Raw genomic sequence first — 121896 nt, 5'->3', positions numbered from 1 at the left:
TAAAAAATAAATATTAAAAAAAAAAGAAAGAAAATACATGTATGGAATTAAAAAACCACCAGGAATATACACAGCCACAAATACGCAACTAGCCAAATATGTTTCTTTAATACTTTTAAAATTTGGTACCAGGTATTAAAATGTTAAAATATTTATAGAGAAGAAACAGAATTGACAAAATTCTTTTTTACTGACCTGTGTATTCTGGACTTGGGGAAAAAGACCATCATTCTCTGATTTTAGCTGTGGGAATGTATTGGTCTAGCTTGTGGAATACTAGCAGAGACAGTTTTGAAAACCATACTCTTAGCCTAACAGAAAACAGTCAAACCTTTACTCAAATCAAGGGCTCATTAAAAAAAAAAAAAAAAAAAGGTACGACCTTAAATAACTTTGTAGAAAGAGAAAATTTTGATTATAATTCATTAAATTCACTTTTTTATGTTGTTTGTCTTCAAAAAATAATTTGCACAGCTTAGAAAAATTCAGTAATTTTCCCAGACTGGCTCCTTGAGTCAGATGGGCATTTTCTCCACACCCAGGCTGGTGAAGTCCTGTGAAGTTGGTCAGTCCCCACCCTTTTCAGAGAATGCAATGCTTTCTCACAAGGGGATACCAGCTCTCTGGGTGGGCCCAGAATAGGCTGAGGTTTCAGCTACTTTGAAGCCCAAGAGATCAAGATCACAGATCTAAAAAATCACAAGAGCTGCAATCAGAGATTACAGCAATGAGATATTTTAGCTAAACCTAGTAACTGGGGTGGGTAGATAGCATTTATTTTCAAGCTATCCTACTGATATGACTGATGTGATTTTTGATTTCTAGACAGTTGGAAAGACTGGCAGTGTATTCTTTTTAATATGGGAGACACATTCTTACAGAGTGGTGTTATTCTCACTAACATTTCATAGGCACATGTCCAGGGATTAATTAAATCCATAGCCTTATTTATTTTAGGTGCTGGGATTGAGACTATGGCCTTTACTATGTGCTCTACCGCTGAGCTATATATACCCCCAATGTCCCTTTTACCTTTTTTTTTTTTTGGTGTGGTGCAAGGGACCCAACCCAGGCTCTTGTGCACGCTAGTCATTTAAGTGTTCTACCACTGAGCTGTAACTTCAGTCCCCTTGTTATCTTTATGGTTACATGCCTCATTCATTTTGACACTCAATAAATATGTATTCCGTATTTATTGTCTACTATGTACTCTAGGTACACTTTAGACTACACCATATGATTGTTAATATTCATTTTGGTGAGTACTGGGGATTGAGTCCAGGGACACTCTACCACTGTGCTACTTCTCTAGCCCTTTTTATTTTTTGTTTGGAGACAGGGTCTAAGTCACCAAGGCTGGCCTTGAATTTGTAATCCTATCTCAGCCATGAAGTCCTTGGGATTATAGGTATGCACCACTGGGCCTGGCCCCACATTTTGGTGAGTCTTAATCCTTTGTGATTTTTTATTTTTGCAATACTGGAGGTTGAACCCAGATGTGCTACCACTGAGCTACATCCCCATCTTCCCCCCCCACACACACACACACCCTTTTTTTTTTTTTGAGACAGGATCTCTCTAAACTGCTGAGGCTGGCTTCCAATTTGAGATCCTTTTGCGTCATTCTCCCAAATAGCCTAATTTTTTTTTAATTAAAAATACAATTATTAAAATCTTTAGACTTTTTTTCCTTTGGTATGTCTCTCAAAATAGTTTGGCAGTGATGTTTGAGCAAGTTGATGAAATAAATAGTTACTATTTTAAAGCTTAGGCTTTCATTTTAAAATTATAGGTGGAATGCATGGCTAGGCCACTGTAATAGACCACAGTAAAGATGACAATACTATAAACCAGGACAATGGCAGTGGGTGTATGGGAAAAAAGATGATTAGAAAAATGTAGAAGAGAGAAAATAGGTTTTGGTATCTGATGAAATATAGGAGTGAGGGTACAATTAAGGGTGACTTACCAAGTTTCTAGCTTAAGTGACCAAAGAACATGGTACGGGAACAGGTTTGGGGGTAAGATAAGTTCCATTTCATTTTCTTTGTTTGTTTTTGTTTTTTTTGTATTACTGGGGACTGAACCTATGACCTTATACATGCTAGGCAGATGCTTTACCTCTGAATTAGGACCACAGTCCCATTTCATGCTGATTTTGAGGTGCTTGTGGGTAATATACAGGTGGTGATATCCCAGTAGAGGTAGCTGTAAAAGCACCAGTTTTTTTGGGTATGAATCTTTTAGCTAGAAACTCTGGAGGTTAACTAACTGAATTGTTTCATTTTACAGATGAGGTAGGCCCAGATAGATATACCTATTTTTGAAAGCTTCTTAGAGAATTGGGATTAGATTTAGGAAGACTCATTCAAGGCTACTTCAGTCCACCATGCTATATTCCATTTGTATATCTAGGAGGTATTACAATTATTCCAGAATATATACAGTGAGAAGTTTTCTCAGAATTCCCCAATAATATATAGAACCTCTGATAAAAGGCACAAATCCTGCTCACATTCTTTTGTCACTGCAAAATTGACTTGTCAAAGCGATCCTGCCATTGCCAGCTGGAGAAAGAGGATGCGGTCAGATTAGAAGTGACTTCTGATCACAGTGAGCAACCCTAAAAAATCACACTGGTACTGTAACCAAACACGTATCTCTGGTGCTCAATTCCCCCCCCCCCCCCCCAGGACTGGAGTTCAAACTCAGGGCCTCACACATGCTGCTAAGCAAGTGCTCTACCACCTAGCTTTATTTCCAGTCCTCTGGTGCTCAATTTTAAAGAACCAGTCATTTGAATATCATTATGAAAGTAAACAAAACCAGTATGTTCATCATAAATAATCACATGAGGAATATAGATTATAACAACCACATTTAGCAGAGGTAAAAAGTCAATAGGCAAAGTGCCAAATACTCATTATCTTATTTTAATAAGACAACAGTTGAGAACTACTCATACCTTAACCAAAGAATTCTCAAGAAACAAAGCTTCTTCTTCTTTTTTTTTTGTGGTGCTGAGGATCGAACCCAGTGCCTCATGCATGCCAGGCAAGTGCACTACTATTTGAGCCATAACCTCAGCCCCATGAAGCTTCTTTTTAAGTGAGTTACTGGTGTTAAAAACAAAAGCATTCAAGTAGAGTATAAAAAGAACTAAATTCTGAGGGAGTTATAAGATAGAGGGAATAGGTTTCAGTATTTTCTGCAAGGTAATACAGGTGAATGGGGAAAAATGGAATAAACACTTATTGATGAATATCTGCTGTGTCAAATATTCATAATACATTATATCATTGCATCTTCATATCAACTTTGTGAAGTACTTATTATAAGCACCTGACAAATGAGGAAACTGAGGCATAAGATTAGGTAGTTGTAGCAATGTGTGACCAATTGCAAGGACCTGGCCTTATACCTGTGTTTATCTCTGTTAAGCCTTGAACAAAACCTTCATCTCTTCAAAGACTGTAACTATCACCTATAAATGATGGTATTGCTAGTTTTTGCTTCAGAGAGTCATTGTGAGGATTGTAAATGTCATGAAAAAAGCACCGAGAATTAATACTGGACACAGTGCTTAGTAAGTTAGTTTTGTTTTGGGTAGTAAGGGATTAAACCGAGGGCTTCCACACACCAGACAAATGCTCTACCACTGAGCTATATCTCCAGCTCTTTTCCTTTTATTTTGAGACAGGATCTATCCTAAATTGCCCAAGATGGCCTTGAACTTGTGATTCTCTTGCCTTAATTTCCTGAGTAACTGGGATTATAAGCCTGCACCACCTTGCCCAGCTAATAATTTGGTTCTCTATCATGTAAGATCATGTGGCAAGTAAGTGGCAAATTATCCTTTCCTTCTGCTCTATAGCTGGTTACTTTAGGCTCCTGAGAACCTAGAGGTACATAATGGAGCTCATGGAGAAGGAGAGAGAACGCTGATGGTGTACTGAGAATCTAGAATCGGGCAATAAAGAAAGAAGCTGGTGTAACTATTACTTTGAGGACAGCATTCAGAATAAAAGGCAAACTATGAAGTTAATCTTGACTTAAGAGGAAGGCTATAAATTATTCATTGACCAGAATATTTGTCAATACGGAAGGAACAATTCACCAGTAAAACTACTTATTTTACCCAATATATAGCAGAGATTTTCCACATTTGATATTGAGTTTCTGAAGATATTTTGGTTCACTTACTTTTTCACATCCTGAAGTGATATGTCTCCTATACTATTTCTAAATCATTAGAAGTGATAGTGATATCACTATCAATCTTGGCATTCAAAGTTGTATGTATGTATTTACTTTGTACTAGAGATAGAACCCAGAGGCACTTTAACACTAAGCTGTATCCCCATTTTTTTTTTTAAATTTTGAAACAATTTCTCATTCATTGCTGAAGATCTTTTAAAGTTGTTGAGGCTGGTCTTGAACTTGCAATAGTCCTGCTTCCACTTCCCAAGTTTTGGGAATTATAGTCATGTGCCATCTATCCATCTAAAGTTGTTTTTATATAAGAAAAAGCAAGGTAGGTACTTTTTCTATTAGCAAGGTAAGTAAATAGCTTACTATATTTGAAAAACTGCATAAACGTCTTTCTATTTGTTCTCCTTATATTATCTTGCTAGTAAAATAAAAAATTACCTTGGTTTTTCTAAAAACAACCTTAAAGACCAATCAAATCTACTCTCCAAATGAAATAGCTGCATAGAGCTCCCTCTAGTGTCATGACATTAATGAAATATTAAGAGCCATTTTGTTATAAGATTTACAGGTTTATCCCTTTAGTACATGAATACATTAAGCCCTCACTTAGTTTTAGATAATATATTTATTTTCTTACAAGACATCCTGTGTAAACAGCTTCTCTAAAAGTGCTTCTATCCATTTCCATTCGCAATCATTACATGCACAAAACCATTGAAAAGCTAATAAAGGGGCTCAGTGGTAGAATGCTTGCCCAGCATGTGCCAGGCTGCAGGTTTGATCTCCAATACCACAAAAAAATTAAAAAAATAAGTGAGGTGCATTAGTGCATGCTTATAATCCCATCTACTCAGGAGGGTGATGTAGGAGGATTGCAAGTTTGAGGCTAGCCTTGACAACTTAGTGGTACTCTGTCTCAGAAAGGGCTGAGGATATAGCTCGGTGGTAGAACACCCTTGGGTTCAATCCTCAGTACTACAAAAATAAAATGTAAGTAAACAAATACCTAATGAAGTAAACAGCTTCAACTGCAATTAACTTCTGACAACCAAATTAACTTATTTTCTTTAAGAATTTTGAGAAAATGGCAAAGTGAGGTAAACAAAATGATGTGATTCCAACAAAAATAGTCTGAAAATGTTAGGCAGGAAGCTTCCCAAGATTATTCAGAGAGATCTATTTTAGCATATACAGAAGCATAATTCCTTGTTTTTTGGTAGTGTTAGAGATGGAAGCCAGGGCCTTGTGCATGCTAGGCAAGTGCTCTACCTTCAACTCTCCTTGAAATTTTAAATTACCTGACTGTAAATATGCTAAGTCAATAGGTATTCTAAGAATGAATTTCCAGTTCAAGATAAGATTAAAATATTCTGGGCTAACCAAATTTAATCTGCATCTTTACTGAAGGACTTCTCAGAATGTTCAATATGCTAATGTGCACTATGATTGCCTAATACAGGACAGTGTTCAGCTTTTCCCCAAATTACCTGACTATGGAATCCTTTTTTCCCCCCAGTATATCTAATGACTAATAGTCAATAGAACAGTTAAGTTCCTCTGCTTTCATTACAAATCTCCTCTCCTCAATTCAATCCATCAAACTGACCCCTTTCCTATATTCCCTGTGTCTTTCCCATCTGGAAGCTACTGGCTTTTAGACCTCAGTGCTCTGGAATGGCAAATACCCTCTAATTTTCTGGCTTAATGATTGAAAAAAGAAAGTAGCTTTAAAGTTTATGATATCATACAAGGTATTCATCTCCTTATATGACAAGCAAATCATTCCATTTTTACTGAATAAGAAGATGCCACTTTTTTTTTTTTCCCTTTTGCAGTGCTGAGGATCAAATCCCAAGTCTTGTGCATGTTAGGCAAGTGTTCTACCATTGAGCTACACCTTCAGTCCCTGCTTTCCCTCTTTCACAGACCTTATCTATGCACTCACAGGTAACAGACTCAAGCCCTTGATGGAATAAAAAGGATAATAGTTTAAATTCAGATTTACCTAAAAGACCAGAATACCTCAATCATCCACAATGAAGGCCGAAACCTAATGCAAAGTGACAGAAAGGTGAAGGGTAAGGAACAGAGGTAATTTGGGAATAGAATAGCTTTTGATTTTTTTTGGTACTGCAGATTGAACCCAGGGGAACTTTATCACAGTCCTTTTATGTCCTAATTTTTATTTTGAGACATGGTCTCACTAAGTCACTGAAGCTGCTCTTCACCTTATGATCCTCCTGCCTCAGCCTCCTGAATAGCCAGGATTACAGGCATGTGCCCTAGCACCTGGTCCTAGAATAGCTTTTTGAATCCTGTAGAGTTAATCTTCCTAGTAAAACTTCAGTCAATGACTAGAACCAATTTAATTCCTAATATAGAATACCCAAAGTTAAATGTAACTGATTAAACAATCCATTTTTGATTATCTACTTTTCATTATAATTTAGAATAATTAAGAACAGTATGTCTGTTTCATTCAGGATCTATAATAACTCCTTTAAACTGAAGATGGATCTTTTTTCTCAAGTTATTTTGATACTTTCTCCCTGGAGCTAAGTTTGAGAAAAGACCTTTAGAACATGATAAGGCATTTTAGAGATGTCAATGTTGGAATACTAAATAAATAAAAAAGAATCAAGTAAGCCAAAGGCTTGTTTCATTTTATATCACTGTGTTTGTAAAGTTGCATTTACTAACAGTTCAAAGAGTAATTTTAATTTATAATGAAAATTTATAACCCAACTAAAAAAAATTCATTGCTACATAACTGAAATTATGTAATTATTTATTTATAAAATAACAAAAAATTTATGAATAAATCTGTTTATTGTACTATGAAAATGGTCTTGGTACATGTGAGAAACACATACTTTGAGGACAGCATTCAACTGTTAAGACAAAAGACAAACCATAATTTTAAACTCAATCTTGATTTAAGGGAAGGCTATAAATTATTGGCTGGAATGCATTCAGCATGAACTCAGATTCTACATAACATAAAGCATGAAAGAGTACAAAAGATATTCAAGTCCAATAAGCCCATAACTAAATTTTAAACTGTAAAGCTTCCAGGACTTTTTGATTATTCTTATATACTAGTTTTCTTCTGAGACAAGTTGATTTTATCTCCAAGAGATAAGGCCATCCCCTGAAAAGAAGAATAAAGATGTTTATTATTATTGAAACTGTACAACCAGCAGGTTATTCCAGGGGAATTAAGCCTCCATTCGATGATACCACATCAAAAATAAAACCAAAGATATAAAAACAGACTCACCAAAATTTTACTGTGTTGAGTATATTACAGTGCTAGATCGACAAGTCACTACATTTATACCTTGACTTTCAAAACAAACAAAAACCTCTCTAGAATCCATTTCACAAATACCCCACAGAAATCAGTTGTTTTAAGCAAATATCCAAAAGTGATAGACCTAAAAGGTGGGCCTTTTAAATGAAGCAAAAGTTACATTTCTATTCATCAAATACTATCCTTATATATGTGTGAATAGGCATAAAACATGAGTATAACAGAAGATATTACCTAGAGAAATAATAAAACAAATTCTTCCTCCTGTTTAGTTCAGAGATGCTCTCATAAAAAGGAATTGTTACCTGACTCTTTGCACGAATTCTTATGTGGCCAGTAACAGCAGCATCTGGTCCCTGGTGAATTGGCTTCTCAATGCTGACATTTGCAAGTGCATCTTCTCCAAATATGGAACGAGCATAAAGATTGGCTGCCATGAAGCCACAGTAACCAGAAAGGGCCTGGGGGAGATTTGTAATAAATTCAGTAGTTTACTAGAGAACTACATACTGGCAAAACCAGACAACATAAGTGAATTATTTAAAGTAGTACTTATGTGGTAGTGGTTACAGGACCATGCGTTTGCCAAAATTCATACAACTATACATATGAAAAGTGTGAATTTTACTGTCTGTGCATTATTTTTCAACAAACCTGACTTAAAGAAATAGTACTCATTCCAATATGTATTTATGTATCTCTGCCTTATTCATTTGCTTCCTTCACAGGATCTTAAGCTCCATGAAGGAAGAGAATATTATCATTGGACTCAGTATATGTTGAATAAACTGTTACATGAATTAAAACCTACCTGCTTGGGAGCAGACATTCTTTATTTCTGTTTCTGTCTGTCTCTCTGTCTTTGCAGTATTAGGAATGGAACCCAGGGCTTTCTGCATGCTATGTAAGCATTCTAAACTGAGTTTAGAGTTTGACAGCAGACATTCTTTTATTGATAAAATAAATATTGTAACATTAATACAAATTTTATACAGAAAAAAAATTCCTTAGAGTGCTGGCTCCATTTCTGCCTTTCTTTTCTAGTCTTTTTTCGTATACTCACAAATAGAACGGAGAGTCATAGTATAATAAGAATTTTGAACTTGGGGGGGGGGGGAATAAAAGAACCCTGAATTTAAGCAGATATATTCTGACCTATAGTCAGAGTCCACTGGAGAAGTCATGAATACTTTCTAATCCAGTATTACAAATAAATTATTTTGGAATAAGCCTCTATCTGGAAAGGGAAGAAAACTGAAAAAAATAATTTGACTATTCTGACTATTCAGTTGGGTAACTGCACCAGGAACAAGTAGGATGATATATTTAAAAAGAAACAGGTAAGTGGATTCAAACATTATATAGGTAACTTGCTTCAGATACTCCAGAACAACACTATTTTTACCAAACTGAATTATAACAAAAACACATTAAAGGAAATATAAGGTAACCAGGAATTCATTGTTACTACTCTCTTGTCAAATTTTGAAATTTCCTAATCAAATTTTACCTTCTCTGGAGTGAGGCACTTCATGTTGGTTGACTTTAATATGTGCTGTAGGTAGTCATTTAAATCAATCATATTGGTGTTAACTGTCACCTACAGAGGAGAAAAAAGTTAAGGAGATCAAAATCCTATAATAAGAAAGTTGTGAATCACTGGTATTTTTAGAACCTCCTTCAACTCTTTAGGAGAAGAGGGTGCAACAAAAAAGTAAATGACATCTACAAAATCTAACAACTTGCAGGTTGGTATTAGTACTTTTAGATATAGATAACTTCACAGAAGATCAATGAGGTATATAGACTAGTTCTAATAAAAAAAAAAAAAAATTGAGGCTGAGCTGGTTATGGTGGCACTCCTGCAATCCCAGTGACTTGAGAGGCTGAGGCAGGAGGCATGCAAGTTTGAATCCAGCCTCAGCAGTTGGTGAGACCCTTAGTAAATGCACAAGACCCTGCCTCAAAAGAAAAAAGAAAGAACTGGTGATGCAGCTCAGTGGTAAAACATCCTGGTTTAATAACCACTTGATCAAAAACAAAAACCTACCAAAAAAACTTTAAAAAAAGTATCAAGGCTCAAAGAAGCAAAGTTCCTTACAGGCAACAGACTTTTTGCAAGCCCCTTTGGATAATAGATTCAATTTATCATTCATACATGGAAGGGATGGAATATTTAATGTTTTAATCAATGAGATTTATTATTAATTATAGAATTATTAATCAATTTATAACAGCAAATACTAAACAAATACATGATTTCTAATTAAGGCTAATTTATAAGAACAGCTAATAAAGAACTATTTGTTTTTCATGTTTGACTTTTTTTTAAGTGGAATTAATTTAATCAGAGAATCTTTTAGCACTACTCAAAAGAAAGATTAAGAGGCAAAAGATCTCCCAAAGACTAACTTTGTTTTCCCATTCAAATTCGGCCCACATCTGACGGAATTCGGCATCAGTGCAAGTTGCAGGCTGGATATAGTCCATGATGTCAATGTGGATATCGCTGAGGACCACACAATTTCTGTCACTTGCTGCTCCAGAGACATCATAAACTGTAATATACATATATAAAAAGAACCATAATCATATATATATATATATATATATATAAAATACCATATATTGGGCTCTATTCTAAGTGCTTTACAAACACTATCTGTTTTACAATCAATCCTAATAGTATTGTTTTCAATCATACAGATGAGAAAATAAAAACACAGAAGAAAAATATGTTGCTCAAGGTCATCCAACTGATCAGTGGTGAGGCCAGGATTCAGGCATGCTTTCTTTGGGTTGCTGCTAAACAAATAATTCAATTCACTGTGCAGATGTAAAAGGCACTACAGTGGATACATGAGTAGGACAGAGTACCTACAGTAGGTCCCAATTAAAATTTTTGAATGAAAACTGTTGAACCATAGCATTTAAAACAAGATTATTTGCTTCTATTGACTGCCTCTTCCATAGTAGAAAGTTATAATCTAATTGGAATCTACCTTTTCTCTTTTGAACTCTTCTGTCGACATTCCCCCACTCTTTCTATATTCAGAGAAAAGTAAAGGTACCAAGAAAAACCTCCTAAAACTAAATCTCCCTCTCTTGGAATCCACTTCCACCTCCTTCCTTTTCATATCAGAAGTGCTGCCTCTTTTCAAGATTAGTCTACCTATCATTTGTGATCCTTGTTTTGGTTCAGGACTTTACTCATTTAATTGTTATCTCTTTCAGACTTGGTCTTTACTTCCCGTTCTCTATCAACATTTCCCCCTACATTATATACATATATTCATATATCCGAGGATCTCTTTTCATTATCAAAAAAAAAAAAAAAAACCTACTCCATCCTTGCATTCTTTTCTGGCTACTGTTCTCTTTTAATCCTATCAAAGCCAAGGGCCTATACTCTGAGGCACTGGGTTGAAACCTCAGCACCACATAAAAATGAAATAAAGATACTGTGTCCACCTACAACTAAAAAATAAATACTTAAAAAAAAAAAAATCACAGATGGATAAATCCAAAGGACCCCTCTTTTCTGACTTCACTGTTACTTAATCTCTTATGGTTTCAGATATTTCTGAAAGATTTTTCTTTACTTTTCTAACCACACTTGAGAATCCTTTATAGGCTCCTCCTCCTCTGACCAAACTTTTAATATTACTGTTTTCCTGCATGGCTTTGCAGAAACCTCAGTGAGAAATGATAGAAGGCTTAAGCCAAGAGAGTTAAATGGCTGAAAGGGAAAGAAGGACCGAAAATAATAGGTGTTAAGGAGATGGTTACTAAACTCTAGGTGTATCAAGTTACTTGCATCTGTTCTAGCTGCCTCCTTATCTATCTGTAGAACACTGATCTTTTAAAATTGTTTTAAAAAAATATGCTTCCTAAATGAATGCTCCTGTACAAACTAACCTCTAGGTTTGAAATACCTGTGTGCTTGGTTATAAGTGCTTATATGAAGTTTCAGACTCAATTCAAATGTTATCCTTTGAAAAAACACCCTCTTTCTTTATAAAGCTTTCTCCATTGTTAGCATTTTTTTCCTATATGAACCTAAAGCATTTAGTATATCAACTAAGGCTTATACTATTATCCCAGTTATACATTTTTATATCTATCTTGTTCATTTGTCTGGTGGTTTCTTGAGGAAAGTGACACTATCCGGTTCATTTCTGCACATCTCGAATACAATACATACGAGAGAAAAGTACCTCATAAGTGATACATAAATAGAGTCAAGTCCTAACTTCAAGCCATGTACACAGCTATTCCCTACAGAAATTCTTTAATAAAAATATTCAAACATCACATGCCATAAAACAGTTTCTTACCTATATTGCCAAAAATTATTCCATTTTCTGTTGATGCTACCTTGACATTAGCTTTAATATTTGCAAAATCATGAGGAGCAAGAGTCAAAGGAGATGGCTTTTCCACAAGTTTCAGATCCCCTGGGGGAGAAAGAGTTTGAACATTTTTTTTTAAATTACATATATATGTGTGTGTGTGTGTGTGTGTGTATGTATATATATATATACTAACCACAAAACATTAAAATATATAAAACTTATGTTTCTAACATGAGAAGAATTATGATTGAAATATTAGGACAAAATAAAGAAATCATTTAATATTCTTATTATTCATACCAATCTGCACATTTTGTTTTAAAAGGTAACAGGCATCTCAGGATTAAGTCCATTTAATCATATGTGTATGTGGAGAGGTACTTTAAACATACCATTTGATTTCAGTGAAAGAATACAAACTTCTCAAAAAGCTTGGGTCCTAAGTATATACTCCTTTACAATGAAAGACAAAACAATCTGTAAAAAGACTTAAATTCTTAGAGACAGAGTTCCTTGTATATAGGTATCAAGCTTGCTGAGGAAGACAGGGCAAAATTATGGTTCCCTCAATACCGTGAAACCCTGTTACAGAAGCCAAATGGAATTTGCCGGGGACAGTGCCCTGTTCCTGCATACAATTCACATTTTCAAAACCAGATGATAAGTGGTCAGAGAAAGTTTGACTCATGTGTCTTTATTAAGAAGAAAATAAGCCATCACATGTTGCTAACTGCAATAATGATGCATTATTTTAGCTGCTCGTGTACTAACAGGATTTATAAAATACCTAATTCTGAACTAAGACAATTAAAATTAAGTGAGCTACTTGGAGTGTGTGTGGGTGTGTGTGTGTGTGTGGAGAGATACAGGTATTCATTCACTGAAATCAAATATATTTAAAGTACTTCTCCACATACACTTAAACAGCTCTTATTATATCTAGAAAAACTGACATTTGCTAGATAAAACTCAGAATTGAACCTATTTAATGAGTTAATAGCATAATCATGGTTAAGTATGACAAAGGTTCAGAAAATTGAAGTTGAAGACAAAATTTTAAATTAAAGTTAAAAAAAAAAAACACAAAGGGCTTTTGTGAAGGATCTTTACAATGAAAACTACAGAACCATTAAGAAAGAAATTGAGGAAGACCTTAGAAGATGGAAAGACCTCTGTGTTCTTGGATAGGCAGAATCAATACTGTCAGAATGGCCATACTACCAGAAGTGCTATACAGATTCCCATCAAATGCAATTTCCATCAAAATTCCAATGACATTCTTCATAGAAATACAAAAAACTGTCACAAAATTCATTTGGAGAAACAAGAGGTCCAGAAAAGGTAAAGCAATCCTTAGAAAAATGAAGCAGGAGGCATCATAATACCAGAACTTCAACTCAAAGTGGATCAAAGACCTAGGAATTAGACCAGAAACCCTGTACATACTAGAAGAAAATATAGGCTGAACACCTTAACACATTGACTCAGGAACTGACTTCCTTAACAAAACTCCTAAAGCATAAGAAGTAAAATAAAAAATCAATAAATGGGAAGGTATCAAACTAAAAGGCTTCTTCACAGCAGAGTAAACAGGTGTGAAAAGAGAACCTACAGAATGGGAGAAAATCTTTGCCACCTGTACCTCAAATAAGACGTTAATTTCCAGGATATACAAAGAACTCAAAAAGCTCAACACCAAAAAAATAAATAACCCAATCAATAAATGAGCAAAGGGGCTGGGGATGTGGCTCAAGCGGTAGCGCGCTCGCCTGGCATGCGTGCGGCCCGGGTTCGATTCTCAGCACCACATACAAACAAAGATGTTGTGTCCGCCGAGAAATAAAAAAAAAAATAATAAAATATTAAAAAAAAAAAAAAATAAATAAATAAATGAGCAAAGGAACTGAAGAGACCCTTCTTAAAATAAGAAATACAAATGGTCGATAAATATATGAAAAAAATGTTCAACATCTCTAGCAATTAGAGAAATGAAAATTAAAACTACACTAAGATTTCATCCCACCATACTCAGAATGGCAATTATCAAGATTACAAGTAACAACAAATGTTGGTGAGATGTGAGGGGAAAGGGAACACTCATATATTGTTGGTGGACTGCAAATTGGTGCAACCCCTCTGGAAAACAGTATGGAGATTCCTCAAAAAAATAAATGTGGGGGCTGGGGACATAGCTCAGTTGGTAGAGTGCTTACCTTTCATGCACAAGGCCCTGGGTTCAATCCCCAGCACCACAAAAAAAAAAAAAAAATAAAAAAAAAAATAATAAATGTGGGTCAAGTGACTATTTGACCCACTAGTTATCCTACTCCATGGCATATATCCAAAGGATTTAAAATCAACATACTACAGTGATGCAACCACATCAATGTTTATAGCAGCACAATTTATAAAAGCTAAGCTATAGAACCATCCTGATGTCCATCAACAGATGAATGGATAAAGAATTTGTAGTATGTACACTATAACTATAGTAATGGAATATTACTCAGCCATAAAGAAGAATGACTTTATGACATTTGCCAGTAAATGGATAGGTCTGAAGACTATAATGCTAAATGAAATAAGCCAATTCCCAAACACCAAAGGTTGAATGTTTTTGCTGATATGTGGAAGCTAAACCATAATAAAGGCAGGGAGGGGAAGACTAGAAGTTCAGTAGATTAAGCAAAGGGCAATGAAGGGAAGGGAAAGAGATAAGAAAAGGAAAGACAGTAGAATAAATCTAATGTAATTTTCCTATGTACACATATGAAAATACCTATGTGAATCCTACCTTTGTGTCCACCCATAAGAATGGGTTCCTAATTAGAATAAGATATATTCCATGCTTGTATAACTTTATCAAAATGTAATCTACTGTCATGTATAACTAAGAAGCACTAATTAAAAAAAAAAAAAAAGAATTCTTATACTGAAACCTGTGCACTTATGATAAATTTCCTTACCTAGAGTAGCTAACTCTAATGTGCAGTTCTGCAAAGTATCACTGGTTTGGTTCACGACAAGTACATCCAGGACGATATCATACTGATTGACATGAACATAAGCTTCTGCATATACAGGATCTGAGAAACCTGTCAACTGGGTGACCTGTCAAAACAAAAATAAATGTAATCATAATCAAGGAAATGACACAATTTAACCAAACATACCTTAATCAAATGATTAAGTTTGGTTAATTAACAGATGTGCTTAGATTAGAAAAGATATTTTGAGAGAGATGTAATAAAATGGTTCTGTAATGCAGAAATGGAAACTGAAACAGGGAAAATTAGAAATAATAGGTCCTAAAGCTTAAAAAGTTATCCAAACAATACAGAACTTAAAATTCTAATTTAAAAGATGATATCCAGCATGTATTGGTTTTTTGTTTTGTTTTAGTGTTGGAGACTGAACCAACCCAGAGCCTTGTACATGTTAAGCATGAACCCTAGCACTGATCTACAACTCCAGACCATCTATTTTTTAAGCTGACTTCATATAATGTATTTTATAAATGCTGATTAGTAGTTAGTAGTTCTGCGGCAGAAAGATGTTCAATGTTTGGCAAATACATTAAACATTGTCCTAACTCAACAACTGTATACATTTGTATATATTTTCATTTAAATTTCTTAATTAAGTATCTAAACTCAAAATTTGCCCTCTGAAACTCAGGAGCCAAATAAAATTAAGATAATGTGGTAGTCTCTTCTACTCAACTCAAGCTCAAGAAGTAAACAGATCATAACAGCAAGAGATGCTTGTAATGTCATCAAAATAAAATTTAAAATGCCTCTCCTAAATTTAAAAAACTCCCAAGATATAGCACTTAAAAATGTAATATTTGGGCTGGGGCTGTGGCTCAACAGTAGAGCACTCACTTGGCATGTGCGTGCCCTGGGTTCAATCCTCAGCACCACATAAAAATAAAGGTATTGTGTCCAACTACAACTAAAAAAATAAATATAAAAAAAAAGTCATATAGTCATCAAAAGCATAGGCAACAAAAGAGAAAACAGATTAATTAGAATTTGAAGGATTTGAAGAGACAATCCTCTAAAGAAGTTATACAAATAGCCAATAAACACATGAATAGTTTTTTTTTTTTAAACTCCTGGTGGGGGCTGGGGTTGTGGCTCAGCGGTAAAGTGCTCACCTAACATGTGTGAGGTCCTGGGTTCAATCCTCAGCACCACATATAAATAAATAAAATAAAGTATTAAAAAAAAAAAAAAACTGCAGGTGGGGTTGTGGCTCAGAGGTAGAGCACTTGCCTCACATGCGTGAGACACTGGATTTGATCCTCAGCACCACATAAAAATAAAATAAAGATATTGTATCCACCTACAGCTGAAAAATAAATATTAAAAAAAAAAAAAAAAACACAAAAAACAGCAGGACAGGGCTGGCGATGTAGCTCAGTGTTAGAGTACTTGCCTAGGACTTGAGGCTTTGGGTTCAACCCCGCCCCCAGCACTGTAAAAACAAAACAAAACAGTTGGCCTCAAACTTATGATCCTCCTGTTTCAGCTTCCTAAGCCATTAGAATCACAGGCATGTGTTTTTTTCTTTTCTTTCTTTTTTTTTGGGGTACTGGAGATTTAAGGCAGGGATGCTTACCCTGAGCTACACCCCCAACCCTTTTTGTTTTTTATTTTGAGACAGGGTCTCATTAAGTTGCTTAGAGCCTTGCTAAGTTGCCGAGGCTGGCCTCAAACTTGTGATCCTCCTGCCTCAGCCTTTCAAGCCACTGGGATTACAGGTGTGTGCATATGCACCCCAACTCTTGATTACTACTTTCTTAAGTAGTTAATTTAAACAATTTACAGCATATTTGATATTTTGTTACCTTGTTAAGTTTAGATGCTAGGGGATCTGCTGCTTCTTTCCTCTGTGTGTTACCCATTGCTGCCAACAAACTCAGCTGAAACTGATCTTCCTTGCAGTTCATTTCATTCTTAGCAGTTAGTTGCATGAAGGAAATGGGGTCATCAGGCTGTACTGTCACATTTCTCTTTTCAGATTCTTTCTGTGTTGAGAAAAAACAGACACATGACTTTATATGGAAAAAGTTTTTACAGGCCTTTAATAGGAACAGCCTCATCACATGGGGACTGAAAAATCAACAATAAAAACCCAGAAAGTACTTTCATAACCTTATATTTATTTACCTTTTGAGATAGTTTCTCTTCTTCAAGTTTAGCAGATAGCATCTGAGAAAGGGACTGTCTGCATTCCTTATTAAAAATGTCGTTCATTAAAGGTGAACATTCAGATAAGACCTTGAGGCACAGGGAAATTCTGTCTACATCATCATCAGTAATTGGCTTCTTAGGAAGAGAGGATTTTCCCAAATGAAGGATAGTTGCCATGAGCAACATAGCCTCAGCAACAAAAGACTAGAAAAACAGAGAAATTGGTCATTGTGTCATGATTCCCCAAATTGCAGTACTGTTACTTCATAATTCAAGAAATAACTCATAACTCAAGAATAAATCTAATTTTTAATTTCACTTGAATAAGACTTCAAATCCTTTACATTATCTCTACAGTATCCTTTTTGTATACTTCTCCTTTTAAATTCTAACCTTTTGAGATTTCCATTAATAGCCTCAAATATGGCCTTATCATATACTGAAAAACAGTAATGCCTTTTTAATGGTTTCTGCTTTCATCCTAACTATAGAAAAATTAAAAGAATGATACACTCACTAATTGTTGACATTTTGCCATATATGCTTTCTTATTTGCTCAGATACATACATTTATTTTTTTATTCATATATGAAAGTAAGATTCTTTATCTCATAACTTCATTAGCATCTATCATCTAAGAATTAGGACAGTTTCCAATCAAACCACAATATTATTTTCTTACCAGAGAAATTTAACAATCCCAAATTATATCTACTATATTTTGAAATCAAATCTTCCTATATTATTTCAAAATGTTTTTACTTTTTAAATCCAAGATCAGCTTCATGCATTTTATTTGGCTATTATTCTGTTTAGTCCCTTTTAATCTAGACCAGTTTCCTGTTTGTTTTTAATTACAGTGACTTTCTTAAAGAAGCCAGACCAACTTATTTTTTTTTAATAGAATGTTTCATCATTATGGCTAAAATACCTGATACATTATATTTTATATTCCTAAATACAATGTATCAGGAAGCATGTACTGGTTGTTCCACTACTAGTGATGTTAAGTGTGATCACCTATTGCTATCTTATATGGCACAAGCATTTTACTCTGCATGTAAATACCTTCAGTGATTTCCCCTGACCTTCATACTGAAGTCCACATTACTTGGCCTGCCATTCAAAGCCTTCCACAAGTGAATTCCAGATTATTTTTTTCAGTTTCATGTAGCATCATCCTGACATAGATGCTCTATGCCCTTGCCAAACTGCCTGGATACAATATCTTTATTTTATTTATTTTTATGTGGTGCTGAGGATTGAACCCAGAGCCTCACATGTGTGAGGCAAGCACTCTTCCACTGAGCTACATCCCCAGCCCCTTTCATAGTTTTGATTATATCATTCTTTGATTATTTTAGCAATAAAGTAAAAAAAAAGAAATGAACAAAAATAAAATAAAAACATCCATAAATTTACTAATGAATTTTTTTTTTTTTCCCCTTTTTGGTACCAGGAATTGAACCTAGGGATGCTTAACCACTGAGTCCTTTATATTTTTTACTTTGAGACAGAGTCTCATTAAGTTGTTTAGGGACTCACTAAGTTGCTGAGGCTGGCCTCAAATTTGCAATTCTCCTGCCTCAGCCTCCTGAATCATTAGGATTAAAGACATGCACCAATATGCCTGTTCCATGGAAATATTTTAAAAATGAAAGCAAAGAGTTTAAGAAAAATAAAAGTTGAGAGGATTCTCACCAGCACATTTGTATTATAAGAATGATCAAGTTGTTTAGGCAGAAAGAAGACTGATGAAAATTTGAATTTTTTGACACAAAGGAAAGAAAAGCACTATAAATGGTAAATATAAGACTTTTCCTCACTTAAAAAAAAAAAAAATCTTTTGGCAGGGCAGTGCATGTCTATAATCCCAGTTACCATCAGCTACTCAGGGGGCAGGAGGATCTTCAAAGCCGGTTTTGGCAACTTAACAAGACCCTATTTCAAAAATTAAAAGGGCTGAGGAGTTGGAGTTGTAGGCTCTGGGTTTGATTCCCAGCAGTGCAAAGAAGATGGGAAAAAATAATAGATTTTTTTTTTTTTTTTTTTGGATGAAGATTCTGGAGAGAGAGGGGCATTTCCTTTACTGGTCCTTGATTAATCCCAGCAAACAGAAGTAACTTCATAAACCCTTTTGTGTCCTCCACTAGTCTACACACGTTATCATTACTGTATTGCTCTATCTATTTTTCACTCAGATTGTACTATTATATCCATTTTTCCTATTAAACCATGAGCTCTTTCATTATAGGATTATCTTATGGGGTTCTCACTGTTCAATACATATAATTGGTGCTCAATAATAAATTGGTGAGTAAATGTAGAATAAATTAACTTACATTTTGTTTTTTCTTCTCTGGAACCAAAGCTACATAGCGCAATGCAATCTTGGTCAGAGTGGTGGCAAGGGAGGCAGCAACAAAGAAATCTCCATCCAGAAGGAATCCTCTCAGGGGAGGTCTGCAGTCCAGTGAAGGAAAATGAAAACCACTAACTTCTTAAGCAGCTGCAGCTTTTGTACAAATGATTTACATAAATCACCCTCACTCCCAACCTTCAGTTAAATCCTTCTTTGGCTCTCAAAAAGAAAAAGAATACATGATGTTAATACTTATCTTCAAATCACTCAAGAGCCAAATGAATGAAAGTAAAAAAATGTTTAGTTAAGGAGGCTGAGGCAAGAGGATCGCCAAGTCCAAAGCCAACCTCAGCAACTTAGCAAGACCTTAAGCAATTTAATGAGTCCCTGACTTAAAATAAAAAATAAAAAGAACTAAGGATGTCATTCAGCGAATAAGCATACTTCGATTCAATTCCTGGTACAAAAAAAGAAAAGAAAAGGGTGTATGTCCTGGAGCTAATGACTTTCAAATCCCAGTTTATCTATTTATTTATTGGGTAGGTTACAAACTTCTCTAAGTCAAATTTCTCTTCTATAAAATGGAGATGATATAAACACAATCTATCTCAAAAGGTTTTTGTCAAGACCATATGAGACAAACTACTTAGCACAATGCTTTGCACACGGTAAGTATTCAATAAATTTTAGGCATAATTTTCATCATCTTCATCACAAAAAAAAGAGAGTAAAATAAAGGCGAAAACATTAAAAATGTTATTCCATCATTTGGGGGGAAAAAAACCAAGAAGAAATGGAAATCTCCAAAATATCTCTTCAGATACTAATGGGCAACCAAACTCAAATATCATATTTACCTCCACTTCATATTTTCCATGTGAGTAAAATGATTTTAAACAGTCATTTCAGTGAAAACAGAAGAGCAGAGGATTAAAACCATCAACACAATTCATGGGGGAAAAAGTAAACACCTTCCTCCTTTCAAGTACTTTAAAGGGCAAAGACTTTCATTTTGGTTACAAAAACAAATGAATAAAAGAAATCATGTGACTGTTTTATACATGAGAATTATAATAAAAATAGTTCAGCTGGCAGGGCACAGGGACCATAAATTACCTGTCTTCCTCTTTCTTGGTGGGTCTAGAACTGCTGAGGGCACTCTGAGTTGCATAAGTACCCATTTCAGTAACCAATTTTTGAACTGGCCCCACAGTTATTTCTTCTTCAGGCTTTAATTCACCAGCTTCTTTCTTTATTTCTGACTCCACAATTGGGATCTAAAAAATCAATTAGAAAAATCAATTTAATAGTAATATGAATAACAAGCAAAATCATGTTTCTTTGTTTATTTACTATCTGCAGTACTATAGATTTTTTTTCCCTTAACTTTATTACCCCTGAATTTCATCCTCAATCCTTTTTAAAATTTTGAGATAGGATCTTGCTCTCAAAGTTTAGGCTGGTCTCAAACTTGCAATCCTCCTGCCTCAGCCTCCCAAGTTGCTGGGATAACAGGTAGGTGCTATAACAAGCTACAAAATCACATTTTTCCTTCCTTCTTAGGAAATGCAATGGGAAGAACAGAGGCTCTTGGCTTTAAATTTCTCTCTCTGCCACTATACTAGTATATGGTTCTGGAAAGTTAATTAAACTACGTTGAGCCCCAGTTTCTTAATTTGTTAAGTGGAAATCACTTCCATACCAAGTTACTTTCGAGAAAAATGCATTGGCTTTATTCTTCATCTGTTCTCTTAAAATATTAACCTAAACCAGCACTCATCTTTCTATAAAAAGAAATAAATTTGACTCATTTGTACCAATCACTTCATCAACCATCCTTTTTAATTAACCAAGGGCTACTTTGTATTTATTCCTTAATACTAGTCTAATTTAAGAGTTCTCATTGGGCACCGTGGTGGCACTTCTGTAGTCCCAGCAACTTGAAAGGCTGAGACAGGAGGATTGAAAGTTCAAAGCCACTCTCAGAAACTTAGTGAGGCCCTAGGTAACTTATCGATACCCTGTCTCAAAATAAAAAAGTAAAAAGTGCTGGGGAATTTAGCTCAGTGGTTAAGTGCACCCAGGTTCAATCCTGGTGGTGGGGGGGGATGAGTGCTCAAGAGTCTTTAATCATTACCAATTTCAACACTTTCGATTTTATAGAGGAAAAAACTAAAATCCAGTTCAGAAACTTAAATTCAAGGTTCTAGAGCTAATTACTGGCAGAACCAAAAGAAGGCACCCCTAATTTTAAGGAATAAATACAAAGTAGCCTTTAAGGCTCAATTATCTGGCTAATAAAATATATTTTTCAGTCCGGTCACTACTAAATAAAAACACGAATGTAAATCATCACATAAAAGATTTTTTCTTTTTTGGTGATGCTGGGGATTGAACCCAGGGCCTCTCACATGCTAGGCAAGCACTCTACCACTGAACTATGTCCCTAGACCACTAGATTTTTCAGAAGCATTAATCACCATATAAAGCAAGATTTACACTGACTGTGGCGGTGCATGTTTGTAATCTCTGCAATTTGGAAGTCTGAGGCAGGAGGATCACAAGTTCAAGGTCAGTCTCAGTAACTCCTGGAGACCCTCAGCAACTTAACAAAAACCTATCTCAAAAGAAAAATGACTAGTGATGTAACTCAGCGGTAAAGTACCTCTGAAATCAAGTTCCAGTACCAAAGATAAGCAAGCAGGATTTACTAAAGTAAAACATACCTCTCCAAGGGACCTACGGACTTCCGTCATCACACTTTGAATATCTTCCTTGGTACTACAGTATTCTCCCAGGATCCATAATGCACCTCGATAAATCCTAGGATAAGAATACAAAATCTGAAACACAGACCTCAAAAAGAAATCCTGAAGCAGAAATCTTTCTTTGTGAATTTAAGCTCAAGTGAAAAAAATAAGATTCTGCAGTTCCAATGAAGTATGGAAGAATGTTTCAGATAGAATGTAACAATAAGTTTTTATTCTTTCCAGAAATCACAAGAAAAATTACTCTTCTCATTTCTCATTATTGGGAAGCTTCTAAAGTTGACAAACCCAGTATTAAAAATAAAATGCCAAAACACTTCCCAGGAAAGTGTCCCTTATGGCAGTTAAGGTAAATTTGGCTTTATCACTTTCTACTATAAGATATGTATTATTTTAATGAAAAACTAATTTACTTATCTGTAGTCACTGAAGAGACAAACAGAACAATATATACAGAGGTGCAAGAACATTCATGCTAGGGTGTGTAGCTCAGTAGTGAAACATTTGTTTGGCATGTGAGAGATCATGGGTTTAATCCCAAGCACAGGAAAAACAAAACAAAATACAGCAAAACAAAACCTAAACACAGCAATGATGACTATAATCCTATCCACCAGGAAGGTTGAGGCAGGAGGATCTCTAGTTGAAAGCCAGCCTGGGCAACGTAGTGAGACCTGTTTTAGAGTGAAGTAAAAAGAGCTGGGAATGGCAGATCAGTGGTACAGTGCTTGCTTAGCATGCAGGAGGCGTTACGTTCAATCCTCAGTGGGGGAAAAAAATAGCAAAAATTCTCTGATTTAAAATGTTAAAGTGGGGAAGGGAGGGGATATGGGGTTATAAATGATGGTGGAATATGATGATCATTATTATACAAAGCACATGTATAAAGACATGAATTGGCGTGAATATACTTTGTATACAACCAGAGATATGAAAAATTGTGCTCTATATGTGTAATAAGAATTGTAATGCATTTTGCTATCGTATATAAAAAAGAAAAAAGAAAAAAAATGTTAAAGTGGCTAAAGTCTTCACTCTTCTTTTCCCTAAGATTTTAAATTTACTCAGAAAAAAAAATCAATTTAGAAACTGAAGTTTTAAGAGTTTATGGCTTTCAATGATATGATTTTTTTTCCCCCTCAGGAAGGAAACAAATCTTACTCACTTCCATGTAATACTTCATATTATAAAGACAATTTTGTATGGGTCCCTTCCTTCTTATCTAAGCAGATATAACTCAAGTCTGTCATAGGATACTCATCAGATTCTTGTGTGTGTGTGTGTGTGTGTGTGTGTGTGTGTTGGGGTGGGTATTGAACATAGGGCCTTGCACATGCTGGGCAAGCATTCTATCATTGATCTATAGTTCCATATTCCTAGCCCTTTTTATTTTTTATTTTTGAGATGAGTTTTACTGTTACCAAAACTACCCTCAAACTTGCCATCCTACTGCTTCATCCTCCTGGGTAGCTAGAATTATATGTGTGCTGACACCTGGCCAGCCATCAGATTCTTAAAATGAAGCCGAATTTGCATTCAACAATTCTTTCTTGGTACTGGGGATACAGTCTGGTGGTAAGGTATTTGCCTAACACCATCAAGGTCCCAGGTTTGAGTAACTACCACAAACAAACAATAAAAAATAAATAATCCTTTCTCATTAGTAAGGGCCATGTGAAGAGAAACACACATCAGATTTGGGTTGCATTTCCTATCTTTCTCTTCAACAAATGTTAAAAGGGGATATAAATAACAACAATATTTCAAAAATACACCATTTAAAAATATATAAAAATATGCTTCTTAGTCACTTTAGAATTCATACTGTTTTAGAAGAAATCAGAAAGAAAAATCTAGCTAAATCAACTATAAAATAAATTTAGCTCCTCTCCATTCTATATAATGTTTTATCCAGAAGTAGGAACTGAATCCAGGAGCACTACCATTGAGCTATATCCCCAATTCTTTTTATTTTTTACTTTGAGATAGCTTCTCAAAGTTGCTCAGGCTGACCTCAAATTATGAGCCTTCTAATTCAGCTTTCAAAGTAGCTGAGATTACAGGTGTGCCCCACTAAGCCCATCTCTCTCCATTATACTTTCTATCAATTAGCTCTTTGAAGACAGAAATTGATAAAATGCTCACTTGACATTATACCAAAATATATTTTAAACCTACTTGACAGATTTAATAGCATGAAAGACTTCAAGCATCTTCTCAACAATCAGCATTCTCAAACTATCAAAGCGCTGAATGGCTTCACGAACAAACTCCAAGACATCAGCAGCTGCTGCTTCATTACTGTCACTGAGAAATTCCATTAACTAAATGGGGAAAAAAAGAGGCAGGGGAATAAGATTAGCAATTATATGATTTTCAGGAAGAAAATGATCTAATACAAGAAGTAAATTAAGATCCAGGAACAGTGATGCACACCTATAATCCCAGATTTAGGAGGCTGAGACAGGAGGATTCCAAGTTTGAGGCTAGTGAGACTAGCAACTTAGTGAGACTCCATTTCAAAATAAAAAATAAAAAAGGACTGGGATATAGCTCAATGGTAAAGCACCCCTGGTTTCAATCCCTAGTACCCTCCCCTCAAAAAAAAAAAAAAAAAATTAAGAAATTTCAAAAGAATGTAACTTTTAAAATACAAAACAAAATGTAAGTAGAGAGACAAGTACTATTATGAAAAAAAATCACAATGGTTTCTCTATATGCACTTAAATTTATTATAAAAATCACTATAAAAAGAGAATTTAGAAATCAAGTCAAGGTAGGCTTGGTATCACACATTTATAATCCAAGCTACTCAGCTGAGGCAGGAAACTTACAAGTTCAAAGCTAGCCTCAGCAACTGAATCAGACTATCTCAAAATAAAATGAAAAGTTGAGGATGGTAAAGCACTTGCCTAGCATGTGAGATCCTGGGTTCAAACCTCAGTACCACCAAAAAACAAACAAGTAAACAAAACAACAACAAAAGAACCCACTACAAATCCCATTAGATAATCCTAAATTATAAGAAAAATCATTTTAGAGAAAATGTAAAACTCAGAGGCAAATCTTCAACTATACTAACCTACCTCAAAATATTCTAGTTCTGTAAATTTTTCCTATAACTGATTTTTTCAACTTTCAGAGATAAAACTTGTGGTGGTGAATGCAAAAGGGGGCTAAGGAAGAAGGACTGCAAGTTTGAGGCTGATCTTGGCAACTTAGCAAGACCCATAAAAAGGACTGGGGTTTTACTTTGAAATTTTGTGGTTCTGGAAAGTTGACATTTAAGATTAACTGATGAATAATTAAAAATTTTAAAAAAATTCCTTCTAGAGAATTTAAAAATTAAGGTCATCAGAATTACATACCACAGGAATAACATTTGCAGCCATATCTGGAAATCGGACAGAGCAGGAATGCAATGTTCGTACAAGGAGCTGTCTGTATTTGTCAGTGTCTTCATGCTCAGAAACATTATTTGTTTTAATCACTTCCTTCTTCAAGACAATAACCAACTACGGACAAAGTAGAAATAAGTAAGAATTACATCGTGTTTGGCCTGACCACTTACAAAGTGGCATCTTTTTTTTTTTTTTTTACCTCTTCAACATTCCTAGAAGAAACAAGATCCAACGCTAACTGCAGAGTTTTCTTGCGTACTTCCAAGTCTGGTGTGCTCAATACTCTTAGGATGTCCATTACCAGATCCTAAAAGAGCAAACAATCAAGAATTAACACCAATTTTTCTGGTCCACAAGAAGAAAAGCTTAACTGCAGAATGGTTCTATCATCAACTTAATTCTTTGATTAATAATAAATTTACTAGTGGTAAAAGAACTAGACATTTTGAGTCTTCTGATGTAATGTAATAGAACTAATATCACAGATGTTGCTTTCAAACTGACAAAGTTTACTCTATCAAACTTTACATCTAATTTACAGTTTTTAGGAAACAGGGAGTCAGAGGAACAAGTTAAACGACACCACAAGAATAACCAGCCAGATTCAGGAAGGGCATTTTACAGGAAGGAGAATTGGTCTTGTCACTTCAACAAATTAGTATCAAGCAAAAAGATACTGTTCAAAATTAAGAGACTGAAAGGACATAATAACCAGAATAATATATCATTATGAACTGGACAAATTAAATAAAAAGGGCACTTTGGGGACAACTATAAAAATCTGAATCAATACTTAGTATTAAATAGTATTAAGAAACTATTAACTGTGTTAAGTGTGATATTACTAACTTGGCTCTGTAGGAAAATGTAATATTTAAAAGATGCATACTTCAAAAAAACTATGATAAATATTTTAAATAGCACAAATCTAATTTACAAATGATTTTACTTCTTTAAAGCTGTATGTTTAAAAATTTTTTCAAGATGTTAAAAAAGTTTCAAAAATTCCTTTTTTTTTTTTAAACTTAAAATGTAATACTGGTTTTCTTATATTATAAGAAAGATAAGTGCAATGGTAAAGCACTTGCCTAGCATGTGAGATCCTGGGTGGAGTATATAAGGCAGAGTGAGAAAGCTGCCCCTACTCCCAGCCACACAACCATCAAGATTCCTCACACATGCACTTAGAGGAGGCCAGCTGGCTTTGCCACAACGTGCAGGGGATGGACTGCTTTGGTCACTTCTAGTTTTTGAGCTGGTTGGAGAGCCAGTCCAAATCTTTGTAAAGCCTATCTATGCTGATAGCACAAGTAACCTGAATGTGTTTCTCTGGTGAAGGGAATGTAAGCCAAGCTTGTCTATTATATCTGCTATATTCACAGCACTGGGAAGATTCTGTTTATTTACAAACACTAACAAACTATCTCTGAATTCATCTTCACTAACATTCTAGTTAGTTTTTCCTTGGTCTCACTGACTCTTTCTCTGTCATTACCAAAATCACAAAAATCAGACCTTGAATGTTCTTGAAATAATGTTGCCACAAAGGTCTGATTTTGTCCTGACCACCAACATCCCAGACTGTGAAGCTGTTATTTCCATATTCTACTACCTTCACATTGAAACCTATTGTAGGAAGGGTGGTCACAATCTCTTCTAGTTTCAATTTATAAAAGATGATGGTCTTTCCAGCTGCATCCAAACCCACCATAAGAATCTGCATCTCTTTTTTCCCAAATACTTTTGTTGTTTTGGTACTGGGGATTGAACTCAGGGACACTCGACCACTGAGCCACATCCCCAGCCCTGTTTTGTGTTTTATTTAGAGTCAGGGTCTCACTAAGTTGCTTAGTGCCTCACTGTTGCTGAGGTTGGCTTTGAACTCACAATCCTCCTGTCTTAGCCTCTCGAGCTCCTGGGATTACAGGCGTGAGCCACAGTGCCTGGCTCCCAAATAGATTTTTAAACAGCTCTTCGAAAAATGCTGCTTATGGTGCTGGGGCTGGGGCTGAGCGGTAGTGCACTTGCCTGGCACGTGTGAGGCACTGAGTTTGGTTCTCAGCACCGCATATAAATAAATAAAAAATAAAGATCTATCAACAACTTAAAAAAATGCTGTCCATTATAATTTAATTCTATAATCTGTTGCCACTATAAGCATCACTACAAGACCACTAGGGATCTGACTACCTTTAGGATTTTCTCCTGAATTCTTATATTTCCTCTCCTAGGATTTCAGTGTACATCTCCTAAGAGTACAGGATAATTTCTTTAGTTTTTGGTGGTGCTAGGGATTGAACCCAAGGCTTCACATATTACAGGCAACCATCTACCACTGAGTTAAATACTCACTCCTGGATAATTTCTTATATAAACATAAATACCACATTCAGAGAATTTAACGCTTATTCAGACTCTTAACTAAAATACAGTCTATATTCACATTTCTCAAACTCTTCCAATAATATCCTTTATGGCAATTTTTCATTCTTCTTGTTCTGATCAAACATCAGCAATGCATTTAGTGAGCCTTTATTTTAGAAATTTTGATGGCAAAGACAATAACCTAGAAGGTTATATGGCGATTTGAGAATTTCACTTTATTTGAACAAACTTAAATTGCCCAGTCTTCAAAGTTTTAAGTAAACTAAGACACTAAGGGTAGGGAATGATTAAAATTTGAAAAATAGCATATTTAGAATTTCTCTCTTTGAGACAGTGTTTACCTGAAGGACTCGTTCATGAGCAGGATGCTCTTTTAATTCTACTAATCGATCCAGAACTATGAGCTTTACATTGTTGTCACTCTCTTTAATAATTAAATCAATGTAACACTGAGCAGCAGCCTATACAAAAAAAAAAAAGAAATACATTTTAAGAAATCATAGAATCTGAAAAACCCCTAAGAAGCCAAAATACACGCATTAACCCCTGCACAAGTTTATTATGCATTTTGTTCGAAGGCATGTGGACTGAAAGGGGCTGCTACAGGCAGAAATACTTAAATTTAAATTTAAGTACTTAAATTTAAGTAGTGACTAAACCCAGTAATGCACTATAACACTGAATTACATCCCCAGTCCTTTTTATTTTTAATTCTGAGACAGGGTCTGTTCAGTTGCCTAGGCTTGGCCTCAAACTTGTGATCCTCCTGCATCAGCCTCTTGAGTGGTTAGGCACATAAGTGTGCACCATCAGGGCAGGCTCAGAAATACTTTTTTAGTACTTTTAACATCCCAAAAATTAAGGGTGGAAACTAAGAAAAAAAGCAGAGAATCCCAAGAAGTATAGCTGTTAAGCAAATTTCACTTTATAATACAATAAAAAAAAAACAAACAAACAGGAATTTAAATATCAGTGTGAGTCATTAAAATAATTTAGTATATAAGATTAATAATCCTTTATATGTATATGACAGCAGGAAAAAAGAAGATTGAATTCTGTAAAAAGGCAAATAATTTTATAAATTTGTATTTGTTTTCTTTGCCATGTAAACACACAGTGAATTGCAATGTTACTAAGTCATGAGTAATAAGACAGCATATCTATCATCTAATCTGGCCCCAAAGAAATAAGCAGTACCTTGATTGCAGTTGGTGCACTTGACAGTGTTACTAATGTCCCAGCAGCTTCATATTTTACAGCAGGGCTAGATGACTGTAATAAGTTATAAATGCAACGAATGAAACGAGCCCTTTCTGATGGATTAGCATGACAGACCTGGAAAAGAAAACATACTTGTGATGTACCTATTTTAGCCTCCCAAGTCACTGAGATTACAGCATATGCCACCATGCCCAGCGAAAATATAAAATATTCTTACGAGGACATAAAGAAATGTTGGCTAACATGGAGTGAGATAATATGACACAACATGGGTAATTTCAGAAAGAATTTTATTTTATTTTTTTATTGGTTGTTCAAAACATTACAAAGCTCTTGACATATCATATTTCATACATTAGATTCAAGTGGGTTATGAACTCCCATTTTTACCCCAAATACAGATTGCAGAATCACATCGGTTACACAGCCACATTTTTACATAATGCCATATTAGTAACTGTTATATTCTGCTACCTTTCCTATCCTCTACTAGAAAGAATTTTATTTTGAATATCTATTACAACTACTCATTCTTTTATTCATTCTTCCATAATTTATATTTTCTGTTCTCATTTCAACAATACTCATGGCAACTTTACCAGGAGTACATTCTATCTGAAGAAAACTTTCTTTGCTCATTCATATGAAGCAACTCTTCTTCCATTAATGTTTTAGCATGAGACTTTAGTAATTCAACAACGTTTTCAGGCCCTACTTCTAATTCTAGTTTTCTTATTTCCTTCACATCTGCCATTACTTCCTCCACTAAGTCTTAATCCCTTAAAGTCATCCTTAAAGGTTGGATCAACTTCTTCCAAAATCCTATTAATGTTGTTTATTTTGACCTCCAACCATGCATCATGAGTTTCTTTTTTTTTTTTTTTTTTTGAGGCGGGGCACCAAGGATTGAACTCAGGGGCACTCAACCACTGAGCCACATCCCCAGCTCTAGATCCATCAGAAGAATCACTATCTATGGTAACTACAGTTATAGTATGATGAAATGTTTTCTTAAAGACTAAATCTTGAAATAATAAAAGTTAAATATGCCTTGATCCAAAGGCTGCAAAATGGATGTTGTGTTGGAAGGCATGAAAACATTAATCTCACTGTACATTCCCATTCAAGGTATTGAGGACTGATGCACTGTCAATAAAAAGCGATATTTTGATAGTAATCTTTTTTTCTGAGGACTAGTCTTAAAATATTCAGTGAAACATATTGTAAACAGATGTATTTGCTATTTCATTTTTAGAGCACAGGTAGAGCAGTATAATTTAGTATAATTCTCAAGGGCCCTAGGATTTTCAGAATAGTACATGGGCACTGGCTTCAACTTAAAAAAAGTCACCAGCTGTATTAGCCTCTAACAAGAGAGTCAGTCTGACCTCTCAAGCCAGGCATTGACTCCACCTCTTTAATATGAAAGTCCTAAATGATATCTTCTTCCAAAAATCAGGCTATTTCATCTACACAGAAAATTAGTTGTTTAGTTAAGCTACCTTCATCAATTATCTTAATTAGCTTTTCTGCTAAATTTCTGTGTAACTTGCTGCAATTCTTTATCAGTACTTGCTGCTTCACCTTGTACTTCTATATTATGGAAACAGTCTCTTTCCTTAAACCTTAAAAAGCAACTTTTGCTAGTTTCAAGTTTCTTCTGAAGCTTCCTTACCTCTCTCAACCTTTACAGAATTGCAGTTACGAGGACCTTGCTCTGGATTAGGCCAGGCTTTACTCTTTTTATAACAATCCTTGTGGGAGAATTAATTCAATGTGCTGTTAGAATTACCTTAGTTCTTTCTGAATGTCCCCAGTAACCTCCTACTAAGCTCTCTCTCTTAAAGTTACCACCACCTTTATAGAATGAGTCTTCTCTAATATGTGAACTTTTGGGGACACACTCAAACTACATCCAAACCATAGTACTAAGCTTAATCATTTCTTGCTTTTGATTTACAGTGAGAGATGTCTCTCCTTCCTGCACATGAAAACTTAGAGGCCACTATAGGATTATTAACTGGCCTAATTTCAATATCATTATCTCAGTTAGGGAGATCCAAGAAGAGGGAAAGAGGTGGCAGAAGGGCTGGTTGGTGAAGCACTCAAAACACACCTAACATTTATCAGTTAAGTCTTCAGTCTTATATGGGTGTGGTTCAGTGCACCCCAAAATAATTATAATAGTAATATCAAATATCTCAGATCACTACAATAGATATAATGAAAAAGTATGAAATATTACAAGAATTACCAAAATGTGACAGATATAGAATACATATTGTTGGAAAAATAATGTTGATAGTCTTGTTCAACACAGGGTTGCCATAAAACCTTAAATGACAAAAAAACACAATATCTGCAAAATACAATAAAAGAGGTATGCCTGCATTTAAAGTTTCTCTACTCTCTTTCATAAACAAGGAGCATAAAAAGCCCTTATGGCTTTTTTTTTAGAGGAGGGGGAGTCTTTTTAGATATCCAAAGTAATCTGGTATTTATTCAAGAAAAATCTTGAATTTTATTTCAAAGCTATTCAGTGGTTGGATCATACACAATAATTTCTTCTCAACTTTACTGACTCAACCCATAAATTTTTATAGAATCCCTTATAGAAGTATAGAAAGGATGGATGCACATACTTGAAAAATACAATAAGCCAACAGAAAAAGAAAAAAAATATATATATGGGTATACTGTACATAGTTATTATTACAACATAATCTCCTAGCAATTAATAGTGTCCAGAAAGAAGCTATTTAGTCTTGACTTAAACTGTTGAGTTTATTTACCCATCACAAACTATAATTCTTACCTTATAAATTAGCTCAACAATAACCAATTGTAGAATGTCTCCAAATGTTTGAACTTGATCAATACAAGTACTTAGGTAATCCAAAGCTCGATCCTAAAGAAATAAAGAATGTATTTATTATACTCTACCTCATTTGATAAAATTATTTGATGGAACTTTTTAAAATACACATATTATGCTTAAATATAAAACAGATGAAGAAATCAGAGCATAGAGAAATTAATTTGAAAAATAAAATGAAAAACCAAGTAAGAAGTTAACACTTAGGACTGGGGTTGTGGCTCAGTGGTAGGGTGCCTGGCTAGCATGTGTGAGGAACTGGGTTTGATCTTTACCACCACATAAAAATAAATAAAACAAAGGTATTGTGTCCATCATCAACAACAACAACAACAACAAAGAAGTTAACATAAAATACAAGACAGAAAGTCAAATACATTTTTGTAGGCCACAAATCTAGGGTCTGAATTTTTTAGCAGCTAAACGAAGAAAAATGCTGCTCATTATCTGATTCAGTGTATTTATGCAATCAAAACAAACTAGCTACTTACGAACATAGTTATTCTTATTACTGAGACCTAAAATAAAAATTTCATGTGGATCCTCATATATATATAATGTGATTTGGGGAAACTAGGTCCTTGACAATATCTCTCCAGTAAAAATACCAATGAATTTAATTGATTACATCCCTTATAATGTACGTACATAAACATTATAATATAAAAAGTACAGATTAGTTAAACCAATTCTATAAGAAAACAAAATATTATGGTTCATATAAGTGGCTTTCTCAAAATTTTGTTTAGGAAGATAAAATGATAGTATCTAATATCACCACATACCTATTAGGATGGCTTCTACCAAACAAATGAAAATAACTAGGGTCGGCAAAGACATGGAGAAACTGGAACCATTTTGTACTGCTAGTGGGGATGTAAAATGGTACAACGGACATGAAAAACATTATGGTTGTTCCTCAAATAATTAAAAGAATTGTTATATAATCTAGCAATTTCACTTCTGAATATAAACTCATAATAAAAACATCAAATGTTCATTGATGGATGAGTAAATAAAATGTGTATATATTTAGAGTGGAATATTATTTAGCCTTAAAAGGAAGGATATTCTGACACATGCTACAACATGGATGAACTTCAAAGCATTATGTTAAGTGAAATAAGTCAGTCACAAAAAGGCACATGCTAAATGATTCCATTTATATGAAGTACTTAGAATAGTAAAAATTATAGAGACAAAAAGGATGGTGATTATTAGGGGCAGGGAGAAATGGGAATAGAAGTTATCATTTAATGGGTCAGTTTCACAACATGAAAAAAGTTGAGGAGATGGAATGGTGATGATGGTTGTGCAGCATCATGAATATATTTAATATCATTAAACTGAACACTTAAAAATGGTCAAGATGGTAAATTTTATAATGTATTTCATCACAATAAAAATAACTGGGAAAAAATAAAGGAAGACCTAGGGGGAAAATGACAGTATACAGATTTCAGAGGAAATGGACAGACTATATTTTTCAGTCTTCATGTGTATTATTTCCCACATTTTGATAACCAGTACTGGATATCAAAATGTCCAAATTATATGCCACCAAGGTATGCAGAATCACTGCTAACCAAATGCAGATCCATATACTTTAACCACTAGCAGAGCTGGATATGGAATTGGTATACTCTTATCAAATAGTAGACCACCCTACTTCCACCGACATGGCCAAGGGTGGACCTATACTAGCTATGACTATTTCTCTTTAAACATTTTTAGATTATAATAACATAAAGAAAAATAGGCAGCCAAGTTCTAGAATAGTGTGCCATAAAATATAGCCTTAACAACTTCAATCTGGAAAAATCTATTAAGTGGGGATTGATGGCATAACTCAAACATAGAATACATGTTAAACTGTGCAAGGTTGTGAGTTCAATGACCATAACCTAAAACTGTAAAGTGGATATATTATTACTTTCTAAAAAAAAAGAATATAAATCAGGGACAGTGGTGCATGCTTGTAATCCTAGTTACTTGGAAAGCTGAGGAAGGAGGATTCCAAGTTTGAGTCCTGCCTGTGCAACTTAACAAGACCATTAGTAACTTAGTGAGACCCTGTCTCAAAAAAATTAAAAGAGCTGAGGATACAGCTCAGTTGGTAGATCATCCCTAGGTTCAATCCCTAGTATTGCAAAAAAAGAAAAAATAATAATATATACAGTACATAAGTAGTATTTTAGAGAAGGGTTAAGAAAAAAAAATTATATAAATTAAATCAAAAATCTAAAAAAATCAAAATACTCAAATCTCAAGTAATAGAAACAAAATTACTAAATGAAAACATGATCAGACTTATATAACTTTTATTCTCATTTAAATACAGTCATAAAATAATTTTTTAAAAAAATACTCACCTGATCTGCATGAATCAGCATCATAAATGCATTCCTTTTGCAACTTGCATCCTTCTCATTTACCAGAAAATCATGTATCAGCTCAGGAGCATCAGGAATAAGATGTTCAAAATTTCTTTAAGAAAAACAGTAACATATTTAATAAAAACATACTCTACTAACTTAACAGCTTTCTGGATCATACCAAAATTAAAATTAAACTTTATAGCACTACTGTTTCTTCAACTTTCTCAAAGTTTAAATCAATTAGAATTGGGGGAAGAAATCAAAAGGTCATACCTTCATCTATGAAGTTATCAAATTTTGTTTTCTAGTTCAATGTAGAAAGAATGGATTTATTCAATATATATTTTATTAATTGATGTCTCTAATAATTAACTTTCATATACTTCAGGAATATATATTAAGATAAAGTTAAAATCTTTCCTTAATAAAAGAACAATCCTTCATTAAGAATGACTAGAGGGCTGGGGTTGTGGCTCAGTAGTAGAGCACTTGCCTGGCACATGCAAGGCCCTGGGTTTGATCCTCAGTACCACATAAAAATAAATAAATAAAATAAAGGTATTGTGTCCAACTACAACTAAAAAATAAATATTAAAAAAAATTACTAGTGAAAAAAATATTATCTGGAATTTTATTGGCTATATACTGTATTTACTTATTTACTAATTTGCCTCCTATTTTAGAAGTATTATAGTCACACAGAATGATAAACACTAGATTAACAAAAATGCCACCTAGTTTCAACAATTAATTTTCAGCCAGTTTTATTTTACCTATCCCCCTGTCTACCTCTCCCTTCTGTTATTCTGAAGCAAATCCCAACTTATTTATTTTTTTCTGTAAATACATTGGTATGTTTCTCTAAAATTTAAAGATGATTATTATTCTACTGTCATAAAAATCATGAATTCCTTAATACCATTATATAGCCAGTCATTGTTCAAATTTCCAATATTGCCTTATAAATGTCATCATTTTTTTGTGCCCTATAATTTAAATCCTGAACTTTGTATGGTTTGTATGTTCACATTCTAAGAATTAAATTATATTATTAATCAGAATACCACTTTCTTTAACAGATAAAATCTACTACAATATTATGGTAACTGTGAAATTATGTCTCAATCAAGTAAGATATCAAAAGTACAAAGATGTTTATAAAATTATATTCTAATTCTAAATAAAGTGACACCAGTTGATTATAAAAACCAAGTATTGCAGCTTTATCCAACTACCTCTTTCAATTGTTTCTTAAAAAAAAAAAAAAAAGTCCAATATCTTTAGCTTTCTAACAATAGGAATCAGTTAAGAACTGCAGCCCTTCTCATTAAAAAAGTTCACTCATCAAAGCCTCTAAGGATAAAAGATAAGACCCACAGTCACAAAAAGAGAATTCTAAAACAAGGTTAAAAACTCAAGCTGGGCTCAGAAGCAAGCTGGAGGCCAGCTTTGGAAACTTAGTGAGACCCTGTCTCAAAATGAAGTTAAAAAAAGGGGGATAGTGGTGGCTGAAGAGGTAGCTGAGTGGTAGAGTACTTGCCTAGCATACATGAAGTTCTAGGTTTGACCCTCAGTCACAGGTAGGTGATGGTGGTGAACAAGTTACAGCTCAAAATCTTTAGGGGATAATCAAATACATATTTCCGTCAAAAGTGAACCGAAGTAATACAATTGAGAATGAGAGGCACTGCCTTAAATTGGAAAGTGTGTAAATTTTTTTGTTTTGTTTTGTTTTTTTGGTGGTGCTAGGGATTGAACCCAGGGCCTTGTGCATTCGAGACAAGCACTCTACCAACTGAGCTATATCCCTTAACCCTAAAGTATATACATTTGTTTTACTTTATTTTTTTAATTTTTTGGTTGTGCTGGGGAATGAACTTGGGGCCTCCTTCATATTAGGCAAGTGCTCCACCACTGGGCTACACTATAATCTTTTTAAAGGGGGGGCCAGTGTCATTCAATTTCAGCAGATTATTGTCAGGGAGAAACTAGGGCCAAGTGTGGCCACCTTCTTTTTGACTTTCCAATGCTGAACTTAATAAAAAAAATATATTTTGCTGGTCAATGCAAAAGTTACATATAACCTATAAGCAAACACTTAAAAACCTCCAGTATGAAAAACTAAAAGGCTGTCCAGAACTAAGCCAAAGTAGTATCTTTATTTACCTATAGATAGTATAGATGGCCAAAACAGCATTCCTTCTAACATAGCTATGTCGATGTTCCAAACAAGCACGGATAGCTGGCATTAAAGGTTCTAGCAATTCTGCTTCCTTCAGTTTGCAAAGAAAACGTAGAGTAGATCCTCGAATAAACTCATTAGGATGCTGAAGATCCTGGTATAAAAATTTTAGAAAATGAAATGCTGAGTTTCAGCTTTTTTACAAACATTAATTTTAAATGTAAAATTTTTCAACAGAAAAAGTCGAAGTTAGTTTAAGAGTCCTAGCTTATCAGACAATTTCTATCAGATTTCTTTTGATAAGAGCAATTTTTACATATATATACACTTTAAATTAACAATACACACATAAAATGCATAGAAAACATCTAAAAAAGTAACAATAGAACTTTTGGTAACACTTCATAATTTCAATTCCAAACATTACAACTGACATCAAAGATTTAATTTTAAAAATCAATGAGGCCCATTCCACTAATTTTACAATTATTTAAAATCAAAGCAATATTCAGAAATACTTATGGTTTGGTTTACCTTTCTGTATGCATCACATACGAGAATCATTTCATGCAAAAGTCTCCCATCTGGAGTTGTTTTAGGAACAATTTCCCAAAATACCAGAAGTAATTTTTTGATGGTGTGATCCTGAAGAGGCAGCACAAAACGAATGATGGTCATCAGAAGTCCAGGAAGCTTTTCACCATTAAGAATCATGATGATTACTTTCTTTAGAGCTTCAGTCTTTGACTTCACATCTCCTTTTTCTGAGTCATTTAAAAAAAAAAAAAAAAAGCACAATTATTTCAAAAGAAAATTCCTTGAGTAATTTTTTTTTGGTACCAGCGATTGAACCCAGTTTATTTGAGGATCCCCAGCCCTTATTTTTAATTTTGAGACAAGGTCTCACAAAGTTGCTTAGGGCCTAAGTTGCTGAGGCTGGTTTTGAATTTGTAATCCTCCTGCCTCAGCCTCCAGAGTCACTGGGATATCAGGCATGCACCACTGTGCCAGGTTTTCTAATTTTAAAAACAAATTAACAAAATAAATATACTTTATTAGCTGCAATAGTAATAAAGGCACAAATCCAACTGACAAGGTTTCTTTACTTAGCTGTATCACAAACAAGCTGTGTACTTTTTCTTTTTTTGGGTGGGGGGAGTATCAGGGATTGAACTCAGGGGTACAGTACCACTGAGCCACATTCCAACCCTGTTTTGTATTTTATTTTAAGACAGGGTCTCACTGAGTGCTTAGCACCTCGCATTTGCTGAGGCTGGGTTTGAACTTCTGATCTTCCTGCCTCAGCCTTCTAAGCCGCTGGGATTAAAGGGGTATGACACTGCACCCGGCCAAACTGGGTACTTTTGCACAATTAATTTATCTTTGAATTGTGGATTCTTTACATATATCATGAAGATATTATATGATGATAATATCTAATCCAGTGATTAGATTTCTAGTCCCTAATCAACTGAGTTAATGTAAGAGTTCATGAATCTTCTTGGCTACTTGGTGTATTTCAAACATCCATGTAACTATTTTTCAATATATAAACAGATATTGTTAGGATATATGCTTCAGAATTCAAAGCAGCTCATTTTGTGTGCATTTTCTCAAAGTTACAGACACTACTATGGGAAGTGGAGTGAATATGGTGATCTGTTTAAAAATATTAGGAGGAGAGTTCTTGAATATTCAAAATTAAGTCTGAGAACTAACAGAGTAAATAATTCCACTCCTATCATATTTCTACAGATGACACAATTTTAGACTCTTAAGATAGCATCTGAAAAACTAGAAGAGAATTAGAATGTCCCATTTAGTAGCCACTGTTTAGAAATAAGGATGACATTTTGGATAAAATACATTTACTGTACTTAGGCTAAAAACTGTGGAATATAAAATATTCTATACAAAACAATCTATAATTTCACATCATTACCATTGCATGCTAAAAATTTTATAGTACTAAAAATCTTTTCGATTCAAAATTCAAAGGCAGAAATATAAGACATACACATTGCTACTAGTATACTGTACTTTTTTGGGGGTGGGGACTGAATCCAGGGCCTTATACATGGTAGGCAAGCACTCTACCACTGAGCTACATTCCCAGTCCTATACTTGTCTAGATCATAAAAAAATAAATAAATATATGGGAGAGGAGAAGATGAAGATTGTCCAGTGAAACATCAATACGCCTAAAGCTATCATGAGGAAAATAATTAGAAGAAACTAGTAGAGCTGGGTGCAGTGGCACATGCCTGTAAGCCCAGGAGCTTGGGAAGCTAAGGCAGGAGGAGCAAGAGTTTAAAAGTAGCCTCAGCAACTCAGTGAGGTCCTACTCTCTGGGAAAAAAAAATAAAAAATAGGGCTGGGGATGTGGTTCAGTGGTTAAATGCCCCTGGGTTCAATCCCCAGTACCAAAGAATAAAAAGAAAAAAAAAAAAAAGAAGAAAAGAAGAAATTGGTGGAAATTAGTGGGAAGCAGATTTGGGCCTAAATATGAGATAGAAATCTATTCCCTTTCTTTCTTTATTTTGTTGTACTAGGGACTGAACCCAGGGGTGCTCTATTTGTGAGTTCCATCTCCCCAGTTTTGCTAACTTGCTGAGGGTGGCCTTGAATTTGCAGTTCTTCTGCCTTAGCCTCCAGAGTTGCTTGTATTATAGGCATGTACCACCATGCCTGGTGAGAAATTTCTAACAACTAGAGCTAAGTGGCTATTAAATAAAGAGTTCCTATTGCCAAAGGGGCAGAAACTATACATGACCACTTGATGGGTTACAGGAAGGAAGTAAACTCCAGAAGAAATTAACTAGGTGAACCAAAGACTTTCTAAGCTCTTAAAGGCTATTTAAAATTATTGCCAGTTCATATGATATTTTCACAAATTAAGAATAGAGAATACTGTCAGGTATTTGGATTAATTAGGCAAAGTTCAAGTGGCTAAAGCTGTGTTCACTGGGTGTAAGCAGTTTTTTTCCTCTTTGTTCCAAACATCCTGATTTAAAATTTTTTTTTTCCATATCCTGTTTCATAACATTAAGGATACAAAATCCAAAAGCCATAAAACTATATTGCTATATCTTTTTAAAAATATCTTTTTAGTTGTAGATAGACACATCTATTTTATTCATTTATTTTTATGTGGTGCCAAGGATCAAACCTAGTGCCTTACATGTGCTAAGCAAGCCCTCTACTACTGAGCTACAACCCCAGCCCCTTGTTATAATCTTCATGGCTTATTATGCTCCAGTGTTTTTATTCTTCACAAATTAGAAAATTTCTAAATATAATTTAGTAGGCTAAATTCAACTTGTAACAATACTTCAAAAAAATTTTAAAATAAGTTTAACAGTAAACTTGTAAAAAAAATCTGTGCCATTTACATTTTAAGAAACTCCACTCCAATTTTCATTTATTTCAATAATCCAAGTTAAGATGAAACAAGGAGGGCTGGGATTGTGACTCAGCGGTAGACCACTCGCCTAGCACGTGCAAGGCCCTGGGTTCGATCCTCAGTACCATATAAAAATAAACATATTGTGTTCAACTACAACTAAAAAATAAATATTAAAAAAAGATAAAACAAGGATATGGGCTGGGGATGTGGCTCAAGCGGTAGCGCACTCGCCTGGCATGTGTGCGGCCTGGGTTTGATCCTCTGCACCACATACAAACAAAGATGTTGTGTCCGCCGAAAACTAAAAAATAAATTTTAAAATTCTCTCTCTCTCTCCTCTCTCTCTTTAAAAAAAAAACAAAAACAAGGATATGTTTCATTCCATATCTTCATAATTTTTAGAACTTTTCCTCTCTATAAACAGTATAAAACATATGCAAAATTTCACCTATCAATTCAATTCACAATAATAGACTAAACGCTTCCTAATCTGGGGAATATATAGTCCTCAGAGTTCAGATTCAGTAATTAAAAGTTAAAAAAAAAAAAAAAGTAAATTGTGGAAGTAACACAGTATTTAGCCAAACAAAAAAGTTGTTACTCAAAATTAGAAACTAGTTATTTTTTCTCTTAACTTTTCTTAAAGGCAAAAATATACAAAGAATTGGACACTATTTATTCATTGTTAGAGGGCAGTTAAGGCAACTGTAATTAAGACAAGTGTAATGTTCCAATTATGACAGAGTTAGTTAGTTCTGTACCTTCCAACTATAGTTATAAGCATTTTAGGGATCTAATAATAAAAATCATTTATTATGAAAAAAATAGTAATAAGAGTATACTTATTAATTTGTATTCCATTCAATTATCTTATGTGAATATGGGGGAAAAGGGGTGAAGGGTGAAATATACATGGCTTTTGTTCTAATAATTTCAATTAAATGCCATAAAAGAGGGTTTCTTTTCCCTTCTCTAAAAATAAATCTTTTCAGGCAGAGGTATATAGCTCAGTATCTGTATGGCATGCAAGAGGGTTGGATCACAGTACTAACAAAAAATAAAAAGTAAAACTAGATTTCAACAGGCATCTAATATTAAGTAATGTAAGATTAGGAGGTATTCCATTTATGCTAATTAAGAGGTGGGAACAGGCAAGCAAAACACCGTCTCATTATAAATGGCTTCTAAAAGATATTTACAATGTAAGAATAATTTTCACTCAACTGTATTTAAAACTATCAGTTCAACTTATATTTTTTCTTAGTTCAATTAAATAAGAAGCATTACTTTGGAAGTGTATCACTTAAAAAAAAAAGGGTGTGTGTGTGGCTACTCAGTGGTAGAGTGCTTGTCTAACATGTGTAAGGCCCTGAATTTTATCCCCAGCACTGTGGGGAAATTTTTTTTTCCTTGACAGAATCACTTACATAAGTATGCACTTTTAAAGTAGTTACAGTATACAATTTTTAAATTCAGAAATACAGTTCTTATTTTCTTCTTGCAAAAATGTTTTCAAGGGCTGGGTTTGTGGCTCAGTGGTAGAGTGTTCGCCTAGCATGCATGAGGCACTGGGTTCGATCCTCAGCAACATATAAATGTAAAATAAAGATACTGTGTCCACCTAAAACTTAAGAATAAATATTTTTTAAAAAATGCTTTCAAAATGAAAAGCTTAAACTTTCAGGGAAAATACATGTTTATGCCACTGTTGACTTCACTGGTTGGGAGAGAAACCCAAAGAACAAAGTTCTTTTGATTTTATAAGCTAAGTAAGTATATGAAGTTAACTGAACAAAGTGACATTCCACCACATATTCTCAATCTGCTACCTAAGGAGAATTGTCAGCTATCTTTAAGTATAATACATTAAAATGCACAAGCAATTACTTGATTTTGAAGAATATCTAACAATTGAACTATTATATATGTATATGTGTATATGTGTGTGTGTGTGTGTATGTGTGTGTGTATATATATATATATATATATATATATATATATATATATATATATTTTAAAGATGACTACATTTCTTTAGCTTTCATAAGCTAAACTGAGATGTTATTCTATTTCCATAAACCAATACTGGAAGTCTAAAGGTAGCAAGTTTTCAATTTCATAAGAACTATTGAAGACATTATAGAAAAGGTATTTAGATAAAAATTAAGCATTTCTAATTATAAAGGAAAATGAAATGTAAATGAGCTTTTCTTTTTCATTTCATTCTCAAAATATTATCAGTGTTTACAAAGTTGAGAGTAGAAAGTTGGTTCCCAGAGGCTGGGAAAAGTGGATCAGTGGGTAATACCTTACAGTGGTAAGAAGTTCAGACATGTTATATTGCACAGCAGGGTGACAACTGTAGTCCATAAAATACTATATATTTTATTGATTGACTGCAGTGCTGGGGAGTGGCCCCCCTGCCTCCCTGTGCCACATCCACAACCCCCAGTCCTGGATTTTTTAAAAAGCTAGATGAAAGAATTTGAAATGTTTTCTTTCACCCTAAAGAAATGCTTAATATCTGAGATACACTTAACCTTATTTAAACATTACACAATGTTAACAGGTACTCCGTTAATGTGCAAATTTGTTTTTATCCGCTAAAATTCAAGTTTAACTTAAACTTTATGAAGTTTACCTAGGTCATTTTTTAAGCTAATTTCAGATGGTGGTTCTGAATCCATTGGCACGTTAATTAAAGTATAGCACACGTTCTCAGCAGCCGTCATGGTTTCTGGTTATAATCAACCCCCAATACAAGATTTAAGGAATGCAGATGCCAGAAAATCTAGAAAAACAAATATAGCGATATCATTAAAAAATTTAATCCCACAAATGAGTAACCGTTCTTTAATATAAAGTTCATTCAGTTCGGCCTATAAGTTTTAAAGTCTTATAAAGGGAGGGTCAATCTATATATATTGCGTTCCCATAAAAGTAAATTCTAATAAAAAACACACTTGTCAACCCCAGTTTAAGGTCTAAAATCTCACTCCCCCATACCTCTTCCCGGGCCCAGGGTTGGGAATGTTTTGTAAAACAGTGACAGTCCCCCACCTTTAACAGAACAGTGATTTCTCACAAAACTGCTCGAGTAAGAGGTCCCATGCACAAATACTCTGTCAAAACCTTGGAGCCCTTGGCCGCGGTCGGCAGTAGGTACCTCAAAGTCGGTACCCAGCGCCGCACCCCCACCTCGCCCCACCCACTGGCCCCTTCCCTTCCCTTCCCTTCCTCCAGCCAAGCAGGCCCGGACTTCACAGCGCGAGGCCGGGGGTCCAGCGAGAGAGAAGACCCCTGGCCTGCACGCAGGCCTGGACGGGGCGTCCGGCCCTGAGCTTTCAGGCCCACCCCCACCGTTCCCCTTTGCCAGGCCCCGACGCCAGCGGCCTAGTTGCTCCCGCTCCGCGTCTCCCCGCTAGAGAACCAGTTCTTCCGACTCTGCGCAGCCCATCACGCCTCCGAGGCTCGGGGCTTTTGGCCCACTACCTGGCTCCGAGGGGCAGCGGGACCGTATACCCCGGCTCCAAACAGAGGCAGCAGTAAAAGCTCCAGAGTCCTTGGCTGACGTGGAAAGGGGTGGGGAGACGTCCGTAGCCACAGCCACCTAGCTCTACGGCGACTCGGAGAGGACATGTCTTCTCGGTCCTGCCGTTGCGCGTTGCAAGCACGTCCGGTTTTTTCCTTCTCTCCCATCCATGGTTGGTATAGGCCGCAAAGAAGAGTGGAAATACGTATTTGTGAAAATTTTCCTGTAAGCCAACCGCTGACCTAAGTTCTGTAGTCATTTAATGGTTACGTGGAAATTATTCTTTTTCCAGGGACGCAAACCGTCAAAGGGAGGAAGGGCTTGAACAGAAGGCAAACAATTCTGCCCAGTTGTATCCGGTGCAGGAACCCAGGACTGGAACCTGGAGTCCCTTTTCTTGCTTTCCCACTGATAAATTGAGGAAGTAACTACTTACCATTGGGAAAGTAATTTCAGTTCTTTAAATAAAGCCACTGGATTACATCAAGACCCATTTCTGTTAACATCTCCAGTAGTCTGAATCTCCCTCTTTGCAATTTAACTGGAGCTGCTTGAATATCTAAAGTTGCATTGGTGTAATTTCGGCTATTTAGTAATGATTTCCTTTGTTATCCTTTATGAGTACCCAGTAAATTAAACTTTTAAAACATGAATAAAGGGAGACAGTCCCTCTTAAGGATTTTATCTATCTCCAAAAACTTGTTATAGCTACAGTTAGCACCTTAGGTTTTGCCCATTTGAGGTCCCAGAACTCACTTGCTGCTCCCCACCAGGAAAACAAACAAACAAAAAGGTCTGACAGAATCTGTGGCTATTAATAGGGCCACTTCACTTAGGGAGCTATAACACAAATAGAACTTCATCTACATAGAATCCAGTTATTTTGAGATTTTATTTTGAAACCATCGAACAAAATTCGAACTCCCAAAATTTATTTTAAAAGTCACATGCTTAGAACTTGAAGAAGGCCCTCCTCGGGTGCACTCACATATTTATATATGTATATAATTTTTTTAGCGGTGGACAAATCATTGTTTTTATTTATTTTTATGTGGTGCTGAGAATTGAAACCAGTGCTAGGCAAGTGCTTTACCACTGCGCCATAACCCCAGCCCCCTCTGCACTCATTTTTAAAAAGCTTTTATCAAGATAATTGAAGTGACATGAACATAGAGGTCCCATACACTGTTCATCTAGTTTCTCCCAATGGTAATAACTTGTGTATTTAAAGTACACTATAAAATCCATGAAACTAAAATACAATTCACCCATCCTTACTCAGATTTCACCAATGTCTAGCTCTAGACAGCTGATTTGTATAATCAACAGCACAGTCAAGATACAGAACTGGGGGTAGGGTTGTAGTTCAATGGAAGAGAGCTTGCCTAGCATGTGTGAGGTACTGGGTTTGATTCTCAGCACCACACAAGAATAAATGAAATAAAGGTATTGTGTCCATTTACATCTTTAAAAAGATACAGAATTGTTCCATTGCAAGGATCCCTAATGCCATCCTTTTCAAGTCATAGCACCTTCATCATTAGCCCTGGAAACCACTAATTTGTTTTATTGTCAATGATGTTGTGTAAATGGAATTAAACAATGTAGTCTTTCAAGATTGGCTTACTCAGCATAATTCCCCCAAGGCAATCCAAGATATGCCTTCAACAGTTTGTTTCTTTTGTATGTACTTTTCATGGAATCTTTACAAATGCAGTTATCTTATTTCCAAGCCTTATCAAAAAGTGAAATGTGTTAGCAAGAAATGAGGCCAAACAGGTATAAAGATTATACTTTAGGACCACATGGTATGGTCCTAAGTCTAATGGTTATATCCACTTGAGTTATCCCAGATGTTGTGTTAAAACTTCAGGGTTTATTATGACCCTGAGTTAAGGAAACTATTAAAACATGAAAAGAAGGCATTTTAGTTTGCCTCTGAGTGTCACTAGTAGTATCTAGTTATATATTTTTAAATGAAGAACTTCTGAAGAGCTGTAAAGACAATTTATGGCCTCACCAATTCTTCCCTACTGGTATAAAATGCAACTTTGGATCTTTTACTGTATCATGTAATTATATAATTCTGAATGCTTTAAAATTATAACTAATTTGAGTGTGAAGACCTTGCTATGTATTAAGAATCAAATACTTAAAAGTCTAGGAAATAAAGACCTAATGATGAGATTTGCCCTGAATCATGTAATTGTCAAATACTAAAAAGTAGGATTAGAACCCGAATCCTGTAATCTATGATTTGTGGCCTTTAACCATGCCAGTTCTTAAGAGCTATACATATAGATGCTTAATAAATTCTAGGTAAACTGTTATCTTTATATCAAAGTGACAGGACTTATAAGACATTAGGAATCTTATGGCTTGTCATTATATAACACATACTAAATGGAATAACTGAATACAATAGACCAGACAAAGCAAAAGGATATAATGATTAACTTTGTGATATAGTGGGGTAAGTTTTATTGGGGTGTGGAGAATTTTAAGTTCTAAAGTCAGCGTACTAGGCTAAAAAAATCACTTATTGAAAAAACTGATATTGTCCCCAAAGTAAAATAAAGACCACTGTTTTTTATTTTTTTTGCTGAGTTCCAGTCAACTATTAGTTGTTTGCATTTAAGGGGTAGGTCCAAAAAAAAAAAAGCATACACAGTATCTTTATATTTAAACAGAATCACTCAGCAGACAACTCACCCAATGAAAGGCACAGGGGGTAGAAGAAAGACTTTTCTAAGCAAGCTTATCAAACTGCCCACTTATGTTCCCTCCCCAGACTACACATGCATTGAGTGTGGAGGTAGGTGGTTAGCATCCCTCTGTTCACTATATTTATATATGAAAGTTACATGTACTTGATGCAACTCCATTGTAGTTCAGATAGCCACATGGTACTTGTGGCCTGTTACCAAACTTAAATAAGGCAGACAGAACTTTCAGGCTACTTCCAGAGCAGGAGTCCCTCACTCCTTACAGGTTCCAATGCTTAGAGATCTTTCCTTCAACAGAGTTGCCAGTTTCTTTTACCATTACTTTACCAAAAGAAGTCACAAAGAGATTTAAACTGATACTTTTTAAGTTTTGGGAAACCTAAAAAAAAAAAACAAACTAACATTTTCCATTTAGAAGGTATTATAAATTCTCTCATTTATTCTTTTTTTTTTTTTTTTTAAAGAGAGAGAGAGATTTTTTTTTAATATTTATTTTTTAGTTTTCGGTGGACACAATATCTTTGTTTGTATGTGGTGCTGAGGATCGAACACGGGCCACACGCATGCCAGGCGAGCGCACTACCGCTTGAGCCACATCACCAGCCCCCTCTCATTTATTCTTTTTTTCAAAATATTTATTTTAGTTTTAGGTGGACACAATATCTTCATTTTATTTTTATGTGGTGGTGAGGATCGAACCCAGTGCCTCACTCATGCTAGGCGAGCGCTCTACCACTGAGCCCCAGCCCCAGCCCTCATTTATTCTTAAAATAATTCTCCAATGGGTTTCCTTAGAATAGGGCTAAGTAACTTGCCCAAAGCCAATAGCAGCTAATTAGTAGAATTAGATTAAAAATTTTTGTTAGTATCCACAAATAAAACTTCTCTAAAAATATGTACTATCTCAGAAAATACACCTAGGCTTTTGAGCAGTGAAATTTTGGATTTTTTAAAATGATTTCCTAATTTAATTTTGTATGATCTAAGCTAAAAATTTCTGCAACATCTGAGTATATAACCCAGGGAATAGAAGGCAATATACAAATTATGCTGGAGTTGATTTGTGTAGGATTAGAGGTTTGAGATTATTTGCAAAAATTCCCAAGAAAGTCCAGAGCTCTAACTATTGCCATCTGCTGATTGGATAGAAAAACTGTTCAGACATTAATAATCTTGCTGCTTTTTTTTGTAAAATGTGCTAGAGATTAACCCAGGGCCTAGAGTGGGGCTAGCCTGAATTCTACCATAGAGTTATATAGTCCCAGTCCAATCTCACTACTTTTGTTGGTAAGTGGTGTTTCTTAGGTAGGCTTTTTCTTTTTTGCAGTATTGGGGATTGAACCCAGGAGTGCTCATACAAATGAGCACCAACCCCTTTTATCTATTTATTTATTTTGAGAATAGGCTATCACTAAATTGCTGAGCCTGGCCTTGAGTTTTCAATCCTGCATCTGCTTCCTGAGTAGCTAGGATTACAGGTGTGTGCAACTGCACCCAGCAGTTTCTTTGATTTTAATCAGAATAATCTAGATCCTCATATTTGCATTCGGAGCCAAATCTCCATGGATTTTCATGAAGCCAGCCCATAACTAGAAACAATGTTACAAGCCTGTGGTAGATGAGGCATTTTTATATATCATTAAAAACAAGGCAATATAATCTTGCAAATGTGGCAAATAAGTAATTGCAATCCCAAACTACTATTCGTAGTTGAAGTTACTTAAAAAACAAAAACCCAATATACCAGGAGGTGAAACAATTTTATTTCACAGTTGTATTTAAAACCCCAAAGACACTATTTTCTTTATATAAAAACACTGGTATACCTATACTTTCTAGAAAATGATTATATAGACCCTCTCAAAGAAAAATGTACCCCATTATATGGTTCGGGGAAGTTATTTGGAAAAAACACATTTGGACTGATTCCTAAAATCAGTATTTGGACTTATACCATTTCACCATTGCGTCTTTTGGTTCAAAGTATAGATTACTGTCATCAGTATGTGTTTCTGCATTCTCAAATATTCAATAATACACATATAGTGAAGTTTATCACTTAATGTTCCATTGGTTCATCAGCCTTTTCTGCAGGTTCATCAGCAGGTTGTGCAGGCTTAATAGGGAAGAAAGAGAAGATGAAAAATGAACATTTGATCAATATGTACTCCTAATTACAAATGTTACATTATAAAAACTTAATGAAAAAAGGGTTAAGGGATATTTTGAATACTAAATTTCTAAGAGCTTTTAAAGAATATATTAGATTTCAGTTCTGAATGCCTAAAAATCATTGAACAATTCCACTATTTTATCATACTGTCTTGCTCATGAGTTAAAAGCCTTTCATATATTATTACTATTAAGCTTAAGATACAATCAGCCCTTTTTTGAGATCCTTTTCCCCTAAACTAACAAAACAAAAATTAAAACCAACCAGCTGCATGGCACTCCACTACATTCTTCTTAATTTATGGCAACTTACATAATGCAATTCTTGCTCCCCCAAATTTCCCAACAGTTCTTTTCAAGTTTGAAGAAATTTATGTACCAGACACTACATCTTCAGGTACACAGTTATTAAATAAGCATCTATTAATGCAAATGTGTATTCTAAACATCCAGCAACAAGATTCATATTAAAGTTTTTTCCCCCTACAAACACTTCTTGATGTGTTTGTCACTTATTTATTTATTTATTTATTTATATTTATATTTAATTTTTTGCAGTACTGGGGATGGAATCCAGAGGCACAATACTACTGAGCTACATCCCAGGAGCTTTTTGTTGTTGTTGTTTAAGAGACAAAAGTTGCCTAGGCTAGCAACTTGCAATCCTCTTGCCTCAGCCTCCCAAGTCACTGGGATCACGGGTGTGTGCCACTGCATTTGGTTTTTGTCACTATTTATGAAAAGTCAAACTAGTGTTCAAAGCTGGTCTCCAATGAACACTTCTCCTAGTATCTACTCCCAATGAATCCAGGCTGGCCCCATGACTTGCTTTAAACAACAGAATCTGCATAAATGATGCCATGCTAGTCCTGGGTCTCAGCATTAAGAATGATGGCAGTTTGCATTTTTTTGACCTTTAGCAAGCTCTGGGTTGCCACCCTGCTAGAAAGGTCCTGCTCAAGGAGAGGCCTTGAGACTACAGGGATAGAAGCAGTCATTCTGGCAGAGGACCCAGCATTCTAGTTCCTCTTAACACACCTAGAAAGTGACTAAAGAAGGCAAAAGTAAGGTTATCTTGGATGTTTGGGCTCCACCCCAACATTGACTGTAGCACATATGAGATTCCAAGATACACAAGCAAAAGAACCATCAATGATGAGGCCCAGTCAACCACAGAATTGTGAGAAGTAATGTTTGCTGTTTTAAATTTATAAGTTTAGTGGTAACTTATTACATAACAATAGATAACTAAATCTTTTCTCTTTTTGTGTTTACAGAGAGTTCTGCCCCCTGAATATTTTATTTTACTTTCCTTAGTTCTTAATTTTTCTGTTGCTATATGAATTGGGAGCCTATCTCTATAATTAAAGAGAAAAACGATGGATTTACACAGTTGATAAGAACAGCAGTTTATGACAAAATGAAAGCCTCTTTTGTTACAACTAATTAGATACCTGTGCCTTCCTCTGAGGTCGTTCTTCAAGACCTTCCAGGAATGGAGATACATCATCGTCATCATAGATTGTAAACTCCAAGTCTTTACCAACAATTCCAATGGAAACATTCTAAGGGCGGACGGGGTGAGAACAAAAAAATAAGTAAATAGAGTACATTTAGGCCAGAAAAATGCTTATCATAAAATGTTAGGTGAAAAAAAATCAGAATAAAAATATAGTACTTGAATTTAAGACTTTAAAAACTACTTATATGTAGGGTGAAGAAAACTAGTAGGCACTTGCTAGATTTAATATTCACTGTTATTTGATTAATCTTAAAGGTCTATCATCTGGAAACACTTGATTTAAAAAGATTATGCAGGCAATAAAGTTTCCACATAGATATTAAATGATAATTATACAATGATAATTATTTATACTTTTGAGATGGGGTTTTGCTGAATTGCCTAGGCTGGCCTGAAATGCACAATTCTCCTGCCTAAGCCTCCAAGTAGCTGGGATTACAGGCGTGTGCCAGCGTGCCCAGATGATCACCCTACTTTAAGTTATATCTACCACACTATCTTCCTGCACCCAGTTAGACATTCTTTCTCTTTTTAAACATTTTTTTTAACCTACAGCATTTATTATCTTTTAATATCCTGTATGATTTGTGTATGTATATATGATTTATCTCCTCACTAGAATGTTCAATAAAGGTCCAGCTATTTGTTGTCTTTACTATATTTAAAATGCTTAGAAGGTATCTGCATATGGTAAGTGCACAAATTTGTTAACTACATGAATAATACAAAGATATAACTATTTACTAAATAAAGGGCAGTCTACATTGGACTTCCTGATTTTATTGCTTTATATCAAAAAGAAATATTAAAAAATAGCATTTCAAAATCTGATCACTTTCTGAACAGCTTAAAGGGAAAGTGTGAACCAAGGCAACCGTCTCCTAAATTAAATAAGTATACACACTTTAATTACCTATTTTTACCATATTAAACTGTAATATTATTATCTACAATTGGAAAACATAATATTTACCTTTGTAGTTAGGTCCTGCTCTGCAGGAAGTGTCTCTCTTAAGGCACGAAGACCATGTTTAACCAGTTCATTTAAGTTGCCTGTATGTAATAAATTAATAGTTATTTCTTCGTTTCATTACCATACTAGGCTTCTTTTATCGAGCTTACAGTCTGAAATCATGGTGTTAGTTATGCAATATTGTTATTACAACAATAACAGCCAAGTGTCTAATGCTCGTCATATAATCTATGAATAGCAATACTATTGCTATTATTTTATTTAATGAGATGACCTGTTATTTTGATAAGCTAAATCAAAATTATGATTTGAAAAATGTCATTCACAATTTTGTAGAGTGTATTCTGTGGAATGCTAGATGCTACATTTGCTCTATATAAAAGTAGTCTTCAACTCATTTTATGTGGCCAGTATTACTCTGATAACAAAACCACAAAACAATATTTCTTATGAATACAGGTACAAAAATTAACAAAATAATTCCAATGGAATCCAGCAACATTGAAAAGATTGTGGCAGAGGACCCAGCATTCTAGCTCCTCTTAACACACCTAGAAAGTGACTAAAGAAGACAAAAGGTTATCTTGGATGTTTGGGCTCCACCTCAACATTTGTCATGACAAAAAAGGATTTTTCCCCCTCAGGAATGCAAAGTTGGTTTAACATTTGAAAAGTCAATTAATTTAACACTACACCAAAGACTGAAGAGAAAAAAGCAGCACGATCATCTCAACAGATACATGAAAAGCATATGATAAAACCCCAAATGCTTGCACAATAATAATAATTGAAGGGAATATTTACAAAAACTTATAGCTAATATATTGAGTATATTTTAAAAGAACTTTTCCCTTGACAGATGTGGTGGCGCACTCCTATAATCCCAGCAGCTGAGGCAGGAGGATTGTAAGTTCAAAGCCAGACTCAGCAATTTAGTGAGACCCACATCAATTTAGCAGGACCTTGTCTCAAAATAAAAAAGAAAAGGACTGGGGATGTGGCTTAGTGGATAAGCACCCCTGGGTTCAATCCCCAGAACCAAAAATAAATAAATAAATCTTTCCCCTTAAAATCAGGAACAAATCAAAGATGTCTGCTCTTACCATGTCTATTCATCATTGTACTGGAGGGTCTAGCAAGAACATCAGGTAAGAAAAAGAAATAAAAAGCATCCATATTGGCTGTGGCTGTGGCTCAGTGGTGGAGGGCTTACCTAGCATGTGTGAGGCACTGGGTTTGATTCTCAGCACCATATAAAAATAAATAAAGGTCCACCAACAATCCATATTGGAAAGGAAAAAGTAAAACTCTCCAATCCCAGGTGACATGACATGGATCTCAAAAATCTAAAAATTCTGTTCATAATAACACCAAAAAGAATAAAATACTTATGAATAAATGTAAAATATAAGACTTGAATACTTAAAACTATAAAACATCATAGAAATTAAAGAAGACCTAAGTAAATGGAAAGACACCCATGCTCAGATCTCAGCAGATTTGCATAGATGCTACTTATGATCAAAGTACAACCTGATAAACACATTGTAAATTGAAATGTAAGAAAAAATCCATTTAATACACCTAACCTACCAAATTTCATAGCTTAGCAACATAGTACTCTATAGATATCAGTTGTTTACCCTTGGAATTGTGTGGCTGACTGAGTCCTATGGCTCACTGATGTTTTATCATGAGTATCTTACTGCACATTGCTAGCCCAGAAAAAGATCAAAATTCAAAATCTAAAGTTCAGTTTGTACTGAACATATTTAAGTGGTGGACCATCTGGATTATAACAATAGCAGTATGTCCCCAAATGATCTATAGATTCAATGCAATCCTTATTAACTTTTTATCCAGATTGGAATGTGTTATGCTGAGCATATTTATGTGACCAGATCTCAATCAAACTTTGGACACCCAAGTTTCTAATGAGCTTCTCTGGTCAATAATATCACACACATGCTCTTTAAGTATGGTCTGTAACTCTTCTGAGAAGGGAGAGAACATAAGGAAACTTCCTCACAGATTCCTCTTGACTCTTTCTTTAACGATTCAGCTGTATATCCTTATGATATTGCTGTAAGCCTTAGCTGTGAGTACAACTACACACTAAGTCCTTTGAGCCCTAGAAAATCTCCAAATGTTAAGGGCTATCTTAGGAACTCACAACTCAATTATCATAATTTGAAATGTTAAACTTTAATCAGTGCTTCTCAAGCTTATATGGCCCTAGAACTCCTTTATCCTAAAGTTAAAGCTATTATCATCTCACAATAGCTTGCTTTCAGAGTGTTAATTATTTTCCTCTATATTTCGCTGAGCCCCAAATATTTCCTTCATAGACTACTGCCACAAGAAAACTTATAAGACAACCAAGAGAAATGTTAAAAACCCTGACAAACACTCCTTCCAATATTAATAAAAGCACTTGAAAATCTTCTCTATCATCTTACATCTTTTACCTTCCTTTGCCATTGCTACACTGTCTTTTATTTCTTGTTTATGAACTACTTAATGCAGAAATGTCTACATGGCTTAAAACAGGAACAGAATCACAGAAAACTGAAAGTTGTAAACAGAGAACTTACAAATAGCAACTTGTACAGGGTTTCCCAACTTTGGCTGGGACATATTTCAGATCCAGTGAATCAAGAATTTTTAAGGGTAGGGACACATTTATATCCTGAAAGAGTTTTCTAGTGATTGAAATGACTGTGGTAAACAGGAGTAAAATGTAGATGTATATAGAAATAATAAATACTTCGTAGGCTTAATTTAAAAAAAAAAAAAACTCTTTCTATAAGACTGATAGTTTTCCTTATTTAGGATACTACTTTTGTTCACTATACAAAGACTGGAGGAGGCAAACCCAAACCAAACTAAAGAAAGCTGTCACTTACACTCCATAAACTCAGACATATGTCTCTCTAAGTAAGTACGAGCTGATTGAGAACGGGCTCCAATGGACATAGCTCTGCAGTCAAAATAATTAGCAGATGGACAGGTCTGGAAAATGTGAGGGCCCATATCCTACAATACAAAAACAAAACCCATAATTATTGACTTTGGTTAAGCTAAAAATTACAAAAGTATCTAGTTTTAAAAAATCATTTAAAAAAACAATACCCTATCAACTTACATCATATCCAGCAATAAGCAACCCAACACCGTAGGGTCTCCGGCCATACCGCTGTGTTGGTATCTGGGTCTCTTAAACTAGTTAAAGAGCTTATTCTACCAAGGAATAAAGTATTATCTTTATTTTTGGTACCAGGGATTGAACCCAGGGGCATTTAACCACTGAGCCACATCCCCAGTCCCTTTTAATATATTAGAGGGCCTCACTAAGTTGCTGAGGCTGGCTTTGAACTTGCAATTCTCCTGTCTCAGCCTCTTGAGCTGCTAGGATTATAGGGATGCATCACTGCACCTGGCTTAAAGTACTATCTTTATTGTCAAACAAAATATTATTAACAAAGACCTCTAACTTCTTCCTTAATCACTGCATAATCTGTAGGAAGAACATAAAACAGAACAGTACTACTTTGACTCAATATTACCTGTTTGACTTTCCATCAAACCCAAGAATACATACTAGCAAAATAATCTCTTTCCATATAGAATTTCATTTGTTTTGGATATAAGGGGTGCAGGACTTGTGGGGATATCTAGAATTAATAAGAAACTTTAAATTTCTCAAAAATGATGCTGGGATAGTTTTCATAAAGCTGGGTTTATGTATGTCTTGAAAATATAAATTGCTTATAATGGCTAATGCAAGAGCAACCCAATACCTTAAAAGTTTTATAGTCATATTCCGAATACCATAGGGATTAAGTACCCAAGCCCTTTAAAGTTCACATTTATAAATGTTAACATAAAAAGGATACTGCTTCCAATTAGAGATACAAGCCGAGACACAGGAAGTGGTCTGTCAAATACAAATCTAGAATCCAGACACTCCTGGCGCATAAAATTACTAAAAAAGAAACAAGAAAAGTTAGTAATTTCAAATTATAGAGAGCTAATCCAAATAAAGCAGTTTCATTTCACTTCCAAACATTTTCATGGATCATATTCATATAAGGAAACCAGTAAGGTAAGAAGACACATTTTGGTGCTAAACTGTAAGGCCATATGAGGTCTTAAAACTGACTAACTACCCATTCCTCTGAACTGAGCTCCATTGCCATGGATGAGATTGAAAGCCTTTGAAATATGCTGGAAAGCAGCAGATGCAGGAGCTGGAAGCACACTTTCTGAAGGACCCCTTTCTATCCCACGGTATTCTGGTGGCTCTGGCCTCTAGCCTCAGCCTAGAGGAGCAAATGGTGCAGAATTGGTTTACTGTGCAACAGAAGACATACCCGAACTCTGAACGAGGCTATCACCCATTTGCATGACGCCTTGGCCAGCCCTCGTGCTCATCCTGGGCACACTCAACTTGGGCGGGCCCATCCTGGTCTAGCTTCTGTTGTACATGCCCATCCTGCAAAGATGTCCACTACCCCAGCCCAAGAAGACCCAGAAGCTCCTCTATTCAGGCCTAGACCTGTGGGAACCTCCGGGGCGGTGCCCAGGAGAGTGCCTGGCCCCTCAGGGGAGGGAATGAGGAACTAGAAGCCTCCTTGAAGAGACTCTCCACTGCAGAGCCTGAAGAAGGTGATCTTGAAGACGCAGACAAATCAGGTCCAGGAGATTTCTAAGTGGATGGGGGTTCGGTTCGGCACCTGCCCCATTCCATAAGTCCCATAGGTCCTCACTCTGGCTACTATTCCATCTAACTGTTGTCCTCACCTGTCATTTGAGTCAGCTGGGAGTGTCCGGGTCTCTAGTCTAGGAGTGGAATGGGTGTTCCTGGGAGCACTTTCTTCCCTTGATGCTGTCCCCACCCCTTGACAATTTTATCACTATCTTTTCTAATTTATGGGGATCTTCATCTGTAGACCAGTGCAGCGGCTGCCTGTATCTCCAGGAATAAAGGACCTCTGCTTTCCCACAAGGATTTTCCTATAGTCCTCTGCTGACAGCCACACCCACATCAGATCCCCATCCCCCACCTGCATCTTTTAGTTTCCATATCCAATACAATTTCATCATTTTGAAATAGTTTGGAGCTTTGTTGTTAATTTAGGTATTTTTTCCTCTTATTTCCTTTTAGTCTTTGCTTTGTTACTTGTTTGAGGTTATTTTTTTGTTTGATTTTTCCTCGATTTTCATTAAATTTTCTTCTTTTGCTTCAGTGAAAAAAAAAAAAAGAAAAAACTAATTATTCTTTAGCTCTTGAAAATTTTATGTCTCAGAGCCCTTACAGAATACAGAAGGCTGACTGAAGAGAAAATAGCCATCTCTTCTCTTATCCTTATGAGCAACAGTCTGTCCTTATTTTGAGACAGGGTCTTTTGATGTTGCCCAGGATAGTCTTGAACTCACAATCCTCCTGCCTCAGCCTCCAGAATAGTTGGGATTACATGCATGTAACACTGTATCCAGCCAGCAACAGTTTGTCTTTAATTCTAAGTCTTGAACCAGAAAAAAAAGTACCTACTCTTTTTTGTTTTTTCCTTGAAAACAGATAAAAATCTCCCTAATAGAGCAATGGCAAGAAATAGAATCCAGGGGATGTTTTCACATGTTCTGCAAATGTTACTTCTCATCATAAACTGCATTAGATATTAGACACTAGGCTGCTGAGTCTCAACTTGTGAAGATTTGAGCAAGGTTAACATTGGGGAAAAAGGAACTCATGCCTATTAGAGAATTAAATAGAAAGAAATAGACATACTCATTCTTTCCACGTTGCTTAGTCCAGTATGTGTTTGTCACATCTGATGTTCAAATTTATTTATTTATTTATTGCAGTGCTAAAGCTCAAACCCAGGGCCTTGTGCATGTCAGAGCAAGTACACTACCACTGATCTACTTAATTAGTCCCTGATAATCAAACGTATATTAGAGGAACCAAGCCATTTGTTTAGTACTTTTTAAAAGTAAATTTCTCAAGGTGTCTAAAACCATACTCTCCAATATGGCAGGCACTAATGATATGTGGTATTAAGCCACTTTATTGAGATGTATATACATATAGCTTTATTGAGATGTACATATACAATGCACATCAAACGATGTGCAATATCTCATTAATAAAGTTTTTATATTAAATGTATGTTGGCACAGCAATATTTTAGATATTAATGGGTTAAATGTTTGACAACATTGCACATTCTACATTTTTAGGAGCAAACAGAAACCCGTATTACTGTCAGTATACTGTTAACATAGCAAGGGACTGGCTGGATAACTCAAAACTCTTAAACAAAAGGCATTACCATTTATCTTTACTATTTATATTCTTTCTTCACTAATAAAACCATAAATTTAAAAGTTAAGCTTTGGGGGCTGGGGCTCTGGTTCAGTGGTAGAGCACTTGCCTAGCATGCGTGAGAAGGCACTGGTAAAGGTACTGTATCCACCTACAGCTTATATATAAATAAGTAAAAGTTTAGCTTTGGCTAACTACATCCTACCCTCAACATATAAACACTCACATGCTTTCTAAAAGGCACTGTTTTAAGTGCCTACTTCAAAACACCCTTGGAGGAAAAAAATACTGAAAAATCTGAGTGTTAAGTAATTAGCCCAATCTCAGAAATTAAGTAATTAAATAAGAATTGTTATCTGTCTGATCTCAAAGCCCCACTTCTTCATTTACTCATTGCTTCTCACCCACAATCTCTATCTCCTCCCATTACTCACAGAAATTTACCTGTTACTCTCTACTTCCTTCCAAGATTAGCTAAATTTAAAGTTCTTTGAAGACATGATCCATGTCTGAATCACCTTTCTATACCCTATACTATCCACTACTGAGCTTTGAAAAAAAAAAAAATCTAATAAATACTGAAGTATTAAAGAAAGTAAGGGTGGTTCACCTCTTTCTAAAAATTAGATAAAAATGTCAAGATCTTCTTAGACATACATGGCTTCAAACAATACATTAGGTTAACAAGTATCACATTATTCAGCGGCTTCTCAAGTGTTAGTATATCTTACCTGAATTTTTCTGGAAAAGTAATAAATTATGGATCAAGAGATACTTTTGTTTTTCATGATTCTACTTACCATAACAGTCTAGCATCAGCAGTAAGCCCAGCAATTGAGATACCAATATGGTTGTCAACATGAAGAATTTTTTTCTGATGAGCTGCAAGCTCTGACTGTGCCCTCTAAATAGAGACATTATAAGACGTAAAAATAAGTTTACAACTTTACTATTTATACAGTGAAATTTACATTTGGTAGTTCTGTTTTCTAAATGAGGAAGATACATGTCTGGCTTTATTTACCTTCAGTGCAACCAACACTGCATGGGTTTTTGATTTCAGACCAACTGTGGCTGAACCCTGTTTAACAGCTTCCATTGCATACTCAATTTGATGAATCCTCCCCTAAAGGGAAAAAAAAAAAAAAAAACCATATCATGGAGTCACCTCAGAAGATCCTTTACAAATTGAAAATCAAGAGTTCTCAAACCTCAAGCAAGTATAGTTACATTTCAAATGATTAAAAAAAAATTTTTTTTTTTTTTTGTAGTTGTAGATGGATAGCATGCCTTTATTCATTTTTATGTGGTGGTAGATTGAACCCAGTTCCTCACACATGCTAGGCAAGTGCTCTGCCACTGAACTACAGCCCTAGCTCCTCCAATGATGTTCTGAAAACTAGGAAAGTTATTTTAATTATAAATTCAAGTTCCAGGAATGTCCAAAATGATATTCCATTTTTTCAGTCTACAATCTTAGTAGTTTCTAAACCTCCTGCAGCCATGAAAAGCCTCTTCATAGAAATGGCATAAAACATGATTTTACCTGAGGACTCCAAACAGTGACATCATTGTCATACTGGTTTCGAAACTGAAAGTAAAAGAAAAAAGACCTATTAGGAACTTTATAAACCCCTACTCTTAATTAAGAGTAAGAAATGTGCTTGCCTGTGTTTCCATTCAGCATTAAAACAATTCTGTTAACACAACATGGCTGGAATTTTGTTATTATACTGTTAAAGCCAATACTACATTCACCCTTAATTGGTGAGGGAGGGAAGAACAGATTAGTTAGACAGGTCCTATCATCCCAATTTCCTACTCTGCCATTCTCCATAGCATTCCCTCTGGGTGGGTAATTACTAAAGTTCATATGCATCAATTTTTCCTCCTGTCTTTGCTTATGCTGTTATCTTGCATAGGGCACTAATGGTCAAAAAGCATTTCTTTTAAATTAGCTAAAATGTCTATCTCTTGAAGTCTTCCCCATGTTTTCTCCCCAAACTCCCCCAACACGTAGTCCCACAGTTCTTTACACACCTCTTACTATGATTACACACTTATCTGACTTATCTTTGAAATCTCACTATGTACACCTAAATATTCATATTGAATGAACACAAAAATGTTCTCAGGAAGCTAGCGGTGGATACAAATAGCTACAGTGATAGAACCATTACTACCTATAATGACATTATAAAAGCAAGTCTATCAGTACTTGGGAGAATAACTGTGGGGATACGAAGGTCGAGTGCAGGAACGACAGATTCAGTAGAAGCTCAGAGACCTGTACTGTAACCCTGATTCCATCACTTCTCTATCAGTCTAGCTTTCCTCATCTGTAACCAGGTGACTGGACCAAGTGATTGAAACGGGCCTTTTCTAATCAAGCTCTAGATGACAGGTAAAGCAAGACACGCCAGGAAAGTGAACGTGGTCCAGAACCACAAATGCTAGAGTCAAGTCCGTGCTGGGAGGCCTCCAAGTGAAGTCCCTCTCTTCTCCTCCCATACAGAGCACCTGGGGCCACTCACGACCTCTCGGAATCTATTTTACTGAAGGAATTTCAGGCGAACTCGGCTAACTGATGGAGGAAGAAGTGCAAGAGACTCCCTGGAAAGTGAAACAAGCCTCGGCGAAAAGGCCTCACGGACTATCGACCGCCACTCCTTCAGACAGGCCGGAGATGCTGAATCACGGCCGGAGCCCTCCCCGTGGTTAAGGCTCCTATGTCCCGTGGCCTCAGACCGCCCAAGAGCGGCAGATTCCCTTCCCCGAGTCACCGGACCTTTGCCCTAAACCTTCCAAAGTCAGAGATTCAACGCACCATAGTTCCGGCGCGGACCTCGCTCGTGAGCTCCCTCAAAGCTTGCGAATCAAGCAGCGCTGCCGAAATCACCGCTTGGCGATCGACAGAGAAGGCTGCGGCGTTTGGACGGCGGCGCGCAGGGTAGGGCAGTCTATTCCAGAGATATCGATAGGCTTTCAACACTTCCCCGCCCTTAAAATTCCCGGCGCCTTCGGCGGGAGTGGGTGGGGCCTTGAAGATCGAGGAACTGAGATTGGCGGGAAACCCTGGTCAGGGAGTTCCAGCTGCCGGTTCGCCCTGTCGCGTCGCCCTTGTTGGATCCTCAGCGACATTCACTGTCTATTGTAGATTCCCATCAGTTTCTTATCCTACCGGCTGAATGAACCTGAAATTACTGCAGACAACAGCTGCAATTCTGGGTGATACGAACGGACCGCTCAACATCTCACTTTTCACAGAGATTTGGAAAAAGAACTAGGCTCAGAAAGGCCACAAAATAATGGTCTGTTTGTGTATGTCAACCATACCTTTCCTCGAGTATCTTGTTTATGTACATGCTTTTTCCCTCCCTTACTTTGGAATACACCTCTTTATACTCCCCGGAGATCTGATCTTTCAAGGCTTTGTTGGCGTTGATCACTGATTATTAGTTTCTTCCGCCAGAGTTCAAGCTTCAAGGGCACAGTCTGTCCACAAAACCACGCACTATATCTGGTAGATTAGGCCACTGAAGAAAAAAAACCTGACATTTTCTTATGAATTATCTGTTTTCTCTTTTGGGAGCATCTGGTAAATCCTTAAGTGAACTACCTTAAGACAGCTCTGCAAACAGCTGCTGATCTAACATCTACTGACTGCTAATTTTCTGTTAAGAAGAAGAGTACCTAGACTCAGGTAAGGTAAGGGTTCTTAAGGATCTGAGCTTTGTAGGTGAAATAGATCACTTGGGTGATTTGCTCAAATCCACAGTAAATTAGTATCTTTTAAAACTTTCATGTTTATATTTGGGACATATTTTTCCGTGTTAAACAGTTTCCAGGGGAAATACTACTCCATAGTTGTCTGCAGTATGAATATATGACATCTATCCAGATCTCTATTGTTTAATATTAGGTTCCCCCCAAAAAAATTCATTTCTGAACTACTTTATATTTTTGTGTAATTCACACGCATTTTTTAAAGAATAAATTCCTAAAAATGGAGTTGCTGTGTCAAAGGACATGAATATTTCAAAAGCTTTTGATAAAAAGTGCTTAATTGCCTTTCAGAAAAAAATTTTTTTAACTAGTTTAGACTTCCAATAGTATATAAAACTGCCCTTATCTTTAAATTCACCAACACTGGTTATTACCGTTTAAAAAAATAGGGATAATTTAGTGGATTAAATTAACAGATTAAACAGACTTTCTCTTTTGTTTGTCCCACATCTAGCACATATTTTGTGCTTAATGAATATTGCTGAATGAATGAAAACGACTGTTGAATGAATGGTTAAATGCTTATTTTAAAATTGTCATGTAATGTGAATATCTTCACAAACCTTTCCCATATGTTTCATTAGTTATGTGTATCACACATATGTAATAATAAATTTTTTATAAGATCATACTCAATCTTAACTAATACATTTAAAAAGTTATAGCCATCTTATATTTAGAAATAATGATGTATATTATTTTCAATACTTTCATAGTGGCCAATTGTGTGAAAATACAACACTTTACTTATTGATAAAAAAATTAAATATCTCCAAATTTTTGCTGTTAAAAAAAATAATGGGAGCTGGGGTTGTGGCTCAGCGGTAGAGTACTCGCCTAGCATGTGTGAGGCCCTGGGTTCGATCCTCAGTACCACATACAAGTAAATAAATAAAGGTATTTAAAAAAAAAATAATAATGTAGGACTGGGGTTCTGGCTTAGTGGTATAGCGCTTGCCTGGCACGTGTGAGGCACTAGGTTGATCCTCAACACTATATTAAAAAATAAATAAATAAACAAAATAAAGTTATTAAAAAATGTAATGATTATTCTTGTATATGTACACTTTTTATATATTTTCCTGATTACCACCTTCTGATGAATTCATAGAAGTACAATGAGTCAAAAGGATCATATTTGTAATTATGACAAATATAGCTAAGATGCAAAAAAAGTTTTACATCAATTTATATTCAACTGTACCTGACAATTCACTTTCATTATACCTTCACCAATATTGAATATTAAGTACTTCTTAACCTTTGTTAAGTTGGTAGAAAAAGAAAAAACCCACTAATTTTATTTTTTGATTACTAGTAAAAAAAAGTTTTTCATGTTTTTATTGGGTTTTTGTTACTTTAGTGGATTGTCATTTTCTTTTCTTAATTTTTTATTGTTTTACTCATTCTATCATTTTATAAGAGTTCCCTGCCAAAAGGGATGTAAATCTCTTATTGTTGTTACGTACAAGGAACTCTTTGAATATAAAGAAAAGCCACCCAGCAAAGCTAGCTGGAGTAAAAGCTGGAAGTGGCTGTAAATACATAATGGGGAATCATATAAATATCCAAATATAGGAATTTTTTACTTTAAAAAAATTTACTGAAATATTCTTAGTATCTGGAACAAAGCCTGGCATATACTAGGACCTCACTATATTATAAGTACCAAATGAATGAGTTCCTCAGTTTTGAGCCAGATTAGTAAATGAGTCCAACTGTGACCCTCAAACCCCAGCTCCAGGGACCATGAAAGTTCCATTAAAGCCTGAAGGCATCTTTCTGGGGTTGGAGTGGCTCTCAGTTGTAGAGCACCTGCATAGCAGGTGCAAGGCCCTGGATTCAATCTGCAACACCAGGAGGTGAAAAAAGCTTCTTTCCCTAAGCATAAGGTTTGGCAAAAGCAATGACCACTCAGCACACTAAAAACTCAAAATTTTATAAATTCCAACTTTTTTTCTGACTTAAAAGTGGACAGTTAAAGTTGCAAAAGAAACCCCCTTTCCCCTTTATTAACAATTTATATTAGTTGGTTTTCCATTTTATTGTGGAATGTGGGAATAGCTGGCAAAAAGGGACACAGAGTCCCATTTTAACATCCTAGTACTCTACATATATATAATACTTAATTGTGCTTATTTATTTGCATGGTGTCTCCATATATACATATTGTCTGCACCGGAAGACAGGAACTTTATCACATTTCCCTTTGTGTATACATCGAATGGATCAAACTTGGTATTTAATGAATTTTAGTTAAAAGAGTTAGTGGATGGATAGAAGTACTTTAGTAGTTTGTAGTAATAATTTTAAAAACTACTGTTTTGGTACATAGTACCAAAGATTAAAGTGCAAAACTTTGTTTCTAGTACTCTTCTAGCAGATTTTTTAAAATTTGGAAATATTTATAGCAAAATTATGGAGTTGTTTGCACTTTAAAGTTATTGTACTCAATAATCCTGCTTGCCTCTGAAGATCTACTTTACTCTTTAGGGATTGCATCAGCAGAGTCTCTTCCACTCTGGCTTTCAGTTAAGCTTAGCTGATGAAGGCACCAGCAGGAAATCGGAGAATAGGAAAGAGAGATCAGTATTATATGTTTACCTGTACTCCTTCTATGTTGGCCACAGGTTGGCAGTGCTATTACCATTTCTTATTTGCCTGCCCATGTTCTTATTATACTTTCTTCAGGCTCCCTTTTTGAATGTACTATTTCTTTCTTGGACAAGGACTGATACAATTATTTATTTTCTCAGGATACAGAAGGTATATAATACTCTTTTATCTTTTCTTAAAGTTGAATTGATATTATATCTTTATTATATTATATTTTTAGGAAAAAATAGGAGTAGGTTTGAAATAGCTAGAAGACAAAGCCTAGGTTAATGGCATATATCCTTCCATGTTTTCTACCTGTTCAAATATTCAGAAGAAAAAAAATTCAGCTTACAGTGGCATTATATTTTTTGTGATTAAAATATTTTTTATTTTTATATATACTATATATATATTTTGCAAATAAAGACAGTATGAAATATCTCTGTAGTCCATGAGGTAGAGAAAAATCACTGTTAAAATATTAATGATTCCTCCCCCCTCCAATATCAATCTAGAGAAGGAAGGAAAATTATCCTCAGAGTATATTTTCTGTTTGTGTGTATGTTTGGGTGCATACTCATGCACATATTGTGGGTATGATTCTTATTCCATGGAAAAATTTCATTTCTTTAGATTAACTTGAATCTAACGGTGACTTCCCATTTTGCTATGCAGGTAGGGAATTCAATCTCAGTTATCATTGAACATTTCCTTTCCATTCAGGGTTGTACAAAATTTCTAAGGTCTTAGTTGTTGTGGAAATACCAGTAAATTATTTGATTATTTTTATGTGCCATCTTCCTATGAGATCTTGTGACTGTTATTTCTTTACTACCCTTGGCACTCAAGAATCAGGAATTACAAAACGGGGAAAAATCAGGAATCAAATGAGTGAATCTGGCAGCCCCTGCACATAGATATAGCTTCCCAAGAATTTTGCTGTCATCGTGGGCTCTGTCACAGAGCAAGATGGGAATTTTAGCTGTTTGCTCAACCTATAGGCTTCAGACTTCTAAACTTTGAGAAATCTTTCTTCCACTTCACCCTTTTCATTTCAAAAAATGAGGAGAGCCTATTATCTATAAGCAGATTTGCTTTTTGTCTTACAAAAATCTGAAGCCTGGATACTTGTTTGAATGGGGCAAAGTGGCTACAGGCTGGGATAAACAGAATTAACATCTCAATAAAACAAACTTCCACCAAAAAAATCTTGTTATCAAGTGACATATGATTATTTTTTAACCTGCTTTTACATGTTTGAAGGAAAACTTTAAATTTAGCAGAATTTAAGCAAAGACTTCATGAATTGGGCAGCAGTCTGGATCAAAAATGGTTCACAATGCTCCACCCCACCACATATAAAGATTATATTTATAGCTTGAGAAAAAGCAGCCTGATTGGTTGTAGTTGGTATTTACTTTATATGGTCACAGTTTTTGGCAGCTTTCAGCCTCTGATTGGCTTGAGGTTTAACAGCTATCATTAGCTGAGACTTGTCTGCTGTTTAAAAGAATACTCTCAGGTTAGGCTACAACCTGGTTACAAGTTAAATAATAATTCACTATATACAAACGAAACCATTAGGCCAAACTTATAAAGTAGCTTAAGGCCAAACTTAATTTAACAACATTGTACCAAAAACATTTCTTCATGTCCCATACTTTTAAATGTCTGTCTATAAGATTTTCCATCATATGACTTTCATAATTTATCTGGCCAATCTTTGATAGCTCTTACATAGCTCACTCTAAACTAACCTTGTCTGTGTCCACTCCTGCCTTTTTTTTTTTCTTGGCTACTCAGATGCTAATGGTCTCGGTTATTCAGATGCTAATGGTCTCGGTTGGTAGGAGGCAACATTTAGAACAGGGCAAATCAGAATTAACAGACATACTTAGGAAGAATAATAATTTAGAGTTGTATAATTTCCCTCCCTGTATGTGTGACCAAGTGAGGCCTGTACAAAAGCCATTGGCATACTTGAGTTGTTTAGAAATTTTTTTTTCCAGAAATTAAGCAATTATTACAGAGTGTCATCTTGATAGTTGAGTAACAATAAAACATGTCCATGGGAGATTTTCAGCTTGGCTCTTATTAGGATTTTTTTTTTTAATTAAAAAAAAAATCCTGAAATAGCTAACAGTGGTCTCTAATTTGGAAAAGAAGTGTGTTTTTCTGGATTATTCTTCCTATAAAATACCCCTATTGATCAATTTTGCAACTACTGGTTAGGAATCAGGGTATATCCTGAGCCAAAATTCTTAAGTCATGCTTAGAGAAGCTGAAAGCCATTAAAACCCCAAGAGACCAAATGTCTCTTCTGCTGGTCCCCAAGTGAGCTTTTATATAAGAGCCACTCTGAAGAGTCCAGCCCACTGCCTTCTCCTCCTGTGCCTCCAAAATATGCATAAGAAGTATTGAAAAGGGTAGGATTTGGAAACATATTTCTCATTTATCCAACAAATATTTTTTGATTACTTTATGCTAGACATTATTAGCAAGATGCCAAGAATATCTGTGTAAACCAAACAGACAAATATTCCCAAGAAAAAGGATGAAATCAGAGAGGAGATGGGTTATGTATTACAGATGTTGTAGACCTTTAGGCTGCAATAAAGACTGAAATATAAAGTTAACAGAGGATTTTGAACAGAGGAATGTTATGCCTGACACTTTTTAAAGAACAGACTATAGGGGTCAGGCATAACAAGATCAGGGCTCTTATTGAAATCCAAGTGAAAGTTGGTGATATCCTGGGTCAGAGATGTAATGGTGGGGTGGTAGAAAGTAGTTGGATTCTGGATATATTTTGAAGGCCAACAGTCTTTTGATAATGGATTGCATGTGGTGTGAAAAAGAAAGAAAATTCAAATTCCAGTGTTTTGGTCTGAGCAAATGAAGAATAGAGTTTGCAATAACTGAAGTGACAGGAGGAACAGATTTTTTTAGGAAAAGACGGTGAATATGGCTTTTACATTTCAAGCTTGAGATGTTTATTAAACATCCAGGTGGAGATATGGAGTAGTTGATTGGCATATGAATTGGAGTTTGGTGGAGTGATCTAGGCTAGAGATCCAGAATTGGGGTCACCTTCATAGAGAAATTTAGATCCATGAGAATAGATAGAAAAGAGTTTCAAATATTGATTGCTGGGACATTCCAATATTAAAGAAGAATTTGGTTTATATTTGAGCTTACTTACTTATAAGCTCTGAGGCCTTTGATGACTTAGTTTACCTCTTTGAATCTTTGTGGTAGTGGTGGTGGTGATGAAACCTGTAAAATGGAAATAACATTGGCTATGTTCTATGATTATTGTGATAAAAGGGAGAATTTCTCATTTACAGTGCTTAGTATACTACCTTGCATGTGGTAAATACTCCATAAATATTAGCTGTTATGGTTGCTACTTTTTGAACAAGCATTTGTCTTCCAAAATGTTGCTGGTTGCCTTAGTGGTTTTGCATATTCATACAATCACAATAGTAGCAATGCCTATTATTTAGATAAAAGAATGACAAACTGGAAGTGTATTCTCCCCCTCAAATCTCATCTCTTAAATGTTACACTTTTAGCCAAACCCACCTTTTACTCTTGCTATCTTTTGAAATCTTCCTAAATATTTAATTTTGATTTAATATTTTTTGACAAGTTTTATTTAGTTTTAGTCATCTGCCACAATCTATTAAGCACAATAATAGAAGATATCCTTTAAAGTGTTAACATTCAAGTTGGCTGACTGATCCAAAAATAAAAATATGGTTGGTGGAGTTTAATACAAGGACATCTTTGTTTAATAAGTTTGAATAATAATTTTGTCTAGAAATTATTCTTTATAAAATATCTTCTCATTAAAAAAATAAACCTCTTACTGTACTTACACAACAAAATATATTTTGCTTTCATTTTTATAGAAATCTATTCTGAGATTATTTGGAAAACTGTTTTCTGTACTAAAAGCAAGTATTTATTCCTCTAATGGGCCACAACCAGCATTTTTTTTAGCATCAAGGATGACTTCAGAATTTCTTTTTCATTGGCCTGTTGCTGAGGTGGCAAAAGTAACAAAAGAGAAGATATTTTATGGTGGAAAGTATTCTTATGCATAAGCCAAATACTTTCTTTTGTTTTATTTCCTTTTATTTTCTCAAAATGAGAGAAAAAGGGGCTAGGGTTGTGGTCAGTGGTAGAGTGCTTGCATGAGGCACTGGGTTCTATCCCCGGTACCACATAAAAATTAAAACAAATAAAATCAAGGTATTGTGCCCATCTAGAATTTTAAAAAAATTTTTTTAAATGAGAGAAAAAATATTTAATCCCTAGTCTACCAGTAGGCTAATAATTTCTAAGACATTCTTCACACTAAAAGTAATGTGCCTTTTTACAGCTAACTAATGTTTTCTAGAATTTCTGTCCAAAGCTAAGTATGCAATTCCCTTCTTTGCTGCTAGGTGGCAATTAATGCCTTGGAGAGGTGGGGTGGGGCGGGAGGGGGATGTTGTGGAGACAGGGAGCAACAACCAAAAAACACTTCCCTTACCGATGATTTTCACACCCAGAAAGATATGTGCATTTTCTTTTCTTTAAAGTATTCTCTTAAGGATAATATTCTTTTTTTTCTACTTTGTTTTGTCTAAGTGAATTTACATTTGCCTTTTCCTTTAATTGTTAAGAATTACATGTATAAATAAAAAATAGACTGCTATAGCTAAAGAAGAATAGATCCTATCTTTTACAGTGGATGGTTTCCAGAGTGTATGTTCAGGAGTGATATAAAGTAGGAAGTTGGTATAATTTCCCTGAAAATTTTTTTCTAGTTTTAGTAAAGAAAAATTTTTTGTGAAAGGCATTATAACTGGCCCAACATTATGCCTAATGCAACTAATTATAAATATAATTTTAAAGACCTAATAGCAATTTCGTTGTGGCAGAATTGCTTTTTAAAGTGACCTGTAGGGAAAAAAAAAATAATTCTTCATAAGAGTAATGAGAAGTACAATATAAAAACTAAACTCTTTTTTTTTTTTTCAGACAACTTAACCAGATTCCTAGCAAAATTATTTAAGGATAACAATAGCTTCTTATAAGTCTAACGAATCCCCACCCACCCCACCCCACCTCTCCAAGGGTAAATCAAGTTTTAAGCTTGAAGTCTGTATCCTTTTCTAAATATATTTAATTGTGTATATGTTGCTCCCTGTAACCTTCTTGACCAAGATAATATATATATATATATATATATATATATATATATATATATATATATATATATATATATAAATATAGTGGATGTTTGTTTTATATAAAATTCAAAATATCAAATCCCTCTTCAAAGAAGAATCTCTGGTTTGGTTCTTAAACCAAATATTCTCCCAGGCTGGACTCAGTGAAGCCTAACACCAAAAAGCAAAGCTGCTTCTGGCATTCCAGACCTTTCCTGCATCCAGATGTCTTGTCTGTAGCCTAGCCAGAACCAAACCCTTCCTGCTGCATGTTCAGCTGGCCTTGGATGACAGCCCCAGGCTGCACCAGTTTCCATACCCCTTTAACTCTTGAATGTCCTAGATTTTTTAAGAGGCGTAACTTCTAATGTGAATTTGGTTGAAAGGGTAAATCAAGTTTTAAGCTTGAAGTTAAGTTTATAAAATATTTATCCATGTCACCTCCCCCACCCACTGTAGACTTCCTTTCAGTAGCTCAGCCAGTTGGCATCAGAGAAGCACCTTTTGGAAGAGAGTGTGTGTGGGCAGCTTGCAGGTGAGGACAGGGCTGCCAAGGCAGACCATGCGGTTTGTCCTGTGCCTACACCCAATACCTGGCTTTGCCTTTCCAGAGCATTTGTATACACAGAGCATTTCTGCTGTTTGGGGTGTAGGTAATTTCAAAAAGTATTTTTTTAAAATAACTCATTGACAAGACTTAGGTTAAGCAAACAAAAATGCATAATGGCAGATATAAAATAGCCATACGTGTATTCAAGTGCGAACTGCTCTGAAGCAGTTGTGATAAGAAAACAAATCTGCTCTGTGTAAAAGTTACCCTAGGAAATCGTATTAGTGGCAGCCATTGTTTTTAGTTTTATTTTCAAAGTTTGTTTTTATGTGGGAATTTCAACAGAAGGTAATCCACAAAAATCAACTTAACACTTGAAGGCACAATTTTCTTATGGCTTTTTTTTCCTCCTCCTAGACAGATGTTAGTAATTGATTTCCAAGGGTGCATTTTAGTTGAGCAGAATAGGTAATTTCCAATTGAAAACTTGACTTCATGTCACTTTCTCTCTTACTTTTCTGTGCTCGCTGTTATTTTTAATTATTATTATTATTCCTGTTGCCAAGCTGTTTTACGTCCTAGAGAGTTGATTAGAGACCTGAAAAATCCAGGCTAAGATAAAGTCCTGCTTTATAGACTATGTGAACAAAAGAGAGAAAACCCTATGAAGTACTAGCTTTTAGAGAGATTTTAAAGAACAAGAGAAAAAGAAAGAAAAATCCAAAGGAAGCTAAAGCTGTGAGGAAGGGCTTAAAAACAAGACCCATTGAAGGAAGAATTAAAGGATAAAAAATATATATAGCACTAAGATAAAGAAAAAAAAGGAAATACATATAAAAAATAAAAATAAAGATCTGATCTATGTATGGACTTGTACCATTTAGCCTGGAATCATCGACAGGCATCTAGGCCAAGCAGCTGAACCTCTCTCAATGGCCAACATTAAAGGGGCACTCTGGCAGGGGTTTCATTTGTGGCTTCAGGACTGACGCGTTTCCCTTGACCCTCTCCACCCACTCAGCTCTGATCAGCTCTTCACTCCTTTGTTTTCAGCCTCCCTACGTGTTTCCCTGCTTTCCCCTCATTCACAAGTGCACAGAATTGCCTTCTGTGCTGTGACCTTGTCTTCTTGCAGCTATGAAAATTGGGACTGTGCATCCAGACATTGTATTTCAGGCCACTTGGGGTAGCATTCCTCCCAGCTGGACCCGGTCCTCAGGATTCTTTCCTCTGTGAAAAACAGTGAACTAGACAGGCATTTAGGAAAGATTATGTTCTCAGGAGAGATATGATATCACTTAATGGTTCAATGCACATTTCCAGAAAACAAGCTGAGATCACTCATATGCAAAAAGAACAAAAATGTGTGTCATTTCTGGATGTAAATGTTTTTCACTTTGACACATACTTTCTAACTAATAACTGATACCTGATGGATTGCTATTAGATTTTCACAGAACAATAAAATACTATTCCCACCAGAAAGAACATGTGATAAAAAAATTTATGAAAGCAAAAAAGGAACTAATACTTGGAGTTAGATGTCAACTTTTCCTCTTAGAAAATCTGAAGAAAAGCCCAGTTAAAGAGGAAAACTGTTTTAGAATAAGTCCAATATTGGTTTACTGATATTTTTCTTTTTTTTTAAGTACAATTTATTTCTGTGAAAAGAAATTTACTTTTTTTCCCCCCATTGTGAGGAAGGGTGTCAAAACAGTATACATCATTCCCTTGTTATTGTGTAAAAGAAAAAAAAAATGCTGGTATGAGAAGAGTTACAACTTAGTATATAACAAGTTTCCTCCCTTGGAAAGCTGAAGCAGGAGAATCACAGGTTCAAAGCCAGTCTCAGCAACTTAGCAAGGCTGTAAGCATCCTAGTGAGACCTTGTCTCCAAAAAATAAATAAATAAATAAATAAATAAAATAAAATAAAATAAAAATTTTAAAAAGGGCTGGGGATGTGGCTCAGTAGTTGAGCACTTTGGCTCAATCCCTGATACCAAATTAAAAACAACAACAACAACTGTTTTTTTCTCAACTTTCTCCATCACCATGAGACAATAATATATATGGCATCCTTGCATACAACCCTTTGACCAGATTTCACAACTCAGCTCCTATATTAATAAGATTTTATTTAGTTTCAGTCATTCCAAATAAACTAGTTAAGTTTCTGACAAAACATGTACCAGTTTGGTCCTTTCTGTCCTCTGTCCCTCAACCCCTTGCTGAAACCTGGCTCAGTTTTTTCACCTAAAAAGGTAAAATGACCTTGTTTCTACAAAATGTTTTTGCACTGGTACAGGGATACACAGAACTGTGGAGAGCTCCTCTCTGGCCCAATAAGGAGATAGAGATTGGCTGCCAGCCAGCTCAGCTGGCTTGCGAGCTGTTCAGCTTCCTTGTCCTTTCACTGACAGTTCCTTCCGAGCTGACCTTTAACTAATTGGCAGGGCTCATAAGCTGTGACTCTGCTTCTTCACTGCCCTTGCTCCTCTTCTTCCCCACAGTGTTGGTACCTCTTGGAACAGGGAAAAACCTGAGAAATAAGCGCAAGGGAGAGAAAAGTGGGACTCTTTTGACTTTGGGTTCTCTTTGGATCTGCCTCCCCATCTCCACTCATAAAAAGGATGGACTATTCATTTAAAAGGATGTCAACACATGGCTTGGAAAATTTGTGAGCAAATGGAGAAGTGAGCATGGTCTATGCATTAGAGTAGCTAGTTCATAAACCTCAGGAGACCATGCTATCTTTTCTGGAAATATCCCATGGTCTTTTAAAAACTCCATATTTAATGGAACTTTTGTAAACATATATTTTCCAAACATACATATTATCATCATCATTATTCTACTTTGTAGAAATAGATCCTAGGAAGAATTGCAGTGCAACAGACAATGATCAAATGGCTTATAAAACTTGGTGCTAAATCTTCTAAAAATGCAAATTATTTATCTATTGGTCATTTCATAAATTTTGAAAAAGACCTAACCAATCTGTTTTTAAAAACTTCCGTGACATTTTCTTTAAAAAAGAAAATAATGCAGAGTAACAATTTTAAAATTGAAGTACTTTTACAGTTGCAAAAATAAGGATTTGATTGTATTTTCCTTATTTTGTTCCCCTTTGATGACTTTAGTGATAATGACTCAGTTTCATGCTCAGCATCATTTCTGCTAGCTTTATACAAACAATCCTCTTCCTCATATGGGAGAATCTGTTATCCATTCATTTTGCCTATTCTTATTTACCTTCTAAGATCTGGCATTAGGCTGTACCAACAAAATAAACTTTCCAGTTTGTTGGTAACGTGTTGAAGGCAAATGACTGCTTTTCAAGAGAAAATATATTCCTTTTTCAAGAAAAATATTTCCTTCCCCTATTGTGTCACCTCTACCCCTGACACATTTCTCAAAGTTCTGTTTGAGTCCTTCTGTGATCTCCAGACAGTGGCTTCCATTGGGAGGGAAAAATAACTTACATGCAACTGGAGTCACAGACTTGAGGTGTTTTCTAAAGAGTCATTGCTCTCCACCCACCGTATCTGCCCAGTAAATGTCACTACAGGGCTAGAAGGGGCTTCCCAACTCAATCCCCTTTATTTTATAGGAGGAAGGTGAGTACAGAGAAATAATGGTGTAGTCCAAGTTCTACAGCAAGAATTCTTCAGTTTTTCTCTGCTGTGGATTGCCTTGGTAGACTAGAGAAGCCTATGTATTCCCTGTCAGAATAATGATTTTTAAGAGCATAAACTAAAGCACATGAAGATGGACCCCTTTCTAAAACCACATACAAAAATCAAATGCATCTTAGACCTAAGTGTAAGAGCTAAAACTATGCAATTCTTAGAATAAAATGAAGGAGTGAATCTTATGATTGTGGATTGGGCAATAGTTTCTTTTGCCTTATTAAAGATAGCTTAAAATTAATCCACTTGAAGTATATACAATTCAGTTGTTCTTAGTAATATTTACAGAGTTCTGCAGTCAGCACCAGTATCTAATTTTAGAAACTGATATTTTTTAAAATAATAAGGAATTATTGGCTCATGTACAGAGAAGGTCAAGCAATGACATTAAGATCTGGATTTCTCTCTATTTTGCATTTTGACTTCAAAAAATCTCCCAACTTTATAAAGATGAAATCATAGTATACAGTTCACCTGTTTATTGTGCACTATTCAATAATTTTTAGTGTATTCACAGAATTGTACAGCCATCACCTAGGCAAAAATTTCTTAGATATGATATCAAAAGCCCAAGCAATAAAAGAAAAATAAATTGTACTACCTCAAAAACTTATGCTGCAAGTTAATAACATCAGGAAAGTGGAAAGGCAGTCCACAGAAAGAAAACATTTGCAAACATATACCTGATAACAAATTTGTTTTCAGAATATGTGAAGAACTCTTACAGCTGAATAATAAGACAACACAATTAAAGAATGGGTGAAGGTGTGGATGGGTGGCACATGCTTGTAATCCCAAATACCCAGGAGGCTGAGGTTGTAGAATTGTAAGTTTCAGGACAGCCTGGGCAATTTAACAAGACCCTGTCTAAAAAAAAAATAAAAGGTCTATGGATGTAGATTGGTGGTAGAGCATCTGCCTACTGTGCACCAGTACTTGTGTTCAACCCTTATTATGAAAAAAAAACCAAAGGATTTGAATAGCTATTTCTCCAAAAAAGACATAAATGACCAATAAGCACATGAAAAAACACTAAAAACATCATTAGCCATTAGAGAAATGCAAGCCAAAACCAATATGAGATACCACTTCATACTTACTAAGATGGCTGTGAAAAAAAAAAAGAGAGAGAAAAGATGTTGAGAAATTGAAACTTTAAACACTGTTGATGGTAATGTAAAATGGGGCAACCACTTTTGAAAGTCTGGCAGTTCCTCAAAGGCTTAAACAGAGTTACCATATGATCCTTCAATTCCACTGAGTATAAACCCAAGAGAGAGCATACATGCACACAAAAACTTGCATGCGAATGTTTTTGACAGCATTATAATAGCTAAATGTGGAAACAACCTAAATTTCCATCAATATATACAAACAAAAAATGGTACAACTTTACAAGGGAATATTACTTGGCAATAAAAAGAACTGAAGTTCTAAAGGACTGGAGGGTGAAGGAAAAGTGAATGAGAAGTTTGGCGAATGGGATACAGGTTTCTTTCTGTGGTGATAAAAATGTTCTAAACTTAGATTATAGTGAAGGTTGTATAATTCTGAGGATATATTAAGGCCATTGACTTGTACACTTTGGGTGAAATTCAAATTAATCATCTCAATAAATATGTTAAAAAAAAATACCTAGGTGGACTGGGGTTGTGGTTCAGTGGTATAGCACTTACCTAGCACGTGTGAGGCCCTGGGTCTGATACTCAGCATCACATAAAAATAAATAAATAAAATAGAGGTATTGTGTCCATCTATAACTAAAAAAAAGAAATTAAAAAAAAAAAAAAACTGATGGTGGCACACATCTGTAATCCCAGTGACTTGGGAAGACTGAACCAGGAGGATTGCAAGTTTGAGACTAGTCTCAGCAGCTTAGTGAGGCCCTAAGCAATTTAGCAAGACCCTTTCTCCAAATAAAAAGGGATGGGGATATGGCTCAGTTGTTAAGTGACTATTAGAATATTATGAAACAAATTTTGTGGAAATTGTGTTTCTCTATTAACATGTTATTTTTTTTAATATTTATTTTTTAGTTGTAGTTGGACACAATACCTTTATTTATTTATTTTTAATGTGGTGCTCAGGATAAACCCAGGACCTCGCACATGCTAGATGAACGCTCTACCACTGCGAGCCACGACCCCAGCCCCACATTAAATTTTAAGATGTAGCAGTGCATATGTTAACTACCATAATTTTGACATAGTAATTAGAATACATTATATTTTGAGATATCTGAAACAAATGTAGAAGCAATAAGAAAATGTTTGTGATTTTCTGTTGAACTGCTAATAACACTGTGGTTTCTTGTCTACATTAATAATTAAAGAACTATGTATCAATCTAAGGCTACAGGTGAGAGGAGGGGAAAGATAGAGTAGAAGCTGGGAAAGATCTGAATTAAATGCTGAGTGTCAATAAGATGTCAGTGAAAACAATTATGTGATTTTGTTTTTCTTCCAATTTCCATAACATCCTGAATTCCTTGACCCCTGGAGGATGCATGAATTCTAGGTTTAAAAAACCTCAGTAGAGAGTTCAGGCTTCTTGACTTTTAGACCAGTGCTTTTTCTGCCTAATTATACCTTCCCCACCCCTCTTTTTTTTTTTTTTAGAGAGAGAAAGAGAGAGAGAGAGAGAGAGAGAATTTTAATATTTATTTTTTAGTTTTCGGCGGACACAACATCTTTGTTCTTTGTTTGTATGTGGTGCTGAGGATCGAACCCTGGGCCGCACGCCTGCCAAGCGAGCGTGCTACCGCTTGAGCCACATCCCCAGCCACCCCCCTCTTTTAATAAAGAAGATTAGGTGGAAGGGAATGAATTTTTCTTAAACTGCTAGACTGAGCCAGGCATAGTGGTGCATGACTGTAATCCCAGCCACTTGGGAGACCAAGGCAGGAAGATCATTTGAGCCCAGGAATTTGAGGCCAGCCTGGACAACATTATGAGACCCCATATCAAAAACAAAACAACAGACACTAGTATGGCAGTATGTAAAAATGTGGATGTGTAACCGATGTGATTCTGCAATCTGTATACGGGGTAAAAATGGGAGTTCATAACCCACTTGAATCAAATGTATGAAATATGATATGTCAAGAGCTTTGTAATGTTTTGAACAACTAATAATAAAAAAAATTAAAAAAAAATAAAAATAAAATTTAAGAATAACAAACAAACAAAAACATTGCTAGAATCAGTCAATTCTAAAAAGAGAGGACAAGGGGAATTGTTTGGGTGGGAATTTCCAAAGAAAAGAGGATTTGTGACTAGGACTCTCCCTTTCTTCTTCCAGGTACCCTGTTTCCACAGCAACATCCATACAATCTGTTATAGTTTAGAGGTGAGATGTCCTCCAAAAGCTCATGTTGAGACAATGCAAATAAAGTTAAAAGATTAAATGATTGGGTTATAAAAAGTTTAACCTGATCAGTAAATGAATTCCCTGATAGAGATTAACCAGTGGTTACTGAAAGCAGAAAGGGTGTGGCTGGAAGAGGTGGGTCATTGAGGTTGTGCTTTGGGAGTTTATATTTTGTCAAGTGGTGAGGAGAGTTCTCCCTCTCTCTCTGTGCTTCTTGATGCAATGCCCTGAGCCAATTTCCTTTGTCACACTCTTATGCCATGATATTCTGCTTCATTTTGGGACCTGAGGAATGGAGTCGTGCCGCAGTCTGGCTGGGCACAAAATCACGAGCCACTCAAGCAGGAACAAACTTTATTATTTTTTGAAACTGCCGCCAATGTCCGGTATGCACCCTGGAAGATTTTTTCCACCCACGCGGCCTCCTCCCGGATCCGCAGAGAGAGCTCCTCTCCTGGAACTCCCTCCTACTGTACTTCCCCAACCAATGGGAACTCTCCAGGAGTCCCGTAGCGGCCTAGGTGAACAGCAGGAGTCCAATATCCATATGAATGCAAATCTTAACATAATCATATCATCTCAATGGCTAGCTGGCGTCACCTTTCGACCAAAAATGCCATGCATCATATACTTGGCTCTTAGCATCTCCCCCCTTCTGTTTAAGTAACAAGCAATCTGGCTAGGGACCGTGCCTGTTAGGTTTGTCCAATTCAACATATGGTTCTTACCCGTCATCGGAAAACTGACTTTTAGGCGTCAGCCTCCTGTCTTAGGTTGATACCACTGCAATTGGATCATACCCGTCACTGACTACCGGTCCAGCATATAGCCATACTTGTGGATAGGCCTATGTACCAGTGGGGGGGTGAGGTTCTTTGCCTCACCTCTGTTGGCCCCCAAATTTGGCCCTTGGTGCCGGTGGGGGGGTGAGGTTCTTTACCTCACCTCTGTTGGCCCCCAAAATTAGACCATCACTAGTAGAAGGGAGGAGGATACAGAAATGTCATGACACCAAGTCAATTAAGGGCTCCTAGGAAAAATTACATCACTGGTGACACATCAGCAAAGATACGCTAGCACTACCATAATTCGCTGCATCAACAAATAGATCACAAAGCATACAAGTGATACATAGTCCAGGCAAGTTTTGTAAGCAGTTCAAAGCAGAGGAATCTATCAATATGTCCATATACTTCCAAAATAAATCGACTCATTGATTGAGCATTACTTGTTGAGTTATAAATCATTGATGTATTAGTTTACACGGTTTGTTGTGATAACTCTCGAAGAAGTTGTAGTTTGGTTTTATCTTTGTCTTCACCGGCACTGGGATGAAAATAGGAATTTTGACAATGATGCTAAAAAAAAAATATGTAACATTTCAACAGGTACTAAGAAAACAATATTTAGAACAATTTACATTATCCTGAACAGAATTATTAAATATAATGAAAAGGAAAGGTGAAAGTAAACAAACAGATCTGTTAACCTTCTATTTGTTCATATATTAAAACAATCCTCAATAGCTGTTTACTCAAATTAAATTAAACTATTAAAATCACGTGAATAATAAAAAAAAATTTTGGATCCATGTGCATGAGCGCTCCTCATATGTGATATATGGACATACGCACATACAGACATACAACACAAAACAGAAGTGTGCACACGTAACATATAACACATAAGACAATAGTAAAGGCCTTGTAGCTTTACCTAGGTGAAATCTCCATTGCAATGTTCAAAAACTCCACAGTCAAAAAATAAAACTGATCAGAAAAAACATTAACCTAGGTCTGTATGAGCTCAAAAATAAAATAGAACTTTATGATGTGGGAAAAAGCAATAATACAATAGATATTGAAAAAAGCATCCTGGTTAATCACTGTTGCAGATGTAAGAATAGCCAAGCTGGAGATCTGGATATCAGCTGTTATGGATTTGAGTCGAATCATTTTCCTTTTGGTCTGTAGAAATTGTTTTAGTTAATCTCTCTGGAATCCAAATCGGCTGCTGTTCTCCCTGTGGAAAAACACAAACAGAGCCCTGACTCCAGACTATCACTGGGTCAGGACCTTTCCATTGTCCTGTTAGAATATCTTTCCAAAGTACCTTAGGCTTATGTACATTTTTTGGATACAAATGTCTTTCTGCAGCACTAAGCCCTGATGAATCCAAATTTAAAAAGTTTAGAGTAAAAAGGGTTATTTTAAGTTTATCTTTGGGGGATATATACCCCTTTCCAATTCCCTCCTTTTGTTTTAATAAGTACATTTTAATAGTTTGATGAGCTCTTTCAACTATGCCTTGTCCTTGTGGATTGTATGGAATTCCTGTTATGTGAGTAATGCCAAATGATGAGCAAAATTGTTTAAAAGAGGTGGACATATAACCAGGACCATTATCGGTTTTTAACTGTTTTGGAACGCCCACAGTGGCAAAATTTTGTAAGCAATGAGCTATAACATCTTTAGTTTTTTCTCCGGCATGAAGGGAGCCCATCAGAAATCCAGAAGAAGTATCAACTGTAACATGTAAATATTTTAATTTTCCAAATTCTGGCAAGTGTGTGACGTCCATCTGCCAAATATGGTTAGGTATCAGTCCTCTAGGATTGACTCCAAGATTAACTTGTGGTAAAAATGTCACACAATTTTGACATTGTTTTATTATATGTCGGGCTTGTTCTTTAGTTATTTTAAAACACTTTTGTAAAGTATTAGCACTGACATGGAACCTTTTATGAAAATTTATAGCTTCTTCTATTGTGGAGAAAATATGTATGTCATGTGTAGATTTATCTGCTAACTCATTGCCCAACTAAGGGCTCCAGGCAATCCTGTATGTGCCCTGATATGTCCTATAAAGAATGGATCTTTTCTGTCCCAGATTAGACTTTGTATAGTAGAAAACAAAGAGAAAACAGTAGAAGAAGGGGAAATCCTACCAGCATCTTCAAGGGATACTATAGCATTAACTACATACTGACTATCAGAAAATAAATTAAATACAGAATCTTTAAACATCATAAAAGCTTGTAATACTGCATTAAGCTCTACCTTTTGAGCTGATTGTTTGGGTACTAAAAATGTAAAAGTTTGATCAGGGGTAACTACTGCTGCTGTACCATTATTTGACCCATCAGTGAATATATTTGGAGTATTCATGATAGGGGTTTTTTTTGTCATCTTTGGAAAAACTACAGGATGTTTAGACCAAAAAGACAACAAAGGATTAGACGGTAAGTGATTATCAAATGAAACATTAGATTTACACATGATTATTGCCCAAGTATTTAACTCATTAGCTAACTCATCAATTTGATCTATAGTATATGGAGTAATAATTTTATTGGGAGAAATCCCAAACACTCCCTTGGCTGCTTTTATTCCTTTGAGTATTAATTGTCCTACAGCCTCAGGATACCTAGTAAGAATAGTGTTAGGAGAATAAGATAAATGTATCCACAATAATGGACCTTCTTGCCAGAATACTCCTGTAGGAATATTTTTTGTTGGCAGTACAATAAATAATAAAGGCAAACTTATATCAATTCTATCCAAATGCATATTTTCCATATATGTTTCAATGATTTTTAATGCCTTTCTTGCTTCAGGCGTCAACATGCAGGGTGAATTTGGATCTGATGGACCTTTTAGAATATCAAATAAAGGTCCCAATTCTCCTGTTGGTATGCCTAGATAAGGCCTTATCCAATTTATGTCTCCTAATAACTTTTGAAAGTCGTTAAGTGATTTGAGTTGATCTACTCGTATTTGAATTTTTGGTGGACGGACCATGGTTGAGGATAATAAAACCCCTAAATAATTAATTGGAAGATTTAATTGTACTTTATCTATTGCTATCTCTAGATTATAATTTTTTAATAAGTTTGTAAGTGTGGCATAACATTCTAGCAATGTGTTTTTATCTTTATGTGCCAGTAACACATCATCCATATAGTGAAATATTTGTAGTTCAGGATTTTGATTTCTAAGTGGCTGGATTGCTTTGTTAACATAAATTTGACACATAGTTGGACTATTAGCCATCCCTTGAGGGAGTACTTTCCATTCATATCTCTGATCAGGACCTTCATGATTTAGTGCAGGGATAGTAAATGCAAAATGTGGACTATCCTCGGGATGAATTGGAATTGAAAAAAAACAATCTTTAATATCTATAGCTAAAACATACCAGGTTTTTGGTAAAGCAGACAATTGGGGAATCCCTGATTGAGCAGGTCCCATAATAACCATCTCATTATTAATGGCTCTTAAATCTTGCAATAATCTCCATTTACCAGATTTCTTTTTAATGACAAAAATGGGAGTATTATGGGGAGATACGGAAGGTTGTATATGTCCCTCCGCTAATTGTTGTTTGACCAGGTCATGGGCTATTTGTATCTTTTCTTTAGTCAGGGGCCACTGAGGAACCCACACTGGTCTTTCTGATTTCCAAGTAATTTTGATTGTCTCAGTGGCCCTTTCTGAAAACCCAATCCATGTCTATTTGTTTCTTGATCTATTTGAATTGGTGCTGTCATACCTTGTTCTTGTTCTCTTAATCTTTCTTCTTTCCTAAAGCCTTGTCTAGCCCTAGTAGTGGGCGCATTAGGATTGATGTTATTTGTTAATGTCAAACCTAATTGATCTAGGACATCTCGTCCCCATAAATTTATAGGAAGATGATCCAATACATAGGGCTGTATAGTTCCTTCACATCCTTCAGGATCCTTCCAATCTAATACCATTGCACTTCTATGGGGATTAGTTGCCACTCCTAGGCCTCGAAGCGTTTGAGTGGCTTGTTGTAATGGCCAGTGTTTTGGCCATTCTTGACGAGATATTATGCTAAGGTCTGCACCTGTATCAAGTAGCCCATTAAAGTCATGTCCTTGAATATTTAGTTTTAGCATTGGGCGAGAATCTAGATTTAAAGACAGCATAGCCTAATCTACACCTGTGGAGCCTAATCCCCTGGAACCTCTTTCTACAGTACGACTGGAAAATTTATCATGTAGGCTGGGTATTATTAATAACTGTGCTATTCTATCTCCTGGTGAAATTACTGATATACCTCTTGGAGAACTAGCTATAATTTTTATTTCACCTTCATAATTGGGATCAATTACCCCAGGACTTATCATAAGTCCTTTTAGTGTTGAAGAACTGCGTCCCAATAATAAGCCTACTGTTCCTTGGGGAAGAGGTCCTTTTACTCCTGTGGGAATGATTTGAACTCCCATCTCTGGAGTTAGTACTGCTCTGGCAGAGGCGCAGATGTCCAACCCTGCGCTCCCTCTAGTTTGTCTGATGAGGGATTTAATGGATAATGCGTCCTGGACACTTCCTTGATGGTGTTGCTGGGTTCCTCCACTGCCCCGTATATTTGTGGTTTTGGGCCCCGGAGCATTGGGCCCTCCAGTCCGTTTTTTGGCAATGGAGCCTGATGTCTTTCTCCACGATATCGTGGGTAAACACTTGGTCCTTGTCTGTTTTTTGATAACGGAATACCTTCTATGGTGGTTTGAGAAAGGCATTCATTAGCCCAATGTTTCCCTCTACGGCATCGTGGGCAAATACCCGGTATTCTATTCCTTTGATACCTAGCCTTGTTAGCCCTCCTCCTATGGGGCAACTCCTTTTAAAATGTCCTGTTTGATCACAATTATAGCATGTTTTTGGCCTGGCATCTAAAGCCTGTTGTACTGCTGCTAAGACTTGCCCTTGTTCATTAATGTCTCTACATAATTTAATATATGTGTTTAAATCTTCATGTTTCCATGGTCTGATGACCTCTCTGCAGCAACGATTTGCTTGGTCATACGCCAGTTGTTTTATAAATGGCATTGCCTGTTCTGTATCTCCAAATACTCTAGATGCTGTCTGAATAAGCCTATCTACAAATTCAGCGTAAGGTTCATTAGCTCCTTGTATTACCTTAGATAATTGTCCTTGTAAATCTCCATGCCCCTGTAAAGTTTTCCATGCCCTAACTGCGTCTGCAGCAATTTGTGCGTATACGCCAGGATCATATTCAATTTGTTGCCGTTGACCCTCATAAGGTCCTTTTCCTAATAACATCTCTAGATTTCTTTGAGGGTAACCGGCTGTTGCATTTCGCCTAGCTGTCTCCATGCAAAATTCCTCATTGGCAACCTTCCATAACAAATATTGTCCTCCATTTAGCACAGATCGACACATGTTAGCCCAATCTGCTGGCGTCATGTCTAAGTTGGTAATGGATTCGACCATGCTCACAGTGAAGGGTGCTTGTGGCCCGTAGGTTGTTACAGCCTCCTTTAATTGCTTCACTGTTTTGAAATCTAAAGCACGGTGAATTCGTTGCCCTCCTGCCTGCTCAAGTACAGGGCATGCTAATCTTTGGGGTCCTGCCTCAGGATTCCGTCCATCAACTACGGGAGTTGAGGGCCGCTCAGCTGTAGATGGAGCTGTTGGTTGAATTACGCCCTCTGGTGATAGAACGGGGTTAGTAGCAGCCTCCTGTTGTAATTCCCCGCCTGATGGTTGTTTTTCCTCTAAGCTTTCTTTCTTCAAACCTTCCTCTGTCTGACTAGCTTGAGAGACCTTCTCTTTCGCTTGACCTAACATGTTTTCTACCATAGTCTGGACCTCTAACAATTTACTTAACAGTCTTTCGGTTTGTTTTTTACTAGTTTCTAATCTACTATAAAGGTAACGCAACCCAATAAGATAGCATAAAACAAAACCGAAACAGAATGAAACAAAAACCGAACAAAGAATAGTTGTATCAATTTTCTCTTTCTCAGGGCCGAACAACTTCAAACCTTGAGCCAACCATTTTTCCCAGTTTGCCTGAGAAAATTCTAGGGATAGGCAGCTTGAAACAAAAACAAGATAAATCAAAATGAGAACACATTGTTTTTTGAAATGGTCACCCATTTTGTTGCCTTCCCTCAGGGGCGAGCAATTTTACTCACCTCCAAGCTTCAGGCATTCCCCGTGCGGGCCGCCAGTTGCCGCAGTCTGGCTGGGCACAAAATCACGAGCCACTCAAGCAGGAACAAACTTTATTATTTTTTGAAACTGCCGCCAATGTCCGGTACGCACCCGGGAAGATTTTTTCCACCCATGCGGCCTCCTCCCGGACCCGCAGAGAGAGCTCCTCCCCCGGGACTCCCTCCTACTGTACTTCCCCAACCAATGGGAACTCTCCAGGAGTCCCGTAGCTGGCCTAGGTGAACAGCAGGAGTCCAATATCCATATGAATGCAAATCTTAACATAATCATATCATCTCAATGGCTAGCTGGCGTCACCTTTCGACCAAAAATGCCATGCATCATATACTTGGCTCTTAGCAGAGTCGGCCATCTATGGACTGAGACCTCTGAAACTGAGTCCCAAAATAAACTTTTCCTCCTTAAAATTGTTCTTGCCAGGTCTTTTTGTTATAGCAATGAAAAAGCTGACTAAAACCCAGCCAATATACAACATCACCACTAAATGTGTTTTTCCTATCAGCAGAAGGCATTAATTTAGAGAAATAATTGTTGTTTAGAGCTTTAGGTGGATTTTGGAAGTTTCCTCAGATGGAATATTTTCTACAATTTGCCTTTGAATGCTTGGCAAAGCAGAAAAGCTTCCAGTGGAGATTGAATCAGTTGGAGAAGGGGTGAGGAAACCAAACTCAAATACTTATTTTGTATTATGTGGAAATTCAATTCCTTTGATTTAGAGAGTAGCTTATCAGAGCATGCCACATGATACAGTGGTGTACTGACGCATGCTTGTAGTGGCACACAAGAGTCAAATGTGGACATCTATTCCCAGATCAACATTCAGTAGCATCATATTGATAGATTAAAATTGGCCATGCTAAGAATAATTACAACATGGAAAATGGCCAAAGCAATAAATTAGAACTTAATTTTCTTGAAGGACTGACTTTTGGTACCTTACTAGGTATACATATTAAATAGATACATCATATGAACAGACATGTAACAAAAACATAAATGAATTCACAGTATAAATAACAAATAAATTTTTAAAATTCTCTTAACATAAACAAGTTTTAAAAACTAAGAACAAAAAATATATTTTCTTGTCTGTATAATTTCATTTTGACCTAATTTCTTTCACACCAAGTCTATACTGAACAAAAGATAAAATAAAAAATTACCCTTGAAGATACTTGTTATAAAATGGTAAACTAAATTTAGTACAGAAAAAAAATGATATTACTTTCTGAACACCTCATGGAAAGTTCCAATGAGTCCTAAATCTGCTATGTTGCTAAATGAAAAATACTGATTGAAAAAACAAGCTTGAGGCCTGGGCTCATGGTAGAATGTTTGCCTAGCATGAGTAAGGCACTGAGTTCTATCCTTAGCACCACATATAAATAAATAACTAAAATAAAGATATTGTGTCCATCTACAACTAAAAATATTTTTTTAAAAAGCTTGATATTTGCTACCTATTATTACTTGTTTTTTTGTTCAGAATCATAATAGAGTCATTAGTGAAAAAGATGTTACTTTTGATGAGATATGCCTATGGGCTGTTATGAATTTTAATATGAAACTTACTGCCTAGGGTCTGCACAACTTTTTATGTTTAACTTAATAAAATCTATCATGTATGTATTAATTTTCTTTGTTCAATATTTATTATTGTTTCATTGGTAGTTGAAATGGGAACTGTAAGAATTTTGGTAAGTGGGTTGCAAGCCTTCCAAGTCTCACTCTGGTCCCTTGAAGTGGGCCCCATTATCATTAGTGATCTGATTTTGCTGTTTCTATTGATGTATACTAGATCTAAAGAGACATTTTTGCTCCTTCATCTTACATGGCAATAGTAGGCAGCTCTCCTTGTACCTTTTGAATCCTCCTGGTCAAATGAGGGTCACAGAGTATGTTCAAGACCATAGTTCTGGCTGGGGCCATGAGAATATAAACAGATTCTGTCCTGATTCTCAGACTGCAAGAGGATAGAGTCAACAGGTAATATGTAGGCCTGGATCTTTTTTATTTTGGCAAATCAAAGCATGTTAACTCTTCTCAGCCTTGTCTTCTCCTAAGCCTTGTGTCCTGTATTTAACAAAATGTGTCTTGGGTGAAATGGTCATTGGAACAGATTCTGAGCATAGTCATTATTTATAATCATGCTGAGATGCAGTGGAGACAGTATGACTGCCTTTTGGGGCTATGTCTACAACTCTATCTCAAAGGACAGAACTGAATAAAACTAGCTTATTATTATTTCAAGTTTACATAAATAAAAGGGTTATTATATATGAGTTAGAGGCAAACAGCTCAAAGTAAATATATTTATGTATTTAATAAATATTCATGTGTTTCATAAATAGTTAAGCAATCAAATGAAAATAAAATGGCACAACTTGATAAAAATATTATGCTCTTTTACCCCCAAACCAGTTGAAATGAGCTTTAAAAAGTTCATTTTTTTTCTTCCCAGAAAGGCAAGTATATGCTGATCTATCATTAAGGGTAATTTTTAAAAAAAACATTATTTATTTATTCTAATTATTTGGTATATATGACAGCAGAATGCATTTTAATTAATTATACACAATCACAGCACAACTTTTCTTTTCTCTGGTTGTACATGATGTAGTGTTGTACCATATATGCAGACATACATGTACCTAGGGTAATGATGTCCCCCCCACTATCTTTCCTGCCCTCATGCCCTCTTCCCACCACTCCCTCCCCTTTGCTGAATCACAGTTCCTTCATTTTCCCCATGCCCCACCCCTCCATTATGGATCAGTATCCACTTATCAGAGAGAACATTTTGTTTTGGGGAAATTGTCTTACTTTACCTAGCATGATATTCTCAACTCCATCCATTTACCTGCAAATGCCATAATTTTATTCTCTTTTAATGCTGAGTAATTTACGTTGTGCATATGCCCATTATCTATTGAAGAACATCTAGGTTGGTTCCACAGTTTAGCTATTGTGAATTGAACTGCTATAAACATCGATGTGGCTGCATTATTATAGTATGGTGATTTTAAGTCCTTTGGGTATAAACCGAGGAGTGGATAGCTGGGTCAAATGGTGGTTCCATTCCAAGGAAAAGTTCATTTTCTTATATGCTTTCCTTGGAATCCTACAACTGTAATGGAATTACTTCAGAAGCCCTAACATGCTACAGAAATCTCATTTACCTTCATACATGAAACTATTACAAAATTACTCATCAGGTCAATAGGCTGGTGGTTTTTCTGGCATCATTGGATATAATGAATTGATTAAGATTGGGATGATCTCATGTTGAGAGCCACAGCCGAAGGGGCCCCAGCAAACTTTCAGACTGCCAGCTGATGATTGGCTCACAGCGGCCCCAGCAACATCTAGCTGATTGGCTCCTCTGCGGTGATGCTCATTGGGCTGTTTCCCCGCCCTTTCAGACTAGGGAGCTGCTCATTGGGGGGCTTTTTTGGCTCCGCCCACGCGACCCAGCCAATGGGCCTCAAGAGCAGGAGGAGTGGGGGAGGGAGAGGCTTGTGGGAAGCCGATGGTGGCAGTTGGGCTCTGAGGGTTTTTCCTGAGGAGCTGTTTTGTTTGGCGTGTGTGGTTCTAAAAATAAAGTTCGTTTCTTTTGACAAGTGGCTCCTGAATTGTGCCCAGCCAGACTGCGGCAATCTCATGAGTAAATTATGGGTCCCCTGATTATGCCATTTTAGAAAATTAGAAAAGAAAAAAGAAGTAAAGCAAGTGAAAAGATACTTAGAGAATATAAGGTAACTAATAGTTTGAGGATGTGGACTAAGTCTTAGTTTTATTCTTGCTTACCAGAATGATAAAATTGTCATGCTTTTTATGGGAAGAGAAGCCTTATAATTTATTATTATTTTAATTACATTTCTTATTCTTCTATAAACTAAAATATAGGATAATAATTCTCAACATACACATAGCTATATAAGTAAGGGATTGCCACAGAGGTTGTATTTAAACATTTTGTAAAAATTGGAATGTTTTATTAAAATATTTGTCATTACAAATAATTGACTTAACTTATACTAGGTTGTTGATAGATTTGCATAAAATAGTCCAAATAATTTTCAGTGATGCCACTCAACACTTAAGAATCTGACTTCAGTGACATTACTGTTGAATCATTTACATCTAGCATATTCCACTGTCATTATGTGATCACATGGTGTAGTTTTAAAAATATATAATTATTTAAAATTATTAAAGTTTTTTTGTTTGTATGCTTCTGGTATTTAGAAGCCCAGATTGAAAATCTTCTAATATAAGTTGTTTTGTATGAACCATTGTTGTAGTTTGGATATGAGATGCCCCCACCCAAACTCCTGTGTTAATGTGGGAATGTTGAGATGAAATTATTAGGTTGTAAAAGCTGTAACCTAATCAGTCCATCCTAGTTTGGATGGATTGAGTGGTAATTCTAGTCAAATGGGTCATGGTTAGAGGAGGTAGGTCACTGGAAATGCAGTGCCCTTGGGGATTATATATCCCTCTGGTTACACCCCACCCCCCATACACACTCTCTGCTTCCTGGCCACCAAGAGGAGTAACTTTTCTCCACCACACCCTTCTGCCATGATGTTCTGCCTCACCTCAGGCCCAGAGTAATGAAGTTGGCTGACCTGAACTGAGACCTCTGAAACTATAAGCTCCAAATAAACTTTAACTCCTCTCAATTGTTCTTGTCAGGTATTTAGTGATCAAAGCTGACTAACACAATTATTATATGGTAGATATATATGAAAGCTAACTTGAGAACAAAGAAATTATAGGGATCTTTGAGACTTCTTATTTAAAGTCCCCAGGAAACTGATGGAAACAGAGCTAACAAAAGCATTCTGAAGAGGTATGAGTTCTAGGCCAGCAGAACTCGTCTGTTATTTGATGGGAAGGATGTTCAGTTGTGGAAGCATAGAAAATAAATAGTCTCTAGGACAAATGATGGTAATATTCATCCAAGTGCCCTCAAGGGAGAGAGAAAGTACTAGCTAAAGGTCCCTGAATATTGCAGCTTCACTGGTAAGGACATTCTCAAAGTGAAAGTGGATTCAAGGGATTTCAGCCAATGAATTTCCAGTGTTTCCAAGAATTCCACTGTGGGATTAATATATCAGGCTATGATAACTTGGCTCCTTTAAATGTTGAATTTTTCTTATGCCTCTAGTTCTGATTCCATGCTCACCAAGCAACATTCTATTTAGGATTTTGAATTTATATTTTAAAGAGGGAAGAAAGGACAAGCCATGTGGATGTAACATGTCGCTGATATGTTCATTGCAAATTAATAAGGTGGCTTTTCTAATTTGATCTAATTTTAATTTTGTGCTCCCTATATGTTTCTCTTCATATTTCCTAAGTTAGTGAGACTTTATAATTCCTTACCATGGGAATTTTGGTGTCCTTTCCCACATCTGGAAAAGCTAAACTGATAAGATGATGCTGGATGCCCTGGAGGAGCGGGAGAAAAAGGATCTTAGAAAAATTAAGTGGCTTCTCTTTTCTGATATTGGAGAGGTGACATGTCAGAGCATGGACATAGCAAGATCTCAGAGGGGAATCACTGCATGGAGTATCTAGGGAGCCTAGATCCTAGATCCTAGATCCTAGACCCCCAAGTCCCAAGCATCACAAGAGCCTCAGTCAACCATTCCTGGGAGTATTCTGGAATAGAATTACTTTGGGTATTCTGGGCCTTTTATTCTTCTAAACAAATTTTAGGACTTTTTTTTTCTGGTTCTGTGAAGAATGTCATTGGTATTTTGATGGGAATTGCATTGAATCTGTTTATTACTTTTTGGTAGTATGACCATTTTAATAATAATAATTCTGCCTACCCATGAAAATGGGAAGTCTTTCTGTTTTCTGAGGTCTTGTTCAATTTCTTTCTTCAATGTACTATAGTTTTCATTGTAGACATCTTTTACCTCCTTGGTTAGATTTATTCCTAGGTATTTTGTTTTTTGAGGCTACTGTGTCAAATTCAGGAAATTGATACTGATGTAAACTACATACTTTACTCAGATAGCACCTCATTCATATTTTCAGTGCTGGGAATCAAACCCATGCCTGACATATTAAGCAAGTCCTTTACCAGTGAGCTACATCCCCAGCCCCCAGATTTCATCATTTTTACATGCACTTACGTGTGTTTGTGTTTTTGTGTATATGTGAATGTAGTTCTATGCGGTTTCATCACATGTGTATATATATATATATATATACACATGTATATATATACATATATATATATATATACATATATATCACATTTTGTTTATCCATTCATCTGTTGAAGGGCACCTAGGTTGCTTCCATAGCTTGACTATTATGAATTGTGCTGCTGAAAACATTGATGTGGCTGCATCCATATAGTATGCTGACTTTAAATCTTTTGGATATATGCTGGGGAGTGGGATAGCTGGGTCATATGGTGGTTTCATTCCTAGTTTTTTTGAGTAATCTCCATACTGTTTCCCAGAGTGGTTGCACTAATTTGCAGTCCCACCTACAATGGATGAGTGTTCCTTTTCTTCACATTTTTTCCAACACTTATTTGTATTCTTGATAATTGCCATTCTGACTGGAGTGAGATAAAATCTCAATGTGGTTTTTATTTGCATTTCTAACTGGGTCATATGTGAAGTGTAGGTTTAGTTTTTTTTTTAAGTAATTGCCAAAATGTTATGCAGAGGGTTATATCATTTTATATTACCTTTAGCAATATATGAGAGAGTTAGTTTTCTCCACCAGCCACTATTTTAGCTATTCTAATAGGATGGTGTTATCTCCTAGTGGTTTTAATTTGCATTTTCCTAATAGCTAATGATGTTGAACCTGTTTGTTTCCTTATTTAATTCTCTTTGCAGAAGTGTTTCTTCATGTCTTTTGTTCATTTCCTAATTGGATCGTTTGTTGTTGTTGTTTTTCTGATGATTTGGATTGTTCTTTTACTGATCTTATTTAGTTCTTTATGGTCCTTTGACAGATGTTTTGTTTACAGGATTTTCTGTGATGCTTTTTGATTTGCAGATACTGTCTCCCAGTTTATCTTGTCTTTTAATATTTTTAACAAGCAGAGCAAAAATTTTTAAGCTCTAAAAAATCAAATTTATTGATTTTTCTCTCATGGGTCATCTTTGGGTGTCATACCTTAGAACTGTTTACCTATCCCTAGTTGCAAAAGATTTTCTCCTTTGTTTTCACCTAAAAATTGTATAATTTGACATATTATATCTAAATCTATCATGCACTTTTTTTGTGAGGGGGATGTGGGGATTGAACTCAGCGGCACTTGACCACTAAGCCACATCCCCAGCCATATTTTGTATTTCACTTAGAGACAGGGTCTCATTGAGTTGTTTTGTGCCTTGCTTTTGCTGAGGCTGGCTTTGAACTAGAGATCCTTCTGCCTCAGCCTCCCAGGGTGCTGGGATTACAGTCATGTGCTACCACATCCAGCTAAGCTTATTATACACTTTGAGTTAATACACTTATTATACACTTTGAGTTAATCTTTGTATAAGGTATGATGAAGTTTAGGTTGAAGATAATTTCTTTGCATATGGACGTTTCAGTGTTCTAGCACAATTACTTGAGAGACTATTTTTCCCTCATTGAATTGTTTTGCACCATTGTTGAAAATAATTGGCCATTCCTGTATAGATCTATTTCTCTATTCTATTTCAATAGTCTACTTATCTATTCTTCCACCAATACCACACAGTTTTCTTTATTGTAGTCTTAACATATAAGGTTCATTTAAAAAAATACATGGATGAATAATATCTTTTATCTTTTTGTTTTGTTTTGTTTAGGTTATTCTGGCTTGTCTTAAATTTCGGGGCTTGAATGATCCTCTTGCCTCATCCTCCTCAATACTGAGAAAATATGTGTGGGCCACCACATGTGATTTGAATAATGGATCTCTTTCTTTTTTATTTTTAAGTGCTTATATGTACCAGATGTTATTCTATGTGCTTCACATATGTAAACTCATTTAATCTTCACAAACTCCTGTAAAATGGTAAAGTTTAGGCCCATTTTATAGATGAGAAAACTGAGTATACAGTACAGAGTGACTTGCTTGAGAGAGACTTGGAACCCAGGCCAGCCACCTAACCACTATGCTTTATTGCCCCTTAAGTGAACAGATGTTGATCTCCTCATAGTCCTTTTACTGGACTCTCTGTTGGCATTTTGCCATCTACCTACATTCAGAGACATGATTAAAAAAAATACAGATCCATGAAACTTATTATTGCATGTTGAATGAGGATATGGTTCACTGTGTCACATGGTGTCTGTCCTCTTTGGGTGTACAGATGGGAAATTATCTCTCATTTCAGTACCAGAAGTAGATATATATCTCCTGAGTAAATGGTTTGTTTTATCTCTTGGACATTGTGAAACTGTAGAAATGATTATATTACCACTTTGTGCTGGTTGCTCAGAACCCTATTTTCAGCCTATCTTTAGCAATGATGTGCACTGGACCTAATATTACTTCTGACTTCATCTTAGTATTTTCTACTCTCATTTTGTCTTCACTCTTGTCTCCTTTCCACCAACTATTTTTTGGCTTTAGTCTTTAAAAATCAAACATACAGGTGCATAGTTAAAAAGTTGAATACTTTATTTATCTATTTATTTTAGAATTTTTTTAGTATTTATTTATTTTTTTTTAGTTTTCGGTGGACACAACATCTTTGTTTGTATGTGGTGCTGAGGATCGAACCCGGGCTGCATGCATGCCAGGCGAGCGCGCTACCGCTTGAGCCACATCCCCAGCCCAAAAGTTGAATACTTTATACAACAAAACAAAATGGCAGTCCCTTTGCCCACCACTCCCCATCTCTGAGTTGTGCTCCACGTAGCCAATTATTGTTAGATCTTTAGTTGTTTCTTCCAGTGTTTATATTTTTACTCCCTTCACTTTCCTGTATTTGATATTATTTCTTGATTTCTTAGTATGGAGGTTAAGATTTAGTTTTCTTATACCATCCTCTACAACACATGTCCTATATGTCTCCTTATCCTCCCATTGTATCACAATTTGGGTTAAATCTATTTTTCAGTGTTCACATTATTAAGTCTATGAAATTTCCATGCAGTAAGCACTAATTTCTCCTCAAGCCCTCTGACAGCATTATAAATTTCTCTATCAGTTTTCTTTTCTCACAGACATCTCTCTTGGATGTCAGGGTGGTGACCTTCCCTTCATGGCCAGCTCTGGTTTGGACTGTTTGCTTTCAAGGCCAGCTACCTGAGATTTCAACTGTCTGAGATTTCTCATTATTTTGGGAATTCTTTTTTCCATCCCTCTTTTATTGGATCTCCTGTGGTCCAAGATCTCATATTTTCCTCTTGGTTTATTCACTGGGTTTTGTGCAGCTCATCCTGAAATAGCTTCCTCAGAAAAAATTCATGGAAAGTAAAAATTTTTAAGACTTAGTATGTCTGAAAATGTCTTTTATGTATATCCCACATGTAGGTTGGAAATATTTTTTTTTCTTCGAATTCTTCATTGTCTTCTAGCTTTTCATGTTGTTTTTCAGTAGTTTGACATTAATACCTCCTATGAAACTTGAAGCATTTTTTCTTCTTCCTCTCTACAAAGTTTGGGGATCTTTTTCTTAAATTTAATGAAGATGAACTTTATAATAGGATGTCTTTTTAAATCCACTGTGAAGACTGAATCTCAACATAATGGGCCCTTTCAAAATGAGAATGCATTTTCTTTAGTTTTGAGGAATTATCATGTAGATTTTTATTTTGGTAATTCCTTCTCCATTTTCTCTGCTCACTTTTTCCAGAACTCCTGATTTAGTTATTTGATCACTAAACTGATCTTCTAGTTTCTTATCTTTCCTTTTTCTTTTTCTAGGCAATTATCTTATTTTTGTCTTTGTTTTTTTTTCTATTGAATTTTCTGTGATCATGTTTGTATTTTCTAAAAACTCTTTCTGGTTCTCTGAGTGTCCCTCTACTCCCAACTCTGTTTTTTTTTTTTTTTTCAAATGACATTCTGTTCTTGTTTAATGTATGCAGTTTTTTCTCTAAGGATATTAATTATTACTTTTGAAGTTTTCTTTTATTTCCTACATTGTTACCTGCCTTTGAATTCTTGCTTGTTTGTTTTTCACACTAGAGACTTTTCACAAATGTTTATCTATTCATATATAAGAGTAAGAAACTTAAGTACTCACTGTGTATGGGCTGAGCATATTGGCTGTTAAGCTTCACAGCAGCAACACAGTCCTTTTATAGGGGGAGGAAGAGCCTACAAATGTCTTTATTTGAAGATCTCTTTTCTTAGACTGATCAGTTTCCCCATCAGGAGAAATCTTTTTGCATAAGGCTTTATAAACCCAGCTGCCATCTTTCTGAAGACTGAAGCCTCATCAGGAAAAGGGTCTCAAGGGGTGGGGAAGCTCATACTCATTATTCAGTATGCAGACTTCTTGCCCCTCTTTGTTTTTGGTTGTGCCTGATGTATCAAGCCTAGAATGTTTGACCCAGCCTCTTAAGAGAATAAACCTACAGGATTCTTCCATAGTTATTTGGCTAAGCTGCATCAGAAATAAGATTTGAGGATCTAACCACCATGATAAAGACTTTCAAACAATCTTCTTCTACCCGTACCACACATTCCCTCTTCATATGCACCTGGAGCTTCCATTCAGAGTTTTCCAGGGTTCTGAAGTGCTATTTATCCTCCTTTCTTTAGCTTTCTCTGATTTTCCAAGTATGAGTGAGCCTGAATCCTGATAGTTTTAGAGCCATGGTTTTAATATGGTTTGTTCCTTCCAAAACCATGTTGAATTTGATTGCCATTGAGGCAGTTAGGAGACAACACCCGGGATTAGATCATTAGAAGGGATTAATGACTTTCTCTTAAAAATGCATTTGTTTTCAGAAGAGTATGTCATTATAAAGGAAGGATGTTCCTTGTACTTTGTCTCTTTCATATGTGCTTATTTTCCCTTTCACATTCTGCCATTCTGATACCCTGGCTAGACACTGACCACTGGTAAGCCCTTGGATTTCCCAGCCTCCAGAACTATGAACCAAAACAACCTCTATTCTTTATAAATCACCCAGTCTCAGATATTCTATTATACCAACAGAAAATGGACTGAGAGGAGGTACAAAATAGAAGTTTGAAGTTCAAGTTAGAGAAATGATGCCCATAGTCAGATACAAAAGATGAGCAAAACCAAGAAAATTTCTGCAAGTGAAGAAGTATCATAATAAAACCCACAATCTTTGGAGCAATACCATGATGGCTGTCAAGAACAAGAGCCTTACAAAAGGTGTAAAAAGGCAGACAAGAAGAAAGTGTTTGACATGTTCTCTAAGAAAGATAGTTATGATATGAAAGCACTGGTTATGTTCAATACAAGAAATATTGGGAAAATACCAATCATGGAGATTTAAGGAACCTTGCATCTGATGGCCTCAAAGATCATGTGTGTGAAGAGAGCCTTGCTGATCTACAGAATGATGAAGTAGCATTTATAAACTTCAAATTAACTAATGAGGGCAAAAACTGCCTAATTTCCATGGTATGGACCTTACCAATGATAAAATGTGTTCCATGGTCAAAAAATGGCCCACCACCATTGAAACTTATGTCAGTATCAAAGCTACTGATGGTTATTTGCTTCACTTGTTCTATGTTGGTTTTACTAAAGAATTCAATAATCAGATTCAGCAGGCCTCTTACTCTCAGTACTAATAGGTCTATCAACTCCAGAAGAAGATGATAGAAATTATGACCTGGGAGGGGAAGGCAAATGACTTGTAAGAACAAGCTGATTCCAAACAGCATTGGGAAAGACTTAGAAAAGTCTTGCCAATCTTTTTATCCTTTTTATGATGCCTTCATTAGAAAAGTAGAAGCCCTGAAGAACCCCAAGTTTGAAATGGGGGAAACTCATGGAGCTTCTTGGTGAAGGAGTAGTTCTAAAAAATCTTCGGGGGTTAGTCAGGTGCTAGAGTTGAATGAGATGGTGGATATAAATCACCACTCTAAGAATCTGTTTAAAATTTAGATTTTTTAGTAGTCACCAAAAGTCCTACTTATGAAAAAAATTTAATACAAAAAAATCCCAATCTTTGTCTGCCTTCCCTACACATTTCTCCATTTGCAAAACTCTACTTTGAGATAATGTGTTGAAGAAGAGTAGTAGTTCCTACTGCTCACCCCAAGCCATGCCCTGAGGGAGAGGCAAGGCTATAAATGGTAGAGCAAATTGCAAGATCAGAAACCTAGGGTCTGGGGAAAGGTTGAGAAATGTGTCCTGGCTTCAGGACCAAGGTCAACAACAACTGAAAATGGAGAAGATTCAACTTTATGTGGCTTTTTAATTTAAAAGTACATAGGAAGACCTAATGTCTTAAAGGAATAACTGGGAAGGGGCTGGGTTGTGGCTTCTAGCCTCACTGTCCAGTTGGCCTTAGAAGACTGGTTGGTCGATAGAAATATACTGGTTAGGGACATTCCACTTTACTACACTAAATATAGTGGACCTTTACAAAAGTTGGAACCCTTCCTACACAAAGAGAATGTTGTTAATAAATTCTCCATCCAAGGGCATGAGCTCTGGGTTGTTGTTGCGGTGGGATGTGTCGCAAGACTCAGCCAGACCAGCAATCTGCTGCCAACACTGGCCTCTAGGGAAGTGTTGAGAGGGAATGGTTATGTCCCCAATATCCCATTTAATCATGTTAAATAAACATAGGTATGCTTCCTTCATGTAAAAGATTACTCAGATTTTATGAGCAAGAAATTTGTTGAAGAAAGGAAGGAAAGAAGAAGCAAAAATAAAAAAGGAAGGAAAGAAATTAGTTCCCATGTATAGCTTTGTCATTCAGAAATTTGAAAGTGTAATGAGTTTCAAGTATAGGGCTTTGCTCTAAAAAGATATTAATTCCAGTGGAGAGAAGAAGTTGAAGATGCAATAGGTGTGGGAATAATTCTTATCGTGAGAGAATGGAGCAAAGGAAAGAAACAGAGAAAAGATGGTAACTTCTTGCCAGAGGAATTTAAGTTTCCTTCCTCCTGGCAACACTGGAGAGGTTCCCACAAATCTTTCTACATCTGCAACTTATTTGACTGTGGGTGGAGGTAGACAAGTGACAGCTAGTGGAACCAGTGGCTTTCTGGAAAGATGGGATGGAAAAGCTCAGGGCCTGACCCAACCATGGAGCTGAAGGAGAAAGGAAATGACCATTAGACAGAAACAGAATTGAAAGGCTTCTTGGCTGCTTCTGGCATTAAGTACATGACACGCAGTCCCAGGAAAGCAAGGTCTCCAAAAGGAGAGGAAACAGTATTAATGTTGTTGGTGAGGTTAATGAGCTTTCCAGAAATAAATCACCCAGGGATTCTTAATAGCACTATATAGTTACACACTTAATGCTTTGTGTGAGTGTTTGATAGTATTTCCTATTAAATAAAAAACCCCAAAATGAATGTAACTGTTGCATACTTAGTCCCCAAACATGTACTCTGAGGTGGATATATGTATGTAGAGAATTTACTGGGAAGTGACCAGGGATTCCATACCAGAAGAGGAGTGAAGGAAGTAGGACTGGATAGGAGTTGAACTGCAATGGAATCACAACAAAGGTCTCTCAGCCAATCCTACAGGGAACTCTGAAGTTGTCTTTCTTTGGATGCAAGAAGACTGAGCCTTCAAAATTAGGCGTAAACTTGTCATTAGGTGTAGGCTGCTTGTGACCTTGGGTGAAGTGATTCTTTTCATCTGAGGACAATAGCAGGAGAGAGACTCATCATTGTAGAGTCAAGCTGCCAATATTCCTAGAAGCCAAGGGAATGATTACTGAAATCCAAAAAGGGAATCTGAGTGACACACCGTGCATTAGTTATAGCCCACTGTGCTGGATCTATTTACTTTGTATAATAAATTCTGGGAACAGCTCCTCTAATATCCTGTGGAAACTTATAAGAGGAATAAATGACAACTCAGGTTGCAACTGATACTCATTGTGTTTCTTTCACACATTTTAGATTCTTTCGCCCTCAGCCCTGCTCTCTAGGTGGCTTACTTGAAGGGCTTTTGGTTACCATGTCCTCCTGAGGCTATAGATGCTCTTATCTCCATTCAGCAAAAGAACACAAGAGATGCATCAGTCAATTGTCAGGATCTCTAAACCCACAGAACCCAGTGTTGCAGGGACAAGAAGCACAAATACCACAAGTGGGTCATTGTGAGTTATGGTAAGCAGGGCTTGGGGCCACTCTTGATTTCTTCCTTGGGATCTTAGAACTACGTGTTAGACCTATCGAGAACACAGGCCCATATAATAATTGTATATGCTGCATCCTGGAAGATGTGACATGTTATGATTTAGATGTGAGGTGTCCCCCAAAGGCTCATGTGTGAAAAAATGCAAAAACATTCAGACATGAAATGATTAAATTATGAGAGCTTTAACCTAAATAATGGATTAATCCACTGATACAGATTAACTGAGGCTGGTAGGGTGTCACTAGAGGAGGTGGGTCACCAGGGGCATGCCTTTGGGGTACATATTTTGTCTCTGGTGAGTGGAACTCTTGCTTTGCTTTCTGATTGCCATGTTCTGAGCTGTTTTTCTCTGCATGGCCTTCTTCCATGTTGTTGTGCCTCACCTTAGGTCGAGAGCTGTGGAGTCAGCTGACTATGGACTGAAGCTCCGAAACCATGAACCAAAATCAACTTTTCTTCCTCTAAATTGTTCTTGTCAGGTATTTTGGTCACAGCAATGCAAGAACTAAGTAAAACATATCTTTATAGGATATCATCTATAAATGGCATGTAGGTTGTATCTTCAAAAGGCCATTTCATTGTTCTGTAAAGCTGATAGCTTCTGTCAATAGAAGTGGTATGATGAAATAGAAACAGTGGATTCCATTATCATGTACCAATGTTGACCCATTCTGTTGTCATGTTGGTTCTTGAATCCAATAAAAATATGGTGCATGATTCTGTGTTGGTGGATCAAATACTGTATGTGCTCAGACACCATGTTAGCTGAGGCCTCAAGGGCAAAAAAGACTAACACCTACCCAGAATATGTATTTATTCCAGTCAAAATGAATCACTACTCTTTTCAGTATAATCAACTTGCCATCAAGTGGCTGGTTTGGTCTCCTGGAAGAACTTGAAGAATGGTGCCTCATTGAGGACTCAGTATTGGTCTATCTTGATGGCAGATTGGACAGAGGGAGGAGTAAACAGCGATCCTATCACTGATGTGGTCACTTCCAGCAGAAAAAGCTCCTATAGGAGCTTTGTGTCTGGGATGACCCTTGAGGCAAAGGATTCTGGTCTTGTATCTTGTCTCCCATCATTGACTAGTCATTGGAAGTGGCTGTATCCAAGGAGAAAGACATGACCTTGGGCAAGACTGCTTTCTTTAATGCAGGGTAATTCTTGGAAAGACAATCAGAAGAGAGCTGGTTGCTAGTTCTCCCAGCAGGTAGGTGAATGAGTGCCTTGATTTTAAAGGAGGACTCCAGGTAACACATCACAGAATCCACTACAATAACTAAATGATAGGAATTTCTGTTTTCAATTTAGCAATTCCTAGGAGTTTTGGAATGGGTTCGACTTGGAAGAGGATGGAGAATCCTAAGATACGCTACCTGCCAAATTTCATAGCTGATTATCTGGAAAAATTCATTGAAAACTGCATATAATATGTGTATTTAATCAGAATTGAAAAAAATTCTAAACAGATCAACGAAAAGTATGAAGAATGTTTTTATCATAAAATAACCACCATTCACAAGGTTCTGTTTGCTTCTTTTAAAATCTGTATTGTACAGACATTATGTTTACATAGTCCTAATCAAGAGGTGTTTTCATACTCTTTTAATTTCTGTTTTTACTTTTCATCTATACATACTCCATAGATTTGTTATTTTTATTAGCAAGTAAATATCCTTATTAATATAACAATATTTTCAGAATTTCAATTCCCTTTCTTTAGGGCATTTGACTGACATCCAGTTTTTCACAAGAGTACATAGTACAACTATAAAAAATAAATTTAAAAAAATTTTTTTCCTTCCCAAAGTGGCAATAACAGGTATTTTGCTTTTTTGAAAGGTCATCCTAACTTATAGTAGTGTGAGCAATGTTTAAGTGCCTGTTTACTTATGATTATGTTAACATCGAATTTTTCTCATTTTTACTTTTGATAGTAGAGTGAATTGTTACCTCCTCATTTTTTGAATTCAGTTTCCTTCAGTGAGGCTGACAATTTTTTCTTTTTTCTTTTTTTTAAACTTTTTATGTTTTTGTTACTTATGTCTTTTGACTATTTGTATTTCTATAGGAGTACTGATCTTTCATATTTTTATCATCCCCTGATGTATTATAGATAGTCAACTTTGTCAACTAATTATCAGTGGTTTCTGCTCTTTATTTAGAATTTTTTATTAAGTAGTTGGGTTTTTTTTGTTTGTTTTATAGCATAAATCACATTGATATTGCTATTAATGATTTTTAAAATGCTTTTACATCTTAAAATTGCTATCTTATTTTTTGTTAGGAATAGATTATTGTGTTGTCTTCTGTATTTTATAATAAATATCAATTTTTTATCTTCAAATAAAAATAGGTTTTTGGCTTAATTATTTCTCTTGATTCCTTGTGATATATAGTAAACTGATCATATAGCTTCCCTTCTATTTCTACCTAAAGAAGTAAAATAATTCTGATTTTTAAAATGTGTTATATATGCTCATAGGCATTTACATATGAGTATGGAAGCATAAAAAATATGGAAAGAAAATTTTAAGAGTGGTAGCTTGGGTGGTTGGATTATGCTAACAACATTGGATTTTTCTCATTTTTACTTTTGAACTCATTTTTACAGTTGAATTTAATATTTTGCTTTTCATTTATCTGCATATCGCAATATATACTACATTACAATTCACACATATCATTTCATGGCTTAGAAAAGGAGAAACTCTTTAAATAAAATGGAGAAAATAAAGATATGAATTGTTAATAAAAGACAATTAAAAAGGAGAAGGGAAAGGCTGGGAAATATATCACATTAGATTAGGTAAGCTCAGATGAATCGCATTTTCTTCCAAGTCGTTTTATATGACTACATATGACATTGTCCAGACCTTTATGTAAACACATCTCTGCATAGTTAGTCTCTTCCATTTCTTCTCTCCCAGCCTGTCTCAGCCCTGTCCCTGGGATTTATTCCAACTGTCTCTCTCTCTCTCTCTCTCTCTTTTTTTTTTTGTGGTGGTAGTGCTGGGGATTGAATCCAGAGCTTCGTACGCTGGACAAGTGCTCTGCCAACTGAGCTACATCCCCAACCTGCGTTTAGCTATTTTAAAAAATATTTTTAGTTGTAGATGGGCACAATACCTTTATTTTATTTATTTATTTTTATGTGGTGCTGAGGCTTGAACCCTGTGCCTCACACATTCGAGGCAAGAGCTCTACCACTGAGCTAGAACCCCAGCCCCTGCCTTTAGCTTTTGACCCTTTTGGTTACCACAGTTACTATGGGTCAACAATTTCTTTCTGGATTTCTGGTATCAGACTTTACTCTTTGTATGTTTGGGTAACTGTGCTCTAATCTCTTTGTGGTCCTCCTCAATTGTCAGCCCTAAAATAAGGTCAGTGTCGAAGCTGACAAGATATCAATCAGAGCCTAATGAGGAAAACAGAAACCATTGTAGACAGGTTAAACAAAAGAGACTTAATTCAAGGAATTTGTTACACAACTATTGGAATGCTAGAAAAGCAAAAAGGGCAAACTAGGAAAACCAGAGATTTATATTTTAGAAGCAGTTACTACCTCTAAGACTGGGAGAGCTTAGTGAAGAGGTAATATGAACATCCTCCAAAGCTGCCTCTGCTGTAGAGGCTGAGACTGCAGGGAGGGATAGGAGGTGGGGTGAGATGTCACTCAGATATTTCTCAGACTTCAGAGGAGGCACTAAGAGGGTTTCTTCTGAAATGGAAAGAGTTGCTTTGGTTTGTAGTTACAGAGTAGTGAAGTCTAGTTGTTATTAGTTTCCGTCCTTAGATGAGATGAGATATCCTTAAAATTAGCTCTTGTACTTGAAAAGCCTTGAAGGAAGTCTCTGTGTCTTGCAAAGCAAAAAACCTTCCAAAATACTCATTGTCCCTTAGTGTGTTTTAGCCTAGACTTCTTCCACACCATTTTTCTTTACCATGCTAATTCAGTACAGTTCCTTCAATTCCAATTGAATTGTCTTTTGATCACTGCTGCTTTATAATATAACATTATTTTTCAATCTATGAAAAAGTTCTGCAACACTATTACTTTCTCCCAGAACACCAACAAATATGCTTCTATTCGTGTACATTTTATAATTATGTTGTCAAGTTTTATTTTATAAAACTCTTAATGCCCCATTAATTAGTGTCACATTAAATTATGAATTAATATGGAAAATGTCACCATGTGATTTGTTTAGTCTATTTATGAGAAGGGATAGCTATCCGTAGGTTTTGGAGTTTTCTTAATACTTTTTATTAAGTTGATATTAAAGTTTTGTTTTATTTGGTACGGGATTGAATCCAGGGGCACACTACCACGAAGCTAGACTCTTTTTAAAAATTTCCTATTTTGAGACAGGGTTTCACTAAGTTGCCCATGTTGGCCTCAAACTTGCCAGCCTTTAAGTAGCCGAATTACCAGCGTGTGCCACCACACCTAGCTGACATCAAAGTGTTTAGTGGGGATTTGGAGTCTCCATTATAAATGGAATTGTTTTTTACATTTTCATTTCTGGCTATTGACTGTAACAACAATTTTAAAATTTGTTTCCTCCTGACCACTTGAGGAAATGAGGAATTGTCCAGTGTGAGAAGCGGTGCTTAGCAGAGATGGATTTTCACTGCATGTTTACTTTCACATGTTTGTGTCTCTTGTGGATAATGTTTGAGTAGTGCCTGGCCCTTGTGAGCCATGCAGGCAGTGTACCTTTACATTTTTCCTTCATGAATAAACCAAGTTAATTGACTTGTGCTGGAACTAAACCCATGTCCTTAAACCCTCTAAAGGCCCAGCCTGTAAAGACCTTTGCTTTCAACAGCTCTTATTTCAAACAATTAGAGCTGGGTTGCTTTGGGAGATATTGGTTTCTATGATATTAAAGACTGAAATGACTATGTGAGGATTGGTTGCATTTTTAAACAATGGATTAGGTTTGTTGTAAATAATGTCTTAAAGTATGGTGTGCCTTTGAAATAACGTAACTAGTGTATGTTCACTGTAGAAAAATGAGAAGATGCAGATAAGTTAAAAAAAAAAAAAGAAAAGAAAAGGAACTCCCACTTAGGGAGGACCATGGCTAAGACTTTGTAGTCTTTTCTTGCAATGTTTTTCTCTCTGGAGTGTTCAAATAAATATGCATACTTAATTTATTTCCTAGTTATTTGTAAGATGTACTTTTCTATATTTTAACATTTCTGAAATTGAAATACAATATTACAATCAATGATTAAATTTAACAGAGTTTTTTTCTTTTCCCTCAAAATAGGTATAAATAAATGTAGTCTATGGCATTTTAAAATTGAGGAAGTTTTTTGGGTTTTGTGGAGTTTTTTTTGAGGTAAGGGGTTTGAAACTAGGGCCTCATGCAGGGTTGGCAAGCATTCCACCACTGAGCCATGTCCTTAGCTCAAGAAAGAGATTTTTAATTAAACTTTTTGTTTTCAGATGTAATTGTAAGATATGGTACAGAAAGAGCTCTTAGATCTTTTACCTAGTTCTCCCCAATGGTAACATCTTGCAAAATTATAATATAGTATCACAACTAGCATATTATAGTGACACAGAATATTTTCATCACTACAAGGATCCTCCATGTTGTCCTTTTATAATCATGCCTACCTTCCTTCCACTACCCCTCTTTGTTATTCCTGGTAGCCATCAATTTTTTCTTCATTTCTATAATTTTGTCATTTCAAGAAGATTTTGTAAACGGAATCATACAATATATAAATTTGGGTTTTTTTTACTCATTGTAATTCTTGGAAACTCATCCAGGTTTTGCATGTATTGATTGATAATGTGTTCTTTTTTATTGAATAATATTCCATGGTATGGATGTACCCAATTTGTTTAACTCTTCACTCATTGAGGTGTATCTGGATTGTTTATGATTTGGGGTATTACAAATAAAGTTGGTATAAACATTCATGTACAGATTTTTGTGTGAATATGACTTTTTTTTCCTCTGGGATAAATATTTGGGGTGAAACTGCTGATTTTTTATGATAGTTGCATGTTTAGTTTTTTTTTTAAAGTATTTTGTTAGTTGTTGATGGATCTTTATTTATATGTGGTGCTGAGGATTGAACCTAATGCCTCCCACATGCTAGGCAAGCGCTGTACCACTGAGCCACAATCCCAGCCCCACTTGTTTAGTTTTTAAAGAAAATGCCAAACTGATTTTCAGAGTGGCTATAATGTTTTACTTTCTACCAGCAATGTATAAGTGATCTTGGTTCTCTGCATCCTTACTCTTATGTTTTATTCCAGTCTTCTGATAGGTAGGTAAATTTCCATAACAGTTATAATGTTATTCAAATGATTTGTTTTATTTTGAGTGAACTGTGGTGATTGTGGTAGTTTTTCATGGGATTGTCCCATTTAAATTTTCAGAGTCTTCATATAGAGTTAGTTGTTAGTAGTATTCCTTTATTATTTTTTTCATGTCTGTAGACTCTGTAATGATATCATTCCTAATATTTTTTTAATTGGTTGTTCAAAACATTACAAAGCTCTTGACATATCATATTTCATACATTAGATTCAAGTGGGTTATGAACTCCCATTTTTACCCCAAATACAGATTGCAGAATCACATCGGTTACACAGCCACATTTTTACATAATGCCATATTAGTAACTGTTGTATTCTGCTACCTTTCCTATCCTCTACTATCCCCCCTCCCCACCCCTCCCATCTTCTCTCTCTACCCCATCTACTGTAATTCATTTCTCTCCTTGTTTTTTTCCCATTCCCCTCACAACCTCGTGCCTAATATTACTAATTTGTATCTTCTCTCTCTTTTTGTTATCAGTCTTGCTAGAATTTTATCAATTCTGTTGATCTTTTCGAAGACCCAACCCTTTGTTTCACGGATTTTCCCCTATTGTTCTGTTTTGTTCCATTGATATCTGATTTCTTCTTTTTTATTATTTCCTTCTCTTTATCTTTTTTATTTTCCAGTACTGGTGACCAAACTTTGAACCTTCTAGAGTCTGAGACTTTTCCTGTTTTCTAACATGCATTTAGTGTTATAAATTTCCCTAAAAGACATATTTTATATTGCATAGGGAAAGCCTTAGTGTACCTGCCATGTTTTTTGCTTTCTACGAAGGAATATAATTCATTTCAACAAATTGAACAATTCAACAAAACAGTGCCTGCCTTGGACCAGGCAGTGTTCTAAATCCTCAGAATATATAAAGGAACAAAATAGGCAAAGATCTCTGTCTTTGTGGAGCCTATATTCTAGCCTGAATACCATGATTATTACTCTAAGCTATAAAATGAAATAAGTTGATTGGGCAGGCCTTTTGGAGAAAGCAAGATATGAATAAAGATCTAAAGGAGATATGAGAGTCAAACAAAGATCTAACACAAGTATATTTCAGACAGCTGAGGCAGTTAAAGGAAAACCCTTAAGGTGGGAATATTTGAGGAAGAGCAAGATCAGTGAAGCTGGTGTGAGCAAGGGGGAGAGTGGTAAAAATGAGGCCAGAGATAACAAGGGCTAGTACATTGGTTTTTACTGAGTGAAATGGGAAACCATTGTCATATGTGAAACAAATGAATAACATGAAGTGTTAGATTTTTTTTTTTTTTTTGAGAAAGGGTCTGTTACCAATCAACTGAGAGTTCTGTTGCTCAATTTGGATTGAAATCATGAATAAGCAAAGTGCAGTTTCCTTAGTGTTAGCAGCTCTGAGCTTTGAGAGCCAAAGGCTCTCAACTCTTAGTGTTAACAGCGTTGATACCAGTGACTTTCAGCTCCTTGTATTTGCAGTTTCCCTGTTCTTTTCCTTGCATTGGAAGCTATCAGCTACTGGGAGCTCTCTAGAGCTCTTGCAGAAGCCAGAGCTAGCAGCTTCCAGAAGCCCTCTGTTGCTCCCTGCCATTCTCTGGCTGTTAACTGCTCTTAGTGTTACCAGCCCTGGCTGCTGGCTTCTTTCAGGGCCAGCAGGCTCACTATTTCTAACTCTTAGTGTAACCTGCTCAGCCCTGCTCTTCTTGAGATAGAAATCATGAATTGGCAAAATAAAACTATCCTAAAGGGCTTTATTAGGTCTCCTGTAGGGGAAGTAGTACACAGACAGTTCCAATAAGGGTATGGGAATGGCTGCTTATATAGATAGAGAAGGTGGGCTCACACATGTGCAGTGTTCTGCCAGCCAACCACAGACTTTCTATTTAGTCATGGGCAGGGGAGAGGCTCTTTACAAACCACACTGGGGATAGATGAAGCATCCACAGATGGGCAGAGTCACCCAGAGAGGCTGCAGAGTGGGACTCTGGGAGCAACCCGCAACTGAAGCTTGCTGCAGCCAAAGCAAAAGTCTCTGAGTAGTCTAGTGGCTAGGAGCCATCTGATATAGTTGTGGCTGGCTATAAGGCATTTAGGAGCAGCCATGGCTGTCAAAGATAGATGAAAAACTAAAAAATACCTTTTGGGGATACTGATTGCTTTTTTTCTATCTTAGGTCTAGCTATGTTTCCCAGGCTGCTCTGAAACTCCTGGGATCACATGAATCTTCTCCTTGGTCTCCCTGGTAGTTGCAACTACAGGCAAATGTCACTGTTCTATGACTCAGGCTTTAAAAGATTGCTCTGACAATTGGTTCTAGATTTTGGGTGTGTTTTAATCAACCTTTTTTGCTGTGATTAAAAGACCTGACCAGAACAACTCTAGAGGAGGAAAAGTTCATTTGAGGGCTCACATTTTCAGAGGTCTCAATCATAGATAGCTGGCTCCATTCTTTAGGGCTAGAGGTGAGGCAGAACATCATGGTGGAAGAGTATGGCAGAGGGAAGCATCTCACATGATGATCAGAAAGCAGAGAGAGAGTGTCCCCTTGCCAGATAAAAAATATACACCCCAAAGGCATACCCTCAATGACCCACTTCCTCCAGCCACACTCTACCCACCTACAGTTACCACTCAGTTAATCCCATCAGCGAATTGATCCATTGATTGGGTTAAGGTTCTTATAACCCAATCATTTCTCCTCTAAATCTTCTTGAATTGTCTTACACATGAGCTTTTGGGGGACACCTCATATCCAAACCATAACAGGGTAGAAGGAGGTTACTTCTTATCAGGCTACCGAAGAAATGTGGGTGAAAAATAGTGCTTCTTGGAGAAGAGTGATAGCAGTAGTAACAGGGAGAAATGATTACATTCTAAATATATCTTGAAGGTAGCACTAACAGGATCTCTTCATGGATAAGACATGAAGTGTTAGAAGAGAGGAATCTGAATAACCACTTTGATGTAAATCCTTTAATATAAGTGGCTATACTCAATATTATATTTCATGCTCTAGCCCCTTAAATCAACCCACTGCTTGTTGAACAATGGCAGGCTCTTACCTGGGGTCAACTGATCAATAAAGTAGAAGTTAGCTTTGAGGGTGTTCTGGTATGAAAGTTTAACATAAAAATGTGTAGAGTAACTGTGCCAGTAATATTTTTTTCTTTCAAGAATCAGAATTGGACAGACCAAAAGAAAAAGAAAAATCTTTAGTGAGAGTAGAAGCTGAAAGACATGGAGAAAAGGCAGTATTGAGACCTCATGAGTAAGCAGAAACCCTGAATAAACAGGAGCTCTGAGCAAACAAAAGTCACGAGGCAGCAAAAAGGTATACAGAGTAATGACAGATGTGATAGAAAATAACCAAGACAGATCAAATTTTCAGAAGGGAGAGTCAAGGGTCAGGCCTGGCTCGCAGGCCCACACTAAAGCCACACTTACTACAAGTGTGAGACTGGTGCTAGACAGGCAAAAATGATAGGTGTCACCAGACATGTAGAGCCAGGCTTGAGTCTGCTATGAAAGCCAGAACCACATAAGACCCCAAATTATGAGGGTGCAAGGAAGCCAGAAAAGCAGAAAAATGTAGCAGATACTCAGAGAGAGGCACAGATGGTAGAGAATGCAGCCATGTGATCTTATCTGTTGTTAGTCCCATTCCAGAGAGGTCTGGCTATGCTGATCCCTACATTTTAGCATCTCAAGAGGTTGCTTCTTGTATCCATTCAAATCACCTCCTTTTCTATTTGAGCTAATCTGCATAGTTTTGGGTTCATGCTCCAAGGGTGTGAAGGTGATATTTTGGTTGGAAATTTCTTAGTATCTACTTATTTCCTAGGATGGACAATGGCAGACAAGGTGTATAGGGTGAAAATGCAATTATTTTGGTGTAAAGAGTTAGCTGAAATCATGGGAATTGCTTCACATACCTTTTTTCATTTAATCTCTAGTATGTGTGGGGTTCCGTTACTAAGGCTCACAGAGGCTTAGTACAGTCCATCCTTATTATTCATGGATTTTAAATTGCAAATCCGTCTCCTTGCTAAAATTTATTTGTGAAATCAAATTAATATTATTGGCACTTTAGTGGTCCTTCACAAACATGTGTAGGACAGTACAATATAAGAGTTTTTCAATGTGCACATTCTAAACTGAGGTTGAACAAGTCAATACCTGGTCTTCTTGTTTCAGCTCTTACACTGTAAATAAGTCTACTTAGTGCCATATCTTTCTTATTTCATTTCAGTTTTTGTGCTTTTGTTGCTGATTTTGCTGTTTAAAATGCCCCCTCCCCAATTGTAGTGCTGAAGTATTGTCTGGTATCCCTAAGTACCAGAAGGCTATGACATGCCTTCCAGAGAAAATACATGTTATATAAGCATCATTCAGGCATAAGTGCTGTGTTGTCCATGAATTCAATGTTAAGGAATCAACAATATATATTAGATGAGATCAAGTACATTCAGGGTATATAGCCATACACTATACCATATATTAAATAAGGTGTCCTTAAACAGAAATCCACATAAAATGAGCTTATATATTGATTGGTTGATGAAAACATTGTGACCAAAGGCTTCCAGGAACATAAACTGTGTATTTCCCTTAGGAGTAATAGTCCATTAGCCAGTGCTGACTCAGAATTCACAAAGTCTTTATAGAACATAACCTTTATGAAAAATGAGAATTAACTGTACCATGTCCGGGATCAGATAATCTGTCTACATTCCTGATTCTGGGCAGCTTGTACTCATTCCATCCCACTATGCTCCCCGTTTTTTTTGTTTTTTTTTTTTTTACTATTTTGTTGTAGATGGACACAATACCTTTATTTTATTTATCTTTATGTGGTGCTGAGGATCAAACCCCATGCCTCACACATGCTAGGCAAGCGTTCTACCACTGAGCCACAGCCATAGCCCCCACCATGCTACCTTTTATAAGAGAAAGAAGCACTCTTAGGCTCAGCTTGCAATAACGCTGCCTTCCCAAGAACTTGTTGCCTAGTTGAGAAATGAATGAATATGAAACAATTGTAAAAATTGCAAATTGTCTACTTTAGGTTTGGGATAATAATGGGAGGCACATTTCTTCTCACTTCTCCTAAATAGGTGCAGATATTTCCTGCTGATCCCAGATGGGGTTTCACAGTTATCAACATAGCCACTCCCAGTGGATCAGAGTTGGCATCTAAGATGAAATCTTTATCTTCCTTGCATGATACCCTGTGTCCTTGTAAGATGAAGAATATACATGGATATCTGAGTTGTCAGGCTTAAGGAACTATAAAGTTAAATCAAATTTATCAGTCTGTTTCTAAGCCTGGACCCTTGTGGTAGCTGAGAGTGATTGACTGGTAGTATGGTAGTGATTGACTGCTTTGAAAGGGCTTTATAAATGGAGACTTTATGTAAGACTTAGTTCCTATAATATTCACCATGATGGGAACACTTTTTTTTTGGTTATCCATGAATCACTGTGCCTAGCATACTGTCTGGCATAGAGTTGGTACTCAGTGATGTTTGTTGAATGAATACTTAGGCACCTAGATTGACACCTGTCTTTCCCAGGGGGCAGAACTCTGATGTGGTCTGATGACAGAATGGAGTCCTTAGAGGCTCAAAGTAGGGCCAGCACAGCTAGGGGCAGAGTTCTTCAGAGGAGGCAGGCAAGGGATTATAAATTAAACTGAACTGGACAAGCATTCTATTGACTCTTCAGCTTCTTCGTGTTATTTATTTATTTTTTCATTCTCTCCCATGCCTTATCTGTGTACCTTTAGTCAAGATGGACTGGGGAATCTCAAGCAGGAATGGGGTTGAGGCACATAGGGAAGAGAAAGCATGAGGTACATTTCGTGAGCTGGGATTTAGTCTTGGCTCTGAAGCAAGGGACTGAGCTTCAGCTTCCAGACCTGCTGGGCACCATTGTTACCCACTGTCACACAGGGCTCTGGACTCTAAACCTCTTATCTGCTTAGCCCAGTTCCTCTTTCTTCACTTTGTCTCCTTTCCCCCCTTTTCTCTTCTCTGTTAGTCATGGTAAATGGGGTTTGAAAGGAAATAGGGAAGATGGGATGGGAAGTTCAAACAGAAAGATATAGATTGACCAGAAGCCTAAGGAGGGAATGCCGCTCAGGGGACCAATATAGTAGGAAGTCAGGTTTGAAAGGATGCTGTTAGGTTTCTGAACCGTGTTTTTTATTTTATTATTAGAGTTGTTTTTAGTCCAAATCTGTGTTCTTGTGTTAAAAGAACTTCTGGAAGCTGGAGCCTCCCCCTTCACCAATTATGGTGATAGTGCAATACTTGAGGCAGTGAGGTGGGGTAGTGGTAAAATACATCAGGGCTTTGGGGTAAACTTGAGCTGGGTTACTACTTGATAGCTGTATTTTGGGGGCAGCTTCTTAATTGTTCTGGATTTTAGTTATTTTATTTACAAGATGTCCTTTATAGAACTATAACAGTTAAAAGAATTGAGGTCTGTAAAGTTTTTTTTTTTTTAATGTGTGCTTATAAAACCCAAGTAGAATCTATAGTTAACATTAGTAATACATCTTGTGGTGTTTACTTGCCAGTGGAAAGGTCTTTCATTTTGTTTTAAACTCTGAGAAAGAAAGTAAAATAGACTGTTTTCTAGGAATTTATGAGGAAGACAGGCACTCATCGGGATGTGTGACTCTTACTTTCACTACCAGAAGCAATCCTGGTATTATAAGTTTTGGGAAGTCTCCAGGCTCCCCCCAAAGGGACTAAGATGGGAGCTTTAAAAAAAATTTTTTGTAGTTATAAATGGACAGAATGTCTTTATTTTATTTATTTTTATGTGGTGCTAAGGATCAAACCCGGTGCCTCACACATGCTAGCCAGGCACTCTGCCACTGAGCTACAGCCCCAGCCCAGCTGGGAACTTTTGATACCATTAGTTTCCAAAAGCACATAGTAACTTATCAAGAAAAGCATAAAGAGCTTGCCTACTGCCCTCCCTATGTAGGCCTAGAAGGTAAGGAGTGACCATCTCCAATTTAATCAAGAAATGAACTATATACTAGAGAGATGCTGTTAAGCAACTTCAAGCCTTGAGGCATTTAGCTTCTTTGAACATAGTTTCTCAGAGCTGGACTCACAGACACACCCCACCCCCATATACATACATTGTCCTGTGTAGTGACCCAGTGTTGTCTATCACCATTGCATTATTTTCTGTTGCTGCTATGAAAAAAATTATCACAAACAAAGTTGGTGGCTTAAATGGTACAAATTTATTATCTTGGAGGCTGGGGCTGTAGCTCAGTGGTAGAGCTCCTGCCTTGCACATGTGAGACACTGGGTTCAATCCTCAGCACCACATAAAAGTAAATAAATAAAGATATTGTGTCCATCCACAACTAAAAAAAAAAATTTTTTTAAATTTTATTATCTTACAGTTCTGTAGTCAGTCAGAAGACCAAAATGGTGGCACTAAACTAAAATCAAGTTATTGGCAGGGCTATTCTTTATAAGAAACTCTGGAGGGGATAGTCAGTGTCCTTGCCTTTTCTAGATACTAAAGTCTACCTAAATTTCTTGTCTTGGGGTCCCCTTCCATCTTCCAAGCCAGTAATGGTGGATTGAGTCCTCCCATGTCATAACTCCAACTTCTGCTTCTCTTATCACATTTTCTTCTGTTGTAGTTTAAAAACATGCCCACCAAAATTCATGTTGAAATTTCACCTCCACTGTGGTGATATTAAAAGATAGGACCTTTGGAGAAGTGATTAAGTGCCTCATAAAAGGGATGGAAGGAACTAGCTTAGGTCTGTTTTGCCCTTCCACATTCTGCCATGTGAGGACACAGTATTTGGCTCCTCCAAAGAATGTAGCAACAAGGTGCCATCTTGGAAGCTGGGAATGGGGCCCTCACCAGACACCCAACCTATTAGTGCCCAAATCTTTGACTTAACCTCCAGAACTATGAGAAATAAGTTTCTGTTCCTTATAAATTACCTAGCCTCAGATATTTTGTTATAGCAGCATAATGGGCTAGAACATCTTCTGCTTCCCTTTTCCACATTTAAGAATCCTTTTGATTATATTGAGTCTGTCCAAATAATCCAGGATATTATTCTTGTTTTAAGGTCAGCTAATTAGTAATTCCATTTGCCACTCTTTACATAGTTACATAATTCCCCCTTGCCATGTAACATCACATACTCAGAGATTCTAAGGATTAGGACCTGTATATTTTGGGGTTCCATTATTTTGCCTTTCACAACCATTGTCCATTACCCTCTGCTCTCTAATTCTAGAATTAAGATTGAAAGTAGTAAAATCTCTTAGATATCAGGTCTGAACCATCCTCTCTCTGTGTCCATGAATCCTGTGTCCATGAGCTGATCACTATTTGGTTTGACTGGCTCCCTTCCTGTCATTTGACTTTTACTTAATGACTCATAATGCATTATACTGGGCATGAGGGTACTTGGGCTGCTTTGCCCAAATGGGTAAGTAGGAGAATCTATTCTTTTTTTTTTTTTTTTTTTTTTTTTTTTAAAGAGAGAGGGAGAGAGAGAGAGAGAGGGGGAGAGAGAGAGAGAATTTTTTAATATTTATTTTTTTAAGTTCTTGGCTGACACAACATCTTTGTTTGTACGTGGTGCTGAGGATCGAACCCGGGCAGCACGCATGCCAGGCGAGCACGCTACCGCTTGAGCCACATCCCCAGCCCCGAGAATCTATTCTTTATTTCTTTAACCACATTTTCATTCTTTTTAATTGTTGATGGACCTTTATTTTATTTCTTTACTCATATACGGTGATGAGAATCGAATCCAGTGCCTCACACATGCTAGGCAAGTTCTCATACTACTAGGCCACAACTCCAGCCCAACACTTCTTCTTCTTCTTCTTTTTTTTTTTTTTTGTACCTAGGATTGAACAATGGGTTCTTTCTTTCTTTTTAAATTTTTTTATTAGTTACACATGACAGTACAATGATCTTGACAATTCCTACATTTTAATCAAATGGGGTATAATTTCTCATTTTTCTGATTGTACAGGTTGCAGAATCACATTGGTCATACAGTCACCTATATACATACAACAATAATAATGTCTATGCTAGTCTGCTGTCCTTCTTTTCCCCCTTCCCCTCCCCTCCCCTCCCATCACATCTCTCTACCCAATCTAATGTGACACACTTCTGTTTTTTTTTTTCTCCTCACAACATCCTGTATAACGATAAGGGTCTCCTTCCATCTTCCGTGCAAATCCCCTTCTCCCTCCTTTTCCCTCCCACCTCTCTTCCCTGTTTAGTGGTAATCTTCTCATGCTCTTCCTCCCTATCCCATTTTGAGTCACCCCCCTTTTATTAGAGAAGACATTCGGCATTTGTTTTTTAGGGATTGGCTAACTTCACTCAGCATAATCTGCTCTAATGCCATCCATTTCCCTGCAAATGCCATGATCTTGTTTTTTTTTTTAGTGCTGAGTAATATTCCATTGTGTATAAATGCCACATTTTTTTTATCCATTCATCTATTGAAGGGCATCTAGGTTGGTTCCACAGTCTAGCTATTGTGAATTGTGCTGCTATAAACATTGATGTGTCCAGCCAACACTTCTAATCTTTATTGTGATGGATAGTTTTTCTTTTTTTTTTTTTGTGACACTAGGGATCGAATCCACAGATTTGCACATGGTAGGCAAGTGCTGTACTGCTGAAATACATCCCCAGTCCCCAAGTTTTTAAAAATTTTCAAACATAAGGAGCCTGTTCATTTATACTATATCATAACCCTCATAGATAATACTTTCATTAACTCAACTAATGCCTGTTTATACAAACTACAATAAGCATTAGCTGCCAATTCCTAAAATTACCCAGAAATTATGTGTATTTTTAGATACATGAGTAAAGGTACATAGTGGTCAGTGTGGTGGGAAAAGATGTTAAACATCTGTTGAAAATGTATTAGATGTCATCTTACCTTAAGGGGAAGGAAAAGAGGTAACAGAGAACCTGCTCTGTACCAACAATTTTATATTCATAAACCCACTTGAATTTTCATGACAACATAGGAAAGCAGCTGTCATCAATTGAGGCCCAAGGGTCATATATCTGGTAAAAGGTAGAGCTCAACATTTGACATCAGGTCTATTTTATTCTAAAGCTTTTATCTTTCCTTTTCATTTGATCATCTCTCAAAGCAAGAGAATGGACCAGAATAGGGATATTCAAACTGAGAATAGTGGAGTGAGCCTTCAGGTTTCATGAAGATACCTTGAAGAACTCACATGATGGCAAAGGGTTTTGACAAGAGGCAAGCTGAGTGGATCGGGCTTAGACTCTTCCCACCTTCAAGACTAGTTCTGCTGTTATCAGTTTTACATACTGGAATACAAATTAATGTTTCAATGGAAAAAAAAAGGTAAGGTAAGATTGTGCTAAACTATCCTTTTGAAGACCATTATACCAGAATGTGAATATCACATCCCTTTGATTCTGGGCTGTCTGTCCTAGTTGTCCCCAGTTAATTATTCAGTTCTTCCAGTGTCTTGGTTATTCACTATATGTACATTAGGAGCAGTGGGATAAATAATGCCCCCTAGAATGAAAGAGATCATGTGCTGCATCTCAGATAGCGGGTGATGTAGAATTATTAAGACAGAGAAGAAACAAGATTCTTCAGGCACTTGTCCTTACTGCAGACAGAATGTGAGCAGAGGGGAAGTCAGAATAATGTAAGAGATGATGCTGATACAGCCCTTGGCAATGGAAGTTGTTACAGAAAAGGAAACCCTCATAATGCTGAATGGGGTGTAAGGAGGTGCATAGATCTTTTGAGAAACATTGCTTCCAGAGACAATATCTAATTAGGATATTTTCTGAGAGTCTGCTTTACTGTGTCAGTAACTAACTCACAGTGAGTCAATGTAATATCCTCAAAGCAAAGTCCCATTAAATTATCACTTATTTAAATCTGTGAAGGAGATAAAACAACTTTGAAAAATTAAGTCAGTATCTCAAGAGGTATAATGTCTAGGTGAGTCACCATTTTAATAAAGACAAAGAATAAAATGAAAGTCACATCTAATCTTCATTTGAAGAACAACTTCTGCCTTAGCTTCCCAAGTAGCTGGGAAGACAGACATTTGCCTCCACGCCTGTCTGATAAGACCACTCTTATCCCTGCTTTCCTAAGTTACTCCTTAGTAATCCATAAAGGAAGAATATTAAAAAATAGCCAACATTTATTGATGGAGTGCTTTCATCTTTATAATAAGTAACTTTTGTAACAGAGTCTCAAATTGTCTCCCAAATCTACCTTACTCCTCTTCCATAGCAAAAGGATTCCTAAATTTCAGCTGTGCACAAATCTGCTTGGAATTTCCCATCCTTCCTTGCAGCTAAGTGTGACCATATGACTAAGTTCTTGACAATGAGATACAAGCAGAAGTGTTGCATGGAAGCTCCTGTTTTCCTCCAAAGATAGATGGTACATGCCCTTTGTCTCTTCTTTATCTCTTCCTCCATCCTACTTCCTGGAACACAGATGTGATGGCTGCCACCCTAGTCACCATCTTTGATCATGAGGGTAAGGGCCACAGCTGAGGAATGAAGAACAGAACTTGAGCCTGGACTTCTCAGGACTTGGTGAAGTAGCTCTGGGCTTTCTGCCTGAAGACTTCTAAAAGAAAAATAAATGATATTATTTAAGCTGTTTATATCATGTTTCTGTTTCTAATACTAATCCCAGCTGATACACCCTATATATTAGGTACTATAATATACCAGTTCGCATATGAGGAAATTATGACTTAGTCAAATGAAATTATTTGCCAATGTTGCATACCCAGTAGATAGAGGAGTCAGAATCAGAACCCTGATTTTGGCCAAAGCCCATGGACTTTCCTACTTCTTGGTGCTTACTTCCAGATTAAGAGTACTTCTGTGGCTGGAAAGAAGACTTTTATAAAGCTGAAACTATATGGCCATGAGACTACAGTCTCTAAGCTGCCCTTCCATCATGTGTTTCAAAAATAAAAGTCATGTACCTTATAGTCCTAATGAGAGAGACTCAATTGCATATCAGCTTGAGCATTCTGGAATATCACTGCCACATCAAAGATCTGATTTACATGAAGATTCCTAGGCCTTCTAGGAGAAAAGGTAAAAAGTGTATGGAGAACTAATGATTAGAAAAACCCTAGAGAGATAGATGATGTCCTCCAACAGACATAGGATGAAATAGGCCTTCTTTATAGGGGAAGGGCAGAGACGTGGTGCCGGAAAGGGATCATGGTGGGCAGTGGAAGGACCTGTCAATCTTACGGTGGGGCACAATCAGAACAGTGAGGGAGGCTGAGGTAGGTGGTGTCACAGAGTAAGTCCCAGCCTAGACCTTAGATGATTAAAGGAGCTTCATGGTCACCTGTGTAAGTCCTAACACACTGGTTTAGATGCCAGACTATCTAAGCTTTGTTGAAAAAGTTTTCACTCTTAACAGGGGCAATTCCCTTTCATTTGGGGGTTAGAAAGGGTATGATTGAATAGAGCTAAAATTTGGTGTGATTGAATAGAGCTAAAATTGACATTTATGATCAAGGTTGAGGAATAAAGGAGTCAAATTGGCAGCACAAGAAGAAACAATGGAAAGGGAGAAAGCAGACTTCCTTCTTCATGACAACAACAAGAGGAGAATCAGTGGTGGATAAGGGCACATGGTTGGTTTATGGAAGACCTGATAGAGGCACATCCTGGGGCACATCTGATAACAATATGTTTCTTTGGAAATTTGAGGGGAAATTAAAAAGTAAATTTCATTAGTTCAGACATGAAAGGGCAAATATTGTATGATTCCACTTACATGATATACCTACAATAGTTGAATTCATAGGCAGAAAGAACAGTAGGGTCTGGGGAGAGGGAAAATGGGAGTTATTGTTTAATGGGTGCAGTTTCAATTTGGAAGGATGAAAAAGTTCTGGACATGGATGGTGATAATACTTGTACAACAATGTGAATATACTTAGTACAATTGAAAATGTACACTTAAAAACAATTAAAAGTTGGGCATGATGGTGCATGCATGTAATCCCAGTGACTTGGGAAGCTGAGGCAGGAGTATTGCCAGCCTGGGCAACTTAGTGAGACCCTGTATCAAAAGAAAAAAGAAAGGATTGAAGATGTAGCTCAGTGGTAGAGCATCCCTAGGTTCAGTGCACAGTACTGAAAAATAAAAGATAAAATAGTAAATTTTATGTTATGTATCTTCTAGTGCATATGCACATGCACACATGTGTTCCAATATGCAGGGTATACATTTCCCCCCAAATCTATACCTCCCCCTGAGGAATGGAGCCTCATATAACCCAGTACCACACTGAGAAGTCTGTACCTTTTGCTGGTTCCTGCCTTGACCCTGTCTTCTGCGCTGTTGCTGAACTTACCTGATCATTGGGTTTCATATTCATTTTTGAACATTCCTTGTTCCTTAGATTTAATGAAGATTTGGCATCTAAGGCTCAATTGCTGATATATTCCTAAGATCCATGTTCTGTATTTATCTCATCTGCTCTGTGGAACTTGACACCCCTGTTCCCCCAAACAATTCCCACCTCTTGATTCTCACTTTTACCTGTGTCCTTTCAGTGTGCAGTTAGAGGAAGGGCCAGAAGTTACCTAATAACTGAAGCCCACATTAATATCTCACCTCTCTAATCCCCCAGACTCATGATTTGTCTCAGTATCTGATTCCATAGTCTGGAATAACACATATATTTCCCCAGCTTTCTGGGAGTTTCTAGAAGTTTATGCTCTCTGACATTCTCTGTCTCTAGGCATCTGCTTTAAGTTGTGCTGGCTCTATATTGCTTTTTATAAGTTACTGCCCCATCAATAAAAAAATTTATAACAAACACTTGTAATTTGGTGGACTCAGGCAAGTTTATGTGTGTGTGTGTGTGTGTGTGTGTGTGTTTAGTGTTCAGCCCATTACCATCTTATATAATTTTCCTCTTCCCTCCTTTTTCATTCCAGAGTACCCTCAACATTTAAAACTCTTTTCCCTTTTTATTTAGAGAGAATTTTCGCTTTTGGATTTAAACAGTTATTTACCACCTTATTAAGGACAGTGGTACTACCAAAATTCAAGGCAATACAATTCTCTTTACTGTTAAATTTTTTAAATTTAAAATTTTAAATTAATGTCTGTAAGACAGACATTCATATTTAACACAAACAGATAGCTTCTTTCTCCTCCTCAGATCCTGCAGCAGTTCCTAAATCTGGCTGTGTTTCTATCTGGTGATATTCCTGGACCAAATTACAGAGACACTAATAATAGATGAGGGTGGAACCTAGGATCCTGCATCTTAACAAAATCTCCCAGTACTTGTCAAGGAATACTGGTCATGCTGTCTTCATTTTTAAGGGCTCAATAGTCTTACCATATAAGATAGTGCAGATAGAGAACATTTCCATCACTGCTGAAAGTCCTAAAGAATAGTCTGGTCTGGACTATTTACTATACAAAGCATTTCTGTGATGTTTAGCCAATGTAGCTTTACCTCATCCTCCCTCCACCTTCCATACTCTTACCATGCCACCTGGACTCTCAGTTCTTAGCCAGAAAACTCCCCTATAGCCTCAGCATCTTCTTCGACATCTCCTTTTTCTTCTTGGCCTCAATTTATTTCCTCAGCTCAGGGCCAGGATGTGGTATTGGTGTTCTCTTTGCTTCTAGTAAGTGCTTCCACACTCTTGTGAGAGACTCCGTCACTTGAAGGCTCAGGCCATTTGGCTACCATCTTGTTCCCCTTCTTATAGCTTTACTACTCCTCATTTAGTGACGACTTTTCCACCTAACTCACAGTGTTCCCCTTTGCCTCAAACCTCACTGTTATCTCAGATAATGTCAATGTCCAGCAAACAATTGACTCCTCAGTACCTTGACCTTTTCATCTTCAATAAAAACAAGAGTTAACACTTGTTACATGCCAGTCACTGTTCTAAGAAATCTGTATGTCATGTATTCATTCATTCGATTCCATGGCAGCCCTATACAACAGTCACTATTATTTTCTTCTCCATTTTATAGATGAGGGAACAAGTAATCTTCTCATGGTTGTGCTACCATAAAATAGTAAAGGCAAGATCTAAATTCAGTTGTGCTAGTCCCAGACAGCACCTGCTTAAAAATACACATTTTCTTCTTCCAATAATGGATGGTCTTTCTTCTATTCCACCTGTTTCTCACTTCTACTGTCATACCACAAACCCTACCATCACCACTACCTATATGATTTCAAGTTACTATACTATTTCAGGCATCCCACCACCTCTGACCAATTTTTTTTTTTTTATTCAGTACTAGGGATTGAACGCAGGACTTTATACAGTCTGGGTAAGTGCTCTACCCCTAAGTTACATCCCCAGCCATTTTATTTTTTTATTATGAGACAGGGTCTCACTAAGTTACCTAGGCTGACCTTGAACTTGAGATCCACCTGCCTCAGCCTCCTGAGTATCTGTGTATTATAGGCATCTACCATAGTGCCCAGACTGACCAACTTCTTTTTCCTTCAGCAGGGCAATAAAAACAACAATAAAAGTAATAGTCATAATAGCATATGCTTATATAGTATAAATGCTTTTTAATGAATGTTATTTTATTCCTCACAATAATTCTATTGAGAAGGTGAGGAATATTAGTACTGTTTTACAGATGAGGAAATGAGGCCTAGTGAGGTCGATTGGCATGGTTCACATGGCTCATGAATGGCAAACCAGGATTTGAATCCAGACAGACTCCAGAGTCCACATTCTTATCTATTGTGTTAAGAATGGTGTGTCTGGTATGATGGGAAAAATTTTTATATCACCAAGGAATGTTTTTCAAAATACCCATGCTTACCCTCATGTTCTAAATGCTTGATTTGAAAGCCTCTCAGATTGTGTGGATATTTTCCTCATAGCAAGAACCATTTCATTTCAACAACCCCCTAACTTGTATTCTGACTTAGTTTAATCTACTGCTGTCCTGCGACTCTTGGTTAGGACTGCTTCACACACACAGGAGAGGGCTGGGCTGAAAATGGAGGCATCACAAGGAGCACATTTGAATGAAAAAAAGCACCAATACCAATAGCTTGAAGGGGCCAATACACTCAAGGATGGAAAGATTTCTTTATACATAATACATGATATGTTATTAATTGTGTCCATTTAATTCAATCCAATGCCAGGAAGAAGACCTGTTGCTTAACTGGGGTTAGTGCAGGAAGGCAGTTTGCTTCTCCTTAATATGATGCCTTTTACTACAAGAAGGAAAGCAGAATGAGAGGAGAACAGGGAAGGTGTTCTTGGCATAGGTCCAGGGGAAAGGCAGTCTGGCTAAAACTGTTCAGTTCCCTTAGCCAGGAAGCAGCAATCTACGTAAACAGGAAGTAGAAAAGGTTGGGGGAGAGGGCAGTGGTTAGTTGGTGAGAAACAGGAGCTGACACCAGATGGTGTTAGGTGGTTACATGCAAAAGAGATTCTGATGCAGGACTGGGGCTTTGCATGTTCATTACCCTCGATCTTATGGGAGGACTTGCTTCACCAAGATGTCTGTGCAGTATGTTCAGTCCTATGTTCAGTGGCTAAATCTCTGATCACCTGCCTTTTGCCAGCTGTCTGCTAAGTAATTTTATTTCATTTTATTTAGTTATCTCAATATTCTGTGAGGATGGGATTAAGTTACTTTGCCCAAATTTATTTATTTCATACCACTATACAGCACTTTGAAAAACTGTCTCCTTTCTGAAAAGAAAATGTTAAGCATATTTATTAAATGATGATGGACTAGCTTTCTAAGGTTGCCAAAGCAAATTATAATAAACCTGGTGTTTTAAAACAACAGAAGTCTGAAATCAAGGTGTCAGCAAGGCCACGCTTCTGAAGGCTCTAACAGAGAACACTTCCTTGTCTTGTTCAGTGTCAAGTAACTCCAGGCATTCTTTGGCTTATGGCTTTATAACTCCAGTCTTTGCCTCCATCTTCACATGGCTTTTCTTTCTATGCATGTGTTCTCTTCTCTTTCTTATAAGGATACTCATTGTTGAATTTAAGGCCCACCCAGATGATCTCATTTCAAGATCCTTAACTTAATTACAGCTGCAAAGACTTATTGTCCAAATAAGGTAACATTCACAGAGGCTGGGTATTAGGATATGGACATATCATTTTTTAGAGCTAACATTCAACTAACTATAAGGTTATCATTATTAAAATATAAATACTGATTTTGTAATAGTTTTTTAAAAACCACAGAATTGAGAGGGATATTATCTTGATTAGAGTTCTCATTTCCAGATCTCTATTCTTTAAAAGGAGAAACTTTTCCCAAATGCCATCCCATTTACTTCCCCTATTCATCCTTCTAAACCCTAAGCTTATCAGAATTCCGGAACAAGAGGGGAGTGTGACACAAAGACATGTCCCATTTTGAAAATGTGCTCCAAGTGAAAATGTTATATCCTTCCTATAATGCATATATCCACACATAATTGAGAATTGGTTGGTGGAAATGCTATAAACCAGGCTGATGGATAAAGTGGATGGTATTGTACATTTAGGAAAGAGAGAGAGAGAGAGAGAGAGAGAGAGATCTACCAGTAGTGATCAAGGAGGCTAAAAGTTGTATTGATCTGAAGAAAATCAAATCCAAAGAACAGATCTAGAAAGAAGGGTCTGATTACTACAAGAAAGTAACACTGTTGTTTGTGTGATCTGTA

General features: G+C 36.2%; 2 protein-coding genes and 2 pseudogenes across 3 annotated transcripts; 1 reads left to right on the top strand and 3 right to left on the bottom strand.

Annotated features, from left to right (window-relative positions):
- Positions 1 to 6983: 6983 nt before the first annotated feature.
- Positions 6984 to 43997, bottom strand: Copb1 (COPI coat complex subunit beta 1). 2 transcript variants are annotated; one of them, XM_046438047.2, is made up of 22 exons: positions 43579 to 43997; positions 42698 to 42847; positions 37185 to 37414; positions 36635 to 36804; positions 34463 to 34577; positions 32031 to 32123; positions 29192 to 29329; positions 28336 to 28455; positions 25809 to 25916; positions 25577 to 25723; positions 24387 to 24532; positions 22167 to 22263; positions 20557 to 20717; positions 19421 to 19541; positions 17055 to 17282; positions 16733 to 16912; positions 14847 to 14991; positions 11863 to 11982; positions 9938 to 10083; positions 9036 to 9125; positions 7831 to 7986; positions 6984 to 7363 (listed from the first exon to the last, which is right to left on the bottom strand). In XM_046438047.2, the coding sequence occupies exons 2-22, from the start codon at positions 42786 to 42788 to the stop codon at positions 7304 to 7306; spliced, it is 2862 nt and encodes a 953-aa protein (XP_046294003.1). In that variant the 5' UTR covers positions 42789 to 42847; positions 43579 to 43997; the 3' UTR covers positions 6984 to 7303. The 2 variants fall into 2 exon arrangements, with proteins under 2 accessions (XP_046294003.1, XP_046294002.1); XM_046438046.2 differs by having other exon boundaries at positions 43549 to 43995.
- LOC131423927 (ADP-ribosylation factor 2-like) lies at positions 25940 to 28309 on the bottom strand (annotated as a pseudogene).
- A 4058-nt stretch (positions 43998 to 48055) lies between the features above and the next one.
- Positions 48056 to 60333, bottom strand: Psma1 (proteasome 20S subunit alpha 1). The gene is made up of 10 exons (XM_046438045.1): positions 60137 to 60333; positions 58856 to 58900; positions 58334 to 58435; positions 58110 to 58213; positions 54878 to 54966; positions 54127 to 54197; positions 53888 to 54017; positions 50982 to 51061; positions 49941 to 50051; positions 48056 to 48430 (listed from the first exon to the last, which is right to left on the bottom strand). Exons 1-10 carry the CDS (start codon positions 60137 to 60139, stop codon positions 48374 to 48376), a joined length of 792 nt encoding a protein of 263 aa, XP_046294001.1. The 5' UTR covers positions 60140 to 60333; the 3' UTR covers positions 48056 to 48373.
- A 33924-nt stretch (positions 60334 to 94257) lies between these two features.
- LOC124088648 (small ribosomal subunit protein eS1-like) lies at positions 94258 to 95587 on the top strand (annotated as a pseudogene).
- Positions 95588 to 121896: the final 26309 nt, after the last annotated feature.

The sequence above is a fragment of the Marmota monax genome, unplaced genomic scaffold (genome assembly GCF_021218885.2).
Source record: "Marmota monax isolate L192 unplaced genomic scaffold, Marmota_monax_Labrador192_F-V1.1 WCK01_AAM20220418_F8-fsc00061, whole genome shotgun sequence".
Lineage (NCBI taxonomy): Eukaryota > Metazoa > Chordata > Mammalia > Rodentia > Sciuridae > Marmota > Marmota monax.
Note: the sequence above shows the minus strand (reverse complement) of the source record. Positions and strands in the feature narration are given on the sequence as shown.

What these genes read in the sequence shown, in the direction of transcription:
- Copb1 (XM_046438047.2), bottom strand. Translation starts at nt 42,788, where the DNA reads ATGACGGCTGCTGAGAACGTGTGCTATACTTTAATTAACGTGCCAATG. An exon ending in CATGCTATTAAATCTGTCAA is followed by an intron (nt 22,264 to 24,386) that starts GTAGGTTTAAAA and finishes TTCTTATCCTAG; the next exon opens with GATTTATCGAGGTGCATTAT. An exon ending in AATAATTTTTGGCAATATAG is followed by an intron (nt 10,084 to 11,862) that starts GTAAGAAACTGT and finishes TGTATATTACAG; the next exon opens with TTTATGATGTCTCTGGAGCA.
- Psma1 (XM_046438045.1), bottom strand. An exon ending in AGCAGGACCTAACTACAAAG is followed by an intron (nt 50,052 to 50,981) that starts GTAAATATTATG and finishes GTCCGCCCTTAG; the next exon opens with AATGTTTCCATTGGAATTGT. An exon ending in GACCTCAGAGGAAGGCACAG is followed by an intron (nt 48,431 to 49,940) that starts GTATCTAATTAG and finishes TTCCCTATTAAG; the next exon opens with CCTGCACAACCTGCTGATGA.